The 141778-nt window shown below is 37.3% G+C and overlaps 14 protein-coding genes and 2 pseudogenes across 16 annotated transcripts; 9 read left to right on the top strand and 7 right to left on the bottom strand.

Annotated features, from left to right (window-relative positions):
• Positions 1-1975: 1975 nt before the first annotated feature.
• Positions 1976-3568, bottom strand: MEE14 (maternal effect embryo arrest 14). Its single transcript, XM_089621793.1, has 3 exons — positions 3223-3568; positions 3043-3119; positions 1976-2332 (listed from the first exon to the last, which is right to left on the bottom strand). Exons 1-3 carry the CDS (start codon positions 3437-3439, stop codon positions 2018-2020), a joined length of 609 nt encoding a protein of 202 aa, XP_089477919.1. The 5' UTR covers positions 3440-3568; the 3' UTR covers positions 1976-2017.
• Positions 3569-3978: 410 nt separating this feature from the next.
• LOC149387815 (uncharacterized) lies at positions 3979-9659 on the bottom strand. Its single transcript, XM_089622254.1, has 3 exons — positions 8362-9659; positions 7938-8128; positions 3979-7808 (listed from the first exon to the last, which is right to left on the bottom strand). The coding sequence occupies exons 1-3, from the start codon at positions 9657-9659 to the stop codon at positions 3979-3981; spliced, it is 5319 nt and encodes a 1772-aa protein (XP_089478380.1).
• A 3695-nt stretch (positions 9660-13354) lies between these two features.
• LOC149387814 (phox domain-containing protein) lies at positions 13355-20978 on the top strand. Its single transcript, XM_089623145.1, has 15 exons — positions 13355-13776; positions 14206-14608; positions 14702-14879; positions 14969-15108; positions 15378-16209; positions 16432-16532; positions 17195-17339; positions 17418-17486; positions 17701-17746; positions 18106-18566; positions 19071-19150; positions 19737-19872; positions 20065-20254; positions 20412-20494; positions 20588-20978. Exons 1-15 carry the CDS (start codon positions 13686-13688, stop codon positions 20711-20713), a joined length of 3081 nt encoding a protein of 1026 aa, XP_089479271.1. The 5' UTR covers positions 13355-13685; the 3' UTR covers positions 20714-20978.
• Positions 20979-22515: 1537 nt separating this feature from the next.
• On the top strand, positions 22516-25404 carry LOC149387813 (uncharacterized). Its single transcript, XM_089623148.1, has 5 exons — positions 22516-22772; positions 22873-23112; positions 23533-23616; positions 23714-23843; positions 24978-25404. The coding sequence occupies exons 1-5, from the start codon at positions 22525-22527 to the stop codon at positions 25125-25127; spliced, it is 852 nt and encodes a 283-aa protein (XP_089479274.1). The 5' UTR covers positions 22516-22524; the 3' UTR covers positions 25128-25404.
• A 292-nt stretch (positions 25405-25696) lies between these two features.
• LOC149387812 (CSL zinc finger domain-containing protein) lies at positions 25697-27266 on the bottom strand. Its single transcript, XM_089623149.1, has 3 exons — positions 26951-27266; positions 26356-26463; positions 25697-26028 (listed from the first exon to the last, which is right to left on the bottom strand). Exons 1-3 carry the CDS (start codon positions 27263-27265, stop codon positions 25732-25734), a joined length of 720 nt encoding a protein of 239 aa, XP_089479275.1. The 5' UTR covers position 27266; the 3' UTR covers positions 25697-25731.
• A 3611-nt stretch (positions 27267-30877) lies between these two features.
• On the top strand, positions 30878-31813 carry LOC149387811 (F-box protein CPR1-like). The gene has a single exon (XM_089623150.1). It carries the CDS (start codon positions 30954-30956, stop codon positions 31662-31664), a length of 711 nt encoding a protein of 236 aa, XP_089479276.1. The 5' UTR covers positions 30878-30953; the 3' UTR covers positions 31665-31813.
• Positions 31814-50173: 18360 nt separating this feature from the next.
• On the top strand, positions 50174-53813 carry VRN1 (AP2/B3-like transcriptional factor family protein). Of its 2 annotated transcripts, XM_089623147.1 has the most exons (5): positions 50174-50594; positions 51692-52112; positions 52191-52376; positions 52478-52677; positions 53000-53813. In XM_089623147.1, the coding sequence occupies exons 1-5, from the start codon at positions 50535-50537 to the stop codon at positions 53318-53320; spliced, it is 1188 nt and encodes a 395-aa protein (XP_089479273.1). In that variant the 5' UTR covers positions 50174-50534; the 3' UTR covers positions 53321-53813. The 2 variants fall into 2 exon arrangements, with proteins under 2 accessions (XP_089479273.1, XP_089479272.1); XM_089623146.1 differs by having other exon boundaries at positions 51692-52376.
• A 2185-nt stretch (positions 53814-55998) lies between these two features.
• LOC149387809 (cytochrome b6f complex subunit (petM)) lies at positions 55999-56798 on the top strand. The gene is made up of 2 exons (XM_089621637.1): positions 55999-56153; positions 56241-56798. The coding sequence occupies exon 2, from the start codon at positions 56271-56273 to the stop codon at positions 56622-56624; it is 354 nt and encodes a 117-aa protein (XP_089477763.1). The 5' UTR covers positions 55999-56153; positions 56241-56270; the 3' UTR covers positions 56625-56798.
• A 1929-nt stretch (positions 56799-58727) lies between these two features.
• On the top strand, positions 58728-69342 carry LOC149387808 (flavonoid-6-hydroxylase-like). Of its 2 annotated transcripts, none has more exons than XM_089621848.1 (3): positions 58728-59307; positions 66985-67393; positions 68446-69342. In XM_089621848.1, exons 1-3 carry the CDS (start codon positions 58781-58783, stop codon positions 69073-69075), a joined length of 1566 nt encoding a protein of 521 aa, XP_089477974.1. In that variant the 5' UTR covers positions 58728-58780; the 3' UTR covers positions 69076-69342. The 2 variants fall into 2 exon arrangements, with proteins under 2 accessions (XP_089477974.1, XP_089477973.1); XM_089621847.1 differs by having other exon boundaries at positions 66982-67393.
• A 4502-nt stretch (positions 69343-73844) lies between these two features.
• On the top strand, positions 73845-75471 carry LOC149387807 (vacuolar ATP synthase subunit D (VATD) / V-ATPase D subunit / vacuolar proton pump D subunit (VATPD)). The gene is made up of 2 exons (XM_089624131.1): positions 73845-73986; positions 74372-75471. Exon 2 carries the CDS (start codon positions 74388-74390, stop codon positions 75171-75173), a length of 786 nt encoding a protein of 261 aa, XP_089480257.1. The 5' UTR covers positions 73845-73986; positions 74372-74387; the 3' UTR covers positions 75174-75471.
• A 682-nt stretch (positions 75472-76153) lies between these two features.
• Positions 76154-78569, bottom strand: LOC149387806 (transcription elongation factor B polypeptide). The gene is made up of 8 exons (XM_089621596.1): positions 78406-78569; positions 77768-77956; positions 77495-77632; positions 77275-77353; positions 77001-77069; positions 76827-76896; positions 76621-76677; positions 76154-76514 (listed from the first exon to the last, which is right to left on the bottom strand). The coding sequence occupies exons 2-8, from the start codon at positions 77930-77932 to the stop codon at positions 76433-76435; spliced, it is 660 nt and encodes a 219-aa protein (XP_089477722.1). The 5' UTR covers positions 77933-77956; positions 78406-78569; the 3' UTR covers positions 76154-76432.
• Positions 78570-79380: 811 nt separating this feature from the next.
• LOC149387805 (uncharacterized) lies at positions 79381-81443 on the bottom strand. The gene is made up of 2 exons (XM_089622253.1): positions 81035-81443; positions 79381-80774 (listed from the first exon to the last, which is right to left on the bottom strand). Exons 1-2 carry the CDS (start codon positions 81441-81443, stop codon positions 79381-79383), a joined length of 1803 nt encoding a protein of 600 aa, XP_089478379.1.
• A 5649-nt stretch (positions 81444-87092) lies between these two features.
• Positions 87093-89115, top strand: LOC149387804 (pentatricopeptide repeat-containing protein At5g39680 pseudogene; annotated as a pseudogene).
• A 4530-nt stretch (positions 89116-93645) lies between these two features.
• Positions 93646-109583, top strand: LOC149387803 (uncharacterized). The gene is made up of 16 exons (XM_089624126.1): positions 93646-94089; positions 94564-99520; positions 99609-99797; positions 100177-100291; positions 100640-101693; positions 101942-102389; positions 102693-102746; positions 102842-105698; positions 105788-105901; positions 106114-106244; positions 106886-106978; positions 107175-107438; positions 107541-108336; positions 108507-108582; positions 108672-108913; positions 108984-109583. Exons 1-15 carry the CDS (start codon positions 93839-93841, stop codon positions 108769-108771), a joined length of 11499 nt encoding a protein of 3832 aa, XP_089480252.1. The 5' UTR covers positions 93646-93838; the 3' UTR covers positions 108772-108913; positions 108984-109583.
• An 11830-nt stretch (positions 109584-121413) lies between these two features.
• LOC149387802 (extra-large guanine nucleotide-binding protein 1-like) lies at positions 121414-126660 on the bottom strand. The gene is made up of 8 exons (XM_089621852.1): positions 125509-126660; positions 124825-124965; positions 124605-124706; positions 123890-124066; positions 123620-123803; positions 123286-123521; positions 122948-123117; positions 121414-122191 (listed from the first exon to the last, which is right to left on the bottom strand). The coding sequence occupies exons 1-8, from the start codon at positions 126505-126507 to the stop codon at positions 121624-121626; spliced, it is 2577 nt and encodes an 858-aa protein (XP_089477978.1). The 5' UTR covers positions 126508-126660; the 3' UTR covers positions 121414-121623.
• A 3074-nt stretch (positions 126661-129734) lies between these two features.
• On the bottom strand, positions 129735-131843 carry LOC149387801 (protein JINGUBANG pseudogene; annotated as a pseudogene).
• Between the last annotated feature and the right edge of the window lie 9935 nt (positions 131844-141778).

Below are 141778 nucleotides of genomic sequence, written 5' to 3'. Positions count from 1 at the left end.
CAGCCAGCAAGGAACAACGAGTCTGCTATGCTTTCCATCTTTGCAAAGAAATCAGAGATCGTGAGCGAACCTTTCTTCGTAGTCTGCAGCTGAAGCTTGAGAGGCATAACCCTAGCTTTGGATCTGACAGCGAACAGAGCTTCCAAGGCCTTCCATAGATCTCGCGATGTGCGGATCCGAGTGACTGATAGGAGAATCGTGGTGGTGAGAGACGTCAAGATCCAGCTGAGGAGAAGCTGATCCTCACGCAACCAGGTAGTGTATTCTGGATTTGAGACTAGGCTCTTGAGACCTAGGTCATTGACAGCTTCAATGAGCTGAGGCGGAGGAGATTTGGTTCCATCGATGAACTCAAGCAAATTGTGGCCGATGATCGCCGGTAGTACCTGAGACCTCCAAATCGAGTAATTTTCTCGATCGAGCTTCACTGAGACCGCCGTGGTGAGCGTGGTAGCAAACCGAGAATTTGTCACCAGTCTCGCATCGGAGTTGGCTTGAGAGTATGACGGAGAAGAAAAATTTTCACTCGCCATTTTTTGCTGCTCTGATACCAAGATAATCTTGCAGAAAATGATGAATCAAGAACTATGAATCTGTTTGGGAGAGAAAGAGAAATCCTCTTTCTTGTGTATTTTCATTGAATGTAAAGTTGTTTGTACAATTGGTATAAATACATAGTATCAACATAACGGCCTAACTGACTCAGTGACGTCAGCTACGTAACTGATTCGTCTGACGTGGCATCCTCAGTATCAGTTACTCTATTAATTCCAAAATGTTCTTTGTAAATATTACTGATACATTGAATCAAAAGGTATATGTTGCACATGTGTTGGAATTTCTTGATGTTTGATGTTCTTACTATTTATTTGCGTAGGTCTTTCATAATTGTTTTTCTATATATATTCATCGGGTTTGTTATGTGTTTGGATCCTTGCTCTTTATTGTAAAGAATGAAGGTTAAATACACGGTTTAATCGTGTGAAAAGGAAAAATAAGGCTCAATATATAATAACATAATTAAAGATTACAATTTAATTACTTTCTTTAATAAAGTAATTGTGGCAAAAATACTCAATGTTTGGTCAAAATACAACTTATATACTCAATTTTATTTTTCTTTGGCTAAAATACAATATTTTACGTTATAGTGGGTCTATTATTACTCGGATCGTTAAGTTCAAACATAAATTTTAACGGCAAAATATTTATCTGTAACTAAATTTGAAACTTTGAATATTTTTGTAAAAAAATGAATATAAATAATGTTTTGTCTAAACATAGCGCATTTTTGTCACTATTTCCCCTTTTTTAATCAACAAAACAGTAGATTAATCCATTATCTTCAAGGTCCAACCAAGAAGTAGGAGAAGAGAAAGGTACTATTGCTAGTTCAATAAAAATAGATAGTAGAATCCCATTATAGAAGCTATCTTGGACTATTCCTTCAAAATCGAATTGAAAAATAGACGGTCATGATGAGTAGCTAGCAAAGCCATGCATTTGCAAACATGATTTGTGAGTCCCTATCATTTACTCTTCAATTAAATTACTATATTCTACAATGTGTGAATAAAATAAAGATAAAAATGTATGATTGCATAGAGATCGATAATGTAGTTCCTTTAGACGACGTACCTAATATTTACCATATATTTTCAAATTAAAGGCAATTAATGTCGATTTCTCTTCACACAGGGGAGAGTGAAGTACGTAAGATTGCTTGCAATTTTTTTTTCTTTCCATTTTTTACAAGCTAATGATTTCTTTCGCAAATTGGATTGAAAATTGAAGTCATCAATATAACATAAACCAAAGCACAACATCCCAAAACTCAGACTAGCTAGTGATATACAGCAAAACTCTCACTTAGAGGGAAAAAAAAAAATCCATCTTTATTACTACGCAATCTCCAGTACTATATCATTTATACACATAATATACACAAACAAAATTGCTCAAACTAATATTCTTCACCCAAAAACCTCACAAAACACATTGTCACTTTTCTTGCTTTTCAATCGGTTTCGTGGTCGGGGATCGGGGAGAACCAGGCGGGGAATTTACCTCTTCTTCTGAGCAGCCTGGTGAAGGGCGAATCGGGCATTTTGGCGCCCTCTTCCTCGTCCACCTCAGCCTGAGACTTTGGCAGCCCGTCGGGCACGTGGCCCGCCACTTGGCCCGACCCGCCCACTTGGCCCGACCCGCCGTGCTCTGCCTCATCTTTGTTCCCTTTGTAAAACTCCGCCACTCCGTGAACGAACCCGATCAGCGTCTTCACTCCGCCGGCTTGCAGTATCAGCTTCTCCACCTCCGCTCTCGGCGCTTCTTTCTGAAAAAATTATCATATTAGATTATTATGCATTGATTTTTTTTTCCTTTTATTTCATTTACCCGATAAACAAACTCGAATTCTGAATCTTTTGTTTCATTTTTGCGTCTTCGTTTCCGTCTCTCCGATTAAATTATGAAATTATGATACGTACGTCTATAAGTATCTTTTTTTAATTAGAGGTACATAAGAAATATTTTGAGATATAAACTTTTTTTGAAAAAATTTGGAGAGATTGAAAAATTAACAAGGGAATCCTGACACTTTTTTTTTTTTTTTTGCTAAAAGGTCATTTTACAAGCTGCTCAATTTTTTTATTATTTTTGGTAAATCCACTTTTATAAATCCCTATAGATCGAAACAGTCTCTTTCTGAACGATTGTTAATTTTTAGTAGATTTCTTATTATGCTCTGAAAGCTGGGATTTTTATTTTTTTTATTTATTTCATTCAAGTTTCAACAATATGAATATTCACGTAGATCTATGTTACTATTTTAGTAAGATTCTTGTCAAATTATCGTCGAATCATATTAATAAGCATTGTCATGGTACCAAATTACGAAGAAATTTTTTACAATAAAGAAAAACAGAGATCTAACCAGACAACTAATATTTTTACAACAATAATGAATCAATAAAAAATTAAGTTTAGCTTAAATTCATTTCTCTTGGAGACTTCACAAAAGCTCTTGTATATTCACAAACTCACCTCCAAATCTTTCAGCTCAAAATACGCACTCCAACAACTACTAGATTCGTCTCCTTCTTCGAGCGTCGAACAGTAATCTAAACACCAGAAAAAAAAAAAAAAAAAGGCAAACAAATTAACAAACAAATAAAAAAATTGAACCTGGATTACAAAACATTTTGAAGCACTCTGGAAATCTACCAGAGAGTTCGCTCTCTGATTTCTCGATCAAAGGCGGGTCTTTGATGACCCTGTCGAATTTCGTTCGGCTAAAAGGCTCAAGCTTGGGAATATAAGCATGGTTTCTCGAAGAAGAACAACACACGGTTGAACCGAATCGAGTTCGAAGAAGATAATCTTTGGGTTCAAGAATCAACGGAGACTGTGAGCTAGGTTGAAACAGGGTCGTCTTAATCATCGCGTTCAAAAACACCTCTAAAATCCGAAAGGAATACAAAAATCTAATCTCGAACTGTGAAAAATTCTGATAACTGATAAATTCTAATGACGGTATTTATTATTATATAGTAACTGAATCGACTGGATAAGGATCGATTGGATATTTTTAATTTGTTATTTTTTTCATTTCCGTTTTTAGATATTTATAATAAAGTTCTTCTTGCGTGCTGAATTGAAGCTACAAGCCATGTAGTATTGACCGTTGATTAAGTTTTTTGGAGTTGATGAGAGCCGTTGGATGCGATCCGAGTTGGAAAGTTGGGGCTTTTTAGTAAAGTGTGTGTGAGTCTCGGGATTGAGATGGCTAGAAGTGGATTACGTTTGTGCCCACCGGTCTTTGAAATTCAGTGGGCATAAATTTATATAAGAGGACTGATATTTAACATCAGTCATAACGCGGCGATGACAAATCGGTGAAATTGATAATCGTATTGGATTATTAATTCATTAATCAATGATCCGATTTCTTTTTTTTTTTTGAAGGAAAGTCGCTGTGACTTAATTCATTGAAGGCTTATCAGCCAGAATAGTTTCCCACAAGAAGGGAGGTGCAAAATCAAGCCACATGGAATGGCCATTGAAGTTCAAGGCATGTTTGGCTAAGAGATGGGCTGCCAAATTACATGTTCTAGGAATATGAACAACAGAAAATGAACTAAAGATGGAGGCCATATCAGTAATGTCGCCGAGGACTCGGCCGACCTCGGTCGTCGGCAGGGGGACGGAGCGAAGAAGCTTCGGGAGTGTCTCGCAGTCAGTCTGAACCAGCAAGTCCGAGATCCCGAGGGAGAGGGCTGTGTGGACGCCGTGCTTGATGGCAAGAGCTTCCGCTAGAGTGGGGTTGAAACCAGCGTTGCTCGGGGCGATGAAGGAGGCTCGAACAGTCCCGTCGGAGGTGCGCAGGATACCGCCGAGGCCACTACGTCTTCCGTCGGAGGAGAAGGCGGCATCGGTGGACAGCGCCGTGATGTTTGGGCTCGGAGGGGGCCATCGGGTAATCCGGGGCTGACGGGGAGTCAGTTTCGGGGGGCATGAGTTCGCGCCCTCGCGATATTCTTCGAGGAGGCTGAGACTGTAGTTGATGCTATCCTCCGGCGAGCTGGTTCTCTTGTCATGAGCTGCTGCATTTCGGCGGTTCCAGGATGTCCAAGCCAACATAACAAACAAATCAAAGTCTTCGCTGCGGAGGAGGTCTTTGATTCTGGCCATGAACGCAATGATGTCCCCATGGTAACTAGTCTTGATTAGCTGCCACCATCTCGTAGATTTCCAAAGTGGTTTACTCGCTGGGCAAGCCCATAAGGCATGAAAGGAGGTCTCAATATCACATCCGCAGCGGAAACACCTCGGGTCAATTTGCATACCCTGGGCTGCAAGATTTCGGCGTGTAGGGATCCAGTTACGACAAGTCCTCCAAATAAAAGAGCGCACCTTAGGAGGAACACGAAGCTGCCAAAGAGAACTCCACCAACGTCTTGTAGAGAGAGTTGATGAAGCTTCCGCTGCTTGTTGGGAGTCCGCGACCACCCAATAGCCGCTCTTGGCAGTGTATTCACCGTCTTTCGTGTGGTGCCAGCAAAGGGTGTCCGGGGCTGAGGCAGAGGTGCCGGGGAGGCGAAGAATAGCTTCCACATCATCATCGCAGAAGAGGGAGCGAAGAAGAGGTACGTTCCATTCACCGGAGGGGAGGGCGAGCGTCGCTACCGGAGTGTCCGGCGGGGGAGTGCTGCCACGCCGGATCCGGAAGTTTCCCGCTCTGGGAAGCCAGCGATCTCGGTATACGTCCACAGCAAGACCATTTCCAATCCTCCACCGGGAGCCTAGGTCAATGATTTCCTTACCCCAAATAATCCCTCTCCAAAGACCGGAGTCGTGGCGGGTGTTCGAGGCTTCAAGGAAAGTGGAGTTGGGGAAGTAGCTTGCTTTTAGAACACGGGAAGCAAGTGAGGACGGGTTTCGAAGAATTCTCCAACCGGTCTTGGCGAGGAGGGATTTATTTGTCCATTCCAAATTCCGAAAGCCAAGACCTCCGCAAGATTTCCGGGCGTAAATTTTGTCCCAACGTCCCCAATGAGTACGTCTCTTCTCTTCATCGGTGCCCCACCAAAAGTTGGCCGAGAGCTTGTGGAGATCGGTGATTAGGCCTTTCGGTAATTTGAAGCAATGCATCACGTAGCTTGGGAGGGCTTGAATTATAGCCTTGATAATAATTTCTTTCCCGGCCGCGGAGAAAAAATTGCCTTTCCATCCTTTGACTTTATTCCACACGCGTTCCCGAATAAAGCTAAAAACTTCGGCCTTACTACGCCCGTACGAGAGTGGGAGCCCAAGGTATTTGTCGTGGCCCTCCGTGATGTTCACTCCAATAGCTCTAGCCACCTCGATGCCGCGGTTTGTTTTCACGGTTTTCCCAAAGCTAATCGCGGACTTTTCATAGTTGACAAGTTGACCGGAGGCCCGTGCGTAGCTATCAAGACAAACTCGGACTTCCCGCCCTTCTTCTTTCGTGGCCCGGAAAAATATCAAGCTATCATCCGCAAAGAAAAGATGGGAGACTTGGAGGCCGTGATACCCGAAACTGAGGCCTTGAATGGTGCCCATCGTCTCGGCGCGACGGAGTAACGCGGAGAGTCCTTCGGAGCAAAGGAGGAAAAGGAACGGGGAGAGAGGATCTCCTTGTCGAAGGCCACGTTGAGGTGTGATGTTTCCTTTCACTTCTCCGTTGAGGATAAAGGAGAAATGAACCGAACGCACGCACCTCATGACTAGGTCCACCCAATCCCTAGCGTAGCCGAGCCTCCTCATGACCGCCTCAAGGAAGTTCCACTCAACGCGATCAAAGGCCTTTGACATATCAAGCTTGAGACTCCCACATTTCCCGTTGCCAAATCTTCCTCTCTTCATGGTGTGGGTGCCCTCGACTCCAATGATGACGTTGTCAAAAATTTGGCGACCTCCCACGAAGGCGCTTTGGTTCTCGGAGATGACTCCCTCCATAGTGCATTTGAGGCGTGTAGTGATGCACTTGGATATAACCTTGTAGACCACATTGCAGAGACTTATGGGCCGGAAGTCTTGCATTTTCACCGGGTGCTTGGTCTTGGGAATCAAAGCTATAAGGGTCTCGTTGAGTGAGCCAATATCCTTCTTGTGGTTGAGGACTTCAAGGCAAATGTCTGTGGCGCTCTCTCCCACGATATCCCAAAACTTTTGGAAGAAAAGGCTAGAGAACCCATCTTTCCCCGGCGCCTTGTTAGGGTCGATGTCGAAGAAGGCCGCACGAACTTCGTCTCTACTAAACTCCGAGGTCAACCAGCCATTCGTCTCCTCCGAGATGGTAGAGTCTAGACATTGAGTAACACAAGCAATATCTCTCTCGGAAGGATTAGTCGACGAGAAAATATTGACAAAGTAGGACGATATAATACCTTCCACACCGATAGGGTCCTCGGTCCAGCCATTGGCCTCGTCGTAGAGTCCCTTGATGTTGTTTTTTTTTCGCCTTTGCGAGGCTTTCCGGTGAAAGAATTTCGTGTTGCGATCGCCTTCCCGGAGCCAAGCCACCCTACTCCGTTGACGCCAATAAACCTCCTCCTTAGCAAGGAGAGCGTTAAGAGCTCTCTCCTCACGCCGGATAGCCATGGAGTCGAAGGGGTTGGAGGAGTCATTCAAGCGGAGGAGCATTTGCTTGTGTTTCTCGATGTCGGAGGAGATCTCCCGGAAACGCTTCCTCCCCCATGTGGATAAGGCGGCGGCGCAGCGGGAGAGCGATGAGGTTAGCGAGGAATGCCAAAGTTGGGAGATAATGTCTTTGCACACTTCTTCGTCACACCATGCCTTTTCAAAGACAAAGCGGCGGGAGATACGGGGTTGCCGTTTCGAGGAGCCTTCCGTGGAGAGGAGGATAGGTCGGTGATCGGAAGCCCAAAGGTCGAGGTGAGTCACAGTGGCTCGAGGAAACAAGGTCCGCCATTCCTCGTTGGCCACGCAGCGGTCGAGGCGCTCAAGGGTAGTATCGCCTCCCGGATTTTCACGCCGCCAAGTGAAGGGGTCCCCAACATAACCCAGGTCCTCAAGGTGGCACTCGTCGAGGGCGTCGCGGAATGCAGCCATATGACCCGGGCACTTCCTACTGCCTCCTTTCTTCTCGCAGTCGTATAAGAGCTCGTTGAAATCACCCCCGCACACCCATGGGCCGCTGGCAAGCTTGTGAACTCGGGAGAGGAGTTCCCAAGTGAATTTCCTGAGAGACTGTTTGGGATTGCCATATATGCCCATGACACGCCAGGTAGAGCCATCCTCCTCGGTGATCGAGGCTTCTATGTGGGCTTTCGAATAAGAGCCAATACGTAATGTAATTTCATCTTTCCAAAATAAAGCTATGCCTCAACTTTTACCCTCACTCCCCACACTTAGGCAAGAACCGAACCCGAGTTTAAATCTGAGACTATCCATACGTTGCTTCGAGGATTTAGTTTCCGATAGAAAGACGAAGTCGGGACTGTACCGCTGAATGTGGTTGAGGAGGGCGTTTGTCGTCTCTGGGCTGCCAAGCCCAAAGACGTTCCAAAATAAGCCGATCATTGCGACCGGTCGCCCCGGGTCATGGGGGGCGCCGATAAGGTAGTCTGTGATGGTACGGCCAAATCTGCAGCAGGAGAAATAGCCGAAACCGAAGGTGAAGCCACTGTAGGAGGGTCGGAGGCGTCATTCCGAGTCTGGGGGGTGGAGGGCGAGGCGGTGCGGCGTCGCTTCCGGAGGGAAAGCTGGAGATGTCAGGGGCTTGCTTGAGTTTGCTTAACACCAGAATTTTGTTTCTTCAAAATTGTTGGGGATGGGATGGCGCCAGTGAAAGAGCGCTGTAGGGCCTCAGAGACGAACTTGACTTCAGATTGGTTGGGCCGGTCTTGGTTCAGTCCAGCTCGTGGGCCGCTCAGAGGGGTAAGTGGGTGCGAAGGGCTTGGCACAGAAATGGGAAGAGTTGGGCCTGGGTTTGAGTTTTGAGGCCCAAGTGGGGGAACAGATGCTGACGTGTAACCCAAGGAGCTGTTTTCCTCTGCACAAGGATAAGAAGGTTGAGGTTCGACCAAATAGGAATTAGGGTTTTTCTCTTTCCCTTTTGGCTGGGGTTGAGCAGGAGCCTTATTCCTTGAAGAGGAAATCGGGGTACAGGGCCTTTCCTCGACTGCGGGAATCAGAGGCCTCGACGGGGACCTAGCAGGCTGGGTTGTGGCGCGCTGCTCAAGGTGTCCTTGCTCTGCAACCTCCTCAACTCGCGTGTGATTCACGCGATTTCCTTGGCCAGGTCGTCCTGTAGGTAGGCCTTCCTCCGGTGTTGGTGTTTCTCGCCGGCCGAGAGTTCTGCCGCCGTTGGAGAAGCACGTGTCGGTCGGGGAGGACACTAAGAGCCAGTCTCCATACATGGGAACCCGTTCAAAGCCATCTTTCTCGATCAGAACATCAGCGGAGCGAGAGCAATCGTTCTGGTTGTGACCGAGGACACCGCAGCGAAAGCAAAAAAAACCAAGGCCCTCGTATTTTGCCTGGACCCAGGAGAATTTTGAGTTCCCTCTGTCAAGAAAAAAACCAGCTTTAAGAGGTCTTCTTATTGGAACTGAGACCTTGAAGCGGACCGAGTGTCGGAATCGACCCCCTCTATTCACTTTGCATTCCTGGACTTCACCGAAGGAGGATGCGATACGGCGGAGACAGTGCTCGTGGATCATCTCCGGGGGAAGACCGGATAGGCGAATCCAGTAAGAGCAGTACCGAAACTTGACTTCGTCTAAGGTGAGGTTTTCGGGCCATGGTTGGATGAGAAATTGTGCCCCCTTGACTGTCCATGGGCCGCGTTTTAGAATATCGTCGAGATCCTCTCTCTGCTTGAACTGTAGCCTAAAGAGATTAGGCCGAATCTCAGAGATTGTCCACGAGTTGGTAGTTTTCCAGGCTCGGTTCAAGACAGCAGAGATGGTGCCTCTTCCACACGGTTTCCAGGCGACGATCTTCCCTAAGAGGACATTATCAGAGCCTTTTGCCGTCGACTGGTCAGGAGGTCTGCCAATGTTTAGTTCAGATGCCAGTAGGGTAGAGGTTTGGGCCACTACTTCCTCCATCTCAGCATCGTCATCGTCGTCGTCTTCGAAAGGGTTGCAAGAACGGAGTCTTTTGGGACCCATGAAGGGCAAGGTATGAAGAACCTAAGGACCGTGATGTCCCAAGAGAGAGTCGGAGCTCGCCGCTGTTCCCGTTGACAAGTTATTTCGTAGACTTCAGAGAAAGGTCAACTGTACGGAGAGCATTTTTTACTTCAGAGAAAACTATTATATATTTTCCTTCTTATCCAATGATCCGATTTCAATATTGTCCGATTTCAAACAATATAAAATTTCATTGATTCGATTCCATTTGCACTTTTAGTTGATCCGATCCATTCGATTTGCACTTTAAAATGATCCGATCTAAAATTTTTAAACAATGGTCTAGATCGGACCGATTAAAATTTTGTCCAACAGTAAGAGCATCTTCAATGATACATTAGCTCAATTCGTCAAATCAATTTTTTAAGTTACAATTTTTTTAAGCAACATTGCTCTTTAATGGTAAGTCAATCTTCATTTTGTTGCTTAAACATTAATCATATATTTTTTTTTACATTTTATTGCATTCTCATTAGTTGAAAAATAAGTGGGATCTATGAGCTTAGTTTAGAGCCAATTTGCTCTATAGAGCTAATTTGCTCTACCAAACAAATAGCTAAAATGTGCACCAATTGTTAAGCTAATAGCTTAAACTTTTCATAATTGCTAACAAGTCTTTTTTTTTTTTTTGCACCATTAAAGATGCTCTAACTATATACGATATATATTACTAACTAATATATATATATATATATATATATATATATATATATATATATATATATATACACATATGTGTGCACGTGCGTGCGTGCATGTATTTGTGTGTTTTCATTCGCCATAAGGATAATTGTTCAATTGTTTGACAATATGTGGACTCTTAAATAATTTCGAGCATTCGATCGGAAAATATAATTTATTTCATACGAGCAAAAATTGCAGTTAACACCAAAACAAAAAAAAATTAGGTCACAACAATGAAAATTTCGCTTAACAAAAGAAATGAAGTACACATAAAATAAACACAAATATTATTTTTTTTAAAACGGTCAATCGATAATCATTATTTTATAATCATTTTTTGTAAAACAATTGAAATTCATCAATTACATATAAAAAAAGTCAACATTGACTTACCGATAAATTGTCGAAATTCGCACCACAACAATAATATTGATGAAATTTGTCATTTAAAAAAATTGTGACAAGTTTATAATTTTTAAACATTGATGAGAAGTAAATTGAACCAATTTCTCAATGGAAAATTAACAAAATCTCAATTAAAAAGTTGTGGACATATATTGAAACAGGTGATAGCCAATGAATAATGCATATTTATTATTAGTATGAATTTTGTCAAACATACTATTAAAAATAAAATAAAACCTTTTTTATGATTTTTTTTTTAAATATGAATATGTAGTCTAGAGACGTCAACCAAGTGTTAATCAGGTCAATATTCCAGTTTCATGGAAGTTTCAATTTCGTGGTATTTTATATTTATCTTTTTGAAATTTCACAAATTTTCCATTAAAATTGGGTAACAAAACTAATCAATACAGAAGAATAACACATTAGTACATAGAACACCTCAAACTTAAGCCGAAGTGAAACTAACACTAAGTTCCGATGATCGTACGATTTGTGCATGTTTTCGACAAGAGGAAGATTGATGAGCACAATATGAATCGAGCACACATAAAGTTTTTTCAGAAAAACCAATGGTTGTTGATGAAAAGATCCACTAAACCTCGGTCCGATGATCATGAAGAATATGCTTATTCAGTCTGCATAGATCAAAACCTAAATGTTTCATTATTTATGTCTTCACCTCAGAGCCGAAGGCGCGAGTGACAGGCTGGCAGCGCCCACTGCCCGCACCTAGCCGCAGGGGAAGAGTGGCGGCGAATATATTTTTCTTTGAAATCTTGGAGGATATGAGATCAATATAATTTCGTGGTAATTGAAAGTAAAAATTTCAGTTAAATGTGAGGTGCGAAAATGCCATTTCCAATTCCAGTTCAGTTCTTTCCAATACTATTTAAAAAAAAATACATATGAACCATTGGATTAATATCAAACGACTCAAATGAATCTACGATCGAAAGTAGATATTTCCATTCTTTCACTTTTATATATACAAAATTTTCAGTGATTAGGAAGAAGACAAAGAATAGTAGTGCCAATTGTCCGGATTACTATTGAGAATCATAGTTAATGTGTCACCAAATCTAGGTAACAAAAATATGCCATACCGCGAGCAGTTTGATAGCGTAATCAAAATTCTATTAACTATATTGTTTTTCGTACGTTCCTATTTGAAGTGTTTTATTATTATCAGGATATCATTACTATTATTTTATGAAACTACCAATCCAATTTGTTTCTTTCTTTATTTTATTAATGGCCAGTTGTTTTGAACAAAATCATAAGCTCGTCAACCATGGCCAGGTTTTGGGCACGTTCCAAGGTGTGCATGTGATTATTATAGACACGATGCATTGATGATTTGGAAACTTTCTTTATCAAGAGACCCCTCAACACATCAATACATTATTATACATATGTGAAGTTTTACTTTGTTTTGCTTTTCTATTGATTAGATGATTAATTGTTTTGCTTTTCTATTAATGAGATGATTAATGATATTGAAGAAACAATGTTGGTTTAAAGAAAATCCTTCTTATATTTAAATACAAATAGTATGTTCCGTACGCGACGGAATAATTAATATATTTTAAATTGAAAGAATAAATATTTTAAAATATATTAAAAAAATATTTAAGTTTGAAAGAATGAATTTAAATTTGTTTGAGACATTTTTCTATTAAAAAATGTGTTATAGAATGAACAGTATTCTAAGTCTAGACAATCATTATCTACTTTATATATATACTTTTTATATATATATATATATATATATATATATAATAATAATAATGTACTATTAGCGGATTTTTCGCGTATGAATGAATAAAAATAGTGTTTTTTCTTATTAAAAAAATCGAGCATTTGGGGATTGAATGTGCTGACTTTAGAGTTTTTTAATTTAAGAGTGAACGAAAAAACCTAAAAAAAAAAAGTTTAGCTAGATAACGTATTTTATTTTTGTTAAAAAATTTGAAATAAAATGTATAACTGAATAGCATATTTCGTTTATTTAAAATTAAACGCTAATTGAGAGAAATGAATTTTTCTCTCATGAATGAGTAAAAACTATTTAATCAATTAGAAATTAACTTCATGCGTAAACTGAATTCAATGTTGTCTATTTTAAGGTTTTCTCCAACAAAAAGAAAAGTTATATTTAATAATAAAAGTAATAATGAGATAGTTTACCTTAGAATATATAATTCTATTTAAATGCTAATGTATGATTTTATGCTATCTTGATTTACAAGATGTACATGTATAAGAGATTTCTTGATTATTCTGGTTCCTAAATTGCCATTCGGATATTTTTTGTTTCCTTCCCTTAATTGCAACTTCCCTTCAATAGAAAAATAGAAATATGGCTGGCAAAACTATTGTTCATGTTTAATTGTCTTCATTGAGAAGTGGACGAAATTGCAACTTTTTTCGTATATCCGAACGCTGCTGACGTGGCAAACGTGTTATGAGTGAGAGCTGTCTGTTTTATGAGCTCGTTGAAGCCCCAAATACCGTCAAACGACACGATTCCCTCCTCGCTTTTTCCCACGTAATGTCCACTCCACTAAAGCTAAAAAATTAAAAAAAGAGGAAAGAAAAAAGAATTGAATTAAATTGCATTTGCAAATTGCAATTAAGACAAGCTCGACGAGAGAGAGAATAATCAGTAATTCTAATAATTAAAGAAAGAGAAAATAAGAAAACGAAATCCCTGTCTATTTCGCGGTGATCGACTGAACCCTAACCAGTTGTTTCTGACGAAAATTAGAAGTCTTTTTTGCGATTTCAACGTCGATGATGTTCGACGATTTTGAATTGATGCGAACTTCTATTTTTTGATAAATTCGAGGTCGGAGATTCATTCTTTTTCCGAGGATTTATTATTTTCTCTTTTGCGGCGGAGAATCATAGGCTATGGAGACAGTGAAGGATCTTATCGAGGAGGCTAAGCTTCGGACGGTTTGGTGGGCTCTGTGTATATTCGCGGTCTCATATATTCTCTCTCGTGAGTCTTTTTTTTTTCCTGTTCGGTTATTGTATTTTGGTCTTTAGAGGAGTTCGTTATTTCCTCCTTGTGGAGATTTTCTATCTTTGTTCTTAGGTTTTCGTATTTGTCTGAATTCGATGCAAGTGCTAGCATCGCCTTTTTAGAATCTTGGTTTTCTTGGCTAATTACATTTTCTTGTTTCTGAATGGAACATACTTGCTAAATGCTAATTAGTAGTTAGGTCTGTTTCGAAGGTTTTCTTATCACCACTCTAATTAGCTTTGTTTCTAGTTCAGGTTCTAATGATATCAATTTTATGAATTCCAAGCTCCGAATTGAAGATTGAGCCAAGATTTGGAAATGTTTAGGATAATATTAGTATACAATTTTGAAAATGTGGTCAATCAGTGATGTCTTGTAGTTCTAATTCGTTTATCCTTGTTTTAGATACGAGTAAATCAATGTGGATGAATCTACCCATGTCGATTCTATTGGTATGCGCTCTTCGAACTCTTTTTAAAGAGGTAGAGTTTCGTCGAAAAGTCAGGCCAGTTTCTCCGAAATCGTATCTAGCTCACTTGGAGAAGAAACAGCTTTCTGTGAATGATTCGCGCCTTAACTCTGCACCCGCTCCTCAGAAATGGAAACGAAAAGTCGATTCTCCAGTTGTGGAGGCTGCAATAGATGATTTTATAAGCCAAATTTTGAAGGACTTCGTTGTGGATTTGTGGTACGGAGAAATCACACCCGATAAGGAGTTCCCCGAGCAAATACATGCAATAATCATGGATGCTCTCGGTGAAGTGTGTGGAAGAGTTAAAGAGGTAAACCTCGTCGACTTGTTGACACGGTACGTCAATTTTGCTTTGCTAGAAGAATTCGCATGTATTTGAGAACCATACCATTGGCTCAATAACAGAGTAGATTGTGTTTAATGTTTTAGGGATGTGATTGATCTAGTTGGAGATCATTTGGACCTCTTCAGACGATACCAGGCTATCATAGGTGCTGATGTAATGGGCACATTGTCTTCGGAGGAGAGAGATGAAAGGTTAAAACACCATTTATTGGCTTCTAAGGAGCTTCATCCTGCATTGATATCACCTGAGAGTGAGTACAAGGTGTGAGTGGAGCGTTCTGATGGAGGCTTATTTTGCTTTTCGTATCCATTATATCTGTATTGTAGTTAATGCTTTGTGTTTCCATACAGGTTTTACAGCGTCTAATGGGCGGGCTGCTGACTGTGGTGCTAAGACCACGAGAAGCTCAGTGTCCCGTGATTCGATCTATTTCCAGAGAACTATTAACATGCTTGGTAATGCAACCTGTTGTAAACTTCGCAAGCCCTGGGTATGTTCTTGAATATTCATCTTAGCTAATTTTGTCTCTTGTCTTGCTTCTTAAGTCCACTCAGCTTTTGCCATAAGATGTCAGATAGGAACTATCAAAATACATAATTTTTCTGCAATTTATTTTTTTAGCAAGGCGGATACCAGGTGATGAAATTAGATGTTACAATTGACTATCCTTGTGATGTGATGCGTGGCCCCATAGTGAAGGAAATAGTCGTATTTGTCTTTCTTTTGTAACGGCTTATGAGGCGTATTTTTCTATTCCAGGTATATCAATGAGTTGATTGAATATGTTTTACTGGCTATTCAAGATGATAGCATCACGAGCCTAGGAGGTGATCAGTCAACTGTAGGGACATCAAAGGATCATGACTCGGGGTCAAGGAAAAATTCGTCCATGAATTCCGGGAAAGATATGGAATTGGCTACAACTCATAATCAGAAAGAAGTCCTTGAAGATGTTTCACAACCTCGTCCTCCTGATTGGGCACGGATGCTAGAAGCCGCCACCCAAAGAAGAACTGAAGTTCTTACTCCCGAAAATCTTGAAAACATGTGGACAAAAGGGAGGAATTATAAGAAGAAAGAGAACAAGAGTATAATAAAAAAGGCTAAGGATCCTATTGCAAAGGGTTCTAGTTCAAATAGTGCTCTCCCGCCTAAGAGGTTGGGAAAGGAAACATCGGTTGACAGATCAGAAGTTTCAACCATAAAGGAAGAGGGGCTTCCTCTTAGACTTACGTGGGGGACAAGCTCCGATACTCAGCTGAGAGATGGAACAAAAATTGCGATGCAATACTCAGAGGTTATTAACCAAGAATCATTTGATGAACGAATAGGTCCAGGTGGTGCATTAGAGGGTAGTTATAATGTGGCTTCTGGTGGAAACAAAAGCCGGCTTAAGAGATCCAACAGCACATCTGATTTGAAAATTGATTCTGGTGCAAAAAGAGCATTCACAGAAGGTGGAGGAGGGCCTATCATTTCTGAGTTCTACACTCCCAACTTTGGCAAACGCAGTGAACAATACAGTGGTAAGAGCGCTTCAGATGTAATGGTTGCAAAAGTTGAGCAACAAGCTCCCAAGCTCAAGTGCCGGGTGAGCATATTTTCACAACATATTATTATTAAATCAAAGCCGTACTATATTTGTATTTCTGGTAAGCTATGAAGTTAAAATGTACAGATGTTCAGATTTAGCTGATAAAATAGAGCCTAGGGGTACATGGTTTGATACATTATAGCCTATGGAGTCCTACCATATAACTTATTTATTTTTCTTTCTGAAACTAAGTTTCTCCTTATCTTCATATCTATACAGGTAATGGGAGCATATTTTGAAAAACTCAGTTCAAAATCTTTTGCAGTGTACTCAATAGCTGTGACAGATGCAGAAGGCCGGACATGGTTTGTGAAACGAAGGTACCTTGTTTTATTTTGCAAACATTGCTTTATGTAAACGATGGTCTGAGTAACACATCAGCTTTCTCATAACAAACAACACAACCTATATTTTTAATCACTTGAACTCTAATAGATGTCTTTAATGAAGAGAGTAGTTTAACTCCGTACTCTATTATGATACCAAAAACTATAAAAATAATTAAGTAAAAGTTAAATAGATTGTTATTGATAATGATATCGCCAAGTGAACTTAATAGAATTAATCTGTCAGGGGTGCTTGATGCCTCACAGTTGACCGTCGATGATTGATATTCCCAAGGCTTTCAGTACACTAAAGCAGTCTTCGATCTAAAATGTTTTTCATAGTAATTTTCTAGGACTTGGTGTCTGAATTGACCCCGGGATAAATTAAAAAGAAAAAGAAAAAGAAAATTAGAACACCTGTAAGTGAGATGGGATGACAGATGAGAGCTGAGAACAACATTGAGATTAGTGTTAGTGGGATTGGGAAGTACGGAAATTAGATTTTTATTTGGAAAATTAATTTTATTAGTGGCACTGGTTTGTCGGAATAAAGGATCATAGGATGAGAAGCAGAAATTGTTTCTTGGATACTTTCCTTCTGTGGTCAAATTTTCTTAGTATCATCATATCTCAGTTCTTTTTTCTCTTGGCTTCAGGTATAGAAATTTCGAGAGACTACACCGGTGTCTTAAAGAGTATCCAAACTATACATTACATTTACCCCCTAAAAGAATATTCTCATCGAGCACAGAGGATGCTTTTGTTCATCAGCGCTGCATCCAGCTTGATAAATTTTTACAAGTATGTGAATTCATTCTGCAAATAGCCTCTCCGACTATATTCTTTTTTGCTGTTTTTTTTTAATGCTAGTCTTCTCAGGATCTCTTGTCAATAGCCAATGTTGCGGAACAACACGAAGTGTGGGATTTCTTAAGTGTTTCGTCAAAGGTATCCATTTTCCATAAATGTATAATTGGGGGGTTTCAAAGTTCAACATGATTTTTTTTTCTTATTAGCGCATTTCCAATTCCTTTTTACTTTCATTTTATTTGTCAATCTACATGTCTCTTTAAGTACCAAGAGTTAATAACTGAAAATTTTAGAACTGGAAAGCTGGAAAGTTGATTTGATTTTCTAACAATTTTCTGTCTCTTTTTTGAAGAGTTATTCTTTTGGAAAATCTTCCTCGGTGATGAGAACCTTGGCAGGTACATGATTCTGCTTCATCATTTACTAGTCTTCCCAACAGTGTAATTGGCTTAAATTTGTATTAATCTGGCAGGCTCACATACTACTGAATTAAAAAAAAAAAAAATATGCTCATCTTTGCTTTTATTAGATAGTACTTATATTTACGTCCCCGGTGACATTTTAAATAGGAGCTTTCGAGTGAAAATGGAGCTTCTGTTTTTACTCCCATCAACTGAAACAGAGATATTTTTTTTTTCTACGAACTCTATCCCATGGTCATCTTACTGTTATCAGCTAACACCATTTGTACAAGATTCATTTTTCACATGCCATGTTTGAATGCCTCAATGTCAATTCTTTTTTTTTACTCTTGCAGTAAATGTGGATGATGCTGTTGATGACATCGTACGCCAGTTTAAAGGTGTTTCAGATGGCTTAATGCGTAAAGTTGTTGGCTCAACTTCCCCTTCTGATGAAGGTACATCATCAACTCTGTATCGTAACTTGTCCTTGAGCGCAGAAGCGAGCAAGTACATGTCTAGGCAAGATACCGGAGAAACCGCAAGCAGCATTACAGACAACGAAGAAGGTGATAATGATAAATCTCTCGACCTTGAAGATGTTCGATCTACAGCTCATGCAAATGGATGGCACTCAGACAATGAACTGAGCTCAAAAGATTATCCCCCTCGGGTTATTAAAAATCCAGTGAAGTTAGGTTTGGAGGACAAAGATGCGTTTTCAACAAAATCTGAAATTGGCCAAGCTGGATTCCCTGCACTGAAATTTCCAGTAACCTCTGATCAATTTGAGGATCCAATTGGAATGCCACCTGAGGTATTTCTCAGATTTTCCTTGTTCTCACCCTACATATCTTAGTTTGTTTCTATATCCGCTGTGTGAAGTGTTCACCTTATCTGTAATTCAAAGCAGCTGATGCAACCGATATGAAATGAATAAATGGATGCTGACGAGTTTATAATGTTAGTATTATTAGGCTCTATTCTAAAGTAATATATAAAAACATGCCGAATTTTTCATTACTAAGATTAGGTAGAGATACAGTTGCAGCAATTATATACATTGGAGTTTACTGTAATGGCTGATGTCAGAAGAACTAACCAGTTTGATAATTGTATCATAAGCACCTAATATTCCCTTAAGAAGTTACACATACATTGTTATGGATCCATGGTTTTCATTTCTCAAAATCTTCATCGATTCACTTATTAATTCATTATTCTGCTGAATGGAACTAAGTACTGATTTATTTACATTGAAATTATTCGAACACTTTGACTGTCTTACGTTTTCACAAGTGACAATTTACTTTTTCTGCAGTGGACTCCACCTAATGTGAGTGTACCTTTGTTGAATCTTGTGGATAAGATATTTCAGCTCAAGAGAAGAGGCTGGCTAAGGTGAGGATATATAGTCTTTAGGATTGAATAAAATAGGATCATATGATTTTCATAATAGACTCGTTCGCTTCTCAAACCCATTCCCTTTTTAGTATGGGTGGAGATGCTACCTATCTTGTCCTCAGTAGGGGATCATATCATTCAATTACATGTTTTTAACTTATACTAGTTAGTTTTATCTGGACTTCTGTTATCAACCGCTCTCACAGGTTAGTTTTATCTGGACTTCTGTTATCATATGCTCTCACAGGATTACACATTCGTTTTTATTGCTCGCCATTCTCCAGCTTCATCTCGACTTTCCTTTTGTATTTTGTGGCTTTAACCATCCACTTCCCATCTTCTTCTTTTCTATATTTATTTCGTAAGCCCATTATCTAAAGTTTTTATCAAATGTCATAATGGTATATTTCCACCTCCTTTGGGATTCAGACGAGTGTCTAATATTTTCTCCAACATTAAACCTTCAGCAGAGTTTAATCCTCCAGTTCCATTTTTGCATCCAAGATCATGACAAGCACTTTGTGAATATGCTTAATTTGCACATTTATTGGCCTTTGACTATTGTCTATTTGTGGTTCCTCAGGCGACAAGTCTTTTGGATGTCCAAACAAATATTACACTTAGTAATGGACGATGCTATTGACGATTGGTTGTTGCGGCAGATTCAATTGCTCCGTAGAGAAGAGACAATTGCTCAAGGGATTCGGTGGGTTCAAGATGTAAGTACCGAACCATAGGACTTGTGTCCTTTAATTTTTCGTTTTGTAATTATAAACAACCAGCATTTAATTATTACAAGTTTTTCTTTCACACCTTGTTCTCAAATGTGGTCCTCTGTGCATTCTTCTTTCAGCTTATCCCCATGTGATTTTATTATTTTCTTCCTAAGTATGTTTGTGTATGTCTCTCAGGTTCTGTGGCCTGATGGAATATTCTTCCTTAAAGTTGGAAATGCACAGAGCAACGATGATACGGATAGTGATCTAAAATCTTTTCAAGCTGCAAAACAATTGAGTGCTAGCAAGGTTTCTAAACCAGCATCGTTTGAGCAACAGCTTGAAGCTGCTCGACGGGCAAGTGATGTCAAGAAAATGCTTCTCGGTGAGTGTATCACCGACATACCCGATCTCTTCCCATTTTTATTCGACTCTTTATTGTGTATTTATGATCTGCATAGTGCCAGTAAACATAATGTAGCGGAGTTTTTTTTTTTGTAAATTTATTTGAGCCATCAGTCTTTCTTTTTCCTTCCCCTCAGACGGAGCTCCCACAACATTGGTGAGCTTGATCGGTCCTAAACAGTACAAGCGCTGCGCAAAAGACATTTATTACTTCACTCAGGTTTATCTCTCTGACTTGTGTTATCCATTCAAATCCATCATTTTTTTTTTTTTTTTTTTTGCGGTACATGTGTTTACATTGTAAAATTTGCAGTCTACGATCTGTGTGAAGCAACTCGGATACGCGATTCTCGAGCTGGGGCTGATCTCCGTTTTCCCTGAGTTGCGGAATCTTGTTCTGGACGTGCACGAAAAGATGCGTATTCATCAACCTGTATAGGAAGGATGGTAAATAGTATGTTTTTTTTCTTCTTTGATCTCAACCGCTTTTTGGGTCAGTAGTTGGTAATTTTTCCAGATTTGCGTGGTCCTTATTGAACTTGGCGTTTGTGCAGTTCTTTTATTATTTCGTAGATAAGCAAGAAAAATATGGTCCGGGAACATTTTGTGGAAGTCCTTCCATCATTTTTAACTGTACAAATGTAGATAAGAATTATACAGGTGTGTACAGAAGCTTCTAGTTGTATATTTCATTCCATTCATCAGATTACTCAGGGTTTTAATTACAAGAAACTTTCAACAGAAAAACCACGAGCCAAAGATTTAAATACTACGCTGATTAGACTTGCGTGTTGGAAATGGTTAAACGTCGTCCAAGATTATCTTGGGTTATCTTATGGTCTGTTGATTTTACGTGGTATTGAAGTTACACGAAAACAATTATAGAAATGAGATATACTGTCAGAGAGAAAATGTAGTTCAAATTACGGAGATACGTATATCAGTTGATATGCTATAGCGTATAGGTACAGAATCCAAAAACGACTATCATGTCAAAAATGTCGGTGGCATTGTTCTTCCGGTTAGAAGTTTTTTTATGGTTTGAAACTCTGATACTTTGATATTGGGGAAGAAGAAAAAACGAGAAAACGTAAGACGGTGTTATTTGCCTGACTTGGGAGAAAACGATACCAAGGAACACGCAATTCTACGACGAATGAAAAGAGAAGAAAAAAGAAAAAAAGATATATTACTTAGAGCAAGCCAAAAAAAAAGAAGAGAATTATATATGGCGTGAGCCAACTGTTGTGTGCAGAGAAAACTGCATCTTCCAGGGTACAATGCACTGATGCGCAAACAAATTACACGTCATTGAGATTTGATAAGAAAAAAGATCAACGATCATATAAATTTAAGATAAAATATTTATAAATGTATTACAATATGAAATCAATCAATAATCGTCCGAAATGTATGTTTTTAGTATATTCTTAAGAAATCATTTTATGAGATATATATATTTTTTTAATTTTGTACTGCTATTGTAATAGAAGCATAGATAATTGTCTAACATTCGAGATAGAATCATTGTAACCTTTTTTTTTTTTTTAATTACACGGACTTTTAATTAGAAATTGAATAAAACACTCATTAATATATGCGAACAATATTTTAGTACAAAGAACAAAGAGTCAAAATAGACCTAAGTCAAAATGAAATCATCGAAAGAATAGACCTTTTTTTTATTATCAAACTTACTCTTCTATATTTACTATAAGTGGCAAATGTTCATTTAATCTAAACCTAAAACTCGTCATCTTCTCTTTAATTTATCTCAACCTCCAGATTTCGTATCTCTTCGTCACCTCATATCCTACTCGGTCAAATTCTTTATGATCTTTAGGTTGGAAAACGATCAAATGCCAAATTGTCCAAATTTTAAATAATATCGGTATTTCTACACGATATATTTACTAAGAATTTAAATAATTAACCGTGTATATATATATATATATATATATTACAATTTTTTGGGTAATTTTTTTTCTTTTCCCTAAATATTTTGACTCACCACCACCGTGGACTTCTTTTTTTTGTTTGCACTTTCCAACTTTCTTTCGCCAAGGCCGTGCGACAAAATGTTACAATTTTTGGCGCGAATCCACAAAATTAAAAGACAAAAAGAACAACATAAAGTATTTCTACGGTAAGCCCAGACACGCGTCGTTTACCGATTTGCCAATCAGCAATATATAAAGTCGCGTTGTATTGTTCTCTCTCTAAAGCTCAGTCAGACTGTTTTCTTCGGCAATGGCGAGTCGGAGAAAGAGAACTCGAGAGGCCAACAATGGAGGCGAAGCCAAAACCGAACCCTTAGGATACGAGGAGTCTAGGGACCGAACGATCAGAGAAAACAAAGAGAGAATGGAAAAGCTCGGGATTTTCGATCTCTCGCTCAACCTAAAATCCGACGCCGTTTCACGGAAACCCCGTTCTCGCTCTTCGGCCGAGAAAACCTCGGTTATAGCACCCCCTAGCTCTACGAGACGATCTTCCAGGTGAAAAATCGTTATAAAAAAAGGTCCTTTGTTGTTTTCTGTTTGTTTCTCGAGTATAAAAAATAATAATCTGTATTTTTATGTATATATTTGGGGATAGATTGAAGACTATGACTCCGGTGAGTTACGTTGAATACCGCCCCAAAGGAAAGGCGAGAGAATCGCCGGAGGACTTGGAGATTCGGCTGAGAGAAGGTCTGAAGCCGGAGATTTACACAGAAGCGCACGAGAGGCTTTTGGGAGACTCGAAAGTCGTTTGGACTATGGCCGTTGACGGTCACGGCGAAGATGGGAAGCGAATTTATGATGACAACAATGGCGAGACTTGCCATCAGTGCAGGTATTACATTTTTGTTTTTTTGTCATAATCTCTGTCTTCTTGAACTTCATTGGTGTCATAGATGCGATTTTTTGTATGCATTGAAACCAACGTGATAATTTAAGCTTCACAGAATCGTAATGGTAGAGCACTATATGAAACCTAATGAGCAATTAAGAATTACTGAAACGAAAGTACTAAACAAAGTAGAAAGGAATGACCTTTTCGGTTTCTTCAAGTTGTCCATGTGTGAATCTAGGATCCTACAATGTTCTCCTTTAGCTTTAAAGAAAAAGGAATTTTATGCCGAGTTCAGCATTCAAAATGGGGACTTAACATTTAGCTACTAATGTAAACTTTATATGAGATGTTTATATTTGATTTATAACGCTGCTAAATCTACTTATTAGAGAGGAGACACTTGGTTGCTTTCTTTTGCAGGCAAAAGACTCTGGGCCTGCATACCAGTTGTGCAAAATGCAACATGGTCCAAGGACAGTTCTGCGGAGACTGCCTCTATACGAGGTGATCATACAAGGCTGTTTCGTTTTGTTTGTCTCAATCGGTCACGTATAGTTGTTTGTTTGTTCATAATTTTAAGACAATTTTGCTTTGGTGTTAGATACGGAGAAAATGTTGTAGAGGCAAACAAGAACTATGACTGGATTTGTCCGGTGTGTCGGGATATTTGCAACTGTAGTTTGTGTCGCAAGGCAAAAGGGTGGATGCCCACCGGCTTAATCTATAGGAAGGTCTCTCTCTCTCTCTCTCTCTCTCTCTCTCTCTCTCTCTCTCTCTCTCCTTTGCTAGGACCACTTCAAAGCCTAGAGTTATATCAAGGATTTTTAGTGCACATAGTTCGTAACAAAATTACATGAGTGGAAATTCGGTCCCAAAACTAATTTCTGAACATAATGGTCCTCTCAAGTTAAACAATTGGTTTTATAGCATTTTAGCACACACTTGGTCAACTTGTATAACTTGATAATTTATAATAAAAAAATGACAAATTAAATTATAAGCTAAGCTTGAATACGCATAACCAAATATGCTTTTTAGATTGTCAAGAGTTAGATTGGTTGTGTTGTAATGATAATTTTTAAAATTGTGGATGGGGGTATTTAAGTTTGTAAATATATTTTAATTTGTTTAGTTGGATTTTCCTAAAAAAAAGGTTGAATAGTTGTTTATAACTTATTAATTTTATAATTAAAAAGAATGACAAGTTAAATTATAAGCTAACCTTGAATACGAATGACAAAAGTTAATCTATTTAGATTGTTAGAGTAAGATTGATTATGTTTTAATAATAATTTTTAAAATTGTGAACAAGTTTGTAATTATATCTTAATTTGTTTAGTTTTATTTCATTAAAAAAAAATTTGAATATTTCTTATAAAATGGACTAAAATGAATGCTAGAATTCAATAGTTTGAGGACCGTTATCTTTATAAAATTAGTTTAATCACCAAATTGACACTTATATAACAGTTCATTGATACTTATAAAACAGTTCAGAGACTATTAGTTTATAACTACAACAAGAGAACATTCTGCTATTTTTAAATAAATAAAAAAAACAAAAAATTGGCTACGTAAGCCAACTAAACTATAGGAATTGTAAATTAGACAACCTTTGGTAAATAATTTGTAAATAGCCAACTTACATACGTGGCAGTCTATTAACTACCTAAAATATATGTTTGATTGTGTTAAATAAGGCTTTTATTAATCTGTCAATAAGTTTACTTGGCTATTTACAAGAAATTAATCAAAAGTGGGCTATATCTCAATCCACTATATCCGTGTGGCTATATAACTTAATAACCCTAAAAAAAATACCTTGTCTTTGGAATGTCCATGAAAATAATGTGGTTTGTTTGCAGGTGAAAAAGCTGGGATACAAGTCCGTTGCGCACTATCTCATCCAAACCCGTCGCTCTAAGCCAAATGCTGAAAACTTGGGTGCAGAGGCAACCGCGGACGAATATTTCCTCACGGGCGAGGACTTGGTTTGTTCCGAAAGAGAAGGGTGAGAAAGTGAAGCACTTTTTGGTGGTGTAATTGGTGATGGAAGAATTTGAGGATTATGATTGTCAACATCAATGGTGATTTAAGTAGAAGAAATATGTCATCATCAAGGAGTTATATATTAATTAACTCGCCTTTTTGGATTTCTCTGTTGAACTCAAAAACAACATAGAAAGTGTATAGATTTTTGTGCAAGTACTGGTTATTATGTCAAGGTTAGCTTATTAGTTAAAACTTTTAAGATTGAAATACCTTTTAGTTGGGCTGGCCATGCAACTCGTTGAATTGATATCGTTGCTAAGATTGTAATCAAATTATTTCTTACAAAACATCGCTACAATTCAATCGTTTTGCTCACTTGGAACTTGGAAGACCTTCGCTTAGGTTCTAAGTCAGAAGATAAATCAAACTGTTTAAATGGTGTCAAGTATTGGAAATATCAAGTGTCTCGATTCTGTTATAAATTTAAAAATGTCATCTTTTCCGATTTGAGATTCGACGCACTCTATTTAAGATGGTCTTACAAGTCAATAAACCACTCAAATACAGAATTTTTTTTAAAAAAACACTGGTTTATGAGTAGATTCAAAAGTGGGGTGTGTGATTAACTTAGAACAGGTTGCCAATGATTGAGCCGGAGAACAAGCCGAAGAGCGAGTTGTGACGGAGATTCTTGACCTCGTACCACGAATTCAGAGCATCGAGGTTCATGTCGGTCCCTGAGAACACCAATTGGAGGCTCAAATTGCAGTCCGAATCCCCACCGTAGTTCTTGCACTTGGAGTTTGGGACTGCACAGTCTTGGTTGTTGAGACACACCGACGCACCGCCAGTCCCCGAGCACTTTTCGCACCCGAATTTCTTCCAATGCAGGTTTTGAAGAATCCCACTTTGGAACTCTAGTACCTTGAAAAAAAAAAATAGAATTTTTATTCGTGAAAGTTCAAGAGAATTTTGAAAAAAATATAAATTGTAACAAGTCATGAAATTGGATTTTTGTCCAAACTGGTAAAAAAGTGACGGAAAACAAAAATGATTCGATTGACCAAAAATATGCGAAGACGCTATATTTTCTTAGTCATTCAGGTATTCTGGTCGATTGAATCATTTTTTTTTTCAAATTTTTGACACTTTTAAATAAATAAAACTTAATTTCATGACTTAAATGAATTATATTTTGTTTATCTCACAACTTTAATGACAGTTATGAAAAGAGGTTATTGTTTTTGGTACCAATGTGAAACTTATTATGGTGTGTGTTTCATCAGAGACCAAAATGGGCTGCGATCTCGCTGCGTATTTTTGTCCGGAAAATGCCACCATGTAACCCCCGGTTCTCGCCTGAAACAACCACACACTCAAAAGGTATCACTTTGATATTTAACATTTGTTTGAAAAGCTATTTTACACTTTAGTACTGTAAAGTTTCTGAAGCAAAAAGCAAAAATAGGAACATAAGATAAATGCTGAGTGAGACATATGATAGAATTTAAAGCATTACAAACTACTATTCATTATGTTTCTTATACAACTTCAATATGACCAAGAATTCACCCAAAAAATAATTGAGTACACGACAAGTAATCTCACAACAAAAAAAGTTTCAAACTGCCAATGCAATTAGGATTAATATTTTAATTACCTATTGATTTTCAATGAAACCTTATAAATTCTCAAGAGTTGTGACTAATGAGCCGGATAATCATATAATCTTACAGTAAACAATAAAATGACATGGGTAGAGATGTGTAAATCACAACATTTAACTTATTTGATTGTCAATTAATTTTGAGATGAAATCTCGTCAATTTAAGCTCTAGGAACGTACGGTATAGGAGGCATTGCTGTCGATGGAGAGAAGAGAGATTTGGTCGACTTTGGGCCTAAAAATTGCCAATTGGGCTCGACCGTCGGATAGCGAAAGCCGTTTGTCACACGGCGATAGTTGAGTTTGATTGAAGAAGAAGTTTTCTTTGGCTGAAAATGCAAGTCCGAAAGTAAAGCCGTCCAATCTCTGGACTGTTGCATCGGAACAAGGATCGTAAACATTGTTCGTATCGGACGCTTCAGATCCTCCGATCATGGTCGCGATCGAGATCATCACCACCGTGATCATGCATCGTAGATCAGCTTCAAAGCCCATGGTGATCTAACAAAAATATATGTATAGCCAATCACGTCAATGAAGATTTACAATGGAATTGATAACATTAAGTTCAAGAGAAATTGATATTATGATCATAACAAGAGAAGAGAGGAAAATTATTTTAGGTTTAGGATTGATTTGTTGATCAAAACAAGGCTGAGTAAAAGTTACCGCAAAAATGGAAATGAGTCCAAAAATGATTAAATATTCGAACAAATGGGTAATAGGACAATAAAGTTGACGAAGAAATTACACGAATGAGGTAAGTCGGAGAAACTTGCACGAAACTAAATGAATCCTTTTTTTCTCAGAAAAAGCCAAAATAACTAATCTGCGTGTGAATAAACAAATCTTCAAAATTAGGGTATATATATATATATATATATAAAAAGATGTTTACATATTTTGATGTATATTGTGAGTTGCAACAAACATAATTAAGCGACTGATTGAGTTGGGAAAATATCAGCGTTAATTTGTGCTTGTTGATGATAATAGAAACTGTTATACGGAAAATTAAATTCCAAAATAAATGAGAAATTTATTGAATCATGATCTCTTCTTTTATTTATTTTTTGTGAATTTATGGAAGAGCTGTTACCAAAATACGATTTTATCGGTAGTTGAAACTTGAATTGGATCCTGTCTAGTGTCCATGCGAAGGTTGGGGCCAATTTTTTCCCTGGTCAAGGAAAATAGATTATGTGTAATAATATTATAATTTCACCCAATATCAAAATAAAGAATAACTTAACTTATAAATAAAAAATATTAAAAAAACCGTCAATTACTTCCGATTAAATTATTCAAAAGTCAAAATGATGAAAGCTACGATAAGACAAGTCCTCCGAATTCAAGTCCAATGTTTAATGATCCGTTAGAATTTCACGGCACAATGGATGGTACTTCGACTGAGAATATGTGGTCCCACAAAATAAAGAACCCTGATATGACACGTGGACGTTATTTTATTATTATTTAATTGCCAGAATAATATTGTTTCTGCTTCGAAAATCGACCAATATCAATATGTATTTGTTTTTTTTTTTCTTTTTTTCTTTTTTTTTTCCCTTTTGTTTTCAAAATTTTATTTTTCTTCCTATTCTTTTCTCTATCTCTCGCAACTCATAAATACATAAATAAAACTTATGTCATTGGCTCTATCATCATGTCGGCATTTGATTTCATGATATATGTTGATACAATCATCTCTTTGGTATGACCTAATATTCAAGTTAATACGTCTTTTAAGCACCTTGGGAACAGACAGGGTCGGCTTAATGAATTCCGAGGCCTAAAGCGAAATTCAAAACTAAGGCCTTTTTTTTTCCTACACAATCAACAAGAACTCTTTGTGAGAAGGAATTAAATTTTACTCTCTTCATTTTATTTTTTCTAATCGTATTATTATCTCATTTCATATTTTTTTTTACTTACATAATTAGCCCTTGCTTATATTCAAATCACATAAAAAAAATGGCAACGCACAACAGTTTATCACACACACACAATACTAATTTAAAGACAACATGTAAGGGGTAAAGTAATAAAGTGGAAAAAAAAGAAAAAAAGAAAGGCAAAACCAAGAGAAATTATAAGTGAAAATCATAAAAGTGATTATAAAGATGGGAGAAGTAATGTTTTTTTTTCAAAAAAAATAAAAAGTAAAAAATAAAAAATTGGAGAAGTAGTGTTTCATTTTGTAAAAAAAATAAATGATACAGAGCATTGTGGAAAATTTAAAGGATTAAAAGTAGACAAAAAAAGATTAAAAAATTTAAAAAATTAATGGGCATTGTGTTGTCTTTTGCTAGCAAATGAGCTTTTAGCCTTTTAATTTGGTTTACACTTACACGTTTGCATTGCCTTGTAGCAGTGGCTGATATGTCTGCAAAAGTGCAATAATTTTTATTTTATTTTGTTCAAATTTGTATGGGTTTCAATTTTTTTTTGCCTCTTTTTATGAGTGGGCCTAAAGCAACAGTTTTACCACCCTTATAGTTGGGCCGGACCTGGGAACAGAATATGTAACTCATCGGTGGTATGTAACTCAGTATCATCTCTAAAAGTCGAAAGTTCCAATCTCCGACTCTTGTTTGTGACATGCTATGTTTCTCCTAAATGATGAGTCCTTTTTCTTCACGCTAATTCACCTTTTTTCCCCTTTCTTTTTTCTCATTATTTAGCTCATGTTATTCCTTAATCTACAATCTACCGTAGAAAAGTGTTTAAGGGAACAAGAATACCAGATGAGTTCTATAATGATAAGAAATGAAAACTATATATGATTCCAGCGAAAGTTCTGAACTCCATATGTATGTTGGTATTATCATTTCCTGAATAACAAGATGGCATATTTATCTGTCATTCTAACTAACTCTTTCGTATCCTAACAAGCGTAAATTAATTTTGAAAAAACTCGTAAATAAAAAACCTTGTACTAGAATCACTGCCGGCCTTGGGCTAAGGCGGGTTAGGCCCAGGCCTAGGACCCCATATGTAGATGAGCCCCAAAAATTTACACTTTTTTGCCTATTTTTAAGAAAATTTACATTTTTACTTTAAAAATTTACACTTTTAACCTATTTTCTAAAAAATTTACATTTTTACCCTGAAAATTTAAATTTTTATTAGTATTATAGGGCCCCAAAATATTAATCGCCTAGAGCCCCCGGTGAGTTTGGGCCGGCCCAGACTAGAATAATGGAAATATGGAATAAAGCCGTGCAGCCCTATAAATTAATAATTATTTGGGTCTAGTACAATCTCTACTTCACTCACTCTACTCTTACTTTGACTTTGTATATTGCTAATCATTTAAAATCATAAAAAAAAATTGGCTATTCATATCAGCGTTCCGCGGACCGCTGATGTAAGGGAGGAGGTGGGACTCACATGTCAATGGGTCTCACCTCTTCTCCCACATTTGCTGATCGCTGATGAAAAAACATTTTTGTTTTTTAAATGACATAGTTTTTAAATGACTATATTGTGTAATTATTCTTTTTTTTTATCTTATATAATGAAAATATAAAGTAAGCCTAGTATTATTGACCAAGTGTTAAAAGTTCACAATGATCTTTTTAAGCCTCGACGAACATATTTTTTTCATATATATATACATATATATATATATATATATATATATATATATGAAAGCGAAGCATATCTTAAGAGAATGTAGATATTTATTTATAATTAAATAATTCCAAATAAAAGTCATTACGATAATAAAAATTAAATAACTCTTGTATTATAAAATTATTACTCAAAAAATTTAGAATTAATTCTGTTTTTACCCCCTGGACTCGTACCCCGATTTCATTTTACCCCCTGAACTCTGAAATGTTGCAGAAATAATATCAGAACTTAGACACGTATTACATCTTGATACTTCCGTCAGTATTTGGACGTTAAATTTAACTTTTTGATGACGTGACAATATTTTTAAGGGTATAAGAGTATTTTCATCTTAAATAATTAAATACATCCATTTATTCTCTCTCCTCTCTCTCTCTCTCTCTCTTTCCTTTTTTCTTCTTTTCTTTTTTTTTTCTTTTCTTCTCTGCCTTTTTTTCTTCTTTTCTTCTTTGCCTTTTTTCTTCGATGAGCTATTAGACGTTTGTTGGATGGTCACAAAACCGAACACCTGTCGAACGGTTCGGAAACCCTAGCAACCACACACATGAACAACCAAGGCGAAAATGAAACCCTCGAAAACCCCCAATCCTCAAACCCATCGGAGAAATCTCTGCTTCAACAACAGCAACATTTCATGGCGTACCTTCCGTTCGAGGTCATCACCGACATTCTCGCGCGTCTTCCGGTGAAGCCCCTCCTCCGAATCAGGTCCGTCGCGAAAGCATGGCGGTCTCTCATCGACAGCTCCGAATTCATCACCCTCCACATCTCCAGATCCTCCGACAATAGGTCGAACCTCACCCACCTCCTCCGCCGGAACACCCGCCTCTTCACCGCCGAACCCGACGGCGCTTCCGCGACGGAGCTTCCTCACCCTCTCATGTGCTACAGCAACGAGGTTAAGGTCCTCGGCTCTTGCAATGGCCTTCTGTGCATCTCCAATGTCGCCGAGGACATCGCGATCTGGAACCCGGCGACCAGGACTCACCGCCTCCTTCCTCACCTCCCATCGGAGAAGCGGCGACCCGAATCCACCGCCGCGATTCGCGGCCCTAGGGTTTACGGATTCCTCACCTTGTTTCTGGTGTTATTGAACTCTCTCGCGTTCACCCTCTCATTTATCGGCGTCCTCTCTAGCTCGCGGTGGCTCACACTCCACGGCGGATGCGCGCGCGCGGGATCTCGGTGGCCGGCTCGGCTGGTGGCGCGCGAAGAAGAGGAAGAACGAGGGTTGACAAGGAGATGGAGAAGATGAGGAGGGTGGTGATGTGGTTGGCCGGCCGGAGAGTGCTCTTGAAGTGTTGTTGCCGATTGTTTTTTCTCTTGCTCTGTTTTGCTTGCAGGAATCGCGTGAAGAAGATGAAGTGAAGAAGGAGTGCACGTGAAGAAGAAAGAAGAACAGAGAAGAAGGAAAAGGAATTTTTAAAAGAATTTCCTTTTATTCCCATCGGAGAAGAAAAGAAGAAAAAAAGGCAGAGAAGAAAAGAAAAAAAAAAAAGAAAAGAAGAAAAAAGGATAGAGAGAAAGAGAGAGAGGAGAGAGAATAAATGGATGTATTTAATTATTTAAGATGAAAATACTCTTATACCCTTAAAAATATTGCCACGTCATCAAAAAGTTAAATTTAACGTCCAAATACTGACGGAAGTATCAAGATGTAACACGTGTCTAAGTTCTGATATTACTTCTACAACATTTCAGAGTTCAGGGGGTAAAATGAAATCGGGGTACGAGTCCAAGGGGTAAAAACAGAATTAATTCAAAAATTTATGGCCTATCGAAATTTCCAAAGTTAATTTCCAGTTTTGTAAAGCTTCCATTTGGAAATTGAAATGTAATGAAGGGTTTTGTGTGACTTTTCGCGGTTAAGATTGTGGTTGTACGTAGATCGTTTTACAGTGTTCAACCGCGACTTTGTCGAGACTAGATATTTTTATCTTCAAAGAATGAACAGTAAGCTGGTGATGTACAATGAATCGTTGAAATTTTAAACAGTCGTGACTACTCGCATAGGAAAAAAAAAATAAGAACAATAAATATGAACTTTAGAGAATTTCCGTTGAATATGAAAATATGAATTAAGTTTTGTTCGAATGAGCTAGGCCTCTTCCTTCGGACCATGCTACATCTATTTATAGTAAAATTCTAATGTTCACAAAATTAATTCGTGTATAAACGTTCTATCCACATAAATTTTTGGATACGTAACGTTTCTCATGTTATATCGGTTATAATTCTCTAAATCTAATTTGAATCTTCTTCTATCTGGCTGCCATCGAACTGATCTTTTTATTAAGCTTAACATCATAGGTCATCAATCCTTCATCGAGCTGATTATACGTTTCAGCTTGCTATCGAGCTGACACTTAAAATGGACTGAACTTGCTCTATTTTCTTTAAATGTCTTCATTTAGGACTTCAAAAAATGGGTTTGAATCATTGTGCTTTATAAGTGGACAAAGTTCAGTACTAGCATTTAGCTGCAGCTTGTTGCGACAAATAATGATCGTTGCTAGAGCTACATTTTGTTGTACTGTGATTTCTCCCAGGGGGCTCAATTTATACCCGATAGATTTCTTATATATATATATATATATATATATATATATATATATATATATATATATGCGTGAGTTAAATATAAATGTAAGAAAATAACATAATTAAAATAACAAAACTCTAAGTGGTACCTAGGATAGCCTTGGTAATTCTACACCACCTCCTGTGTGGAGGTCGTGGGTTCAATCCCCACTAAAAAAAATAACAAAACTCTAACCTTCAAGTGCCGCTCTTCAATACATTGTCTGATATTGATAGATTCTTCATCAATAACCACCGTTATTATTTGATTACGGTTGATCTTTTTTTTTCATTACTTGCACTGTTGCACACACAAAAAATATAACAATATGATTAATCGATGATTTTAAAAAACTTGTTTCAAGCAATACAACATATTTGTATGAACCATAGTTGATTAGTAATATACCATAGATGAGAAATAGATAATTATTTCCTAGAATTTTGCGTTTATTAAATTTGTCAAAAAAATATGACAGGATACACTGAGTTAAGATTTTTTTTTTTAAATGAAAATTTATACAAAATAGTTATTTAAAGCTAAAGTAAGTTTTTACCAAAATAGGTAACTGTCAATATGTACAAACTAAAAGTTCACACTATTATCATAAATATTGACACTGTATATAAGTAATCTATTACTTTTAAAAAAATTAATTACACAGTTATAAAACTATTTTGCTAATTTTAAACAAATTATAACTATTTTACAAACCCATTAATTTCAGGTTATTATTTAGTTATAACGGTTGGCATTCCAGATAAATACGTTTATTATGAATATTATTGAGGTTAACTCTGAAAATTGCGCCTATCTTCGAACTCTAACCTCAGCCTCGATCTTCGATTGTGAGTACTACAATAAGCAATTAACGAAAACAACAAAGAAATCTTCAACGGAATCACAACATCTAAACCTTGCAGATAACATAAAAACCCCAAGCCGAACGCAAAATTTCAAACGAGATTGAAGAATATGAACAGGATTTAATAATAATAATAAGAAGAAGAAGAAGAATAAGAATAAGAATAAGAATAAGAATAAGAATAAGAAGAAGAAGAAGAAGAAGAAGAAGAAGAAGAAGAACAAAATAACAACAACAACAACAACAACAACGAATTGAAGGGGATAGGCGGAAATTCTAGCTCCACACGGTGCTCTGGCAACTTAAAGGACCACTCCGACAAACACCTACTCTCGCGTGTCTCTCATCCGTCACGTCTCTCTCTCTCTCTCTGCGATTTACTCTATAATTTTTTTTTTCCTTTTGTTTAACGCTTTGAGGGAGGTAGAGCTAATAACGTGAAAAAATGAGAAAGAGAGAGGAAGAGAAAAATAGATCCTATTAATTAGGAGGATTTGATATGATTATTTAGGTATTTTTATTTCAAAAATATTTTTTAATCCTAACTTAATAAGGGTAATACGAGTATAAAAAACCTGCCACGTCAGCCTTATGGCTATTTTTTTAAAAGAAAACTAAAACGTTGGATAAAATAAAATCCACACATTTCAAGTGGCTTACTTTGTAACAATTCTCTTTATTTATTTAATTTTTTATATTTATTTATTTTAATTAAAAAATATTGGTTGAAATTAACTTCCAACTATAGTGAAACTAGTTAACTTAAACTTTTTAGTTTTTTTTTAATGAAGTACTTGGGTAAAGTGTAGGTTTAAAAAAATTAAAAAATAAGGTTACTCAGACGTTGTAATAAAAATTATAATTAATATGAGCACTAATAAAAACTTCAAGATATATATAACAAACAAACTAATAAATTTACTCACATGAATCATAGATGCCCAAATAATCACTTGACCAGAGTTCACTATTAGATAAAGTAACAAAGACAATAGACATTCGCAAGGATTGTGATACCATTTACTGATATTGCACCACAACTCCAATTTTATCAATAACGCGCGTGTACCACAGGTGTATTTTGCATCCTATATTATATGTACATATAATAATTAAGATTCATCTTTTCCGTGGTTTTTGCAATTTTATACAATTTTTCGTTCAAGTTTTACCTGTAGAATTCCGGGACGGTACCAGTTTGGTTTAAATTAGTACCCTTCGTGCATTTTTTTTTGCGGAATTTCAAGTGAAAACATCGGTTCTCAAACCATGATAATTAAAAAAATTAAAAAAAAATAGTACACTTGATAACCATGATAATTAGTACACTTATAGTTGCTAATTAAAAAAAAAATTAAAACAAATTTAAGCTAATTATTCAAAACGAATTTATGGTAGAAACTAATGATTTTCTTAGAAATCACTTAAATATTTCAAATAAAAGATTACCATACTAGTTTATGCGAAGAAGCTGCGAGAAACAACATAGTACTTATTGCTTTCCCATGTCCCTATATTACCATACAGAAATGTACAATATCAAGTTGTTGATTGTCTGTCGTCTTTGGTAGCCTCCCCAATCATCGTTAGTGTATATTTCTACTCTTCGTGTCTTCTCTTATTTTTGTTTAGAATAAATCTCATTTTTACCCCCTACACTCGTATTTCGGTTACATTACGCCCTCTGGACTCGAAAATATTGCAAAACTCAACTCACAACTCAAATACGTGTTACAAAACTCTACTTCCGTCAGTATTTGGATGTTAACTTTCACGTTTTGATGACGTGGCAAGATTTTAAAAGGTATAAGAGTATTTTTTATTCTTCTAAATACTTTTAATATTTATCAGATATATTAATTGTTATTAAATAATTATCTATAATTCTCTCTCTCTTTCCTTTCTTATTCTTTTCTTCTCTGCATTTTTTCCTTCCATCAAAATACAGCATTATCAAATGCCAAATAATAACAATCTTCCTGAACCCTATAATTAATACAGCAAAATTACATGCAAAATCAAAGAGATCAAACTCTCAAACTTTCACAAATCAGAGAGCAATCTCTTTATTTTTCGCAGAAAAGAGCAGGTACACGCTCGTCATTGGTTAGAGAGCGAAACTGTAGTACTCGATACTGATGAATTCATATAACTCACCTTCAGAAGATTGTACTCACATTACTATTGAACGTTCGTCGCCCCAGAAAGTATTAAATACATAAATAAAACATGATCTCTTTTGTTTGGGAATAAAACTCTGCCAAAAATCACTATCCCTTGTACGGTACAAGTTGTACCCTTACTTTTATTTTTACCTTTCTTCAAAGCTTTCCGATTACCGATAAATAAGTAATAATAAAATAAATAAAGACAGCTTGCTATTAATTTCAAACTTTCAAACAACACATGGGAACTATTGCTTCTCACGTACTGTAAACTGGTAAAGCTATCTGCAAAATAAATAAATAAATAAAATACACACATTGGAAACAAGATTCACTCTGAGTTCAATTATTCACTCTCTTTCTAAAGACATCAAAAGAAAAGACTATTGAGTATTGACTACTCATAGCATGACTGGTTTTAACTTGTAAGTACTTTTACCCGTAAATCTCTCCATATTTTGTGGACTGCAAATAATGTGTTGTATATACGGTGTAACTTTTAACAAATTGAATAATTTATAAATATAAACAAGTAGATATAGACCTCTGAACACTCATCAACTCATAACACGTCTCTCTCTCTCTCTCTCTCTCTCTCTCTCTCTCTCTCTCTCTCTCTCTCTGCTCTACGTCCATGAAGAAACTTATTACTTTCTAAACTGCATACAAGAGTTTTTTCAAGTCCATGAAGAAGCTCTGGACTCTACATATAGTCCCTCACAATAACTGAGGAGTGTTATATTTTCCTTCATTAACATTATCTATATATATATATATATATATATATATATATATGTGTGTAATGACTGAGTGATTAGTTGATCGGAGACTATGGAGGGAGAGACAATATCCGGTGATGACGAGGACGAAGACGACGACAAAACACAGTTTAAATGACCGCACTCAAGTAACCCTACAAATATGTAAGTTTTCCATGTTTGTATATTCACTCTATAACTAGTTGTTTTGTTTTTCTTATATATATATATATTTATATATATATAATGATATATCATAGTTAGTTGTTTTTCTTATCACTAGGGCTTCAACATATGTTTGTGTGCTTAGTAATTTCTCTTAGGTCATAATCAATGTTTTTTTTCTGTTGGGTACAATAATAATACAAAAATAAATAATTGATTGGCCTTGGCGGTATATGCTTTAAGACTAACTTCCAATCTTTGTGGGATGTTCATTTAATTTTTATAAAGGAGTTATGTGAAGCACATGGTATTTTTTTTTTCATTTATCTCTTTCAAGTCTTCTTCTTCTTCTTCTTCTTCTTCCGAATCAATCCCAATTTGTGATACATATTGTGGAAACAACATGGATGGTTTCCATTGAAGTGTGTGTTTTCTTATTTCCTTTAGAGGGAAAAAAACGCTTTTAAGGAAATTGGTGTCTTACAAGAATATTTTAGTGACTGATATATGAGCTTTTGGTTTGAACTAATTTCGACCACCAAACACTGATATTTTGGCCACAAGATTATGATAACTCAATTCTATCCAATTTTTATACTTTTTTCAAAAACTTTTTTAGTTGCCTATAGCTCATCAAATCTTACGGGGTCAAAGACATTGCACTTGATATTCAAAATTGTCGCAAGAATTACTTGGCGGAAAACTCACTATGCTGAGCACGAATGCTAAACAAAATGGAAGCTTTAGACATTGTTTATAAAATAGACTAATTTATTTTAAAGAGAAAATAAGTGAGAGTTGCTGCTTGATAGGTGAGAATTTTAATATATACATATATATAAGCGTGAGTAAGAGTGTTATTTTATTTTGTTTATTTTTGTTGGGTTAATCAGACTCACAATTTTTAATTAATTCAGAGGAATTTGTCAAGTACGTATGATTTCGGGTGATTTCTTTCTTCCAGTGACCACATATTTTCATATTTTATTTTACAACACATGGGAACTATTGCTTCTCACGTACTGTAAACTGGTAAAGCTATCTGCAAAATAAATAAATAAATAAAATACACACATTGGAAACAAGATTCACTCTGAGTTCAATTATTCACTCTCTTTCTAAAGACATCAAAAGAAAAGACTATTGAGTATTGACTACTCATAGCATGACTGGTTTTAACTTGTAATACTTTTACCCGTAAATCTCTCCATATTTTGTGGACTGCAAATAATGTGTTGTATATACGGTGTAACTTTTAACAAATTGAATAATTTATAAATATAAACAAGTAGATGTAGACCTCTGAACACTCATCAACTCATAACACGTCTCTCTCTCTCTCTCTCTCTCTCTCTCTCTCTCTCTCTCTCTCTCTCAGCTCTACGTCCACGAAGAAACTTTTTACTTTCTAAACTGAATACAAGAGTTTTTTCAAGTCCATGAAGAAGCTCTGGACTCTACATATAGTCCCTCACAATAACTGAGGAGTGTTATATTTTCCTTCATTAACATTATCTATCTATATATATATATGTGTAATGACTGAGTGATTAGTTGATCGGAGACTATGGAGGGAGAGACAATATCCGGTGATGACGAGGACGAAGACGACGACAAAACACAGTTTGAATGACCGCACTCAAGTAGCCCTACAAATATGTAAGTTTTCCATGTTTGTATATTCACTCTATAACTAGTTGTTTTGTTTTTCTTATATATATATATATTTATATATATATATAATGATATATCATAGTTAGTTGTTTTTCTTATCACTAGGGCTTCAACATATGTTTGTGTGCTTAGTAATTTCTCTTAGGTCATAATCAATGTTTTTTTTCTGTTGGGTACAATAATAATACAAAAATAAATAATTGATTGGCCTTGGCGGTATATGCTTTAAGACTAACTTCCAATCTTTGTGGGATGTTCATTTAATTTTTATAAAGGAGTTATGTGAAGCACATGGTATTTTTTTTCATTTATCTCTTTCATGTCTTCTTCTTCTTCTTCTTCTTCTTCCGAATCAATCGCAATTTGTGATACATATTGTGGAAACAACATGGATGGTTTCCATTGAAGTGTGTGTTTCCTTATTTCCCTTAGAGGGAAAAAAACGCTTTTAAGGAAATTGGTGTCTTACAAGAATATTTTAGTGGCTGATATATGAGCTTTTGGTTTGAACTAATTTCGACCACCAAACACTGATATTTTGGCCACAAGATTATGATAACTCAATTCTATCCAATTTTTATACTTTTTTCAAAAACTTTTTTAGTTGCCTATAGCTCATCAAATCTTACGGGGTCAAAGACATTGCACTTGATATTCAAAATTGTCGCAAGAATTACTTGGCGGAAAACTCACTATGCTGAGCACGAATGCTAAACAAAATGGAAGCTTTAGACATTGTTTATAAAATAGACTAATTTATTTTAAAGAGAAAATAAGTGAGAGTTGCTGCTTGATAGGTGAGAATTTTAATATATACATATATATATAAGCGTGAGTAAGAGTGTTATTTTATTTTGTTTATTTTTGTTGGGTTAATCGGACTCACAATTTTTAATTAATTCAGAGGAATTTGTCAAGTACGTATGATTTCGGGTGATTTCTTTCTTCCCGTGACCACATATTTACATATTTTATTTTACAACACATGAGAACTATTGCTTCTCACGTACTGTAAACTGGTAATGCTATCTGCAAAATAAATAAATAAATAAAATACACACATTGGAAACAAGATTCACTCTGAGTTCAATTATTCACTCTCTTTCTAAAGACATCAAAAGAAAAGACTATTGAGTATTGACTACTCATAGCATGACTGGTTTTAACTTGTAAGTACTTTTACCCGTAAATCTCTCCATATTTTGTGGACTGCAAATAATGTGTTGTATATACGGTGTAACTTTTAACAAATTGAATAATTTATAAATATAAACAAGTAGATGTAGACCTCTGAACACTCATCAACTCATAACACGTCTCTCTCTCTCTCTCTCTCTCTCTCTCTCTCTCTCTCTCTCTGCTCTACGTCCATGAAGAAACTTATTACTTTCTAAACTGCATACAAGAGTTTTTTCAAGTCCATGAAGAAGCTCTGGACTCTACATATAGTCCCTCACAATAACTGAGGAGTGTTATATTTTCCTTCATTAACATTATCTATCTATCTATATATATATATATATATATATATATATATATATATATATATGTGTGTGTGTAATGACTGAGTGATTAGTTGATCGGAGACTATGGAGGGAGAGACAATATCCGGTGATGACGAGGACGAAGACGACGACAAAACACAGTTTGAATGACCGCACTCAAGTAGCCCTACAAATATGTAAGTTTTCCATGTTTGTATATTCACTCTATAACTAGTTGTTTTGTTTTTCTTATATATAAATATATTTATATATATATATATATATAATGATATATCATAGTTAGTTGTTTTTCTTATCACTAGGGCTTCAACATATGTTTGTGTGCTTAGTAATTTCTCTTAGGTCATAATCAATGTTTTTTTTTCTGTTGGGTACAATAATAATACAAAAATAAATAATTGATTGGCCTTGGCGGTATATGCTTTAAGACTAACTTCCAATCTTTGTGGGATGTTCATTTAATTTTTATAAAGGAGTTATGTGAAGCACATGGTATTTTTTTTCATTTATCTCTTTCATGTCTTCTTCTTCTTCTTCTTCTTCTTCCGAATCAATCGCAATTTGTGATACATATTGTGGAAACAACATGGATGGTTTCCATTGAAGTGTGTGTTTCCTTATTTCCCTTAGAGGGAAAAAAACGCTTTTAAGGAAATTGGTGTCTTACAAGAATATTTTAGTGGCTGATATATGAGCTTTTGGTTTGAACTAATTTCGACCACCAAACACTGATATTTTGGCCACAAGATTATGATAACTCAATTCTATCCAATTTTTATACTTTTTTCAAAAACTTTTTTAGTTGCCTATAGCTCATCAAATCTTACGGGGTCAAAGACATTGCACTTGATATTCAAAATTGTCGCAAGAATTACTTGGCGGAAAACTCACTATGCTGAGCACGAATGCTAAACAAAATGGAAGCTTTAGACATTGTTTATAAAATAGACTAATTTATTTTAAAGAGAAAATAAGTGAGAGTTGCTGCTTGATAGGTGAGAATTTTAATATATACATATATATAAGCGTGAGTAAGAGTGTTATTTTATTTTGTTTATTTTTGTTGGGTTAATCGGACTCACAATTTTTAATTAATTCAGAGGAATTTGTCAAGTACGTATGATTTCGGGTGATTTCTTTCTTCCCGTGACCACATATTTACATATTTTATTTTACAACACATGAGAACTATTGCTTCTCACGTACTGTAAACTGGTAATGCTATCTGCAAAATAAATAAATAAATAAAATACACACATTGGAAACAAGATTCACTCTGAGTTCAATTATTCACTCTCTTTCTAAAGACATCAAAAGAAAAGACTATTGAGTATTGACTACTCATAGCATGACTGGTTTTAACTTGTAAGTACTTTTACCCGTAAATCTCTCCATATTTTGTGGACTGCAAATAATGTGTTGTATATACGGTGTAACTTTTAACAAATTGAATAATTTATAAATATAAACAAGTAGATGTAGACCTCTGAACACTCATCAACTCATAACACGTCTCTCTCTCTCTCTCTTTCTCTCTCTCTCTCTCTCTCTCTCTCTCAGCTCTACGTCCACGAAGAAACTTATTACTTTCTAAACTGAATACAAGAGTTTTTTCAAGTCCATGAAGAAGCTCTGGACTCTACATATAGTCCCTCACAATAACTGAGGAGTGTTATATTTTCCTTCATTAACATTATCTATCTATATATATATATATATGTGTAATGACTGAGTGATTAGTTGATCGGAGACTATGGAGGGAGAGACAATATCCGGTGATGACGAGGACGAAGACTACGACAAAACACAGTTTGAGTGACCGCACTCAAGTAGCCCTACAAATATGTAAGTTTTCCATGTTTGTATATTCACTCTATAACTAGTTGTTTTGTTTTTCTTATATATATATATATTTATATATATATATATATATATAATGATATATCATAGTTAGTTGTTTTTCTTATCACTAGGGCTTCAACATATGTTTGTGTGCTTAGTAATTTGTCTTAGGTCATAATCAATGTTTTTTTTTCTGTTGGGTACAATAATAATACAAAAATAAATAATTGATTGGCCTTGGCGGTATATGCTTTAAGACTAACTTCCAATCTTTGTGGGATGTTCATTTAATTTTTATAAAGGAGTTATGTGAAGCACATGGTATTTTTTTTTCATTTATCTCTTTCAAGTCTTCTTCTTCTTCTTCTTCTTCTTCTTCTTCTTCTTCTTCTTCCGAATCAATCCCAATTTGTGATACATATTATGGAAACAACATGGATGGTTTCCATTGAAGTGTGTGTTTCCTTATTTCCTTTAGAGGGAAAAAAACGCTTTTAAGGAAATTGGTGTCTTACAAGAATATTTTAGTGGCTGATATATGAGCTTTTGGTTTGAACTAATTTCGACCACCAAACACTGATATTTTGGCCACAAGATTATGATAACTCAATTCTATCCAATTTTTATACTTTTTTCAAAAACTTTTTTAGTTGCCTATAGCTCATCAAATCTTACGGGGTCAAAGACATTGCACTTGATATTCAAAATTGTCGCAAGAATTACTTGGCGGAAAACTCACTATGCTGAGCACGAATGCTAAACAAAATGGAAGCTTTAGACATTGTTTATAAAATAGACTAATTTATTTTAAAGAGAAAATAAGTGAGAGTTGCTGCTTGATAGGTGAGAATTTTAATATATACATATATATAAGCGTGAGTAAGAGTGTTATTTTATTTTGTTTATTTTTGTTGGGTTAATCGGACTCACAATTTTTAATTAATTCAGAGGAATTTGTCAAGTACGTATGATTTCGGGTGATTTCTTTCTTCCCGTGACCACATATTTACATATTTTATTTTACAACACATGAGAACTATTGCTTCTCACGTACTGTAAACTGGTAATGCTATCTGCAAAATAAATAAATAAATAAAATACACACATTGGAAACAAGATTCACTCTGAGTTCAATTATTCACTCTCTTTCTAAAGACATCAAAAGAAAAGACTATTGAGTATTGACTACTCATAGCATGACTGGTTTTAACTTGTAAGTACTTTTACCCGTAAATCTCTCCATATTTTGTGGACTGCAAATAATGTGTTGTATATACGGTGTAACTTTTAACAAATTGAATAATTTATAAATATAAACAAGTAGATGTAGACCTCTGAACACTCATCAACTCATAACACGTCTCTCTCTCTCTCTCTTTCTCTCTCTCTCTCTCTCTCTCTCTCTCTCTCTCTCTCTCAGCTCTACGTCCACGAAGAAACTTATTACTTTCTAAACTGAATACAAGAGTTTTTTCAAGTCCATGAAGAAGCTCTGGACTCTACATATAGTCCCTCACAATAACTGAGGAGTGTTATATTTTCCTTCATTAACATTATCTATCTATATATATATATATGTGTAATGACTGAGTGATTAGTTGATCGGAGACTATGGAGGGAGAGACAATATCCGGTGATGACGAGGACGAAGACGACGACAAAACACAGTTTGAGTGACCGCACTCAAGTAGCCCTACAAATATGTAAGTTTTTCATGTTTGTATATTCACTCTATAACTAGTTGTTTTGTTTTTCTTATATATATATATATTTATATATATATATATATATATATATAATGATATATCATAGTTAGTTGTTTTTCTTATCACTAGGGCTTCAACATATGTTTGTGTGCTTAGTAATTTGTCTTAGGTCATAATCAATGTTTTTTTTTCTGTTGGGTACAATAATAATACAAAAATAAATAATTGATTGGCCTTGGCGGTATATGCTTTAAGACTAACTTCCAATCTTTGTGGGATGTTCATTTAATTTTTATAAAGGAGTTATGTGAAGCACATGGTATTTTTTTTTCATTTATCTCTTTCAAGTCTTCTTCTTCTTCTTCTTCTTCTTCTTCCGAATCAATCCCAATTTGTGATACATATTATGGAAACAACATGGATGGTTGTGTGTTTCCTTATTTCCTTTAGAGGGAAAAAAACGCTTTTAAGGAAATTGGTGTCTTACAAGAATATTTTAGTGGCTGATATATGAGCTTTTGGTTTGAACTAATTTCGACCACCAAACACTGATATTTTGGCCACAAGATTATGATAACTCAATTCTATCCAATTTTTATACTTTTTTCAAAAACTTTTTTAGTTGCCTATAGCTCATCGAATCTTACGGGGTCAAAGACATTGCACTTGATATTCAAAATTGTCGCAAGAATTACTTGGCGGAAAACTCACTATGCTGAGCACGAATGCTAAACAAAATGGAAGCTTTAGACATTGTTTATAAAATAGACTAATTTATTTTAAAGAGAAAATAAGTGAGAGTTGCTGCTTGATAGGTGAGAATTTTAATATATACATATATATAAGCGTGAGTAAGAGTGTTATTTTATTTTGTTTATTTTTGTTGGGTTAATCGGACTCACAATTTTTAATTAATTCAGAGGAATTTGTCAAGTACGTATGATTTCGGGTGATTTCTTTCTTCCCGTGACCACATATTTACATATTTTATTTTACAACACATGAGAACTATTGCTTCTCACGTACTGTAAACTGGTAATGCTATCTGCAAAATAAATAAATAAATAAAATACACACATTGGAAACAAGATTCACTCTGAGTTCAATTATTCACTCTCTTTCTAAAGACATCAAAAGAAAAGACTATTGAGTATTGACTACTCATAGCATGACTGGTTTTAACTTGTAAGTACTTTTACCCGTAAATCTCTCCATATTTTGTGGACTGCAAATAATGTGTTGTATATACGGTGTAACTTTTAACAAATTGAATAATTTATAAATATAAACAAGTAGATGTAGACCTCTGAACACTCATCAACTCATAACACGTCTCTCTCTCTCTCTCTTTCTCTCTCTCTCTCTCTCTCTCTCTCTCTCTCTCAGCTCTACGTCCACGAAGAAACTTATTACTTTCTAAACTGAATACAAGAGTTTTTTCAAGTCCATGAAGAAGCTCTGGACTCTACATATAGTCCCTCACAATAACTGAGGAGTGTTATATTTTCCTTCATTAACATTATCAATCTATATATATATATGTGTAATGACTGAGTGATTAGTTGATCGGAGACTATGGAGGGAGAGACAATATCCGGTGATGACGAGGACGAAGACGACGACAAAACACAGTTTGAGTGACCGCACTCAAGTAGCCCTACAAATATGTAAGTTTTCCATGTTTGTATATTCACTCTATAACTAGTTGTTTTGTTTTTCTTATATATATATATATTTATATATATATATATATATATATATTTATATATATATATATATACATATATAATGATATATCATAGTTAGTTGTTTTTCTTATCACTAGGGCTTCAACATATGTTTGTGTGCTTAGTAATTTCTCTTAGGTCATAATCAATGTTTTTTTTCTGTTGGGTACAATAATAATACAAAAATAAATAATTGATTGGCCTTGGCGGTATATGCTTTAAGACTAACTTCCAATCTTTGTGGGATGTTCATTTAATTTTTATAAAGGAGTTATGTGAAGCACATGGTATTTTTTTTTCATTTATCTCTTTCAAGTCTTCTTCTTCTTCTTCTTCTTCTTCTTCTTCTTCTTCCGAATCAATCCCAATTTGTGATACATATTATGGAAACAACATGGATGGTTTCCATTGAAGTGTGTGTTTCCTTATTTCCTTTAGAGGGAAAAAAACGCTTTTAAGGAAATTGGTGTCTTACAAGAATATTTTAGTGGCTGATATATGAGCTTTTGGTTTGAACTAATTTCGACCACCAAACACTGATATTTTGGCCACAAGATTATGATAACTCAATTCTATCCAATTTTTATACTTTTTTCAAAAACTTTTTTAGTTGCCTATAGCTCATCAAATCTTACGGGGTCAAAGACATTGCACTTGATATTCAAAATTGTCGCAAGAATTACTTGGCGGAAAACTCACTATGCTGAGCACGAATGCTAAACAAAATGGAAGCTTTAGACATTGTTTATAAAATAGACTAATTTATTTTAAAGAGAAAATAAGTGAGAGTTGCTGCTTGATAGGTGAGAATTTTAATATATACATATATATAAGCGTGAGTAAGAGTGTTATTTTATTTTGTTTATTTTTGTTGGGTTAATCGGACTCACAATTTTTAATTAATTCAGAGGAATTTGTCAAGTACGTATGATTTCGGGTGATTTCTTTCTTCCCGTGACCACATATTTACATATTTTATTTTACAACACATGAGAACTATTGCTTCTCACGTACTGTAAACTGGTAATGCTATCTGCAAAATAAATAAATAAATAAAATACACACATTGGAAACAAGATTCACTCTGAGTTCAATTATTCACTCTCTTTCTAAAGACATCAAAAGAAAAGACTATTGAGTATTGACTACTCATAGCATGACTGGTTTTAACTTGTAAGTACTTTTACCCGTAAATCTCTCCATATTTTGTGGACTGCAAATAATGTGTTGTATATACGGTGTAACTTTTAACAAATTGAATAATTTATAAATATAAACAAGTAGATGTAGACCTCTGAACACTCATCAACTCATAACACGTCTCTCTCTCTCTCTCTTTCTCTCTCTCTCTCTCTCTCTCTCTCTCTCAGCTCTACGTCCACGAAGAAACTTATTACTTTCTAAACTGAATACAAGAGTTTTTTCAAGTCCATGAAGAAGCTCTGGACTCTACATATAGTCCCTCACAATAACTGAGGAGTGTTATATTTTCCTTCATTAACATTATCAATCTATATATATATATATGTGTAATGATTGAGTGATTAGTTGATCGGAGACTATGGAGGGAGAGACAATATCCGGTGATGACGAGGACGAAGACGACGACAAAACACAGTTTGAGTGACCGCACTCAAGTAGCCCTACAAATATGTAAGTTTTCCATGTTTGTATATTCACTCTATAACTAGTTGTTTTGTTTTTCTTATATATATATATATTTATATATATATATATATATATATATATATATATAATGATATATCATAGTTAGTTGTTTTTCTTATCACTAGGGCTTCAACATATGTTTGTGTGCTTAGTAATTTCTCTTAGGTCATAATCAATGTTTTTTTTCTGTTGGGTACAATAATAATACAAAAATAAATAATTGATTGGCCTTGGCGGTATATGCTTTAAGACTAACTTCCAATCTTTGTGGGATGTTCATTTAATTTTTATAAAGGAGTTATGTGAAGCACATGGTATTTTTTTTTCATTTATCTCTTTCAAGTCTTCTTCTTCTTCTTCTTCTTCTTCTTCTTCTTCTTCCGAATCAATCCCAATTTGTGATACATATTATGGAAACAACATGGATGGTTTCCATTGAAGTGTGTGTTTCCTTATTTCCTTTAGAGGGAAAAAAACGCTTTTAAGGAAATTGGTGTCTTACAAGAATATTTTAGTGGCTGATATATGAGCTTTTGGTTTGAACTAATTTCGACCACCAAACACTGATATTTTGGCCACAAGATTATGATAACTCAATTCTATCCAATTTTTATACTTTTTTCAAAAACTTTTTTAGTTGCCTATAGCTCATCAAATCTTACGGGGTCAAAGACATTGCACTTGATATTCAAAATTGTCGCAAGAATTACTTGGCGGAAAACTCACTATGCTGAGCACGAATGCTAAACAAAATGGAAGCTTTAGACATTGTTTATAAAATAGACTAATTTATTTTAAAGAGAAAATAAGTGAGAGTTGCTGCTTGATAGGTGAGAATTTTAATATATACATATATATAAGCGTGAGTAAGAGTGTTATTTTATTTTGTTTATTTTTGTTGGGTTAATCGGACTCACAATTTTTAATTAATTCAGAGGAATTTGTCAAGTACGTATGATTTCGGGTGATTTCTTTCTTCCCGTGACCACATATTTACATATTTTATTTTACAACACATGAGAACTATTGCTTCTCACGTACTGTAAACTGGTAATGCTATCTGCAAAATAAATAAATAAATAAAATACACACATTGGAAACAAGATTCACTCTGAGTTCAATTATTCACTCTCTTTCTAAAGACATCAAAAGAAAAGACTATTGAGTATTGACTACTCATAGCATGACTGGTTTTAACTTGTAAGTACTTTTACCCGTAAATCTCTCCATATTTTGTGGACTGCAAATAATGTGTTGTATATACGGTGTAACTTTTAACAAATTGAATAATTTATAAATATAAACAAGTAGATGTAGACCTCTGAACACTCATCAACTCATAACACGTCTCTCTCTCTCTCTCAGCTCTACGTCCATGAAGAAACTTATTACTTTCTAAACTGCATACAAGAGTTTTTTCAAGTCCATGAAGAAGCTCTGGACTCTACATATAGTCCCTCACAATAACTGAGGAGTGTTATATTTTCCTTCATTAACATTATCTATCTATCTATATATATATATATATATATATATATATATATATATATATATATGTGTGTGTGTGTAATGACTTAGTGATTAGTTGATCGGAGACTATGGAGGGAGAGACAAATATCCGGTGATGACGAGGACGAAGACGACGACAAAACACAGTTTGAATGATCGCACTCAAGTAACCCTACAAATATGTAAGTTTTCCATGTTTGTATATTCACTCTATAACTAGTTGTTTTGTTTTTCTTATATATATATATATATATATATATATATATATATATATATATATATATATATAATGATATATCATAGTTAGTTGTTTTTCTTATCACTAGGGCTTCAACATATGTTTGTGTGCTTAGTAATTTCTCTTAGGTCATAATCAATGTTTTTTTTCTGTTGGGTACAATAATAATACAAAAATAAATAATTGATTGGCCTTGGCGGTATATGCTTTAAGACTAACTTCCAATCTTTGTGGGATGTTCATTTAATTTTTATAAAGGAGTTATGTGAAGCACATGGTATTTTTTTTCATTTATCTCTTTCAAGTCTTCTTCTTCTTCTTCCGAATCAATCCCAATTTGTGATACATATTGTGGAAACAACATGGATGGTTTCCATTGAAGTGTGTGTTTCCTTATTTCCTTTAGAGGGAAAAAAACGCTTTTAAGGAAATTGGTGTCTTACAAGAATATTTTAGTGGCTGATATATGAGCTTTTGGTTTGAACTAATTTCGACCACCAAACACTGATATTTTGGCCACAAGATTATGATAACTCAATTCTATCCAATTTTTATACTTTTTTCAAAAACTTTTTTAGTTGCCTATAGCTCATCAAATCTTACGGGGTCAAAGACATTGCACTTGATATTCAAAATTGTCGCAAGAATTACTTGGCGGAAAACTCACTATGCTGAGCACGAATGCTAAACAAAATGGAAGCTTTAGACATTGTTTATAAACTAGACTAATTTATTTTAAAGAGAAAATAAGTGAGAGTTGGTGCTTGATAGGTGAGAATTTTAATATATACATATATATAAGCGTGAGTAAGAGTGTTATTTTATTTTGTTTATTTTTGTTGGGTTAATCGGACTCACAATTTTTAATTAATTCAGAGGAATTTGTCAAGTACGTATGATTTCGGGTGATTTCTTTCTTCCCGTGACCACATATTTACATATTTTATGAAATAAGGAAACTATAGATTACATATTAGAATAGTGTAATATACGGATTAAAAAATATTATGAATTACATTAATAGGTCACATTTTTTTAATAATTTTTTTCTTAGACAAAATTAATTAATCCCTAAAGTAATTATGAAATGTTGTCGCAAAAAGTATTCCATAATGGTTTGAAATACGTATCATAATTAGACGTACTACCAAAATTTGACGTAAACAAGAAAAATAAGTGAAAATTAATATGAAATTTCCGAGTCACGAATGAGTGGTGTCGGGATCCGAGAAAAAAAAAATTGAGTGGACTCGGGGCGAGTTGGACTCAGTATCGACTCGTTCTAGTTTAGGACCTTTTAGGTCAAGTTGGGGCTGAGTTGGGTGCACTATATATACTTAAAAAAAAAAAAAAAAAACATCACTCAACATCCTTTAAAAAAAAAAAAAAATTCCATTTCTATATGAAAAACAAACAAAATGGTGTTTGGTTGTGTTGTTTGACTCTGCAAAGAGCAAAAGGCAGTGAAAGAGGAAAAAAGAAAAGAGAGAAAGGGTTTTCACTCAGATCTGAGCGCTTTGGAGAGACGATTCAGAGACCATACCGCTCTCTCTCTACATCGTCTTCTTCGTCTCAAATGCTCTCTGAGCTTCGCAGTTTTCATGGCTGATTTGCCTCTCTGTGAAATTCTGTTCTTTTGAGTTTTCCTTTTACCTCGACAATAATTATACACCACGAGAGAGAGAGAGAGAGAGAGAGAGAGAGAGAGAATTCGTAATCATAATGCCGAGACCTTATTTTCACAAATTGATCGTCTCTTCCATTATCAGAGCCAAACATCTGGTATGTTTTTATTTTTTATTTATTGTAGTCATCTCTTTAATTTTTTTCGTCAATTTAGTTAGATTCGTGTTAAAATTTGCTTACATGTCTGGTTTCTGAAAACAATCGGTACGAGTTTTTTATTTTGATTTTGATTATGAGTTTTTGTTTTCATAGATTTCTGGTTTCGTTTACCTTTTTAATTTACGATAGAGGTTCGTTCATATATATTCACAAGATTCTCTATTTTTTCTTGTTCGTTTCTTGATTATGCTTCGATGTGTGTACTTGGAATGATATTTTGGACATACTTATGAAAAAAAAAAGAGAACGAAAAACTGGGAACGATTGTTCCTTCGTAGGTATTAAAAAAACCCTAGTCGACATAAAATTTGGTCGTAGGAGATTAGAATTTAGGTGAAGAGCTGATTTCAAAAGGAAAGTCTGAGATTTTTCAGTGTCGAGTACGAGGATATTGAAAATCAGATGAAATAGTTTCTTAAAAAAAAAAAAATCAGATGAAATGCTTTGATTGGTCTTTCAATTTTTTGATTTCTGTTTGCTCGTTGGATTTCACTAGTTCTAGATGAAACCTTTTTTGGGCAAGTATTTTGTCAAGAAAATGTTCTTATGGTGATATTTTCTAAGAGAGAATACTGATGTTAGGCTGAGTAAATTATGCTAATTCAGTTTCAAATTTGTATTCCTTAGAAACTGTGACTATCTTTATCCTTGTATATTGGGCGTGGAAACTCGAGACGTTTGTTGCCACAACTTGGCTTTTAAAATCAAGTCAACACGAAATATGTTTTAGATTATAGTCCAGCTCTGGATGTGTAAGTTGAGGATTTTGTCCTCATTTGATATCTACGTATGATCATTGTACACATCCATTGGGGTAATCTTTGAAATTAGATCATGAACCTAACGTCACACTTTGTCGATTTATTTTCATGTTGACCCTCTCTTGAAATTGTTTCTTTTACCGGATTTTGAACTACAAGGTCCCTGTGATTCCGATTAGTATAACTCTTCTAAGAATCCATGTTAATTTTTCTGTTAATAAAAGGTGGATTGTTCAGTGTCTGTATTGCTAATTATCATCATGATTTTTGCAGCGAATTCCAGAAAACTTTGTCAAAAAATTCAGGGATGAGCTCTCAACAGTTGCTACATTCAATGTTGCCGATGGTCATGTTTGGCGTGTAGGATTAAAGAAAGTAGACAACAGAATCTGTTTTCACGACGGTTGGCAGGATTTCGTGGAACGCTATGGCATCCGGGGTGGGTACCTCTTGATATTCAGATACGAAGGGAATTCGTCTTTCAATGTTTATGTATTTAACGTAATGGCATCGGAGATCAACTATCAATCCAACGCTCTAAACAGTCCACAAGCTGCTATTTATGGCAGCAGATATCAGATGTTCGAAGAAATGCAAGACGATGAGTCTGATGAAGGTTTGTCTGCTCCGCGTATGACCTCTGGTCCATTGAAAAGTAAGCTTTTCGGTGAGCGAGCAGAGCAACTGACCTCAGGCAAGGTTTTCAACCCTCCATCACTACAGAATTTGTTCAATGGGTCTAAACTAAACTGCGTAAATTGGGGCAATGAAGGGAATTTGCATCAGGCTAAGGGTAGTACTGGTAATTATCAAGCTGAAAACCAACAAACCCCTCCCAATATGAGTGTTCAGTTTAATGTTATGGAGCATAAGAGGTCTGCGGAGGAATCCAAGTTACACAACCCTGAGGAGTCTTATCCGAAAGCTAAAAAATCTGGGAGGAAGAAGAGAAAAATGGGTAGGTTTGCTATACCAAACCTGTTTAATGCTTCATCGTCCTCGAATTCATTTTTTTTTTTTTTACTTCAATAATATATAAATTCGTGTGTGGTTGCGCAGATGGACAAGAGTCTTCCATTAGGCCAGACGAAGAAGTTGACCCTCGATTTCGGTTCTACGAAAGCGCTTCTGCCCGAAAGAGGACTGTGACAGCCGAAGAAAGAGAAAGGGCTATAAATACCGCCAAGACTTTCGAGCCTTCGAACCCGTTTTGCAGGGTCGTCCTTCGACCTTCGTATCTATACAGAGGGTGCATAATGGTGAGCAGTCATTTGAAATAATGCTGTTTCTGTATCTGTTCAAAGAGCTTAGCTTTATCATAAAATTTCCCATCTTTACAAATGAAATCCGAAACTTTTTCTGACAAATTGTGACAAAGTAATTACATTGTTTCAACTTCAGATAACTTAACCCACTTCAGATAACTTAACCCACATTTGTCATTTCCGAGTCCTAACTTTTAATTTTAAGACCATATGACAAAAGTATAAATCGTCTATAGATTTATCTCCAAAGATTTTTTGTTTTTTTGTTTTCATTTGCACACACAACCTCATGTGTTCCTTCTTAATTTTTGTGCAGTACTTACCATCTTGCTTTGCGGAGAAGAACCTAAGCGGTGTTTCCGGGTTCATCAAGCTTCAGTCCTCAGACGGGCGTCAATGGCCGGTTCGGTGCCTTTACAGAGGAGGTAGAGCCAAACTGAGCCAGGGCTGGTACGAATTTACATTGGAGAACAACTTGGGAGAAGGAGATGTTTGTGTCTTTGAAATGCTCAAAACAAGAGAGATCGTTCTGAAAGTTACATTTTTCCGTGTTCTCGACGAAGTTGGACGAGGAATGATGGTCGAACCCCCACCGCAACATCACCCGGTCAGCCACGGTAGGCTAATTAGAAACTAGTGGGTCCCGACCCGTTTATCTGTGAAGAAAAAAAAAAAGTGGTGGCAAATGGTGGATCGGATGATCCTTTTATTTTAGATAGAGATCTGATTTGTTGATGTGGAGTCTTGATGCTCATATTCTCTCCAGATTGACTTGATAGCTTCTTTTTTTTTTTTGCCTCTTTTTTTTTTTTGGGTGTCAATGGTCTGGATATAAATTTTTGTTGATCATTCCTAGGGTGTAAATAAGTTGTGCAATCTAGTTATCAACTGGACTAAGATGATCCAGCAAAAAAGAAAAAGAAAAAAAAAGGGGGACCAAGATGATTGCTTCTAACCTCGCTCTGGGTCTTGTCTCTCGGGTCTTCCTAGATTTATGGGGTTTTTAAGTTATCAGTTCATATGCCAGATAGGATTAAAATTGCATTGTATCTCTATATTTGTCAGTTTTAGAGACATGATTAGTGGCTTGCTCTTTTGTTGTGCATTTGAAATCCGATGTTTTCATCATATCTTATCATACTATGAGCCCTTTGGTCAATTGATTCTTTTAAGAAGAGAATGAATTGAATTCGTTAAATGTTGCTTCTTCTTATACGAAGGTGGGGATAGTGGACGCCTACAAAAGCAAGAAGAAGAGATTTTTAGGTTTTCAAGAGGCGTATATAGTTGAAACTTGAAAGACACGCAGGCTGGTCAAGTATTTTTTATTACTTCAATTTGTAGAGTTTTACTCGTAAAAAGAAAAAGAAAGAAGACGTCAGATACACCCTAATGGTCCTACATTTGTATTGTATAAGATTCTTTGCATTGGGTGCCAAGTAAATTTAAAACTATAGTAAAGACAAGAAAAGAAAGTTATGATTGAAGAATAACTACTTGGTCGACTCAGCATGACGTTCTATGCATGAGCCAGCCCCATCTCGTTAGGTTTTTTTGTTTTTCTTTTTCTCTGTCGCGAACAGTCAACTACTATCATTTGATAAGTTTTTTTTTTTCAATTTTCTATCAAAAACTTAATTTGGCTAAAAATACTAATAAGTCACTTGTACATATACAATTTTACTTTCAACATGATATTAACAATTGACATCTATTTTTTTACATAGATATCAATAATTGACGTAAATTGTTGAGAGTAAAATTGTATTTATACAAGTGGTTTAGTAGTACTTTTAATCAAATTAAACTTTTGATGAGATATTAAAAAAAAAATTATCAACATTGAATATGTTTATCTTGTACATGTTTCATGTAACATAATATAATGGGAGAACGAGGTTGGGTCACACTACATTGAATATTCTAGGTAATGGTTTCACAATATTGTTGTAAATAAAGTTGTTAAGCAACAAGAAGATTAAGTAGGTGGTGTGTGTCTCAAATTTATTGGAAGTTTTTTTTTGGTTTCCCCTCAAACAACAAAGATCACAACCAAAAGCAAGGCACGACACACTTGGAAAGATCAACTGAGACGGGCGTCAACAAATCATCATCGGCAACATGCACCAGGAGCTACATATGAAAATATAAAAATAGAAGAATAAAACTCGTATACATTTTCCCTACTTTAGATCATCTCCAACCGAACTAAAAAATCACCCCTATAGTTTTAGAATGGGAACGAACAATACCATGTCATATACAACACGATATTGTTCACATTGCAAAAATGTTTACATAATTACTCTTTTGACCTTTAATTTTATGGGCGTTGTAGCTATCTAGACAAATTCAAATTTGATTTTAAAGAACTAGCTAACGTTTCGTTTATTTTAGTGAATTAGCAATTTACTGTCATTTACCAAAATTAACACATGAAAATGTAGGGACAATCATGTAAAATACTATCTAAGTAATGAGGTCACGTGGTCTAATTGGCTAGAATTTAAACATATTTAAAACGTTGAATAAATTGCAAATCCAACGTTTCAATTGGCCTAGTCCGTATAATTTTTCTAATTTTATTTATTTATACTAATGGCCATACATTTTAAAAAGTATTTTATATTTGCCCTCAAATAATTTTTTTTTTAAATCATGGGCTGAAAAAAAAAATTGACTATAAAAATAGATTAAAAAGAATATTAAGGAGATGTACATTGCACACACTGCTCTTAGAATCAACAATCCATTTTTGACCTTTAAAAAAAAAAATCCATTTTTGTCCTGGACAACTTAATTCCACAAACAAATGTTATTGCGGATTTGCGTAACTACTTAAATATAGATGCCGAATTCCCTAAACAACTCATGTTTCAAATGACTCGCGAGCTAAATATCTGGACAAAAATGCTCGTTGAGGTTATTATTAATACCTTCATAAACCTTAAATTGTAGCTTCGTTTTTCGCAAAATATTTATTTTCCTCTTATCGTCGTGGGAACATACAAGCACCATAATAAACTCACTCCTATTTTGGCAGCCGAAGAAGAGAGTTGAGAAGCGAGAAAGAAACGAAGGATAACAAAGGAAATGAATTATTCCTGAAATAAGAATAAGAAGCCAAGTATTCAAAGAATTGTTTTTGAAAATAAGATTGCTTGGGTAATTTTGAGAATATAATCTCGATTAACCATTCATTTTAGGCCGTAAAGCGGGCTTCTGATGAAGAGGCTCACAAAGGCCCATTACAATGCATTACTCACAAATATGACAAGTGGCTTAGCTTTGTTTTGCATTCTCTGGTGAGTCTTTCAAAAAAAAAAAAAAAAAAAAAAAAAAAATCAAATCTATCTCTGAAGCCTGAGCCAACCATACTTATTTCTCACCTTATCCACTGCACTTATAAACTTTATACCATCCACAAACAAAACATCACTCAATACACAAAACCACAGAAAGAAAAACAGGTAATAACTAATTTTCTCATCACAGCTTTATCACTACCATTCTCTTTTCTCTTCGAGACTCAATTTTGTTATAATTTTATTTTTCAGGGGAAGAAATCAAACAAAACCTAACCGACCATGGCAACAGTCTCTTCTTCACAACCCGCCCTATCGACGGTCGCTTCTCCGGCCATCGCCGGCCCGAGAATGGCGGGGCCGCCGAGGAAAGTGCGATTCCTGACGGGACTGAACTCCTTCGCCGGACTTAAGGCAAGCAACGGCGTGGCTTCGCTCGGAGCTCCGGTCTCCGCCGAGCAATCGTTCGCGAAGATCGCGAGCTCGCTGAGATCTCCGAGCGGCGGAGCGACGTGCAACGCCGCCGCGGAGATCTTCAGGATCGCCGCCATAATGAACGGCCTCACGCTCGTCGGCGTCGCCGTAGGCTTCGTGCTCCTCAGGATGGAAGCCATTGTTGAGGAATCTGATGCGTAGATTCGGAATCGCGAAAAAGCGTTCATTTTGTTGATCATGTTGTTGGTAAAAGTAAAGTTTGGTCTTTCTTCTTCTCTTTCCCTTCTATATATAATAATTGATAATGATTAATTCTACAATTTGATGTAGATGATACTGGTTAATTAATAATTTTCTAGTCGTTTTTATATTGTTTTTTCAACTTGATTTATTTTCTGGAGTATGAAATGGATTTGAGTAGCAAATAGTAATTTTAGATTCTAGTTATGAAGATTATGTACAAACAGAATGAAAAAAAGGCTTATTTAGTATACTTTGATTTTCTAATTGCCATGTAATTCTACTTCATTAACTCATTCATTCGACTCTCAATGACATTGACAGGCTTAGGTTCAATTCATGATTTCAGTTTGATTATTTTTAAGTAATGTCTGATCAACTGATCATAATCATCTGCAAAGAGAGAAAATACACAACTACATGCACAAAGATAATGATAGGAGTAGTAATCATTTGTGTGGTTTTTACATGGAAAAGAAATCGGAAGTTAGAATGAACTAATAATGTAAATTTAAAAAGTATTCTAAGGCTATAATAGTGTGGTAGCTAGGCGCTAGCCACACGTCAGTGGTGGGCATATCCTTATACACTTAACATATCTACTTAAGTCAATATTAAAAATATATATATATATATATACACACACACACATGTATATATATATATATATATATATATATATATATATATATTATACATTGAAAATCATTTTGGTAACAAAAAGTACACATTGCTATGCTAACTTAGTTTCTAGATACGGTAACCTTTATATTTTATTGCATGCATAGTACGTAATTAGTGTGTTACTTGGTAGAAACAGTGTTGCAGCTGTTTTCTGATTTTAATTAGCTGTTATTCTCAATCGTATGATTTTTTTCAGTAATATAGAATTTTTCTTTAAAAGGAAATGTTATATATTAATTTAATAATGTTAAAGAAAAATTTTATATAAATTTAAGAGGAAAATATGCCCATTTGTTCTTAGTTCCCAGAAAAAATTATACATAAAGATTTGATATAGCATGAATAAGTACAAACTCAAAAATATTTATTCATAATTCCAAGAGTGATGAGTTGATTCGCATAAACTTACGAATTACATTAATATACTAGACATTAGCTTCTTGAATATTGGAGAAATAATATATAAATCCATATTTCTAATGACTATTTTATTACTTTGTTTGTGATTTGGTTTGATGCCAATGATTAGTATAAGCATTTAACCAATGGTAATAGTACATCTTTAAATTTTAGTTTCATACTTTTTGTAAGAAAAAAAAATATGAAGAATATGTTTGAAATAACTCTAACAACTCTCAATTAAGATTATAATTTAATTATAAATCTAAAAAAAAAAGTCTAACTCATATCTAACTCTTTGCGCATACGATCTTTTCATAATTTGAGTTATTACCTTGATTAGTTATTTGATAATGATGCCAAAATTTTAAGATATAAGGTGTAAATAAATCATATATACCTAACACTCGAAATATATATATATATATATATATATATAAAATATATATTTATATTTTTTTATTCTAGTCCGAGTCCTCCACCATTTCGTCATATATAAGGATTATTACCAATTAGTGGCATCAAATCAAATCACTAACCATCAAAGTAATAAAATTAGTCATTAGAAATAATAATTAAGACCCTATGCCTTTTTATGATGTACTCTACATTGATTAACCCACTAATTCGATTAAAAGTCTATTTGAGGATCATTGTTATTAAAAATAGACACACATTTTAAAATTTAATTAAAATTTCAGTTTTTTTTTCAAAATTCGAATGTATTGTATTTTTAATCAACCACCACATATGATTGTACTAAATTTATTAAAAATGATTGTCTATATATATTATTAATGATTATTAATTATGTATTTTATTTTAGATAAGAAGAGAACTTCCATTTTTATCTCATTAGTCAAAACTCTATCCGAGTTTCTTTTATAAATTGTTATATGACATGATTGCGTGAGAAGATAGGACACTACTTGCTTTACGTATCACTAGTGTTATTATATTATATAATTTCCATTCAATCACAAACACACACTAAAAGATATAGTAATACTTTGAGAAAAAAAGAAAAAAAAAACATGGCTTTCTTCTCGTTTTCCCTATTCGATCTCTTTATCATTGGAATACCATTAATCGCATATATCATCTATGCCATATCACTACTTGCCAAAAAACGAAACGAGAGCTCGAATAAGAACCCGCCGGAGCCACCGGGGTGGCGGCCAATACTGGGCCACCTCCACCTCCTCGCCGGACCGACCCTCCCACACCGAACCCTCGCCGCCATCGCCGACGACCACGGCCCAGTCTTCGCCCTCCGCCTCGGCTCCCGCCGCGCGCTCGTCGTCAGCGACCGGAGCGCCGCCGCGGAATGCTTCTCCGACGACTGGGTCTTCTCCTCCCGGCCTCGTATGACCGCTGCGCTGCACATGGGGTACGACCAGGCCATGTTCGGCCTTGCTCCGGCCGGAGACTACTGGCGGCGCGTCCGCAAGCTCGCCGTCGCCGAGCTCCTCTCGCCGCGCCGACTCGACCAGCACGGCGGAGGCCGGCGAGCTGAGATAGCCCGGTTAATTCGGGAGCTCCACCGCGAGCAGAGACAGAGGTATGTTATACGAAGATATTAATTTTCTTTATATCTTCAGATATTTTTAATTCAGCTCTTATATTAACACTAACTTTTATACGGAGAAGTGATCTGTAGCCAATTTTTATGTGTGTGTTTCAATAATAATAATAATAAAAAACAAATTATTATGTAGTATAAATAAATAAACACTTATAAAAGGTTGTGTTTTAACATAATTAAGTGTAATAATAATGATTAGCGATATTGATATTGACAGTTAATTATGTTAGCAAAATTACAAATAATATTGATGTAAATAAAAGACAAATTGCATGCAAGGAAAAATTACACGTAAATAATATTAAGGAAAACCGGCTAAACCTTGAACCGGAAAACACAAAACAGATCGAAAAAGTCGAGACCCGTTGGACGGTTTCCTTGAAGTTTTTTATCGCCCTCCCATGGATGCTAGGACACGTGAGCGAAAGCCTCCCAGGATACAACGACTTGCAGAGACAAGTTGAGCACCAACCACTTGACTCTCTCGGCGAACTTGAACCTGAGCGAACACTACCACCACGATAAAAGAAAAGAAATATTTTCTGGGAGAGAGGGGGCTCGGAACAGTGGGGAAAACTAATTGGATTTTTATTTCTCTCTGTATTTTCCGTGTACTGAATGAGAGCTTAAACTTCACTTATATAGGCGAAGGCTGTGAGGTTTGAAACTTCAAAAACGTTGAGCTCGTTGAGCTCGTCTAGTCGAGCTCGTCCGACTTAGAATGACTGTCACCAGTTCGCCTGGTCGAGCTCGTCCAGTACGTCTGGTCGAGCTCATCCAGTTCACCTAGTCGAGCTCGCCCCTAGTCGAGCTGATCCAGTTCGACCTCGCTTGTCAAGCTGATCCAGTTCGACCTCGCTTGTCGAGCTGACTCAGTTCGACCTCGCTTGTCGAGCTGACCCGGTCGAGCTGAAATGACTGTCACTTCGTCCAGCTCGACCTATCTAGTCGAGCTGAATGACTTCGTCAGTTCGTCCAGCTCGACCTATCTAGTCGAGCTGAAATGACTTCGTCAGTTCGTCTAGCTCGTCCTATCTAGTCGAGCTGAATGACTTCGTCAGTTCGTCTAGCTCGTCCTATCTAGTCGAGCTGAATAGCTTCGTCAGTTCGTCCAGCTCGACCCAGCTCGTCAATTTCTCATTCAACTTAGGTCCGATTTTGGCAAACAAAATCAACCATCCACATGTTAATAAATAATATTTATTAACTTTATTCCAACAATCCCCCACATGAATGAAATTGAGACGACAATTATAAAAGACACGACTCGATGTGGTGATAGATTCTACGGTCAATACCAGTATAGGATAGGTAGGTAAAGCCTTTGAACCTTACCTCGGAAAGATATGCCATCTTTACTGACCACTCAGTAGACACGATGTCCTTGAACTGTTAGCCGTTTTGTATAAACGATAAACATATCCCCCACTGATATCTCTCTGACACAGGTTCTGTTCTCATGGTTATGTTCATTTTGGCCCTGAACATCAGCCTGGTTCTGCAAGAGTTTCTAAAGAATTAAGCCCAATTAATTCTCCTTCGAAGCGGCCCCACTTCTCTCTCACATAGGTGATTCTTTTGTCAAGAGTAATCCCGCATTACTAGAATCATTAAAAGCTCTAAGCTTAACCTCGTACGGGAGTCACTGTTTAATATATAGGAATAGCACTAGGGGTTTTCCCCCACAGTGACCTCACAAAGCCATTGAGAGAAGTTGTCTAATGGTATTATGTCGTCGACGTATATGTCTAGACTTACCATTATACATCACATTATGTGCCCTACCAATAGCAGATTGGTTATCACAATATACACATATTGCAGGCATCGGTTTTGTCCAATTAGGAATATCCTCCACAAAGTTCCTTAGCCATTCGACTTCTTCCCCACATTTATCCAATGCAACAAACTCAGATTCCATCGTGGATCTCGTTATCACAGTTTGTTTGGAGGATTTCCAAGATATGACTGCACCTCCCAGAGTGAATACATAACCACTCGTGGCTTTTGAATCTTGAATATCAGATATCCAACTTGCATCAGTGTAACCTTCAATTACTTTAGGATATCTCGTATAGTGTAGACCATAATCACGAGTGAATCGTAGATACCTCAAAACTCTAACGATTGCTTTCCAGTGTTCAGCACTTGGATTACTCGTATATCGAGCTAGTCTACTCACGGTGTAAGCTAAATCCGGTCTCGTGCAACTCATCAAGTACATGAGACTGCCTATCACTCTAGCATATTCAATTTGAGAGATGCTTTCACCTTTATTCTTAGACAAGTGTTGACTTATGTCTATGGGAGTTCTCGAGACTCCATAATCGTCATTTCCAAACTTGTCTAGAATTTTATCAACGTAGTGTGTTTGATCCAGTACAATCCCATTGGGTGTTCGGGTAATCTTGATCCCCATAATTACATCAGCAATTCCCAGATCTTTCATATCGAACCTTGAGTTCAATATATCTTTTGTGGATTGGACCATACGATCATTACTCCCCACTATGAGCATGTCATCTACATATAAACACAGAATCACATATCTATGTTCAGCGGTTTTAATGTACACACATTTGTCACACTCGTTGATTTTAAATCCATTTGACATCATGACTTTGTCAAATTTCTCATGCCATTGCTTTGGGGCTTGTTTAAGGCCATAAAGCGACTTGACTAGTTTACAGACTTTCTTTTATTGTCCAGGTGCGATACAACCCTCAGGTTGATTCATATAGATCTCTTCTTCGAGATCTCCATTAAGAAATGCTGTTTTTACATCCATTTGATGAATTTCAAGATTGCGTAATGCAGCAACGGCAATTATCAATCTAATAGAAGTTATTCTCGTCACGGGAGAATAAGTATCAAAGTAATCAACACCATCTTGTTGTTTATACCCTTTGATTACTAGTCGAGCTTTATACTTATCAATTGAGCCATCGCCTTTCATCTTCCTCGTAAAGATCCACCTAGATCCAAGCGTTTTACTTCCAGGAGGAAGATCAACCAACTCCCAAGTGTGGTTTTGCATGATAGAGTCTATTTCACTTCTTATGGCTTCTTTCCATAAGTGACCCTCAACAGAGTTCACGGCCTCTTTATAATTTAGAGGTGGAGCCTCCAGCATATAGGTGAAAAAATCAGAACCAAATGATTTTTCTACCCTCGCTCGCTTGCTTCGTCTAAGTCCCTCAGACTCTATCTCTTCGTCGGACTCTTCATCATTACCTTGAGTTATTTCCTCAATATCCTCAAGAAAATGGTTTGATGATCTCGGTTCATCTTCCTTAGACTTATAAGGAAATACATGTTCAAAGAACGAAGCATTTTTAGATTCCATAATCGAATCATTGTGTATATCGGGGTTTTTCGAGTCATACACAAGGAATCTATATGCATTACTATGGTGTGCATACCCAATGAAGATACAATCTACAGTTTTTGGTTCTATCTTCATTTTCTTAGGGGCGGGAGCCATTACTTTAGCCAAGCACCCCCACATTCGCAAGTATTTATAGGAAGGTTTCTTTCCTATAAATAGCTCATACGGAGACTTATCCTCCTTCTTTCGGGGTATCTTGTTCATAAGATAATTTGCAGACAAGATCGCTTCCCCCCACATTGCTTGGGGTAACCCAGAACTTAACAACATCGCATTCATCATCTCCTTGAGAGTGCGATTCTTACGTTCGGCCACGCCGTTTGATTGAGGAGAATAAGGTGGAGTGACTTCGTGAATAATACCATGTTGTGCACAAAAGGCACCAAAAGGTTCAACATATTCACCTCTTCGATCACTTCGCACTTTCTTAATCTTCTTATTAAGTTGATTCTCAACTTCCAATTTGTATATAACAAATTTCTCAATTGCTTCATCTTTGCTTTGAAGCAAATATACGTAACAAAATTTTGTACAATCATCAATAAAAGTCACAAAATATTTATTACCACCTCTCGTGGGCATGAACTTTAAATCACATATATCGGTATGGATTAAGTCGAGAGATTCATTACTTCTTTCAACACTATGAAAGGATGTTCTTGTGAGTTTTGCTTCAACACAAATTTCACATTTATGATTTGAGTCAATATTAAACTTTGGAATACATTCCAAATTAATCAACTTTCTCAGTGTGTCATAATTTACATGACCTAGTCTACCATGCCATAAATTAGATGACTCAATCATATACGAGGAAGAAGAAGCTTTATTAATATCTTTTGCCTTGATGGCCATTGCATTCATTTTGATCATGCCATTCTTGACATAGCCCTTGCCCACATACATGCCATTCTTAGACAATACAAGCTTTTGAGACTCTAAAACCATCCTAAACCCATGGTTACCTAGCACAATCCCAGAAATCAGATTCTTCCTCATATCAGGCACGTAGAACACCTTGGTGAGCTTCAATTCCTTCCCAGAGGTCATCTTCAAGAAGACTTCACCTTCCCCCTTGACTTCAGAGGTGGCAGAGTTGCCCATAAACAACCTCTCTCCATCTCCAGGTAGCTCAAGGGTGGAGAATGAGTTCTTATCAGTGCAGATGTGGCGGGTTGCTCCAGTGTCCAGCCACCACTCCTTCGGGTTTGAGTCAACCATGTTGACCTCGGAGACCACAGCGACGAGGAGGTCATTATCATCCTCCACAACATTGGCCTCCTTGTTCTTCTTCGACTTTCTACAATCGACAGCTCGGTGACCGACCTTGTTGCAATTGTAGCATTTACCAACAATCTTTTGTTGGCCCTTCTTCTTGAACGTCCCACTCTTGACTCCAAGCTTGTGGGCGTGCTTCTTCCCCTTCGAGTTCTCGCCATGTTCTACGACGTTAGCTCGCTCGGAGACGGTTCTAAGTCTCCTATCGGATCCTCGGTTGTCTTCCTCGATTGGGAGGCGAACAACCAAGTCCTCAAGACTCATCTCCTTTCGCTTGTGCTTAAGGTAGTTCTTGAACTCCTTCCACCCCGGTGGTAACTTCTCTATCACGAAGGCAACTTGGAAAGACTCGCTAATGGTCATTCCCTCGGCTTGAACCTCATGGAAAATGAGTTGAAGCTCTTGGACTTGACTCACAACGGTCTTTGTGTCCACCATCTTGTACTCAAGGAAGCGACCCACAATATACTTCTTTGAGCCCGCATCCTCGGTTTTGTACTTGCGATCCAACGAATCTCATAGCTCTTTAGAAGATACTTTAGAGCTATACACGTTGTATAAAGAGTCGGCGAGACAATTTAACACGTGGTTTCGACAAAGATAGTCGGATTCGTTCCACCCCACATAGGCCCGAAGCACTTGTGGGTCGGCTTCACCCTCTCGAGGAGTGGCCGGAGGATCTTCGGTTAAAAACCGTGCAAGTCCGATGGTTGTCAAAAAGAAAACCATCTTTTGTTGTCACCTTTTGAAGTTGAGTCCGTCAAACTTCCCAGGCCTCTTGGCCGGCATCACCGTAGGAGGCCCTCGAGCCACGCCCATGTTTGAACCATCTAGGCCCAAACCCGCCATAGGTTGAACAAGACCCGCGGGTCCATTCCCGGCCGTAGCCGCCATCGAGCCTTGTCCCAGAACCACGGGAATATGGCCGATGTTGATCTGGTTTGGCGGGGTGTTCACCACGGAGGGGTTGTCTCCAAAGTTCCCTACAACATTCAAATTCATCGAGTCGTTGTCATTCACGTTAGTCATATTTTTCTACAAAAGAAAATTCACAAGTCAGTAATCTTCAAACAAATCGGAAACAAAAAACTGGAAATCCGATTATATCCTTTCCACGCAACCTGTCTTAAACTTAGGGATAAAAAGCTTCAAGATTGTTAGCAAAATTACAAATAATATTGATGTAAATAAAAGATAAATTGCATGCAAGGAAAAATTACACGTAAATAATATTAAGGAAAACCGGCTAAACCTTGAACCGGAAAACACAAAACAGATCGAAAAAGTCGAGGCCCGTTGGACGGTTTCCTTGAAACTTTTTATCGCCCTCCCACGGATGCTAAGACACGTGAGCGAAAGCCTCCCAGGATACAACGACTTGCAGAGACAAGTTGAGCACCAACCACTTGACTCTCTCGGCGAACTTGAACCTGAGCGAACACTACCACCACGACAAAAGAAAAGAAATATTTTCTGGGAGAGAGGGAGCTCGGAACAGTGGGGAAAACTAATTGGATTTTTATTTCTCTCTGTATGTTCCGTGTACTGAATGAGAGCTTAAACTTCACTTATATAGGCGAAGGCTGTGAGGTTTGAAACTTCAAAAACGTACAGCCATAAAGGCATTAATGCATATTATTACACCCAGTAAATACACTGTTTCAAACCTATGCAGAGCGTCCAACGTTTTCAGCATTAATGGCACAGCCATAATGCGCACTTAAAGCTCAAAACCGTAGGCTTTAAATCGTCCCTTCGTCTGGTCGAGCTCTTCGAGTTCGTCCAGTCGAGCTCGTTGAGCTCGTCTAGTCGAGCTCGTCCGACTTAGAATGACTGTCACCAGTTCGCCTGGTCGAGCTCGTCCAGTACGTCTGGTCGAGCTCGTCCAGTACGTCTGGTCGAGCTCATCCAGTTCACCTGGTCGAGCTCGCCTCCAGTCGAGCTCGTCCAGTTCGCCTGGTCGAGCTCGCCCAAGTCGAGCTCGTCCCAGTCGAACTGGAATAACGTTGTCACTTCAGTACGTTGGCCTTGCATTTGTCGAGCTGGAATGACTTCGACAATTCTTCCAGATCGACCTCGCCTAGTCGAGCTGGTTCAGTTCGACCTCGCTAGTCGAGCTGATCCAGTTCGACCTCGCTTGTCAAGCTGATCCAGTTCGACCTCGCTTGTCGAGCTGACTCAGTTCGACCTCGCTTGTCGAGCTGACCCGGTCGAGCTGAAATGACTGTCACTTCGTCCAGCTCGACCTATCTAGTCGAGCTGAATGACTTCGTCAGTTCGTCCAGCTCGACCTATCTAGTCGAGCTGAAATGACTTCGTCAGTTCGTCTAGCTCGTCCTATCTAATCGAGCTGAATGACTTTGTCAGTTCGTCTAGCTCGTCCTATCTAGTCGAGCTGAATGACTTCGTCAGTTCGTCCAGCTCGACTCAACTCGTCAATTTCTCATTCAACTTAGGTCCGATTTTGGCAAACAAAATCAACCATCCACATGTTAATAAATAATATTTATTAACTTTATTCCAACAAATTATCCATTTAAAATGAATGGACAACTCAAAAACATGGGAATGTGCAGAAATATTTTTAGGGTAAAGTTCAAATAGGGGCTATAGGTAAATGCCCCGTAATTGTTTAAGCAAAAAAGAAATTGTTTGAATTACTTTAATAGCTGCACTGAATTCATAGACAAACACACTATATATGGACTTCGTAGTCCATTTAAAACAAATTTATGCTAAAAAATCAACAAAATGCAGGACTAATATATGTTACTTGAAAAAGAAATTACGCTTCTCAAAAAAAAAAAAAAAAAAATCACAAACCAAAAATTACAGTTTTTTTGTTTTGTTTTGTTATGACTTATGATTGTATTATCAAGTAAAAGTGTAAAGGACATGTTATTAATGTCATAATTCATAATTTAATCTTAATTTAGCTTTTGTCCCTAATAATTGATTCCGTAATTTGTTTTACCCGCGCGCATTAGTGGAACGGTGGTGAACATGAGCAAATGGTTCAGCGAGGTGACGATGGCAACGACAACTAAGATGCTCGCAGGGGATCGGTGCGGTGAGAGTCGAAACCAGAGATGGGTGTTTGGGCGGTTCATGGCGGCGATGGGTGTTTTCATGGCCAGGGATTACGTGCCCGGGATCATTGGCTGGGCCGTCGACTGGACTGTGAGAGGGCGGCGGTGCGTGGCGGAGATGAAGGACACCGGGGCCGAGATCGACGGACTTCTGACGGAGTGGGTGGCGGAGCACCGGAGAAAGGGAAGGCAGGGAGTTGATGATGATGATTTCTTGGATGTTATGCTTCGTGCTTTGGAAGCTGATCACCATCGGATCTTCACTCGTCAGTTCCAACCTGACACTGTTCTTAAAGCCACTTGCTTGGTCAGCTCTCTCTCTCTCTCTCTCTCTCTCTCTCCGTACAAGGCGTCAAAAGTTGCACTGGAATTTGATTAAAAAAATATATTCTCAATTTCTAAGGAGATGCGTAAGAAAAAAAAATTATTGAAGGGACACGCCGTATGAAAAAATTATATAATTGGGCTAAAGTGTAAAAGTTGATAAAAATTTTAATTTTCGAAAGTTCAATAGGCATCACGGAAGTTAATTTTTTAACTATATTTTTACGTTTTTAAATTATTATTTAGCCGACTTTTGATAAATAACGGTTATAACAATTTACATTATTATTTATAATTATTTATACAAAAGTTGATTATTTATCAAATATTTACTAAAGATTGGGGTCAAGCGGCTATATAGCCAAATAGAACTTAAGCTTTTGCAAAATAGTTATAGTTTGTCAACTATAAACAAACTAGTCTAAGTAAGATTAATCTAGGTTGGATTAATTTAATCTCAACGAACTATAAAGACAGAATGTAAGCTTTATGAAGGCTGAATTAAAATTAATCGAGGCAGGATTAAAAGTAATAGTACTCTCAATTGACTATTTTGCTATGCCTAATAAAATTATGGTTATTTTGCAAAAATCATAGTTTGAATTAGCTACTTCGTACCATTTTTCCTAAAGATTGACTAAATAACGAACTATATATATATATATATATATATATATATATATATATATATATATCTACTGAAAAAATAGTTAAAACATAATTCTACCAAATAGGCGATCAAGTTTTTAGAATAAAATACAATAGATTTTGGTCCAAATTTTTAAAATGATTATAGCTGTAGTCTTTTTCATAAACGGTGTGATAGTATGAAAAATAATGCAATCGAGTAACCACGTGGGACTTTTTTTTGTTTTCTTGTTCACATTTCCTTACTTCGTGTATATGTTTATTACATTTGTTTTGCACTGAGGTATACCATTGGCTAACTCAAGCTTTCTCGTGTTGTTTACACACACACACACAGTACAATGAAATCACTCTTAATGATCATGGAAATGCTTGTTCCTCCAGCAGAGCTTGATATTGGGAAGCAACGACACCACGGCGGTGACGCTGACGTGGACGCTGTCCCTGCTCCTCAACCACCCCAACGCTCTCCAGCGAGTCCGTGCCGAGCTGGACGCCCAAGTGGGCCCCGGCCGCCAGGTGGACGAGGCCGACGTGAAGAGCCTTCCCTACCTCCGAGCCGTGGTCAAGGAGACCATGCGGGCCCACCCGAGCCTGCCTCTCTCGGCCCCGCGCGAGGCCGCCGCGGACTGCCACGTGGCGGGGTACCGCGTCCCGGCTGGCACGCGGCTCATCGTCAACCTCTGGAAGATCCACCGGGACCCGCGAGTGTGGGCCGACCCGGACGAGTTCAGGCCCGAGAGGTTTCTCGGGGATAATAAGGAGGGGATGGGCTATAAGGGGACGGGTTTTGAGTACATGCCGTTTGGTGCCGGGAGGAGGGTTTGCCCCGGGATCGGGTTCGCGTTGTCGGTGGTGCACTTGACTCTGGCTCGGCTCGTCCACGGGTTCGAGGTCGAGACCGTGGATGGCGGGCCCGTTGACATGACCGAGAGCCCCGGGCTCGCATGTGCCAAGGCTACCCCACTCGAGGTCAAGCTCACCCCGAGGCTTCCTCCCGAGATTTACGGCGCTTAATTCGGTGCAAAACAAGTGAAAATTTTAATTATGTGTTTAAATTTTCTCACAAGTCTTTATACAAGATCACTGTGGTTTCTTGTGAATTAGTTACAAGAAAAAGTGCAACTTATGGTAAAAATGAAAAAACCTATAGCTACCGGATTAAGTATACTCAGAAAGATAGTAATAACCTGCATGCTACCATTTTTCATGGAACCCGTACGTTTTCTTGTAAGATAAAAATAACTTCAATGATTGCAGTTCTTAATAATTTATGTTTAAAAACACATAATCTCATTAAAATAATTTAGTTTCAATCATAATAACCTGTTAAATGAATTTTAATCAAGGTATTGCAATTCTTAAACGGGAATGATTTTCATCAGCGGTCAGTGGACCGCTAAGGGCCTCACATCCTCTCTCACATCACTGCTCATTTTTATCAAAATTACGATTGATTAATCAAGGTATTGATTAATTAGGATCGATGTTATCAAAATTAGAGACGTTTCAAAATTAAATGAAATTTCAAAATTAATTAGAATTTAGTCAACGTTTCATATATATTTAAAATCTAATCACATTTGATGATGCGATCTCATTAATCAGATAATATCTTATATATTATTGTCCCTAGTATTTTCGTACGTTAATTTTAGTTTATGACGGTAAATGACTAATTTACTAAAATCAACGAAACGTTGACTAGTTTTAAGTTTAAATTTTGCTAGATAGCTAGAATGTTCCTTTTTTTTTTATTTCACTTGTACTGCTTCTTCTTTTTCCCTTTCAATCATTTCACATCCAGCAATAAAAGCTATCCCAAACTATTTCTATTTTCCACCTTGACAAAAGATAAATTTATAGTGGAAAGAAAAACAAATAGAAAATTTAGGGATTAAATTATCATTTTTTTATCTCTTTAACCACAAAGCACGAAAATAATAAATAAATTAACTCTCATCATGAATTATTGAGTTATAACACGTCTGAGAAATTTTTTTGAGAGACGACGCACAAAGAGAGAGAACATCGACGTGTGTGTATGTATGATCACTCTTCTTCTGTTTCGTTTTTTGCTCCCTAAAATCGTCGTCTCATTGTAGAACTTCATTTCAGGTATGCTTCTCTCTATTTCACTCTCAATCACCACCTTTCGATTCAATTTTTTAGGTAAGTGTGGTTCGTTTTCCGTTTCTTGATTCGGATCGCGGGTTATGGGGCTTCCCAGATTTCTCTTTAGAGTCGATCGTTATTTAGTTTAGCGAGAAAGACTTAAATCTAATGGGAAATTGAAGCGATAAGGATGAAGAGATCTAAGGTTGATTACAGTTTATGTAAATCGAATACCGGTTCGTTGCTTAATTACCTTTGTGGATGAAGCTAGTTTTTTTTTTTTTTTTTTTAGTAGGGGCACTATCGGCCAAGATTACATGATATATTAGCAGTACAAAGCGCAGGTGGCACTTTCGGCCAAGATTACATAGTAGGTGGCACTATTGGCCAATATTACATACTTATTAGAATAAATCTTAGGGGGCATGCATTTTTGCATCCCATGGGGGCTTGAACCCATGACCTCTCCGTCGAGATGAGTGTGAGATTACCGCTAGACCAAGCTAGTTACCACGTGGATGAAGCTAGCGAGTTCGATTACTTTCAAGTTTCATATAATTCGTTTTTTAAGTCACTATATCACAAATATATGTCATGATCGCCAATTTGTATTACAATTTAGGGGATTTTCTTCATTGTATGGCAACTAGCCAATAGCCTTCTAGCAAATTTCGAATAGTTCTGTAATCCCTCATGATTTTCTTTTTACAGTCTAGGAAACCATGTTCAAAGCTTCCTTTGTGCACCGTCACTTGTGTTTGAGAAGAGTTCTTTGTATATCCAATACCGTCCATGAAGTCGCTATATCGTGTTGCTTTTGGTTGATGCGGTTTCATTGAGTATTGTGAAATGAAATTTTATCTATATAATTGCTGTGTAGTATAATTATAACGGCTTATCGATGGTTGATTTGCACATTATTTTGTCATTCTGACTTTGTTATCGAGCATACTTCTTATATATATATGGGTTATATACCTAAATAACCTTTCAGACAGTTTTAGATTTAGCTAACATTTGGTTAATTTCGTGTTAATAATCAGTCCAATTTATTTACATAGATAAAAATACCAAAATAACCTCTCAACCGTTCCCGCCCATTAACCTTACGAAAATTAAAATCATTAAAAGCAATATCTTCGGATAATAACTGCCGCAACTTTCGAGGGGCATCATTAAACTCTGTAATTAAACCACAGATACACGCAATCTTCTCTCTCATAGAAACAGAAATTTCAAACACGAAATCCCAATTTGAAGACACAAAAAAATTATTCACGTGCTCTGGTTTCTTCGGCGAAAAAACTTCTTCATCGGCGCTCGGACCAAACATCGTCTTCTTCTCCTTCTTCTCTTCTGCGCGCGGCCACCAGCACCAGCCCGAGCTTCTCTTCCTCGCACGCGCCATCCCGCTGAGACCGAGCGCCGCCGTCTTCTTCTCCTTCTTCTCTTCTGCGCGCGGCCACCAGCACCAGCCCGAGCCCGAGCTTCTCTTCCTCGCGCGCGCCATCCCACAGAGACCGAACGCCGATGTCTTCTTCTCCTTCTTCTCTTCTGCGCGCGGCCACCAGCACCAGCCCGAGCCCGAGCTTCTCTTCCTCGCGCGCGCCATCCCGCTGAGACCGAGCGCCGCGAGCCGCCGAGCGCGCCGCCGACGAAGAGACACCGGAGAATAGGTGGAAGTGCGCTGGATAGTTCAATTTTAGCAGAAACAATGTGAGGTTTTGTTTACCCAAATTGATTTCGAAAATTAGGGTATTGAAGATTGATTTGGGGGTTTGAGTTCTCAAGAGGAATTTCGTGGTTTTGATGTTCTTTGATGCTTGATTACGGCTGATTAATATGATTGGATGCTCGAAATTGTACATTGAATGTGGGTTGTGGCTTCATGAAAGTGTTCGGCCGTGTCTTTGATTTTGAGTTTTGGCTGAGTGGTAAATACGAAGCTTATTTACAGTATATTCATTGTAAATACGAAGCTTATTTACAGTATATTCATTGTAAATACGAAGCATATTTACACTATATTCGTGTAAATAAACTGAAAAAAATTCTGGAAATATTTTGGGCACGAAAATTTTGGAAATTATGAATATATGGAAGACAAAATAATATCAATAAATGAAGAATATATTTACAGATTTTATCCATAATGAATTGCAACGAAAATAGAAACTAATTACCTAAAGTCAACACTAAAATTTCCAAATACATAACAATTAATGGGCTGAGAACTTTCCAAATCTGCTGGAAAATTCAAATTTCAAATTTGAAAACTTCCCTATTCAGTTTCAATATTTCAAAAACTGCCTAATTAAAATAACGTAAGGGCAAAAATGTACAACTAATTCAATTAATAAGCTGCCACGTAAGCAAGATGGCTATTTACGGAACATTAACGAAAGGTTGGCTAAAATCAAATTGCTAATGTTTAAGATGGTTATGCAGCCAATTATTTGTATATATATATATATATATATATATATATATATATATATATATATATATATTATATATAAAAGTGAATCTAGGTTTATTCTTGTTTCGAGATTGTCTGAGAATGACTGTTTGTATATATATCACTCTGTCACCAAAACTTTAATATACGTAATTAAGTATTGAAGTGTGAGCTCTCCGGCCTCAATTCGATATGTTAAAATAATATAAACATTTTTAACGTAATACGTTAAACAAATTCTTCTCATTTTACTTTCAATTATTCTCTATATATCGACTAAAGGAGTTTAAAATGATGAAAAAAAAATAACATATGTTGTCAAATGCATATTGTTAGAGGTAACATGTATTTTATATTTTATGTTTATATGATATTATTAAGTCTAAAAAAATTCAAATTGCTATAAACATCTGTGATATATATGATCACCTCGCTGAATAGAGAAAAAAAAAATTCATTATGAAATCATTATCAAATGCATCATGGTGTACTAACGGTATGGAAGTTAGCGGAAGGAAGATTTCTATTTGGTTTTTTGTGCCTCACGGAAGTGCCATTTCCGTAGCTAACAGTATCAAAAGGAACTTTTTCAATAGTGTTTTGAAATTGGAAGAAGGCTATCAGAAAACATTCTTTCCGTTAATTTCCATTAGTCATATTTATTTGTATTTTTTAATTAAAAAATTATGAATCGTTGATAATTACACATCCAACGGGTTGTATTATTTGTCTCTTATTAATTATTATTAAAAATAGGAAATCACCACTTAAGCCAAAAAATTGCCTAACGGAAATAACACTTTTATTAACCTCCGAAAGACAAAAAATTGCTTAACAGAATTGTCACTTCCATTAAACAATGGAAGACACACTAACATGATATTTTCATTTCATTCTAATATCCAGGATAACACATGCACATAATTCACCATTATTTACAAATATTTATACTAAAAAAAAGAATCAATTTTAATATATGCATCACCTCATTCGATTATAAAAAATAAAAATAAAAACTCCACATTATTATTAAATCATTGTTATATACATAAAATTTATCATTATTTATAAATCTAAAAAGAAGACTAATTAAAAAGAAATAATAAAATAGAAATTAATGGGATGAAACCGCTGATAAAAACTTGAATAAATTAAAAGATAAAACACTTTATAATAAGATGTCTATATTTACTACCTCTGTATATAATTAAACATAAAAAGAAATTCTGAGAAAAAAAATATAATTCTTAAATATAAAATCCTAGTAAGTGATACTAAACGATCAGAAAACCCGATTGATCGCGATCTCGCCTTTCTCCCACCGTATCGCACCGTCTCATCGTCACGGCCACCAGGTGATGTTCAAACTCTAAGTTTCAGTTTTCTAATTTTATTTCGTTGACGTGTTGATTAGTATTGCTTGAAATCCCCATTTCATTGCGAAAATATATAATTGATGTGTTTTTAGTTTACGTAATTCAAATTCCGTTTTCGGCAAAGTCTAATCAAGATCTACCAGGTCCAGGGTCCCTGATTTTAGGGCTTAGATGATCGTGTATTTGGATTTTGGGGGATTTTGTCCTGGGTTTAGACTTAGAAGTTTAGGGTTGCGTTTTTTTTTTTTTTTTAAGTTGAAACTGAATAAAAGTAAGGTCTTTTACAAATTCGATTGCTGTGTGAGTGAGACACTTATAATGGCTTTTCTGTCTCTTTACAAATTTTATTTTCTTCACAATTCAGATTCTCGTGAGACAAGATGTCTGGTCAAAGCCAACGCCTGACGGTGGTCCCCACCGTGACCATGCTCGGAGTCATGAAAGCCCGGCTCGTCGGTGCAACCAGAGGCCACGCTCTTCTCAAGAAGAAGAGCGACGCTCTGACGGTCCAGTTCCGACAGATCCTGAAACAGATCGTCTCCACAAAGGAATCGATGGGCGAGGTGATGAAAACCTCGGCGTTCGCGCTCACCGAGGCCAAGTACGTCGCCGGCGAGAACGTGAAGCACGTCGTCCTCGAGAACGTCTCGACCGTGACTCTCAAGGTCCGGTCGAGGCAAGAGAACATCGCCGGAGTCAAGCTCCCGAAGTTCGAGTACTTCACCGAGGGCGAGACGAAGAGCGACCTCACGGGCCTCGCCCGGGGCGGCCAGCAGATCCAGCTCTGCCGGGCCGCGTACGTGAAGGCCATCGAGGTCCTCGTCGAGCTCGCCTCTCTCCAGACCTCGTTCCTGACCCTCGACGAGGCCATCAAGACCACGAACCGCAGAGTCAACGCGCTCGAGAACGTGGTCAAGCCGAGGCTGGAGAACACCATAAGCTACATCAAGGGCGAACTCGACGAGCTCGAGAGAGAGGACTTTTTCAGGCTCAAGAAGATTCAGGGCTACAAGAGGAGGGAGATCGAGAGGCAACGCGACTCCGCCAAGAAATTCGCTGAAGACCAGTTGGCCGAGAAGCTTTCGCTTCATAATGCGATTTCCATGAACGCCGCGCATAACTTGTTGTCTGCCGCGGCGGAGAGGGACGAGGACATAATCTTCTGATTTCGGTTTTTTTTTTTCTTTTTTTTTCTTTCTTCGGATCGAAAGTTTATATTACTTCTTTTTCAGGAGTGTGTGTGAGAGAAGGAAGCTTCTACTACTATATTTCTCCATGGACAGCCGGGTACCCCCAATAAAAGCTTCTTGTATGGTTTAAATTTTTATTTATTTATTTCTTTATGTGTATTATTTATTGCCCAACTCTACAATCTTTCAAGGTTTTGAATAATTTGTTACCTTGTGTAAGCTATGTGAATTTACTAGAAGATGGTCAATCGGATTGATCATTGTTGCTGTGTTATTTGATTATCATAAGTCTATTTGATTCGAGGATATCGTTTAATTTTGGACAGTATAGAATAAGATTTACAGTGGGTTGGAGCCACTGGATTGCTTTAAAGTTCTTAGCAACATTTAACTACAATGGTTAAAGCACCTACATCAGATTCCCTGTTTGTTGAGTCTTGAAAAAAAGTAAGCCTGAATTTGCATATAAAAAAATGACATTGTTAACACACACTTTGATAAACGTCTGAGATGTGTAAACAGCACGGGAACCAAAAAGATTTCAGATCAATTCTAATCTATTTTGGTTTTGCATGTCCATTCACTGCATGGAAATATCTTGAAACTGTGATATCCTAGGTCAGATTTTGGCGGCTGGTGCTATGCATCTTTTTTTACCCAAAAAAAATATGTTACAAAGAAAATCAAAGCGTAGTCCAGCCAAATTTTGAATTCACTTTATTAAACTATGAAAAATAAATATATCAAAGAGTTGGTGCTGGGTTAGCTGTTCATCTGAAACTTGGTCTAAAATTCTCAGAATTTTGATTTGTAATAAAAATAATCAAAATAAAACTGCAAGGGGAGATGATTAAGAGGGTGTTCAATGGGAATCTATGGTGCTAAAACTTTTTTGGCATTTCTTCCAACATAGTACTACAACTTCAAATCCTAGAGACATTGTTGCACAAACCCAGTAAAGAAATAGAACCGAAATGTTTCGCGAAACTCAATTTCAACTTATGCCATTCCTATGAAATATAACGAATGAGAGGGCTTTCAGATATTTCTTCTTCAGAGTGAAGATGATACATTGGAAGGTAAAAGCGTCTTAACAATACCCACAAGAGGTAAGACATACCAAGCTGAAGCTAATTTAAATTAAAGAGATTTTTTTTTCTTTGTGTATTTGATTTACAGAAGACTTTGGCGATCCCCGAACGCTGCTCATATCAACAACCACAAAAAAGATGGTTCTAGTATCTCTTTGGTAGAGGCTTTGTGCCTCTGGAAGATGAAGCTTGATTTTTCCCTGATATACCACCAGGCTTCACCGGACTGAAACAAACAGAATTCGAAGGTGAAATACCAGCAGTGTGTGAACAATTAGCTTGTATTACCAAATGCAATAAATATAATTATGAAACTGGATGTACATATATACCTGTAGTTTGGCTTTATAGCATTTCTCCTCATTGCTGTCAGATTTTTCACTTCATTACTGTTTCAAGATAATTTTTTTTTTTTTTTAGAAAAGTGTCAGGCTCATCAAAGGAATCCAGGGAAAGAAATATGAACACCAAAAGTTAGTGCTATAAAAAAAGAGTTGGAAATCGAACTACAAATAAGAAGAGAAGCCTGAGATATTACCTCTTAAGAAACTCTATTTTAGCTTTCTTCATAATATTGCTCTTATTGGTAATGTTATAGCCACCGCCTCCTGCAAAATTTTATTTGTTGAGAATCATCCGAATATTTCAGCTAAATAAACCGAGCAAGTAAATCTACGAGCCTAATCGTCTGCTCGAAAACTTGGAAATATACCTCCGAAAAAGCTTCTTTTACTGCTCGGAGGAACCTTCGTGCATATTTGAACTTGTCGACTTTGTTTCTCTGTGAAAAACACAACTTCGTAAGCATAAATTTTTTATATTTCAAACTGAATAAAGTTCTGGATCAAAGTTCATAGCTTTGTATAAAAAAGAGATCTCTACTATAGGACTAGTGTTTCGAGTAGTGACATTAGATAAACATAATATCGAAAATCTCAACCAGAAGTCACGAATAGAGAAGGTTTAAAAAGTATATTAGAACATACTCGCATCTTCGTCCTTGTACCGCTTCGCAATTCGATCACTAGATAGTTTCTCGGCCCTGGCTATTTCCATCTCCTTTGCCTACAATGAACGAATTGCAATAAAATATCGTAATTAGCTCACTTGGGTCTGGGTGGATTCAACAACATACTAAAAAAACACAACAGAACAAGAAAACTACATTCACTTATGAATAGAATTAGGAATATAACGAAACCCAACCTCGTATAATTTCATCCATGTAAATGCCACTTTTCTCTTCTCCATTCTCTCGATCACCATCTTAGCGTTTGCCACCCCGAATTTCCTCTCGTAGAATCTCTTCCACAACTTATCAGTCACCGGACTCAAGTCTCTCTCCTGCACGATTTATCCCCAAAAAATAGATACAATAATAGAATAATAAAAAAAAAAAAAAAAGCACAACCAAACAGCTTAGCCTTTTCCCACAAAAAAAAAAAAAAAAACAGCTTAGCCTTTTTTTTTTTTTTTTACCTTTGTACAATTCTCGACATGCCTCAACTGATCGACGGTGCAATGGGACAAGATCCGATCAAGGAGATACGAATCCGTTTCACCAACGTCCCCGAGATACTTCACATTATCTATTGCCTTGTTGACACACAAATCAAGTAACGACGGAACTTTCTTTCCTATCATTGCTTACTCTTCCAAACACAATCCCTGAATCCACCAGAGAAAATTTGTCACACAACACAATTTTGCTTTCATGGCTTAATTTATAAAAAAAAAAAAAAAAAGATTGCAGATTGAACTTACTAACAGCTATCCACGGAAAGTTTTACTTGCCTTCAATTTTATTTTATTTTTCCACTACATCCTATTAAATTATTAATTCAACCTAGATGACTGATTCAGCCGGAAAAAGAGAAGGCTAGGATATTGAATTGATATACAGTTATTAATTATCACTGATTGATAGAGTTAACACACAAAAAAAGGCGAATCGTTAAACGAAATCAACAAACCCACATTAATATCCATCAATTAAACACTAAATAAATACGAAATCAACGGCGAAGTTAAGGTATTCGAGGAAGATATGAGAACATGCATATAAATATTAATCAGTACTATAAAAAAAATAATTAAAAAAAGATAAGAAGAATTACAGAGAGTTTTCGACGGAAGAGATCGCCCCCAGAAAGACTGGATGATTCTGAGTGAATGATGTGCTTTGCTAACGTACGCCGGATTTTTTTTCCTAACGTATTTATAATAGACACAGAATCGGTATGTTGTTCCGTTCAACTCGTATATGTTATATGTTATCGTGCGCCTACTTTCCTTTATTCGTTTTTTTGGAATCGGAAACTATTTTTTTTGTTTTATTAGGCACGTTTTAGGTTAAAGTAATTTATAGGGTAGCTAATTTTATTATCAGTATTTTCTTTTGTAATTTTTCAAAAAAAAAAAAAAATATATATATATATATATATTTTCTTTTGCGGAAAAAATGGCATATAGAAATTATTGCACTCTTGCGATGATCTAAATAAAATTGTAAAAAATAACTATTGCATATATTCAATTATTTGCAGTTGTTTTACCGTATACTTACTAGTTAAAAGAATGGATATCCGGTTAAGCATAGGCCTCTTTTGAACCAGCTCGAACCGGAAAATCCGATAGCCCCGAACCCTCCCAAGAAATTAAATACTTTAAACAATATATTTTTTTGGAAACATAGGTCACATGCTGATCCGCTAATCCGTTAATACTAATTCTTTTAACAATAATTTATGGCCTTTTGACTCCTTCGGTGCAAAATAAATAAAAGTTTATGTATTTTTTTGTAAGTCATACAAGATCACTTTTTTTTTTTTTTGGCTCACAATATGATCTCGTGAAGGATAGTAGAACCTGAATCTACCATTTTTCATGGAACCCGTTTTCTTGTAAATTAGTTACATTATGAAATTTCTAAAAATACATAACAACACAAGGTACCAAAGAAAAAAAGTGCAACTTTTGGTAAAAATGCAAAAACCTACCGGATTAAGCCTGCTCATTCCTAAAAATGAAAAAAAAGGAGGTCAACTTTCAATTCTTTAAGAAACACTTAATTAATCGATCAATCTTCGACATTAGCCCGCTACTTGCTTGAGGAGTTCTGCGGCGAGCTCGTTGTCACGGCTCTTTCCGAGTCCTTCCAAGAGCGCACGGTAACTGAGAAGCGTGGGATCAAAACCCACGCCCGACGCCTCGTCCCGAGGCTTGTAGCCGTCGATGAGGATGTTGTAGCTAACGTGACCGGGCTTGATCCCCCGCACCTTCATCTCCGTGATAAGCCCGCGGGCCTCCTCTACGCTCCCTTCCCTGCAAAGCCCGTTAATCAACAGATTGAACATCACTTCGTCCGGCGAGACTCCCAGTCTCTCCATCCTCTCCAAGACCCCGAAAGCGCGCCCTGTTTCGCCGCCGGCGCAGTGGCCGTCGATCAGAGCGTTGAAGACCGTCCGATCGGGACCGACCCCTCTCCCGACCATCGTCCTCACGAGCTCCTCCGCTTTCGCGGTCTTTCTCTCCCGCGTCAGAGCGTAGACGAGCGAAGTGAAGGTCGGTCTCGTCGCGGCGATTCCTTTGATTTCCATCTCGTCGCGGAGAGAGAAGGCTTTTCCGGCGAGTCCAAGCCGGGAAGCTCCGTTGATCGCGACGTTGTACGTGACCTCGTCGGGGCTCACGCCGTTCTCTCTCATCTCCGCGAGCAACTCCTCGGCTCTTCCCGCTTTGCCCTCGAGAAATAATCCGTGGATCAACGGGTTATAAGTCGAAGCGGTTGAGTTCACGCCCCTCTCGGTCATTCTCTCTTTGTACCCGAAAGCCTTCTCGAGATCGCCTCTCTCGCAGAGCCCCTCGACGAGGACGTTGTAGGCCGCGGCGGTCGGGGCTATTCCGATCGTGATCATCTCGTCCAGAGTCTTGACGGCCTCGTCGGTCTTTCTCTCCTCGCACAGTGCGTTGACGATCGGGCTGTACGTGTGGGAGTCGGGTTTCAATCCCCTGCTTCTCATCGCGTCGAGGATCACCCGAGCTCCTTCGATCCGGGCCTTCGAGCAGTAGCCGTGGATCAGGGCCTTGTAAGTTGCGTTGTTGGGCTTGATGTCGAGAAACTCCATGTAGTCGATGAACTCCTTGGCCTTCTTCAGCTTCCCTTGTCTTGAAAGGACGCTGATCATGATGTTGAAGGTCGCGACGCTCGACCTGATCTCGAGCCGGAACATGTCGGCGTACACGACCCATGCGGCCTCGAACATCTCCGATCTCAAGCAAAAAGCCAACACCTCGTTGCAAGTCTCGAGCTTTGGGACCAAGCCCTTGTCTTTCATGGCGTGGAAGCACTCTATCGCCTCGTTGGCCTTCTTCGCCTCGCAGCAAGCCCTGATCAAGAGTTCGAACGCGCCGGCATCGTCGTCGTCGATGCCCAATTGCTCTCTCGCGATCCATAGCCCGTCGAAGATCTCTCGATCGATCTGGAGTCGTCGCCGTCACTGCCGGCCTTGGGCTAAGGCGGGCTAGGCCCAGGCCTAAGGCCCCATATGTGGATGAGTCCCAAAAAATTTACACTTTTTGCCTATTTTTAAGAAAATTTATATTTTTTACCCTAAAAATTTACACTTTTGACCCATTTTCTAAAAATTTTACATTTTTTACCCTGAAAATTTACACTTTTATTAGTATAATAGGGCCCCAAAATATTGAATCGCCTTGAGCCCCCGGTGAGTTTGGGCCGGCCCTGGTCGCCGTTGACGGCGATCTTGAGAAGACGGAGGGCGGGTTCCGGCGAAGGAGCGACAACGAGGACGGCGACGGCAAGGCACTGGGATTTGACGTCTAGGCGGCTGAAGTCCACGTGTCCTATGAAGCGGAGAGCGAGGTCTGGCTTCTCACGGAGGCTGAGGAGATCGTGGGAGGTTTGAGCGGGCGAGAGGTGTTTGATTAAATGCCACTGAGAAGAGTTGATCAGGTTTAGGAGAGAGTCTTGGGAATCGGTGTCGGAGTTCGTCGGGACGATCGGAGGATGGTCTGTTTTCGGGGTCTGAGGGGTTGAAGAGAAAAGCGCGGCGAAGTGTGAAGCGTGGTTGAGGACGACGGGTCTGAGTGTTTTGAGGTGCTTGAGTGTTTGGTACACTAGTACAAAAAACAACATTGGGTGCGACTTTTTTCGCACCTAAAGGTCGAAAGTCGCACCCATTGATACCTTTAGGTGCGACAAAGTCGCACCCGAAAGTTCGCACCTAAAGGTCATGGGTGCGACTAGTCGCACCCGAAGGTCATGATTTTTAGGTGCGACTTTTAGGTGCGAATATTCGCACCCATATTCGCACCCATAAGTCAGAAAAAATGTGCGAAAAAGTCCGCGCGAAGGCCATTGGGTGCGACTAGTCGCACCCAAAGACTTGGCGCGTAGACCAACGGGTGCGACTAGTCGCACCCAATGGCCTTCGCGCCAAGTCTTTGGGTGCGACTAGTCGCATCCGTTGGCCTACCCGCCAAATTTATGGGTGCGACTAGTCGCACCCGATAGTTGTTTTTAAGTTTTTTTATTTATTTAATATTTATTAATTAGAAATTCATTAATTACGAATTCTATAATTGTAATCAAATAACTAAATAGTTTATTAATTAGAAAATTCATTAATTAATATTTATAATCATAATAAAAACTAACCATTTGTTGTTCGATTACAATAATTATTATAATGTACGACAAATAATTAAAATAAATGTTCATTCTTTTCCTTTTCCTTTTCCTCGGTTTGTAAACCAATCCTTGAACATTTTACTCCCTCTTCCGCCAAATCTTCCTCCAGAACTGCTGCTACCTCCTCGTCCACTTCCGCTCGTACGCTCACTGCCGCTCGTACGCTCTCGCTGGTAATCTGCTGAACCTGGCGGCGTCGTCTGAGCATCTGCCATTGAAACTGATGGCGGCGTTGTCTGAGGCATCTGTGGCATCATGCCGGGCGACATCTGAGGCATCTGTGGCATCGTGCCGGACGACATCTGAGGCAAGGGCGAAAACTGCTGCGTGAACGCGAACATTTGTCGCTGCATCTCCTCCATCTGCTGTTGTTGTGCCGCCATAGCGAGTTGTTGTGCCGCCACCTGAGCTTGGAGCTCGCCAACCACTGGATCTGGAACGCGGCGCCGCGACGAGCCTGAGCCTGACGACGAGCTTTCGTCCTGAGCCTGAGCAATAGCCCAAGATGTTCTCGGGACCGTTGGACCTATTCCAACGTACCAATCTTGACGGTTCCCGAGAATTTCTAGCATCGCGTGCTCCTCTGCGGCGTCCTGGTCAAAGACTACGCCTTGCTCTTCTGCTTGTCGCTGAAGATCCGCCAGTAGAGTAACTATCCGCGCCTTTACACATAAAAAAATTATTAAAAATTAATTATTATGTAAGTAACGTACTCTTAATTATAACATATGACTTACATGTGCTCGTCTCGCCCAATCTGTCGTCCATTCACCTTTTCTATTATGGTGTTTTTGCTCCCACGTCGTTAACGCGGAGCCCAAAGTCTCATCATCCTTACTCTGTAATTGTTATGAAAATATAAGTACTGAATTTATTTCAAATTAAGTACTTCAAAATTAGAATAACTTACGTTCAAATGACGATGAGCCAAGAAAGAAAGAGATCCTTGAGTCGACCTCGTCTTCTTCTTCTTCGAATTCTCCTTGTTGCGAGTAGATTTTTTCTGCAAATAATTAATTTTGTCATTATTCAATCTGATAAAGATATTGTGATTTATTACAATCATACATTACGTACCTTCCAATCGTCAGTCGCGAACTCGTCTACCACCGCCTCCCAATCCTCTTTCTTATATCCCGGTGGTGTTTCCGCCTTAGCGTTTTCTGTGCTCCCACAAAACTCCAATCTGAACTTCTCTGATAGCTTGGACTTCTGGTTGCGTCACCTGATCTTGGCATTCCGAATGATAGCCTGATCAATCGTATTCTGAAAGCAATCCGCAGGCAGATCCTCGCCGGTGTCAAGATCCGTGTACACAAATCTGAACTCGGAATGAAGTGCGCTCAAAATAGCAGCCAACATCTGTGGCGTCACTTCACTCCAATCACGAGTCGTAGGCGGGATATGTGCTTTCACCAAAGCACCGAGGCGGTTGTTAAATAGTCCAACCTTTTTATTTTCTTTCCTTATCTCTTGATAGAATGTTTGGTTTACTGGGTTCCACTTGACCACCTTCGCACCCGGTACACCCTGTGTTGCTCGCGCCGACGTCGAGCCGATTGTTGGTCCCCTTGATTTCTTAGGACCTTGGGAATCAGGTTCCTGTGGCGGACCTTGAGAATCCGGTCTCTGTGGCGAATCTCCACCAGAACCTGAAGCGGTCGACATCCTATAAAATGAAACCAACATTTGTAAATTGTCATCGTATAAAATAAAACAACATTTGTGAACATACATCACAAAACAAAAGGAAACAACATCATACAAAAACGTGGGTGACACCACGGATATATTTTATTATAAAACCTCACATATGGCGGAGGAAAACCGTGGCTACATAGATAGTTCTCATTCATCGTCATCACTACCTATATCAACATCAACATCAACATCAACATCAACATTTTCTCCCTCAAAAACGATGCATTCCTCATGATCATCATCGTCTTCCTCACCATCGTCAACGATATTTACTAGCTCAGCATCTTCGATGATCCAATCTCTACTTGGATTGGACATTGATTTCGCTAAACGAAAGAGAAAATTAACAATTATTAATAGTTGTTGCTAAGGGACGAAGACGACTGAAATCGATTACTTATGTTGGCGCTGATGCCGAATAGTGTGGCTTAAGGGTTATTACTAATTAAGGGACGAAGAACTATAAAGGTGAAATTATGAATTTTATTTTATTTGAAGTCGAATTACATAAAACATTTTACCAATTTTACTAATTATATCAAATAATTAATTTCAATTACATAATTAACAATTTTTATAATTGTATCAAATTAATTTCAATTACATAATTAACAATTTTACCAATTATATCAAATTAATTTCAATTACATAATTAACAATTTTTATAATTATATCAAATTAATTTCGATTTCAAAATTAACAATTTTATCATACTAACTACATTATTAATACATATATACGTATAAAAAAACTATTTAATTACCTAATTAATTAACAATTAGACTAATTATACTAATTACAATTAATCTAAAGTAATTAAAAACACAATTAAAAGGACTACGAGAGGCTAACCTATAGAGTACGACGAGGCTGCGAGAGGCACGACGGTGCTGCGACGGGGAGTTGAAGCGCGCGGGTCTCGAGCACAGCTTGGCGGGACAGCGGCGATGCTGCGACTTCTTGGCTTATCGAGAGACTCACGGCCGGACTGAGACTTCTTCGCTGAGAGACTCACGGCCGGACACACATAAACACACCACACACATAAACACACACCACACACATACACAACATACATAAACACACACCACACACATAAACACACACACACACATACCTAAACACGCCGAGCTGAGAGACTTGATCTTGGCTGAGAGACTCACGGCCGGACTTCGACGGGTCGCGCGAGGAAGAGCGAGGCTTCAACCTGGACAAATGGAGATAGGGCTCAAATTAGATCATCCTTCAAGTGGTATTCTTCTTAATCTTACAGTTTTTAATTCTTGTTCAATTTTCTTGAGGGTTGAAATTACATCTATTCATAATCTCAAAGCTAAACATGACTTCACTGATTATTCAAAAAAAAAAAAAACTAATTTTTGTGTAAAAACCATGCTACTTTAGTTAAAAAGTGCATTTTTTTTTTTACCAATTAGGCTGTTAAGCTATTTTTTTTTTGGAAAAGTCGATTAAAATAAACAGAACATAGTTACGATCCATATTTAGTCCCAAATATATGGTTTCGTCCCTGCGCGCATATATTTCATTCTAATTCCATGGCAGTAGAAAAAAAAGATATAGTAAGATATTTGATTTTTGAGCTGAAGCTATGATTTGTTTTTTGTGAAAAAAAAAGAAGAAGCTATGATTTGTTTGTCCTCATGCTGTCCGATTGTACTCTGATTCATCACTGTCTTCTAATGAATGAAGCACAAGAGCAAGTACTGGAATCATTTGCTGAATTGTTGTCAAATTCAAGAATTATGGAGGCTCTAAAAAAACAAACACCACACACATAAACACACACCGGTACATAAACACACACCACACGGCCGGGAACACACATAAACGAACACACACACACACATACCTGAGAGACTCACGGCCGGACTTCTTGGCTGAGGCTTCGACGGGTCGCGCCGGTTCAGACCGAGTCTGGCGCGAGGAAGAGCGACGCCGGCCGGTTCAGATCGAGTCTGGCGCGAGGAAGGAGCGGTCCGAGGCTGAGAAGTGGTGGCGGTCGGAGGCTGAGAGAGAGAGCGGTGGCGGTCGGAGGCTGGGAAGAGAGAGAGAGAGAGAGAGCGGTGGCGGTCGAAGAGAGAGAGAGAGCGCGGTGGAAGAGAGAGAGAGAGAGCGGTGGCGGTCGGAGGCGGTCGGTGGCGGCGACAGGGGTGGGAGAGAAGAGAAATCGGGGAGAGAGAGTTTTTTTTTAGGTTTGGCTCGGATAAAATGAAAACCCGAGCGGCTGTATAATTTATACAGAGTTTTGAATTTGGGTGCGACTTTATCGCACCCATTGGCACCTTTGGGTGCGACTTTGTCGCACCCAATGACCTGTTTTAGTGGTTTCGGGTGCGACTTTGTCGCACCCATTGACATTTTCTAAATAAAGGGGGAAGTTTTGGCCGCCGAAAATTTTAGATCATGTAGGTGCGACTAAGTCGCACCCAATAGTGTCACCACACTTTTGGGTGCGACTAGTCGCACCCAAAGTAAAAAAATTTCGCGAAAATTTTCCAGCGCTTTATTGATTTTTGGGTCCGACTATTCGCACCTGAAAGTCTTATTGGTGCGACTTTTAGGTGCGAATAGTCGCACCCAAAAGTCATCCGCACCGGAAAACTGTTTTTGTAGTAGTGGTAGTTGAGAAACCTGTGGGGTTTCATTGAGAGTGGCGATATGAGAATGATAACGAGTTTCTGAGAGAGAGAGAGAAAGAGAGCTTCTGGAACTGTAAGAATGGCGAAGGGTTTAAGTTTAGGTTTTGCCGCGAGTCCGTTGAACTTAAATTTAATTAATGAAAAAAAAGTATATAAATAATCGTTTTTAATGGGTACTTTGGGTATTAGAGTATATAAATAATCAGAAAAACTTCGCAAATATATATTTGAATATAGTAATTTCTAGAATATTTCATACTTTTAAATCTTTTATAGTTTATTTTTATTTTATATTTTATATTTTCTATAACATTTCGTAATTATTTCTTTATTTTATTTCATAACCGTTTTATTTTATTTTATACTTTATTTTTTATAATGATTTATTAATTTTTTAACTATTTTGTCATTTTAATTGAAATTATAATATTTTATACTGAAATGGTAAAAGAATCTCAAAAAAGTATTTAAATATATGAAGAATTGAATTTTTTTAAAATGTATTACAGGTATTTTACATTCAAGAAATATTTTCTGTTAATCACATTCAAATTAAATTTATTCTTAACCAAAAATCATAAAAAAAAAAACAAAAAAAACAAAAAAACAAAAAACAAAATTTCAGAACTTGACATCACAAGTAGCTCATACTGTCAATGCTCAAGGTCAAAACCCACTTAGTCCATGGTCCACCCAAGACCCAACCAAAAACGAATGTGGTTTTATGGTCTCAATGACAAAGGCCTTCTCTATTGAGGACCCAGTTAGGCTGCTGAAACTAGCCGCTGACACCAAAAACCTTCGGGCAGGGAAACAAATCCACGCCCATCTAGTCGTCACGACTCAACAAACCTCGAGCAGAACCAACAACGTGATTCCGACGAACTCGCTAATCAACCTCTACGCGAAATGCGGCCGAGTTTCACCAGCACGTGAAGTCCGGGTTGGTGTTTCACCAGCACGTGAAGAACTCGCCTGTTCACATGTATACGAAGTGCTCGGACTTGGGAGAGGCTATGAGCATTTTCGCTGCGGTCCCGGGTTTCGATGTCTTCTCTTACAACTCGGTGGTTAGTGGGTTAGTTGAAAACGGGCGTTTAAACGAAGCCGTTGGTGCGTTGAGGACGATGGTCAGCGAGCATGTAAAGTGGGACAGTGTTACTTACGTCACAAGTTTTGGGGTTTGCTCTGATCTTAGAAGCCTTAGATTGGGCCGGGAAGTTCACTGCAGGCTCTTCAAGGATGGCGTCGAGTGCGATGCTTTTGTCGAAGGTTCGATCATGGACATGTATGGAAAGTGTGGTAAACTCGCGTACGCATCGAAAGTCTTCGAGCGCTCTAGGATTCGAAACGTCGTGTCGTGGAATATGACCATGGCCGCGTCTTTCCAAAGCAGTTACTTCGAGGAAGCTCTCAGCCTATTCGTCAAAATGAGGGAAGATGGTTTCGGTCCGAAAGAGTATACTTTCTCCGTGGCGTTGAACTCGAGCGCGTCTCTGTCAGCGCTGAGGCACGGAGCTACGTTACACGCTTACGTAGAGAAAACGGGCTTTTCCGATCACGTCATCGTCGCGAACGCATTGATCAACATGTACTCGAAGAGCGGGGACATCGAAGCGGCGAACCGGGCGTTCTCGCTGATGACGTGTCGAGAAACCGTCACGTGGAACATCATGATATCCGGGTACGCGCATCACGGCCTCGGGAAGGAAGCTCTGGACTTGTTCCGCGACATGATGGGCTCCGAAGAGCGTCCGAACTACGTGACGTTCGTCACGGTCCTCTCGGCGTGCGCTGCGCTCATCTCGGCCTAGTCCAACAAGGCCTCGATTACCTCACCAGTGTCATGAAGCGGTTCGGGGTCGAGCCGGGCGTGGAACACCACACGTGCATCGTGGGTCTTCTCGGCCGGGCCGGTCGGCTCGAAGAAGCCGAGGACTACATGAGATCGGCAGCGGTCGAGTGGGACGTGACCGCCTGGCGAACCATGCTCAACGCCTGTTACCTCCACCGCGACTACAGTCACGGCAGACGGGTCGCCGGGATCGTAGTCAAAATGGACCCGAATGACGTCGGAACGTACGTGCTTCTCTCGAACATGTACGCGTTGGGCAAGGAATGGGACGGGGTCGTGAATATCCGGAGGCTAATGAGGCAAAAGAACGTGAAGAAGGAGCGGGTGTGAGCTGGGTCGAGGTGAAAGGGACGACCCACGTGTTTGTTTCGGAGGACGATTCTCATCCGGAGTGTAGAGAGATACGCGAGAAAGTGAGGGAATTGATGGCCGGGATTAGGCCGTTAGGGTACGTGCCTGATATCTCTTCTGTGTTGCATGACGTGGAAGACGAGCAGAAAGAAGATTACATTAGCTATCACAGCGAGACGCTCGCCGTCGCATACGGCCTCATGAAGAGTCCCATGGGAGCGCCGATTCGAGTCATCAAAAATATCAGGATGTGCGAAGATTGCCACTCTGCAGTGAAGTTGATCTCGAAGCTCACCGACAGATTGATAATCGTAAGAGATACAAATCGTTTTCATCATTTTAAAGATGGTGTATGTTCGTGTGCAGATTATTGGTGATAGTTTACTGGAATTTATTTAGAGAGAGCCAAAAAAAGGGGCCTTTGACCGATTATTGGTGCAGATTATTGGCTTTTGACAGATTTCGAAAAGTCAAGGAAATATAGAGCCTTTATTGCAGATTATACTCTTGTTCAAATTGGGCTGGTATTTCATTGTGACACAAATTCAAGTATGAAAGAGCAGTTCATATATTTTTTGCAAGTTACACATGAGGAAAAATTGAATAAAAAAGAGAAAAATAAAATCAAAATCAACAAAAATATCCTCCACGAACTTGAAAAACTCGTGGAGATCAATCTTTCTATCGAGATTCGCATCTCAGCCTTCTTGATCATCCTACTGCTAAATATCTGATCCTTGTTTCAGCCTAAACAAACAAAGCACTCTCTGCTACTCCGTACGGCAAATCGCCACCAGAACCTGGATCAACGACACGGAGATCAATCAATAATCGTGAATTGAATTATATGGATATTGTAACATAATTATTTTCTCTTGTTCTGTAGAATCTTCTGGACACATAAGTCTCTCAATATATATTAAGGCAGTCTGAAACATACAAAGACCAACCCAAAGGCTCTCCATTGAATTCCCACCAAGCTATCAAAATTAGGGAAATTGATCTTCTACTCATACTTCCAGGAAAATCCAAATTTGTTCTGGAAAATACTGTCTTGCTGATCAAATTTGAAGTAACATGCAGTCGCGGATCCAGACTTTGAGAAGAGGGGGGCCAAAAATTGAATTTAGGCTGAAAAAAAAAAAATTAACCCCGAAAATTGGGGCTTAGGGGGGCCCAGGCCACCTGAAGCTTGAACCTGGGTCCGCCCCTGGTAACATGTACGCAATCTTTCCTGAAACGTTCCTAAAATACTCTCAAATTTCTTCAAAACGCACGTACACTCCATAAGCTCAGACTTAAAAAAAATCCAAAAAGAAATCTACTTAAACGTCAATTCTAACTTAACTTAATCAGTCGTCTTCAAGCATATACCTAGAGTTACACAATCTCATGCCACGGCGGCGATAGGTTGTTTGAGAGATTTTCCGGCGAAGTCCTCGGGGTTGTAGACGACGGTGATGTAGAGAGTGCAGCTAGGGCAGCGAAGGATCTCCTCGCCGATACGGAGATCGTCCATGGTGATCTGAAGAGGTCGCTGCACGGGCACGGGTACGTGTAAGAACGGAGCTCCTCGTTCCACTCCATATCTTCGATCTCCATGTCGTCGTATGACATTTTTTTTCTTCTTCTTCTTCTTCTTCAAAGCCCTGTTTCGTTCTTCCGAGGCTAGTCTATGCGTTTTATACCGTAGAATTTCTTTTAATATAATTTTTTTTTAGGAGAAAATAAATATAATAAAGAAAAAATGGCTTGAAGTAGCCAATTCAAACTATGGCTTTTGCAAAATAGCCATAGTTTCATTAGGTTAGGCAAAATAGCCAATTCAAAAATTCTTCCCCAAAAATCCCAAACAAAACACGGTCCTCACACAATTTCCCCAAACAGAACACGTTCGATCGTGGCTGATGAAGAGGCGGCTCCGACGGAGCCCGATGGTACAGCGGCTGCTCCGGCGGCGGCGGAAGAGGGTGCTCCGACGGCGGCCAAACAGCGCGGCGAGGCTGCTGTGGATGAGGGGCTGCCGTCGAATCCACTCCTGAATCCCCGTCGATCTCCTCGCCTCCGCCGCCGTGACGGAGAGTCCGACATGAGGTAAGATCTGTGCGATTGCGGTGACTGGAATGGGGTCGGAGAAGAAGCAGGTCAGAGAAGGTCTAGGATTAAATTTTAGGGCTGAATAAAATCCCTGGATTAAATTAATCCTGCTTGGATTAAATTTAATCCTGCCTGGATTAAATTTAATCTTGCCTGGATTAATCGCAACTTGACTATTTTGCTTATACTTGATAAACTTTGGCTATTTTATAAATTCTTAAGTTCTATTTGGCAATTTAGCCGCTAGACCCTATAATAAATAAATGTTCGTCTTTTACATATTAGTTGAACACTTTTTTTTTACCAATCAGTCGAAGACTTAAAAAAAACCAATTAGTCGAAGACTTTAAAAAAGTCTGTTTGAAATCCACAAATATGAGAGAAAATAAAAATTTGAAAGAAAATAAAAATGATAAAAAAAATGCATAAGAGAATCAAAATTGTTTGTTGTATTTGGAAGTGATGAAAAATACAAGAGAAAAAAAAATGAGAATCCGTGATACTTGAATTTTTTTATTAATTGGACCTAAAAATTAATTAGGTATCAAGATTAGACCTCATTTTTTTAAAAATATCTAAATATTGACTTTTTAACCAAAAGTGGACAAAATTATCTCTCTAACCAATATTTGAAAATTTAAGTCTATCCCTCTCATTCACTCTCTCTCACTAGATTTCTCTCTCTCTCTCTCTCAACCCCAAAAAAATTCTCGTTTGGAAGTGATGAAAAATACAAGAGAAAAAAAAATGAGAATCCCTGATACTTAATTTTTTTATTAATTGGACCTAAAAATTAATTAGGTATCAAGATTAGACCTCATTTTTTAAAAATATCTAAATATGGACTTTTTAACCAAAAGTGGACAAAATTACCTCTCTAACCAATATTTGAAAATTTTAGTCTATCCCTCTTATTCACTCTCTCTCACTAGATTTATCTCTCACTCTCTCTCTCAACCCCAAAAAAATTATCGTACGATTCCATACGATATTGTACGACGAAATACGACGTGATACGATAGAACATCTTCGAGATCCGGCGGTGGTGGAGGCCCAAAATCCCGAGCTCTCAAAACGACGAAAAAGGTGAGTTTTTCAACGATTTCTTATTAAATCTCATTGGATATAGTTAGAATAGGTATTAGGAGTTAGTATTTATAATTTGTGTTGATTTGGGCTGATTTGAGAAGGATTTTGAAAGTTAGGGTTTGAAATTGGGGATAAAATATGATAGATACGATGAACTTAATGAAACGTATGATGTTGTACGATATGATACGATGTCATACGATGAAATTGATATGTATGTACGATCCCATCAAAAAATTGGTCGTACGATGCTGTACGATGTCATACGATGCCATATGATATCATACGATGTTGTACGATACTATACAATAAGTTGCAATTCTTACTATTTTTAGGACAATTTGAAGTTCATTTACAACTTGCCTTTCTCGGGCCGTATCATACGGTGGGACTGGTATCTTGAAGATCGTAAGAAAGAGATTTGACGATCTTCAGATCAAAGATCGAATTGTTGGGATTCCGTTCGAGCAGTTTTTTTTACGGAAACTGAAGACAATTTCTCTCTGATGCTCGTACACACTCTTCTACAACGTAAGATCGAGACAACGACACGTGGAGAGATACAGTTTGGATTAGGCGGTAAACGAGTGAGATTCGGACGCCTTGAATACTCCTTAATCTGTGGGTTGAGTTATGAAGACGGTCCGTCCAAGAAATAACAAGAGCAGCGCACGAGCGATAGGTTGATCACCGAGCACCAGAATGGAGTGGCTGGTTGCAAGTTAATTGCATTGGTAACGACGTTCAACATTTTTCAGAATCCGGACGATACATTGAAGCTTGGTCTCTGTTTATTTGCATTGGGCTATCTACTAGGGCAGCCAACCAATAAAGTAATCGAAGAAAAGTGGTAAAAATTTATGTTGAAGACCTGTTGTTCTTCTTCAAGATTCCATGGGGAAATATCAGCTGGTCTGAGACATATTCCAGCCTCTCGATCAACTTGAAGCACTATCATGGGGCGTTGCTGAAGAAGTAGAAGAAAAAGCCGAATGTGGCTCAAAAAGATGTCAAATACACGTTGACAGGTAATTTGCATACCCTTCATTATTGGGCATACGAGGCTATCCCAGAGATCGGGATGAGATTCGGTTCAAGCCATGGTATTCGAGCGCCTAAGATGCATTCATGGTCTAGCAATGTTGTCATTATGGGCAAAGACATCGAGACCTGTTGAATAAGAAAAACGGTAACTTCTTTTAACTTTTTAAAAAATTATGTCACTAACTTTGAAATATGATTAATTTTTTGGTTTTGTAGTTTGGCGTTCTTCAGATGCTGAAACCACGGGCAGCAGAGAAAGAATTTTTCACTTTGCTCGAGACGCAGACGAGCAAATGTCTATATCCGTTAGACGTCGAGTGAGATGAAGCGACGATGCCGCATACTATTGATGAAGAAATCGACCTAGTAGTGTCTGTCGCGGAGGAGGCCGATGTCCTCGGATTTGATGAAGATTCAGACGAAAAACATGTTTCAGACACTTCATGTCTTTCTCGTCCAAGAGCTTTTCGTCCCAAAGCAACTGCTCGTCCTGAAGCTTTTCCTCATCCCGAAGTTTTCGAGTATCCCGCTCCCGAAACGGTCGCTCGTCCCAAAGATCCCTAGCCGTTTGTAATAATGCGGGAAATGTGGAAAAAACTAAGGAAATCACAGGGGATGATCTTATATGCATTTAATAAAAAACGGCCGTACAATAGAGAGAATTAGGTAAGATCACGTATAAATATATTTAATATAAATTTAATTTTTACTTTACACACTGGTTTTGGAGCACAATTTCTAACAAACCTTCACCGCTTAGCTTAGTGAAACAATTTTTTATTTTGCTTCAAACTAGTAAAAAGGAATTGCCATATATAAATAGTTATTCCCATAGAATTCATTTATTTCGACCAAAAAAAAAAAAAGAAGAAGAAGTATAGAAACTGGTTTTGTAAAAAAAAAAAGTACAGAAACTGGAGGGAAGTGTTTGGAGACTTCGGAGAACTGAAGAGCCAAAATAAAAAAAGAACAGTGATTACCAAGCGCATGAGAAATCGAAGCAGCAGTAATGGTGGAGAAGCCGTGATTGTGTGACGACGGCGATGCAAGGGCTCCACCACATTCACCACCGGCAGCAGCTGGCCGGACTCCTCACCGCCGCGCTGCCCAAGGACGACTCGGCTCCGCCGTCCTCCTCGGCGGCGGCGAAATCGAACTCTGAAGACGACGAATCGACCAGAATCGCCGCCGTGGAATCTCTCCGCCGCGCGATTGTGTTCCCGCACGACGCGATCCTCGTCTCCCACTCCGCCTCTTTCCTCGCCCATGGATTCTCTCAGCTTCTCTCCGACAAGTAATGTTCGGCCTCTCTCCTAGGGTTTCATTCTTCTATTTGGAACGGACTTCGGTTTTTGAATCTATAGTTCACTACTGTCTTGTTTTTCATGGAATTAAGTAATGCTTTTTTTACTTTGGTAGTCGACTAGCTTCCCCGAATATAATTCAGTTTCGTTTTGCAAGTTGTTTTCAAATATTTTTTTATCATCGATATTCTGTTGATATGTTGTTAAGGCCTTAGCTAGCTAAACTTAGGCAAGATTCCGCCGGATTAGGAAGTTTTTGCTCATATTCAGGATGATAAAGTGCACAATCTTAACCCGATTGTATTATGCGTAATAATTTGAGATCGTCCTTAGGATTCAGAGATTAAACTAGTAATTCTTCGTTACAATAGGAAGATATAAGATCACAAGGACTTTTACAATTTTTTTTTTTTTTTTAGTGTTTTTTTTTGCTTCATCGAAATTCATTGGAATACAAATTTCAGGTCAGATGGAGTGCGACAGGCAGCTGCTACAGCATATGGTGCTCTTTGTGCTATGCTTTGTTCGATGCCTGCGACTCCAAATGCAAGACAAAACCATGCTTTGATTGTGAGTTTAGTCGATCGTTTTTTTGGTTGGGCGTTGCCGTTACTGAACAATGCCATCGCCGATGACACGTCAGCGGAGTTGGCGTTGAATAGCCTGCGCGAGTTTCTCAGTGTTGGAAATGTCAGCACTATCGAGAGGTTTGTTTTGCCGATTCTCAAAGCGTGCCAATTCCTACTCGAGGACGAGAGGACCTCATTGAGTCTCTTGCCCCAACTTCTGGGTGTTTTGACTCTAGTTTCCTTGAGGTTTTCTAGGACCTTCCAACCGCACTTTCTTGACATTGTGGATCTCCTTTTAGGGTGGGCATTGGTACCCGACCTAAATGAACTGGATAGGCAAATCATTATGGATGGTTTCTTACAGTTTCAGAAGCACTGGGTGGGTAACTTGCAATTTTCACTCGGGTTGCTCTCGAAGTTTGTGGGCGACATGGATGCATTGCTTCAAGATGGAAGTCCTGGAACGCCACAACAGTTTCGAAGGTTGCTCGCTCTCCTATCTTGTTTTACGTCTGTTTTGCAGTCCACTGCTTCTGGGTTATTGGAAATTAATTTATTGGAACAGATAATTGAGCCACTCAGCAGAATGGTTCCTCGCTTGTTGGGATGCTTGTCTATGGTAGGACAGAAATTCAGGTGGTCGGAGTGGATTGGGGATTCGTGGAAGTGCTTAACTCTTATGGCGGAAATACTGTGCGAGAGATTTTCCAGTTTTTATATTTCTACGCTTGGGATCTTATTCCACAGCTTGGAAATGAACTCTACCACCCCATCATCGAAGGCCCGGAAGATTACATCATTCCAGGTTCACGGGGTTCTAAAAACAAACCTCCAGTTATTGTCACTGCAAAAGTTTGGTCTTTTTCCATCAGCTGTGCAGAAAATATTGCAGTTTGATGCTCCGATTTCTCAACTGCGTTTACATCCGAATCATTTGGTTACTGGTAGTTCTGCTGCTACGTATATTTTTTTGCTTCAGCATGCAACTGATGAAGTTGTGCATCAAGCTGTGACTTCGTTGAGTGAAGAGTTGGAATTACTGAAGGGTATGCTTACAGAACGTCTGGGATATGTGGACGGACCAAAGGGTATTGCAAGTCATAAATCCTACTCAAATTTGGAACTGAATGCACTGATCAGATTCGATTTGAAAGTTTTGCTGTCATGCGTTATACTGGACGGAGGAATTAATTTGATTGTCCAGCCAGATGTTGCAAAATTGTATGTTAACAGGTCTGGGAAATTGATATCGTATATCATTGAGAAATTAAATCCTTTTAATTTACCCATTCAGTCCTCCGTAGAGCTGCAAGTCTGTATACTTGGGACTTTGGACAAGTTGTCCGAAGTTGAATTCTTGAGCAAGTACTATTTAAGAAAGCAAAGGACTGATCAACCTGCCGGAGAAGTCGGCGCTGAAAATATTGTCGTCAACAATATCTCAAGAAACGAACACTTAGCTATAATCATTGAGCATCTACGAAATTACGGTCTTCTTTTTGAGAAAGCTCTCCAGGCTTCTTCCCCTCTCCCTGTTAAACTAGTAACTCTATCTTGGATCCAGAGATTTTGCGAGACGGTTATTTCTGTTTACAAGAAGTCAAACCTGAAAAGCTATTTTGATGAGGCCTTTGGGTGTGCCGGGAGTATTACGAATATACTTTTCTCAGTTTTGCGTGCTGCATCGGACAGGGAACCAAAAGTGAGGTCGCGTGTTGCAATAGTTTTGAAGCTGCTACTTCAGGCAAGGCTTGTACATCCTCTGTACTTTTATCCGTTGACTGAAGTGATCCTAGAAAAACTTGGTGACCCAGATAGCGAGATAAAAAATACATATACGAGGCTGCTTGCTCAGGTTCTGCCTACAACAATGTATACTTGCGGGCTTCATGACTATGGTACATCCAGTTTGTCAAGGCCCGACATTCTTAGAAGCTTCCACTGGAAACAAGTTTTTGCTATGAAGCAGCTGCCTCAACAACTTCATGCACAACAACTGGTTTCCATATTGAGTTACATTTCACAAAGATGGAAGGTTCCTCTTTCCTCCTGGATTCAGCGTCTAGTTCATACTTGTATGAGTTCGAAAAACTCCGTCTCCAATCAACTTGACGAAGCAGGAAATGTTGGTGCCGGCGTTATCTGTTTTGATATGAAAGTGGATGACGATTTTCTTGAAAAAAGTTGCTCGGTTAATAATCTAGCCGGTGCTTGGTGGGCTATACATGAGGCAGCTAGGTATTGTATATCTATGCGTCTTCGGACTAACCTTGGTGGGCCAACCCAGACTTTTGCAGCTTTAGAGAGAATGCTCTTGGACATTGCACACGTTCTGCAGCTTGATAGTGTGCAAAATGATGGGAATTTAAGTATGATAGGGTCTTCTGGTGCACATCTACTGCCAATGAGGCTGTTGTTAGATTTTGTTGAGACCTTAAAGAAAAATGTATATAATGCTTATGAGGGTTCTGTCGTTTTACCGTTGACTGTTCGTTCAAGTTCCTTGTTCTTTCGAGCCAACAAAAAAGTCTGCGAGGAGTGGTTTTCTCGAATATGTGAACCAATGATGAGTGCTGGGCTGGCTCTTCAGTGTCATGATGCTACGATCCGTTATTGCGCACTGCGCTTACAGGAACTCGGGAATCTTGTGACTTCAGCTCTGAAGGAAAAATCTAGGGCTCAACTAGCTGATCAGATGCATAATATCAGAAACAGATATTCTTCAGACGTATTAAGGGTTTTGCGTCACATGGCATTGGCTCTTAGCAAAACTCGTGAATCAGAGGCGTTAAGTGGCCTACAACATTGGGCTTCCATGACATTCTCTTCCTTGTTTGAGGAGGACCAGTTCAACGTTAATGGCAAAATAATGGGGCCCTTCTCATGGGTCGATGGACTTGTTTACCAGGCTAATTGTCAATATGAAAAGGCCGCTGCCTGCTTTTCTCTTTTGCTACAAAATGAGGAATCACTCAGTTATATGGGATCTGATGGTGTGCAGTTTGTCATTGCTCGTATGATTGAGAGCTATACTGCCGTTTGTGACTGGAAGTCTCTGGAATCATGGCTTGTAGATTTACAAGAGCTTCGTGCTAAGCATGCTGGGAAAAGTTACTCTGGTGCTCTAACCACGACTGGGAATGAAATTAACGCAATTCATGCATTGGCACGCTACGACGAGGGTGATTTTCAAGCTGCATGGTCATGCCTTGATTTGACTCCTAAAAGTAGCAATGAGCTCACACTTGATCCAAAGCTAGCCATGCATAGGAGTGAGCAAATCCTTTTACAGGCAATGCTTTTGCAAAAGGAGGGAACAGAAGAAAAAGTTCCTCAGGAATTGCAGAAGGCCAGATCAATGCTCGAGGAAATGATGGCTGTTCTGCCTCTCGATGGGTTAAGGGAGGCTGCTAATTATTCTGTCCAGTTGCATTGCATATATGCATTTGAAGACAGTTGTAAGCTTGTTGACACTCAAGATAGATCTGAACGACTTCCATCGATACTAAGTTCTTATCTCCAATCTATGCAATCCCCATCAAGTATAATTTATGAAGATTGTAATCAGTGGTTAAAAGTTCTGCGAGTTTATCAAACCATTTTACCCACTTCTCCAGTTACGCTAAAACTCTGTGTGGATCTTTTGAGTTTAGCCCGTAAAAAGAGCAACCTTATGTTGGCCGTTCGTCTAAAGAAATATCTTACAGATCACATACCAAGTTGCTCTGATGAAGGATATTGTGGTTTCCTTGTTTCAAACTTGAAGTTTGAGGAAATCATGCTGATGCAATCTGAAAATAAATTTGAAGATGCTCTTACAAGCCTTTGGTCATTTATGCAACCAAGTTTAGCTTCTTCAACACCGATCTCTGCCAAACCTGATGAATTATTCCTGAAGGCTAAGGCATGTTTGAAACTCTCACGCTGGTTGAGACAGAGTTATTCTGATCCACGGCTCCATCAAGTTCTTCCCAAGATGCTTTCATATTTTGAGACTTGTTTTAATGGAGACGGATCCCCCTTCGGTGATGAAAACATAAATGGTAGCCTAGCTGTCATTCTTGAAGAAATGGTTGGTACCGCCACAAAATTGTCAACTCAGTTGTGTCCCACCATGGGAAAGTCATGGATTTCTTATGCTACTTGGTGTTTTAGACAAGCCAGAGACTCTCTTTTCAATACTCCAGATATAGTCCTCCAGAAATGCTTGTTTTCTCCTGTCCTCACTCCGGAAGTTGTACCTGAGAGATTTAAATTAACGGAAGATGAGATCGTTAAAGTAGAATCACTGATTTCGCAGCGCTTGGAGAGCAAGTTTGTGCAGCACACCGCGAGCTCTGAAGATGAACAAGGAGAGGCGAGCTTATCTCTTAATTCTGCAGAAGACTTGGTGAAGGCCAACCTCGTTAAGGCTCTGGTACAACAAATAGTAAACATTATCGAAGCTTTAGCTGGAGCCCCTGGTGTAGAAAATTCAAGTGATGGAAGCTTGTCTGCTACTTTAGTCTCTCAGTTAAAAAAATGCTTCGAGCTTACAACTTTTGGCCTTAAGGAATCAGAGATACTGTCTATAATTGATGATTTGGTTCTAGTTTGGTGGTCATTGAGGAGAAGAAGAGTGTCTCTTTTTGGACATGCGGCTCATGGCTTCATTCAATACCTTTCTTTTTCATCTGCCAAGACTAGTGATGATCAATTATCAGGGTATGAGTGTGAGTCTTTGAAACAAAAAACTGGTAGCTATACCCTGAAGGCAACACTGTACATATTGCATATTCTTCTCAATTATGGGTTGGAGTTGAAAGAATCACTGGACCCAGCTCTTTCAGCAACTCCGTTGCCACCGTGGCAGGTGAAATAGTGTTTTGTTGCTAATCATCACCTCATAACTATATATAGTGTAAAATCAGTACTGTTTACTAAGATTCTTTATTTTGCAGGAAGTTACGCCACAGCTGTTTGCACGACTAACTTCTCATCCCGAGAAAGTGGTTCGGCATCAGTTGGAGAGCTTAGTTATGATGCTGGCCAAACAATCTCCATCGTCAATTGTATACCCAACTCTTGTTGATGTGAATGCAAATCCGGAAAATCCTCCTCAGGAACTTCAACACATATTGAACTGTTTGGTAATGGGGAAGTTTTTTCATTGATTGTTTTACACTGCTGTCTTATTGTCTTGCAGCCCCTTTCGCTGACTCATAACTTGATCAATACATTCCCAAATTGTCTTGCCAAGTTGTTTGTGCTATTTTTTTTTTTTTTTTAAACGAACATTTTATTTGACTAAATTCAGGGATTACTAGCCTTAAGTTGTTTGTGCTATTAATAATGAATAATCACCTTGTCACATGGAAAATAGTGATGTCTAAGTATATTTGGTATATGTCATTGAAATTTCAAATTGTAGTTAACTTAGAAGTACCCAGCGAAAGCTCAATTTGAAAATTTGATAATCTGATAAAGAACTTACCAGTTTTAATTTGTAACTCTCTCTTTAACTTGCAGAAAGAACTTTATCCGAGATTGGTTCAGGATGTTCAACTTATGATAAATGAGTTAGAAAATGCTACCGTTCTTTGGGAGGAGCTGTGGCTTGGCACACTTCAGGATCTGCACTTAGGTAAACTTATTATTTCTTGTGCATGTGTGTTCTTGATTTGCCAATCTGTTTGACTTGTCTTTTTTATGAGTCAAATTGGAATATATATTTGACCTTTCTCATTAAATAAAATAAAACATTATGGATTTACATTACACTTTTGTTTTTCGTCGAAGTCATTTTCCAGAAGAAAATGTATTTCCTATATTATTTTTCTTTCATTACGAACTTAATAGATGGGATTCGTATTTCAGTCCTTTGAATAGACAGTTATCAATGTTTCATTGTTGGTTTTTACATGCTTATTTAATAATATTTCCATTTTTTTTTTACAAAACATAGCATATGCCTGATACTAATTTATTTCAGATGTGATGAGGCGCATAAATCTATTGAAAGAAGAAGCTGCAAGAATCGCAGAGAACTTCACTCTCAGCCAAAGCGAAAAAAGTAAGATTAGTGCTGCCAAGTACTCTGCTATGATGGCTCCAATCGTAGTGGCCTTAGAGCGCCGACTGGCTTCTACATCTCGGAATCCCGAAACACCGCATGAATTCTGGTTTCACAAGGAGTATAGAGAGCAACTGAAATCTGCGATCACGACCTTCAAATCTCCACCTACTTCTGCTGCGGCACTTGGTGAGGTGTGGCGATCATTTGACAGTATTGCTTCGTCCATGTTATCTCATCAGCGGAAATCATCAATTTCTCTAAGAGAAATTGCTCCCCGACTCTCTACAGTATCATCTGCCAATGTTCCAATTCCCGGACTAGAGATTCGCGACACGGTATCCGAATCCGACATAAGTGGTGCTAATTTTCAGGGAATTGTCACAATCTCTTCTTTCTTGGAGCAAGTGGAAATCTTGCCAACCAAAACTAGGCCTAAGAAACTTGTTATATTGGGTTCTGATGGTCAAAAGTACACATATCTGCTGAAAGGAAGGGAAGATTTGCGCCTTGATGCGAGGATCATGCAGTTGTTGCATGCCATTAACTGTTTTTTGCGTTCATCTTCTGGAACTCGCGGTCAATCTCTTGGGTTACGCTATTATTCTGTGACTCCAATTAGTGGGCGTGCTGGTCTTATTCAGTGGGTTGACAATGTGGTCAGTATATACAGTGTCTTTAAATCTTGGCAAAGCCGCCAGCAAATGACCCAGCCCCCAACAATGGGTGACAGCAATTCAAACACTCCTGTTGCTCCACCTGTTCCGAGACCGAGTGACATGTTTTACGGTAAAATCATTCCCGCGCTCAAAGAGAAAGGTATAAGAAGAGTTATATCACGAAGGGACTGGCCTCATGATGTTAAGCGCAAAGTTCTTCTTGATCTAATGAAGGAGACGCCAAGACAACTGCTTCATCAAGAACTATGGTGTGCTAGTGAAGGTTTTAAAGCCTTCAGCTCAAAACTCAAAAGGTATTTCTGAGAGACTGACATAGCTTTTGTGATTTTTATTCCTTGAATGATAACGAGGATGTTGATTCGTTGAGTGTAGGCTCTGTCCTATCCTCTATAGCAAAACCTGTATTTGGTGTCGTAATTGAAAGGTTTCTCCCTGTATTAGAAAAATATGACTGCAAACTTGGTGTTATGTACTATACATGCATAATATTTATAAAAGCGAAGTATTGATCATTAAAATGACGAGCCTTCATGTTTTATAGGTATTCTGGAAGTGTTGCTGCTATGAGCATGGTGGGCCACATTCTTGGCTTGGGGGATAGGCACTTGGATAACATACTTGTGGATTTCTGCAGTGGGGATATTGTCCATATTGATTATAATGTTTGTTTTGATAAAGGGCAAAGACTTAAGGTTCCAGAGATTGTTCCTTTCCGTCTTACCCACACGATTGAAGCTGCGCTAGGATTGACAGGAATAGAAGGTAGCTTTAGGGAAAATTGCGAAGCAGTGATAAGTGTTTTGAGGAAGAACAAAGACATACTCTTGATGTTGCTCGAAGTATTTGTGTGGGATCCACTTGTAGAATGGACTCGTGGAGATTTCCATGATGATGCTGCGATTGGTGGCGAAGAAAGAAAGGGCATGGAGTTGGCAGTCAGCCTGAGTTTATTTGCATCACGAGTGCAGGAAATCCGTGTTCCTGTACAGGTATTCTAGAACCTCCTGATCATCGATTATCTTATCATTATTTCCCATTCTGAATAAATATATATGGCGCAAATAGCCACTAAATTGCTTACTCTGTCACGCTTTTGCCACTTTAACTGAGTGACTTTTGAATTCTTTAAAAATTCAAATGTTGAACCTCTAACCTATGATAATGTGCTCAGAATTCAAAAGTTGAGTAGCAAAGGGCAACTGTTTAGTTTCATACACCTCTTCAGCAGATTTCCAGGAACATATTTGGAGGTTTAATATATACCCTACATTTTTTTTTTTTATGATTTCCAGGAACATCACGATCTTCTGTTGACTACCCTTCCGGATGTTGAATCTGCCCTTGAGGTAAAGAACTAACACCATTCCTGCTTTCACAATGTAACAGTTTCTTTTGTTTTGTTTCTTGTTTTTCTTTTCTGACTTATTATAAACTTGTACAGAGGTTTGCCGACGTTCTAAATCAATATGAAATGGCTTCTGGTCTCTATTATCAAGTTGACCAAGAAAGATCTAACCTGATACTGCACGAGGCATCTGCGAAATCAATTGTCACTGAAGCAACTAGTTATTCGGAAAAAATTCGAGCGTCCTATGAAATTCTTTCCCGAGAATTCGCTCAAGCAAAGACTGTAGTTGCCGAGAAAGCTCAAGAAGCAGCAACGTGGATTGAGCAACATGGAAGGATCCTTGAAGCTTTACGCAACAATTTACTTCCGGAAACAAACATCCTCGTGGATTTGAGTGGCAAACGAGAAGCTTTGTCCCTTTCATCGGCTGTCCTTGCCGCGGGGGTCCCATTGACGATTGTTCCTGAGCCCACACAAGCACAATGCCATGATATAGACAGGGAAGTTTCTGAAATGGTGTCTGAACTGGATGCTGGACTCTCATCTTGCGTAGCAGCTCTTCAAGTATATTCTTTGGCCTTGCAAAGAATTCTCCCTCTGAATTACCATACAACCAGTTCAGTTCATGGCTGGGCACAAGTTTTGCAGCTATCTACTGGTGCCCTTTCTTCAGATATTCTCGCTTTTGCAAGAAGAGAGGCCGCTGAGCTAATTGCCAAACTTCAAGGGGTTAATCTTGATTCTGTTACACAGAGTCATAATGATCTGTGCCTTCAAATGGAGAATTGTGCTATGGAGATACAGAGACGTGAAGGAGAGTGCTCTGAGTTAGAAAACTCTGTTAGCTTTGAGACTGAATTAAAAGCCAAGGACCGTCTCTTGTCCGCTTTTATAAAATACATGCAGTCGGCTGATCTTGCAAAGAAAGAAGATGGTATTCCTCCGCTTCAGTCTGGACAATCTAAACATGACTGCACAAAAGATAATACATTGAGAGAGGAAATGGAGGAGAAGAAGGAGAAAGTTCTTTGTGTTCTTAATCTAGTTGTCACTGCGCTATATGATGATGTCAGGCTTAAGTTGCTTGACATTATCAGGAATTCTGCTGGAGGAAGAGATGTAAATCTGAGGTGGCAATATGATTTCAATAAGAGTTTCTGTGAGTTTGAAGAGCAAGTCGAGAAGTGCTTGGTTGTAACAGAGTTTGTCAAGGAGGTGCGGCAGTTGATTGGTGTTCCTGATCGTGATACAGATAAAGAAAATCCAGAATTTCATCCCGAACAAAATTGGGCTGCAATATTTAAAACCAGTTTATTGTCCTGCAAGAACATTATAGAACAAATAACTGAAGCTGTTCTCCCAGATGTAATGAAATCAGCTTTTTCGTCGAATTCAGAAATCATGGATGCATTTGGATCGATTTCTCAACTTCGGGGTTCAACCGATTCAGCACTAGAGCAGGTTGTAGAGATTAAGATGGACAGGTCATCACTTGCTGAACTGGAACAAAACTATTATATTAAGGTTGGCCTCATTACCGAGCAGCAATTGGCCCTTGAAGAAGAAGCTGTCAAAAGCCGGGATCATTTGTCTTGGGAAGAAGCAGAGGAGCTTGCCTCGAAAGAAGAAGCATGTAGAGTAGAGCTTAACCAGCTTCATCGATTGTGGAACCAGAGAGATGCACAAGCTTCATCTCTTATTAAGAAAGAAGTGGATGTAAAGAATGCCTTAGTTATGTCTGCCCGTCACTTTCAGTCTCTCATTGGCACGAAGGATGAACAAGGGCAACATGCCTTGGGAAACAAGGCACTGTTAAGCACCCTAGTTGAACCCTTTTGTGAACTTGAATCTATCGATGGAGTTTTCTCTTCAATTGGGAGTTCTTTTTCTTCCCAGTCAAATGAGATTTCTGAAATTACAAATTTGTTGAGTTTTGGGCACCCGATATCTGATTATATTTGGAAGTTGGGAAGCTTTTTAAATGGCCAATCTTTCTTTCTTTGGAAAATTGTGGTGGTTGACTCCTTTCTTGATTCGTGCTTACATGAGATATCTTCATCGTTGGATAAGAATATTGGGTTTGGTCAACTTTTCTCTCTGCTAAAGAGGAAGCTCAAGATGCAACTTCAAGAGCATATCGGTAAATACTTGAAAGACCGAGTTGCTCCTACTCTGCTGGCCTGCCTAGATAAAGAAAAAGAACATTTGAAGGAACTGACTGAGGCAACAAAAGAACCTGCTCTTCGTGAAGTTAAAAAAGATTCGGGGGTTGTTACGAGGGTGCAACATATGCTTGAGGAATACTGTAACGCACATGAAACGGCAAGGGCAGCCAGGTCAGCCTCTTCTCAAATGAAAAAGCAAGTGAAAGAGCTCAGGGAACTTCTTCACAAGACCGGCCTAGAGATTGTTATGTTGGAGTGGATGCATGATACTTTGACTCCTTTGCAAAACAGTAGATTTCTATTTCAGAAGTTCCTTGGTAGCAATGATAGTCTATATTCAGCTGTTTTAAGTCTGAGCAGGCCTAAATTTTTGGAAACTATAAAATCAGCTATTTCAAAGATAGCCAGGTCGTTGGAGTGTTTGCAAGCTTGTGAACAAAATTCTCTTACTGCGGAAGGTCAACTTGAGAGAGCAATGAGTTGGGCATGTGGTGGGCCAAGCTCCAGTGCAACGGGAAATTCTTCAAGCAAAACTTCTGGGATTCCTCCTGAATTCCATGATCATCTCATGACGCGACGAAAGCTGCTTTGGGATGCCAGAGAAAAGGCATCAGAGGTTGTAAAAATTTCCATGTCATCGTTGGAGTTTGAAGCATCCAGAGAAGGAATCTTTTGGTTTCCCGGGGAGATGTTCCCCTTCAGGGCTAGTGGCGATGCAAGAATATGGCAGCAAGCTTACTTAAATGCACTTAAAAGATTGGATATCGCTTTCCATTCTTTCTCACGTGAGATTACTTTGGCCAGCTACATTCATATTTTCTAATTACTGCAAACAAATGATTGACGATGTACTATTTTCGTTTGTTTACATTAGGTACTGAACAAGAGTGGAAACTTGCACAAAGTACCGTGGAGGCTGCATCAAATAACTTATATGCTGCAACCAATGAACTTCGAACCGCTTCTCTCAAAGCAAAGCAATCTTCCGGTACCGTCTTGTTCTCGTTATCAATATATTGCGTTCACGCCCTGTTAAAATAATCTAGTAAATTATTACATTTGTGCTGATACATGCACACCATTAATACTAGTGATACACTTGCCTTCCATACTCACACACGCAAGTGCACAAAAGCCACTGCCACCTTGAAATATAACACACAGGCGATATTCTGAATGCATGTCTCCTGTCTTTTACAGATGGTTTACAAAGCACCATTATTGCAATGAGGGACATTGCATATGAAACCAGTGTGGCATTAGCTGCATATGGTCGTGCGTCGAAAGGCCATACTGCTCTAACTTCTGAATGCGGTTCCATGCTTGAAGAGGTACATGTACTGAATTTATTGAGAAGTTTCTTTGTGTGATCCTTGTATGTAATTTAACAATTAGGACCTGTCTGCACTGTATGTATGATGTTTATGCTCTTATTACGCTGTATTTATTGATCAATTAGAAAACATGATTTGCATAAATTTCTGCATTTGAATCTGAATTTAACTTGGGATGATACTAGACAAAAAATGTATCATACAAGTGTGCTCTATATTCTTACTTTATTTAGGGATCGGCCAATTTCCTGTGTAATTGATTATATATTATCCCGTTTATGCTTCTATATTCTGTTAATAAAATCCTCTTATATATATTGGTAATGGGGAAGCTTTCATTCCCGTAGTGTACTTTGTCCATCGTGTGTTTGTCTGCATGAGGACTATAATCAGTAGGGACTTGGAATCTTTGATTCTTTTTTATTTCTTTATATACTACCAATTGCTAGGTGGGTACCTAGGTATTTAGTAGGAATCGAACTCAGGACCTCTTGGATATAAACCAAAGGCCTGACCACTAGACCAACAACAATTCGGTTGGAATCTGTGATTCTTTGTTGGCTACCCTTTCAATTTTGTTGTCAGTTCCAACAGAGATGGGATGTGATGGTTGCTAAACATATTATTTATATCTTCAGGTCTTGGCCATAACTGAAGATCTACATGATGTTCATAGTTTGGGAAAAGAAGCAGCTGGAGTACACCATTCTCTTATGGAAAATCTTTCCAAGGTTTTATGACTTATTTTCTTCTTATTTATGTGTGTATGTGGGTTCGGTTGCATGAATCATACATGTTTTTTTTTCTTCCATAAAGTAATTCTAGAGTGCCAGAACTATATTTGATCAGTAACTAACCATGTATCTTTTGTGAATGTTGGCTCGATCACGCATGACTATGGAGTCTGAAAATTGAATGTTTTGACAGGGAAACTCAATCCTTCTTCCACTTGAAACAGCGTTGTCCAAAGATGTAGGTGCTATGACCGAAGCTTTGGCTCGGGAAAGAGAGATGGGGATATCTTCTATCCATGGACAAGCCATTTACCAGTCTTATAGTTTGAATATTAACGAGGCTTCTCAAAATTTAAAGCCATTGGTACCATTGGTTACTGCCTCTGTAAAGGGACTCCATTCCCTTTTGACCAGGCTTGCGCAATCAGCAAGTTTCCATGCTGGAACTCTTCATAAAGTACAGTCTTAATCTGGACCAAATTTTCTATGTGCCGCTATGTTTCAGTTTAGCACTGTACTAATACCAATCTTGCGTATGTTTGGTCCTCATATTTGACAGGCTCTTGAAGGGCTTGGAGAAAGCGTTGAAGTGAAATCAGAAGAAATTAGTCTGCCAAGATCAGATATTGGTGTTGATGTTGCTGAGTTTAATAACAAAGAGTTGGGTAACTTCTCTCAATCAAATAGTGAGGATTTAAAAGATCTTGCAGTTGCCAGACTTTCTTTGAGCGATAATGGGTGGCTGTCTCCGCCAGATAGTATCTGCAGTAGTGGCTCGGAATCTGACATTATGCCGAACGGAACGAGTTTGCCAGACAGCTATAGTGATCCGATTGAAGATAGAGAAGAATTTTCTCAAGAGACTACAAGCAGAGAAGATTCAGCTTTTCAAACTTCTGGTCATATTTCTCAATCTGACGATCAAGTAATTTTACACGCTGGACTGGTAGAGTCTAATATCATAGAGACAAATGATTTTTGTGCCCGTCCTTCTAACTTGGCGACTAATCAACCAAAGGGAGATTTTTCACAAGACTCTACAAGCAGAGAGGCGTCGGGTTTCCAAAAATCTGCTCCTATGTCTCAGACTAACAGTCAAGAACATGTAGAGTCTTGTGTAACAGAGCCAGATGATCTATGTGAGAGTTCTGTTTACTCGGTGACTGATCAACCAAGCGAATTACTGGAATCTCTGGTACAATCCACAACTGATAAATCCGCTTCTGATGCTCTGCAAGCTTTGAATAGGAAATCAGATAAGTCTGGTAGTAGAGATGAAATATCTCAAGTTAACAAGGTAAAACCTAAAGAAGAAGAGCATGAGGCTATAAATGCTGGTGGGCGAGTAGGCAGAGGTACGTTTTGAATATTTTTTTTATCGATGTTTCATATTTCGATTACGCTCTGCTCGTAGGGGAAAAATAATGATAATAATTGCATAGTGAAGGAAATAAAATAGAATCGTGATAATTTTAGATACATGACAATTAGTATCTTTCATGTTAATCGCTTGGTTTTTATCTAGGAAAAAATCCGTATGCTTTATCGGTCTTGAGGCGAATCGAGAAGAAGATAGATGGTCGAGATATTTCTGACAGCAGGCATACTTTCTTCACAGATGTCTTTTCTTTCTTCTTTTGTTCTTCGTAATTTTCTACGTATTGACTATTTTTATGCATTGCATTTCCAGAGAGATTAGCATCCCAGAGCAGGTTGATTATCTGCTCAAGCAAGCCACAAGCATAGACAATCTTTGTAGCATGTACGAAGGTTGGACTCCGTGGATCTAAAATCACTTCGCGAACGGTGTTCAATCATCGTTTAAAAGACCTTTTTCGGTTCATCACTGCGTAAAAATTGTTCACTCACTCGGGCTTTGGAGCTCGGAAAAGGAAAGCTCAGACCTTTCCCCGCAAAAGGTTTTGCAGTTCGGTACGCCAATTGTCTCGTAAATCGATTTTTCATAATTCGGGTCTGTGTCTTATTTTGCCCCGCCTCGCAGCTCGCGGCCATATCGGAGAGAGAGAGAGAGAGAGAGAGAGAGAGAGAGAGAGAGTGCTCAACTTCAGAATCGCAGCACAAGTGCTCTCTATTTGCTCGTTGAGCGTGTCACACTTGGCTTCCTCGGCTGAAATAGCATTGTGTCACAGACTATATCATAGCTTAATCTTGGAGCTCTTTAACACTCTAATTATGGGGCGATAAACTCATACCTGCTCGGTAATGAGCTTGGAAAAACCTTTCAAGTATTGTCGTCTCTACAATGGTGGAGGAAGAGTCTTTCAGTTTCTGACCGAGATTTTCACTTTCAAGTTCCAACACCGAAGCTTCTATGTGTACGACCTTGGATCATGCATTATCAATAAGGACGGATATTGAAAAGCTTCAAGTTCAGAGGATGTAGTTCATCTTTGTTTAGTCTATAGTTTAAGTTGATTTTTATGCTTTTGTTGTTTGACCAGATCTTTAATGGAATATGTAGAAAAATTAAAATCACTATTTTGGTGATGTATTTCACTTCCGCCATCATATTTAGCATCTAGTAACTCATTTCTGATTGTAAGTAGTGGTATTTAAATATGCAATTCGCCATTTTATTTTATGTGCCTTTCTATTCTGTAGAAGAACATGACCCGAGTAGAAAGAAAAAAAAAACAGTTAATAATATAGCACAAGCAAATGCATTGTTGATAATAAAGCACAAACAAATGCCTAAAGATAGAAATAAATCTCCGTACCAAGCCATAGCTGAAGATATTATTAATGTGGATAAAAATGGTACGTTAATTAGATTTTATTAGTCTGTGACTTGAGTGTGAAATGTGAATATTCTGTATGACGCCAGGTAAAATTTCTAGACTTAGAGTGTGAAATGTGAATATGAGATATGACTAGCCAGGTAAAATTTCAAGAACAAATGCTATTGGAATGTGAATATGAGATATGACTAGCCAGGTGAAATTTCAAGAACAAATGCTAGTGGAAAATAAATATATCAACCTCTAATACCGCCAACAATCACTTGGGAAAGAAATTTACCGTTAGCCCTAACACAATGGCGGAGCTGGTTTTTTGTTATATTATTATTTTGTTTTTTTTCCAACAGCCTGATTATATACATCGGAACTGATAAGATTTTCTAATAAAAAGTAATGTACCCACTTGGCTTATTGTTCTCTCTAACATTATAATAATATTACCGCTAGCTTGCCGTGGTTTTGGCACCACTTTTTTTTTTGTCTCTAATCTTGTGTCCTAAAAAGCACACAGATACTGGTAAAGTCTCATAAGTGATTTACTCCAAGTCTTCTTCTTATATAAACCCCAATAGAAAATCATTTACTCACAAATCTCAGCAGATATCAAACACTCCCAAGTCTCAAATATCTTCCTCTTGCTTTCCAAATACCCAAAGCTCTCACGTAGAAATAGAGATTCCCTCCTCACTCTCTGGCTTTGACTTCTATTTTGTCTCTTAAGGAATCATGTCTGGGCTAATTGATATGTGGACCATAGAGCTGGCCAAGCTGAAGGAAAAGGGTCAAACCCTTTTCTCTAGCGGGTCGGGTCAGTCCAATGCAGGCTCGGTGAAAGGTGAAGAGTTGAGCTCAAATAATGGATTTGGTTCAGCTTTCGCAAAAATAATTGGAGCCAAGAATTCGACTTTGGCGCTCTGCTCGTCTGAGGCCTCAGTTTCAATGATGGTTCTGTGTAGTCCTTGAAGACATCAATAGCCTTTGTTGTTACTCTTTGTTATTTTTGTTTTCCTACTACAATTATCGTCGTGTAAAATGATTTTGTGTCTTGTTTTGTGCTATGTAAATATATAATTAGTAGCTTCTTATAGTTTGCTATTTTTCATTTCCCAAGAAAGAAATGTAATGCTCCGGTGTTTGTCACTTCATGAATGCGTTGGCTAATACAACGACTTGAGTGGTCTATCTCATTCTCATTTATGCGAAATCTATTTTTATGGGAGTTCAATTCCCATAGAAAATGTCTTTGTTAATTGACGAGTGAACGCAAATAATAATCATCTTGAAGAGGTACGTCAAGAATCCTAAATTCAAAACTAACAAAAATTTATAAGGTCGTGATTACTCATTTTATCGTCAATTGATTTTAAAACGAAATCCTACTACGATGCTTCACATTGTATGTAAAATTGTGTTTACTTAAATCAAACTCTTATTATGAATAATCCTATTTTTAAATTAAAGTATAATTGTTTTAATTAAAAATATATTTTTTATAATAAAAAGTATAGAATTTTATTTCATGTTTTTAGTCCTTTTTAAGCCTAGATCCGATCTTGACCCCGATGATGGAGAGCTTAATATGGGATTAAGCCTGAAGTCTGTTTCCTCTCGACCCCTAGTAAAATAATCTTGATCGAACTTGGATCTTCATTACAATACATTGAAGTTTAATTGGAACTTGGCCCCGAGATAATAGACCAATTAAAATGAACAAATATCTAGCTCATTGCCTCCTCATTGGACCCTTTTTCGTAAAAATCTCTATCACTTTCCAGAAAAATTCTCAACCGGACAAGAACATATGGAAAGGAATATTCCACAACTTACAATAGGTATTACTTGACAAAATAGATATTTTGAATTGAGAAAAAAAAATTAAAAATTACAAGAAAAATTACATGTAACTTGAAAATAATTGAACAATTAATTTTTATTTTTTTATTATACATGTATATATATATATATATATATATATACACACGAGATTACGTGAAAATAATGCACGAATGATGAATCCACAGCTCAGCATGATCTATAGTCGTCAGTGTCGCTCTCAATCTTGAACCCTCATCTATCTTTGTTGCACTTTCCTCTTTTCAATAATTGAACATCGTATAGTGACTATGGAAATGACACAAAGGAAAATCTTATCATAATAAAAATAGTCATATGAGCTTATCCATTCCAGCAGAAATGAGAGCAGTACTCTAATCATAGAAAAGACTTAAACACGAGAGGTTTTAGTCAAGTTCAAGATTATCTCCAAGACTCCAACACATAATATTGAAAATAGTGTTAATTTTAGACTAAAATATATATCCATATTGTGTAAATTAAAGAGCTCTTTTATTATAAACTCATTAATTAGTCTATTTATAACACCAGAATTAATATCTTATTGTATTTTAAAAGTATATATTTTCTTCTATATTATTCATTTAATTTGTATAGAACCATTGTACTTCCTTATACTACTAGTAATCGTGTAAATATCATATTGGTTTGATTAGTGTAAATTCCCTTATTTAAATAAATAATATATAGTTTTCTTAAGAAAAATATATATAAATATATTATTCAATATATATATATATATATATATATATATACATATTGATAACACAAAATTATACAGAAAAAACACATGTACTTAATGGTGTATATATTTTTCAAGATAAAATTGAAAGAAATATAAGTGCTCAAATATTAGATATTAAAGTTATATTTAAAAAGTATATGAAAATATATACAGTATATATTACAAATACAATAGCCTACCATCTTTCAAAAAAAAAAAATTACTACATCGCTAGCGCTATTTTGAAGTCCCCGCCAAATTTGACGATAACAATTCTTTCTAATTCTCAGGCCATAGATTGTAGATGCCCTAAATAAAACAAACTTTTAAGAATCTAGACTGTGGATGAATCCGGATTCAACTTATTAATTAACCTTGAAAATTCTCAAAAGAGTAAAAAGAAAAGAAAAAAAAAAACGACCACAGAACGGCCTCAAAAGATTGCCCACACGGATAGTTTTCCATCACAGAAAAAAAAAAAAAAAAAAAAAAAAAGATATCTCAAAAGTAAATTATTTACAACCAAATGTCTCAAACACAGCCACAGCATATACAGCCAATAGTTTATAGGCAGGGACGGCTAAAAAAAATTAATTAACCTGTCTAAAGAAGAAAAATAGAAAAGAAAAAAAAAAGTAGTATATACTATATTCCTCAATATTAATATTCTATTCTGTGTACTCGTCCACGTGGGTTCGTTGTCCATATACCTCACAAACCGTCCATAGTTTAATTTTCAATTCGGCCTAACGCTGCCATGTTACTATTCCAACCTTTTACATTTGTCTTCTGTATATATAAACCCCAATATTGCGTTGCCTTTTCCTTTCTCATATAGCATATACAAGAGTATCGAAAGTAGTACAAATAAGAGAGAGAGAGAAAATATATTTAGAAGAAGAAGAAGAAGAAGAAGAGAAAAATGTCTGATGTGGTAGAGATGTGGAAAAGCGAGCTGGGAAAGATTAGAGAAGCTGGGAAGAGAAGGCTTGTTTTGATGGCCAAAGCCAAGAGCTCGATTATGATCAGATCATCATCGGACCAACAGCAAAACCAAGACGACGTTGATGATCATCATGTTGAAAGAGAAGATCATCACAGATCTGTGGCTAATCATCATCAATATGAAAAGGGTTCTTTGAGCAACAACACTCTCTCTGAAGAGACTGTGTTTTTGCTCATGGACCGCTTTGCTCCTTTGTAGAAGTAGTATCATTTGTGTGTGGTTTATTTTCTAATATATATAAACGTTTATAAAAAAGATGTGTTGTATTGTATTTTATTGTTTGTGGAGCGATTATCAGCAAGCTTTTTCTTTTCATGTCGATTAAGTATGGTCGTGTGTAAAGTGTTTGTTGTTGGATATTAATTTGATGAAAATTGTTTATAATTATAATGCAATCGAATCGATGGTGTGGGTTATCAACTCAAATTAAGTATTACAAGCCTATTTTGGACTTAGTTCAACCCTAATTTGATTCTTAAAAATAAATTGAAAATTAACTAAAGGTCATCAGAAGCTTATCTTGATTCATCGGATCTGTTCCAAAATTCTATGAACTCGTTTGACATACTTATGAATTTGAATGCGGATGACATTTGAACATAATATTCAAATAATTCATATGGATATTATGTTTGAAATTTGTGTTTGGAAATATATATAATGAGTTTCATATAAGATTTTTATTTATCCGAATTTCATATAAGATTTTTGTTGTTACATTAATTGGCGATTTAATGTTGGCAAAATAATATAGAATCGTTGAATATATTATCGGATAGCGTTGGGCTTTGTTACAATTTTCGGCCACAAGTGTCGCAGTTTGTGTTGTAACAGTCCTGTATAACAGTCTCGGCTCATTGACTTTTGGGTTTCGCTACTCCGACTTGAAGAAGGATTCCAACTTGGATTAATGAGATAATGGGCTGGTGTTCCTAATCCGACTTCAAGATTTGTGTTGACCTAATTTTCTCTATAAATAGGTCATCACCTCACCTTCTACACTCACGCCTTTGGAGAGATTTATTTGAGTGTTTTAGTTGAGCTTAGAACGACCTGTGTTCAAGCTTTTAAGGTGTCTTTTACCTCTGCTTTGTTGCCTATATACGGGTGATTGTATTAGAAGCTAGAGGTTAGGTTTTTCAATTGTTTTTGTTGGGAAACACATTTAGAAGTCTCGGGAGAGATATTCTGTGGGAATCGAGGGGATCTCGTACTTAGGGGGAGCCTAAGTTGCTGTTGAAGATGATATGCGTAGGTTGGGTAGCTAGCGAGGGATTCGTTGAGTGTAAATCCTTATTGTACCACGTTATCATAGTAAACTGCTTTCCACCGGGCAAAAGCCCTCCAGACGTAGGCACGAATTGCCGAACTGGGTTACCAACTCTGGTGTCTCTTTATTATTCCGCACTCATATCGTTTATCTTTTGTTTTCTCTAAATTTCAGCAACTGTCGCATTTTCTGTTACAACACTTTCTGCAACAGCTGCGCAGGTTCAGTAATTTCAATTGGTATCAGAGCGGTTCACTCAGTCATGTTGAGTGTGATCCGTAGTGTTACTGATCTGTTTATTTAGAGATGGAGTTCATGAGAGAAAGTGCATCTATTGGCCGTCCGCCCCTCCTCGACGGTGGAAACTACTCGTATTGGAAAGCTCGGATGAAAGCCTTCTTAAAAGCACTAGACGAGAAAGCTTGGAGAGCCGTCCTCACTGGCTGGAAGCACCCCACCACCACCGATGATGTCGGAGAGACTGTTTTGAAACCTGAAGTTGATTGGTCTGTGAATGAAGATAAACTGGCAAGCGGTAACTCTAAAGCTCTTAATGCGATCATGGCTGCCGTCGACCCCAACACATTCAAGCTGATTTCTACATGTGAAGTGGCCAAAGACGCATGGAATATCCTTCAAGTCACTCATGAAGGAACTGATACGGTACGAATGTCTCGTCTCCAGCTTTTGACTACTAAATTTGAGAACTTAAGAATGACAGAAGATGAAACGATTAGTGAATCCAATTCTAGACTTTGTGACTTGTCTAATGAATCGTTCGCCCTTGGTGAAAAAATATCTGAGGAAAAACTTGTCAGAAAAGTTCTACGGTCGCTTCCAAAGCGGTTCATCTACAAAGTCACTGCCATTGAAGAGGCTAAAGACATATCCACGATGAAGCTGGAAGAGTTAATGGGTTCCCTCAGAACCTTTGAGATGAACGATGAGCACCACAATCCCGAGCCGAAGACTCATGGAATTGCATTGAAAGCTAACCTCGACAACAACCACAGCCTTACTGAAGATGAAGAGTTGGCTAGGACTATCTCTCTTCTGGCTAAGAACTTTGGCAAATTCATGAAGAGGATGAACAACAACACTTGCAGAAGTGTTTCAGAAACTGTCTCTGACAGTTCCCAAAACAGATCCAACGCCAACGAAATTTCTACAGATCTGAATGTCAAAGCTAAGGGGATTCAATGTCGAGAATGTCATGGATTCGGTCATATCCAAGTAGAATGTGCCAACACCCTCAAGAAGCGTAACAAAAGCTACAACACCCGTACTTGGAGTGATGAAGATTCAAGAGGAATACATTATTGACAACTTCCTTGCTTTTACTGCCCGTGATTCTCAAGACAATTTGAAGCCATGCAACACTGTCGCAGGTTGTGTTAGTGACGCTTTCTACAACAACGACTCTGAAGTCAGCAGCAACGAAGAAGATGAAGAAGAATTAACACTTGAGTCTGTTACCAAGGCTTATGGACTTCTCTACAGCAAGTGGAATGAGGTTGTTAGTCTTAATCAAAGGCTTTATGAGAAAATTGCCACCGCTTCAAAAGAAAACGATGAACTCCAACGCCAACGAAATTTCTACAGATCTGAATGTCAAAGCTAAGGGGATTCAATGTCGAGAATGTCATGGATTCGGTCATATCCAAGTAGAATGTGCCAACACCCTCAAGAAGCGTAACAAAAGCTACAACACCCGTACTTGGAGTGATGAAGATTCAAGAGGAATACATTATTGACAACTTCCTTGCTTTTACTGCCCGTGATTCTCAAGACAATTTGAAGCCATGCAACACTGTCGCAGGTTGTGTTAGTGACGCTTTCTACAACAACGACTCTGAAGTCAGCAGCAACGAAGAAGATGAAGAAGAATTAACACTTGAGTCTGTTACCAAGGCTTATGGACTTCTCTACAGCAAGTGGAATGAGGTTGTTAGTCTTAATCAAAGGCTTTATGAGAAAATTGCCACCGCTTCAAAAGAAAACGATGAACTCCTTGCCTCTGTTGCCTCCTTAAATGAAGAATTGAAATCTGAAAGATCTCAACAAGATAAGTTTCTTTCTGAAATAACTCTCTTGAAGAAAAATATTAGAATGCTCAATTCTGGAACGTCAAAACTTGATGAAATTTTATGTATAGGAAAAACCAGTGGCGATCATCATGGTCTAGGCTATCAGAGAGGAGGAGTATCCAGCTCTAAGACTATATTCGTCCCGAGCATAAATTCCCAGAATGAAGCTACTGGCTCAACAACTGTTACAACAGTTTCTGCAACACCTGCGAAGGCGAGCCAAAAATCTTGGGTTTGTCATTATTGTGCGAAGAAGGGTCATATTAAACCATGGTGTTACAAGCTCATGAAAGATCTGAAAAAGCAAAGACGATCAAGGTCAAACCCTCTTGCCATGAAAAAAGTTTGGAAAATCAAAGATCCACAAAATCGCGGTGCGTGTACTCCTCTAAAAGTCCTGACCAAAGACGAGCAATCTATCGTATGCGGTAACTTCATAAAAGAGGATGTTGCTCCGGAACAACAACTTGCAGATATTTTCACGAAAGACGATTCAAAGTTCGAATCACTTAGGCCTGTCGTGGGTCTTTGTGTGACTGGTTCGTGATCTATCATCGACGTGTATTCGAGTATAAATATGGAAAATTAATGCTCGAATACACTTTTATTGAGGTACGATATTTTTTTACCTCAAGTGCAAGTTGTCATGTTAATTCGGATTTTTAGTGTTCGTCCGAGGAGTTGTCTTTGTGTTTTTCGTAAAAAAAAAAGATGTCAAAAGTCAAAAGTCTAAATAAAAAAAAAAAAAAGTCGAAATTCGAAAAAAAAAAAAAGAAGAAGTCGAAATTCGAAAAAAAAAAAAAAATTGCAGATTTCCAGATTTTACTGTTCTGGTTTATCACTCGGCAGACAGACTTAAACGTCTCAGAATCCAATCTCCACCGTTCAGAATGTACCTTTATGTGTTACGACCATGGTGTACAAAATTCGTGACGATCCAACGGTTAACGAATTCAGAAACTCGTGTTTGACAAAGCTGGTCGGAGTAGTTGCGATTTTTTTTTTAAAAAATTTTTGTTTTCTTCTCCGATAAACCAACGTTTTTCTCTCCCTCCGGAGTAGATTTAGACTACCATGAGCGCCTCTTTTCTACACTCATTGAGTTAGAAGCTTTTGTATTGAGCTTGGGCCGTGTTTTTTCCGACGCCGTGATATTTTCTTTTCGACAAGAAACGAGTTCTACGATGATACATCATATTCAGGAGGAGCAAATTGTTGTTTGGTGGTTGTTCAACTTTGGAGGTATGTTTATGGAAAAAAGGGGGAGATTATGTGACTCTTGGTGACTCTGCTATAATGGTGTTGAAGCTTCGTCGTCGTCGTCATCGTCACAAGTGTCACAGGTACGATTCTGTTTTGCCTTTAAACGCCAAAGGGGGAGATTGTTGTTACATTAATTGGCGATTTAATGTTGGCAAAATAATATAGAATCGTGGAATATATTATCGGATAGCGTTGGGCTTTGTTACAATTTTCGGCCACAAGTGTCGCAGTTTGTGTTGTAACAGTCCTGTATAACAGTCTCGGTCCATTGACTTTTGGGCTTCACTACTCCGACTTGAAGAAGGATTCCAGCTTGGATTAATGAGATAATGGGCTGGTGTTCCTAATCCGACTTCAAGATTTGTGTTGACCTAATTTTCTCTATAAATAGGTCATCACCTCACCTTCTACACTCACGCCTTTGGAGAGATTTATTTGAGTGTTTTAGTTGAGCTTAGAACGACCTGTGTTCAAGCTTTTAAGGTGTCTTTTACCTCTGCTTTGTTGCCTATATACGGGTGATTGTATTAGAAGCTAGAGGTTAGGTTTTTCAATTGTTTTTGTTGGGAAACACATTTAGAAGTCTCGGGAGAGATATTCTGTGGGAATCGAGGGGATCTCGTACTTAGGGGGAGCCTAAGTTGCTGTTGAAGATGATATGCGTAGGTTGGGTAGCTAGCGAGGGATTCGTTGAGTGTAAATCATTATTGTACCACGTTATCATAGTAAACTGCTTTCCACCGGGCAAAGGCCCTCCAGACATAGGCACGAATTGCCGAACTGGGTTACCAACTCTGGTGTCTCTTTATTATTCCACACTCATATCGTTTATCTTTTGTTTTCTCTAATTTCAGCAACTGTCGCATTTTCTGTTACAACACTTTCTGCAACAGCTGCGCAGGTTCAGTAATTTCAATTTTGATCTAATAAACTATTGAATGTAGAGTCACAAGTATAAATTTATATAATAAACTGACTATTTGTGCATAAATTTGTACTAAAATACAAGAGATAATCATATTAACTGCAGTCGAGTCTACCTTCTATACTACCCGTAGATTTAAACTGACAAAATCGAAATGGAATTGGTTCCTTGCATCTCTTTCTCTCCTTATAATTTACACTGTATAAATTCCAAAATAAAGAACCAGTTTCAATCTTAGTGATCTAGCTCTCTGTTACAGATTTTGTAGAGCTCGAGAAGATTCCCTTACACCATTAGTACGAGTATGACCAGGTCTTGTGCGGATCTTCTCCTGACCTCAGCTTGGTCGGGTAAGTGTCACATGACTTTATTTATGACAAGTTTGTCACAAAATATTGCATTTTATTTTTATATATGTATGAGACTGCATTATATGACATGTTTGTCACAAAATATAGTTTTTGGTGTCGAATTTGATCACAAAACTTGTGACAAAATCTTCAACTAATCTAGACATTTGTTTGACGGTTTTGTAATTCGAAGATTTATTGACAATTTGCCCAGATTTTGTAGAATCCTAATCTATAGAAAAAAAAATTAACAAAAATTAGACCAAAATTATATTTAGAAAAGCCATTGACACATGATTACCCCAATCTTTGTGTAAATAGAAATAATAAAAAAAAAACAAAGAATCAGTGGAGATAGGAATTTATTTGTTTATTTATTATGATTTTCAAATGAAAAGGAATGAATTAAAAATAAGAGCATTTTAGGCACTTCACAACCACTCAATTAATGAAGGGAAATTTGAGAAACTAAGCTCATTGTTACCTCATATTAGGAAAACCAAGATTTTAATTAGGTAAAATGTCCAAAATAATCTTGTTAAAATTTCGAAATCACTAGAAAAATGAAGGCAAAACCTTCAAATCACTAATGTTAGTATAATTTATTTTCAATAATTTTTCCTTCATTTTTATATCTTCGAAATTTTTATCTTCATTTTTCCAGAGATTTCAAAGTTTTTTCCTTCATATTTCTAATCGATTCTAAGTTTTCTAAGAAGGATATTTTAGACGTTTTATCAACCCAAAAGTTTAGTTTTCCTTAAGTATTCAACACAGAACCTGTGGTTCTCAAGTTTTCCTTGATAAAAGTGTCATATTTCTAAGAAAAATGGACTCAACTAGTAGCAATTTTGATAATTTGAAAATCATATTTATAAAAAAAAAATCATATTTTTAAATTTTAGTAATTAAGAGAGTCCAATTACCTTTGGTAGTCTGTTTAGTCTTGTTGGGTCTAGATTGGACCCAAAACAGGGTAATCATGGCCCAATAGTGGCCCATATTCGGATGGGACCCCAATCTCATTTCAGGGCCTATAGTTCAAGTTAATGCGGCAGGAAGTTTGACTTTGGCCACACTGATTGATATGGAATAAGAGTAACGACAAAAAAAAAAAAAAAAAAAAAAAAAAAAACCCAAGATGTACGTTGTTGGATTGTTTTCCCGTGTGACACGTGGAAGTGAAGAAAACTAGCCTGCATGAAGTACACGCTACACATTGAATAGTAAACAATGAAGAAATTTCGCAACCTTTTTGCATAAAGTATTTCTTATTATAAAACTACGTCAATGAGGAATTTTGTTGGTCTTATATCTTATTAATATTATGACCGTTAGTGTCCGTTTAAAATCCGAAAAATAAGAAAGAAATGAAAATAAAATCTCTTATATTTTATTTTTGTTGTTTGGATAAAGAAAAAATAAGATGGAAAAAAAATAGGAGGAAAATGTGTAACTAAAGTGGGGATTCCATTTTTCTGAGAAAAGCGGAAGAAAAATAAGAATCCTTTCCTATGTATGGATCACGCTCGTACGTATCTTCTTCACTTTTTTCTCATATTTTCTATGATTTTCAAACACAACATATAATTTTGGATTTCGCTCTTGTTTTCTCTCATATTTTCATTTTATCTTATATTTTCACTTTTACTCTTATTTTTCGGATTCCAAACAAAATTTTATTGTTTCAGATCAATTTCTTCTATGCACTTTGACCTTGTCTATGCACTTTGACCTTGTCATTATTCTGCAAATATTCTGCATGGTGTATGTCTATATGGGTCAACAACAATTTAAAGCAATAAGCTTGTATATTATAAAAATGGTTTATTAGGTATATAGAAATATTTACAGTTTCACATTACTATATAGCGAACGTGTCGTAAATCTTAGTTAAATATCCACGATCATGTATTTACACGGGTAAATTGATGTAAATATCCCAACATTTTGTTTCAATGAAAAGACAAACCATGAATGACACGTCATGTTTGTGGTTATTTACCTAAAATTTACGAAATGTTGGTTATATAACAATTCAAACGTTTTAGTTGACTAGTTACCTAATTTTTTGTTATAAAAATCATCCACAATTTATTTATTTATTTTATTTTGTAAAATCATTTACCAATTCTTAATTTCCAATGGACAGCAAGCAAGTCAATATAGTTCGGTCAAAATAATAATAAAAAAATTACTTTTTTTATTATTTATTGATTCTTCTTTCTTCCTTGATTATATATATATTTACATATCTATGCGTTAACATGGTAATGAACATACTAGACCAACTTAAAATCTAAAATTCGGCTCATAACTAAATAAAATAAATAAATAAACAAACAAATAATAATGATGATAATAATAATAATAATAATAATAATAATAATAATAATAATAATAATCAGGAAGAAGAGCTGGCCTCAATGCTGACATCAGAGACCTGATTATTATGAGAATTAATCTTAGGCCTCTCATCCTCCCACTTGAGAACCTCAGCCGCGTATTTGAGCGACTCGTCAATGGTGTCAGACTCCAAGCCATTGATCTGAGATACATAAAGCTTCCTACCCGTGATGGACTTAAAAAGCGTCTTGAACTTCATCGCGATGTACTGAAATGCGCGGTGAGCCAGCGGAGGATTATTCCCTCCCCTGGCCCCGCCGCTAGTGGAAGGGTTAGTGGTCACGACGGGCCTGAAGTCAGAGAACCAATCGCAGCGCGAGAGTGGGACCCGCTCAATGGTCTCCTCGAGTAGGTCAAACTTGTTGAGGAGCAAGAGGAATGGCTTGGTTTGGAAGTCAGGGTGGGACGCGACGGCCTCGAAGAGACGCCTTGCGGATCGCATCTTCTCGGGCTCGGCGTAGTCGGAGAGAGAGAAGCAAAAGAGGACCAAATCCGACTCCTCGAACATCGATAGCCACTTGCAGTTTTCGCCGAGGTTGCTCGGGTGGGCTCTTATCAGCCGACTTCTGTTTGGGACGGAGCAAGAAATCAAATTTTGTGACACTCGTAATCGCAAATTAAATGTTAACTCTAGATTAGTTGAAATAAAATAATTCAATGTGAAATGTGCAAGTACTAGGTTTTAATCATTTTTGTAATCGACCAGAATCAAAAATTAAATGTGAACTCTAGATGAGTAGAATAAATTTGTAGAAAAATTACAGGTAGCAACAATGACGGAGCTAGAATTTGTAGGCGGGGGGAGCAAATTTAATTACTTTTTTTTATTTTCTAAGTGGTGTGTAAGAAAAAAAAAATATTCAGGAAGGGTGAATATGAATGTATAAGTTTATAAGGGGTGTGTAAGAAAAAAAATTTCAAAAGGGAAAAATATGAAAAAAAAAGTTATATAATTTTAGGCTAAAAATATAAAATATTATGGTATAAATTTTAATTTTTTTTAAAAATTTAGAGGTAAAAATTTAATTTTTAGAAGTTCCTGGGGCATTGGCCCACCCTGGGCTTAAGTTGCCTTTGCCCTTTGGTAGCAACTCTTAACTTATTTTTATACACAATAAACAAATTGAAATAGAGACTCCATAACTTATAAGGGCGTTGTAACTAAATAGTCAATTGAAATTTATAGATTTGTAAGATAGTATAGGTTTATTTATTGTAACCGAAATAGCTCAAATTTACAGCAAAGAAAAAAATGTGTAAATACTAGGTTTCAATAATTTTTTTGACCCAATAATTAATTTTTTGGAATGTGGTAAACTAACCTGAGAGTTAAATTCGGGTTGTGTTCTGGGAGAACATCAGCATTGTTGTCTTGATCAAATCTAGGACACGAAAACTCTGTGGAAACAACGTTATTGGACGAGCTTATTCCCTCGGCATAGAGGATATCCAAGTCAGTCGGTTCGTAATCCATCCTTGAGATCTCAATCGCCTATACGAATATATAAAAAAAATATAATGAAATATTGCACATTGAGTCGTTTGTGAGTGGCGAAAAAAGAAGAGTGGTTTTAAACATTATTTTAGACTATTGTACGCGATTTTTTTTTTTTTTTGTTAAAATATTACCTAAATAAAATTTTAGAGAATTTTATCTTACCCGATCGAGAAAATATGACGCGGCTCGTGGGAGCGTCTCGAGCTCATTCCGACGACTATAAGTCGCCTTAATCGCGGGATCATTCCACAAATCCTCGATGTATTGAGCGTACTCACGTGTGGCAGCCGGGATCATGACCTCTAAATTACCCGATGTCATGACTTTGAGGAGCCATTCTTCGAAAGACTTCAGCCGTTGGCCGATGGAATATATCGTTGTTTCTTGCTCCGCGATACCTATTTGCGACATAGCTAAATTAGTTTTTCTTTCCAAATAAAGAATTTAGTTTTCGTAACGATAAACGATAAAATGTTGTTTATTCAAATTGCGATACCTGAAGGACCGGGCTGATCTGACAATGTCGATTTTCCCTTCTTTCTCAAGCTCTCTTCTTCGTCTTCGAATCTCTCTCTCCCTTCCAACAACAACCCGATGTAACCGTAGAGCTTGCTTTGGATCAGCGACTTAATGCCTTGACGCTCTTCGTCCGAGAACGGGACGTCGCTTAGACGCTTGACCTGATACAAAAAGTCAGTCATTCATCAGAGGTTTTTGACCCTCAAAGAGCAGTTTAGTTTACGGTTGATTTTTTTTCAATCCCAACCTGTTTGAAGATGGTGCTTGTGCCGGATTGATCGGAGCCGAGTAAAAGAAAATTGTAGAGCTTCATATTCTCAGAGTGATTTGTAGCAGCTCGTTTCGCTTCCTCCGTTGTCAACGGCTCCGAGTCTCCCAAGAGTATTGGCAAAGATAAGAGGGCACAAGCCAGCTTTACTCTAGGCTAATTTTATATAATAATTAAAATGAAAAAAAAAATAAGTTGGAAGTTTCTAAGTTTGATCAAATAAGTTTGTTCTAATATAATATAACAAATAATTAAGTAACTAGCCATATTTACATTTTCACATTTATAACCACCATTTGGTAAATACTAGGTAAATTACCACAAACATGACGTGACATTCCTAATTTGCTCTTTCATTGAAATAAAATGGTATGATATTTACGTCAATTTACGCGCGTAAATACATGGACATGTCTAAATAGTTAGTATTTACAAAACGTTGGCTATATAATAATATGAAAGTGTAAATATTGTTATATACAGCGACGAAGCCAGAAATCTATATTAGGGGGCTAATTTGCAAAAAAAATATTCAGGGGGGCTGATTTGTAAATATTAAGTGTAAAAAATACAAAAATAAAATAAAAAATAGGCAAAAAATGCAAAATAATTTTTTTGTTAAGGAGTGTTATAGCTCACCCTGGACGGGTGTGGTTATATACCTAATGGATCTATAATGGGGTTCGTATATTACCTTGTCCCAGATTTTGCCTTTCATGTTCATTCCTTCTTGTTGATAAGTCCCATCCGGGTTGACCCAAAAATGAACTTCTCCTTCACAAGGCACACCAGCCACCTTCAAAACCAGCACAGAGAATAGAGCATATTATTAAATTAAGATTCATATTAAATTATATATATATATATATATATATATATATTATTTTTTGCTGAGTAAAAACCAGAAAGTATACCTGTAATATCCAGAGCTCGGCTTTGGTAATCTCTCTGTTGTTGATCAGAATATTAGTGTTTCCATTGCTACATTTCCTATCAATAATGTCACCCCCAACATTCAGCTGAGGACTAATGATATCTGAATACACTTGTCCCACCTGTCATTTCACATAACACAAACCAGCAACTAATTATATACTAATAATGATTTTGATCGGACACTTGACTGAGTCAACTCAACACTTAAAATTAGAATCGCACTAGTTAGTTACGCCGCGTCAATTTTAACTAATTTTAATGATCCCTGTAAACATTTTTATATAGGCAATGCCATCACGGATAACATTGCTAATGAATTTTAAAGATTGCACCTCAAACTTAACTCAAGCGATGACAAAAAAAAAATATCTGAAAAGATTTATAAGATCACTAGTTACTCGATCTAACACTAATTCTAAATGACGATTTATAAAGATGTATAAAATGTCGAGTAACTCGTCAATAACAGCTGATAATATTTTTATTGGCAGTGTCACAAAAATCTAGACTATATAATTTTGATTACGTTTTAAAATTTTAAAATTAGGGCTATCTCGCTAACGAGTTTCAAATAACTTATATATATATATATATATATATATATATATATATATATATATATATATTTTCGTTTTAATTATTATAAAGCTGAGTAATAATACCTTGCCCCAGAAGCCAGAGACTTTGTCGTACCAGTACCGCCCGGGCTTCAACCGGCGAGGCGGCCTAGGGCACGCCTTGAGGACCGCGAGCTCGCCGGAATTTAGACGCCGGCCGTTGACCTCGATGAGTCCGGCGGGTAGCTGGTTCGCCGGACAAGTCGCCTCCGCGTTCATGATTTGCTCGACTTCCCTGTCGCAGAGGATCCGCCGGAGAAGCCTGGAGCTCCGGCCGAGTCGTCGCCGCGCCGACTCATCGATCCTCTCGCCGATACAGCCGACGCACTTCCTCCCCTCCGGCATCGACCCCATCGACCGTACGACGCAGTCGTGGCAGTACTTCGCCGAGCACACGATGCACTGTTCCTTCCACGTCAGCCTCCCGCCGCGCCGGCACCGGTAGCACGACCCCCTCGGCCCCTCCCTCTTCGCCCTCCGCCGCGGCGGAGTCGCCTCCGGCCCGAGATCCGCCGTCTCCTCCGCCCCGAACGAGTCGCTCCTCCACGTGTCGTTCGATTCCGGTTCCAGAAACTTCACCGATGGCTTCCTATTGTGCTTCGCCTCTTCTTCCTGATCCTCCGAGGAGATTGTTTCCGAGGAGAGGTTGCTGTGAGAGCTCCGATTGGAGTTTTCCTCCGTCGAACCTAAGCTCCGTCTAGGGTTCATGTAGTTCTCGAGCTCCGCTGGGAGCTCGATTATCTCCGACTCCGGCTTCCGCTTCGGCTTGAGCCGATGAGACTTGGCGGTGGTGATCGGCTGGCTTACAGGGACGACGAGAGAGAGGTTTCGGCTCGGAGAGGACGAGAACGCCATGGAGATTCTGTCGAAGTCAACGGGAAACGCGTGGGGGATTTCGTCGGAGATTGGAGGTCCTGTGTATTCGATGGCGATCGAGTATTCCGTGCTGAGGAAGTCGTGGTCATCGTAATCGTATTCTTGCTCTTCCTCGGCGGCGACGACGACGGGCTTGAAAGGACTGAGCTTTCTCATAATCGCAGCCATTCTTTCTCTCTCTCTCTCTCAGAAAACTGATGATCACTAGACTCTGTGTTGTTACTCTTTTATTTTGTTTTCTTTAGTCGAGCGGTCAGACCATGAACAGTTAGTTAGTGGAGAAAAATAAGCAATTTTCTTTCCTACTCTCTCTCTCTCTCTCTCTCTCTCTCTCTAGGTTGAGAGGTAAGAGAAGGAAATGATGGAAGTTTGAGGTGGTCTCTGAGAAATTGCTGAGCTTAGCTTCCATTATAGTCAACAAGTGGGAAAATGAAGACGACGAAGACCAGGATTTGGAGTAGACTAACTAAACTAAACCATCTCGTTTTAGTGGACGACTTGGTCAAAGTTTGTCCGAGAAGGTTTCCTCTGCGGGCGGGGCTACGGAAAGTATACAATTGAGCCTTTGTGCTTTTTCTCGCTTTGAGGGTAAATATGTATTTTCAGTAATGATTAGTGTTTTAGAGATGTGAGGCGTATTCTTCTGCTTTGTAAGACTTCATGCAGGCTAGTTTTCCTTACTTCCACGTGTCTAAACGTATAGCTTGGGTTTGTATTTTTCCTTTTTCCTTTCCCTTTCGTTACTCTCTGTCCATATTAATCAGTCCGGTCGAAGTCAAACTTCCCGCCGCGTTAAACTTAATTTGCACTGAAATGGCATTGGGCTTTTACCGTAATATGGGCCCAATCTCTGCCAATAACTTTCTTTGCCATTTAAGGTCCAATCTACCCAATAATGAAATTGATCTCACAATATTAAAGAACCCATGCATGTACGTCCAAATTCGTTACAAGCAAACGAATAATCTCGGGCCACTTTGCAAAGATAAAAACAAACCTTTGTTCCAACACGTCACAGGTGATCAAAAATACATTCAGCGCGTTTGTTTGTGCATGAGTTAGGCATGTGGTTAAGTTTCTCATTTATATAACTTCATAAAATTAAAAAAGTTTTTCTTCACATGGTTTCGTCCACTCGAAAAATATTAGACGGCACGTAACAATATTACAAATTTGGGAACAACACACAGTTGCCAGAGCTAAAATTTTTAGCGACGGGTAAATTTGAATTTTTTTTCTTCTAAATTCTCTAAAGGGTGTATAAGAAAAAATATTCAAGAGGGCTAAATATGAAAATATTATATAATTTTGAACTAAAAATATAAATTTTGGGTACAAGTTATAAATTTATAAAGGGCGTATAAAAATAATATGAAAAAAATTATATATTTATAGATAAAGACACTGAACTTTAATTAGTGTGTGATGTTAGTCATATTATTAATAATAGGTGGGAATAAATAAATAGACAAACTGCAATAATATCATTTAATAAATAATAAACTGAAACTAATATAAAACATAGACATGAAAAATAACATAATAGAAACAAATAAATAATTAAAACCGGTAACAGAAGAAAAAACGGGAACGTCGAGACTCGTTAGACGATTTCGTTAAAGCATTATTACTCTGCCACCGGGTGTTGAAAAACATGAGCACACACAATTCTCATCGTTTACTATGCATCTCTCATCAACATATCTATAAATCACTGTTTGCTTATTTTACTCTCTTTTTATTTAGATTCATTTATAAAGACACTTTGTTCTGAATCAATTCTCGCCGTTTAATGTCATTTATAAAGATATCTTAGTTGTGTTAAGGGTTGTATATACTCGGCATAACCGATTCTCGCCGAGACAAATTGTTGTAACAAGCTAGTTTTTGTGAATTTCGGATGAGACTAAATGAGTTTGAAGGACATGTCGGTGATCTTAGGAAGATTGGTTACCTTGATTCTTGTGATCAGTTTTGATCACTCTTGCCTTAGGAATTTCCGATTTTCTAATAATAATCATTGTATTATATACTAAGAGGTTTAAAGTTTCATGCATGAAGGTCTAGGTGGGTAAATTGGAGCAAATGAGAGTTTCAACGTCCGTACGAATTTGAACGAGACCTCCCAATAAATGACATTAGTTTTGTTAAGTTAATGTTCGTCAAGCAAAAGAAACAACTATAAGATCTTAATTAATATTAAAAGTGAATCATCTCCCACCATTAAAGAATGAAAGCCTAGACGAACTAGTTGACAAACGTAAATTTAAATTGCTTAGCGTAATGACAATCATATTGTTTATACTTAGGGAGGAATTCTTCTCAGCTATAAGACATATAATTTTCTTTTAATTAGATGACCTTTTATTTCATAGAAAAATGATTATTTTTTTTTTGTAAAGTTATGTAACTTCTAGAAGAAAAAATTTTCAAATTTAGGTAATTCGTACAATAATTTCAATATACCTATTTATTTTATTTTCGTTCTGTGACCATACTTTCTTTTTATGTAGATTTCATAGTAATAGAATGGAAATCATATACATATTTATAGATGCAATCAATCGTATACCAATTACCAAACAGATGCAATGCAACCAACTAATAAAAAAAAAAAAATAAATAAATAAACCCTCTAGTTTTTATATAGCTTTGGTCTTCTTCTGTCAGGAATATTTTTCCTTGTATGGTTTCCTTAGTTTTAAGCTTTCATAAGGTTTGAGTATTGCCGTCATCGATTTACGGGTATGTATATCGCTTATTCTACGGACATACCTACAAATAAATTTAAAAAGGACGAGATAACGGTTTCTGACGTATAAACTGATTATTGATAGATATATTGCTTACGGACATGTACATTGGTAAGTATTTATAACAAATACGAAAACATAGTTTTTGTTCAAATATGTCTTGTAGTACATTGACATCAGAAATTATGAGTAATCATATGTTCAGCTATTTACATTAACAGAAACGAAAACATATAACAATATCATATTATTAGTCAAACTTAAAATCTAGAGTGAAGTGGTGATAGTAATTTTTGCGATTGTTGTATTTAGTATGTTTCATGTTGAATATAAAGAATTTATACAACATTATAAACGACATAGTGTTTATATATTCACATATGGATTGGTAGGGTAACATGTTAAAAGTTACCGTGAGATAACCGGGGTTTTAATGGTTTAATGGATAATTTTTTATGAGATTGAGAAAGGTTTAATGGTATTTTTGTGAAAAACTGAGTTATTCAATGAGATTAGACGGTCATTTTGTTTTTCTTTACACCCAAAAAAAAAAAATGATAATAATAATAATTGCATAGGTCAAATGCCATGGCATAAGTTTTTAGAAACTGTATTTGAATAAAGCTTGAACATTAATATTCCGAAAGAAAAACTGGTCTAATTATAAGAAAAGTAAATTGGATATGCAGTTCTGCAGCAATCACAATTTTACACTCTTTAACACATATTCAATAAACAAGAAAAAGCTTATTCACAATTTATACAGAAACATAAAAGCACAAGAAAAGCAATGACACCGCACTAAATATCCCTTTCAAATCCATAACCCTTTTCTTTAATCGAAATCAAATCCATAACTCATGATCCTTCCCATTAAATGGCCATTAATTTATTTTTTTGCTCGATTAATGGCAATTTAATTGAATCGAGCTGTTGAGATCTCAAAAAAAAAAATTCAACATCTCGGCGAAAACCCGTACACGGTACACGTATGTAACATCCATATTCTCATCAGTCATCAATGACTATTAATTTTCTTGATGACCAAGCAACATTGAGTTTTCTAAACATGCACTCTCGTACCAGTTTCCGACTCCCCGCCACATGGCGCGTTCCTATTGGTTTCCTCGCGCGCCGCCCACTCAGAATCACGCCGCGAAAAAGTAAAACCTTGCGTTTTTCTCTTCACATTTCTCAGTACTGGTGACGAAGGAGAGCTTCCTGCCCTAAACGACTGACGCCGTGGTACATCGGCGACGGCGCGTATCCCTCACTCGCGCAGTGCAGCTGCCTCGAATCAGGCGCGTGTTCCGACACGCGCCACACCTTCACGGACCTATCCAGACTCCCACTGTACACGATCCACCTTCCGTCTCCGCCGTCGTATTCGCCGTCTCCGTCGCCGTCGAATCGATCCCTCTCCACGGCAAGGCATTTCACCGGCCCAGCGTGTCCAGTCAGGACGGAGACACACGCGTGGGCCCCACTCTCCCGTTCTCGCTTCCACACGCATATATTCCTATCGGCTGAGCCGCTCAGAATGAGACTCCCCGCCGTGGCGAGGCTCAGGACGGCGAGCTTGTGCCCCCGGAGAACGCCTCCGTGGAAGAGCCTCTTCCCATGAAGCTCCCAGAAGTTGACCACTCCGTCGGAAGACCCGCAATACAAAACTCCGCCGTGAAAGTCCCTCGCCACCGTCACCGCCGTGACGGCGCTCTCCTGCCGGAGCAGCGTCTGGACTAGAACATGCTCGGTTGAGTCGCCGTTGACCAGTCTCCGCCAGGCTTTGACCGTCCCGTCCGCCGAGCCAGTGAAGACCAAACCCCCGGGACCGGCGGCGACGGCGTTGACGGCGTCGTCGTGGGCGGAGAAAGAGTCGAGGCATTTCGAGGTCGCGACGCTCCACGCCTTCACGGTCCTATCCCAGGACGCGGAGTAGAGGATCCCAGCCTCCTCGTCGAGGCTCATCGATGAGACCGCGTCGAAGTGCCGTATCTTAAGCACGTTCCTCTTCCGCCGAACCTCCACGTAGTTCTTCGGGTTCACCGAGCTCTTCAGAGCGTCCCGGAACGACGGTAAGCTTCCGATCCGGCGGTGGATCTTCGGGTCCCGCCTGGAGACTCTCCATACTCTGATCTTTCCGTCCTGGTGGCCGGTGAAGATCTTCTCTCCGGCGATCACGATGGACTTCACCAACCCGCTGTTGGACTTGAACCCCGTGAAGTCCCTCAGGTTCTTCCAGACCCTGATGTTCCTGCTCTCGGAGCCAGTGTAGAGGAGGTCGCCGGAGACGGCGAGGGAGTACACGTGGCCCTCCTCGCGCACCAGAGACCCGACCAGCCCGTTCCCGAATAGCGTCGCCGGAGACGCCGTGGCCCACGGCGAGTGGGCGAACGGCGAGGCCTGGCTCCACGGTGACGTGGCGTACGGAGAGCCTCCCGGTTCGTTGTAGTAGTTCCCCCTAGGACTCAAGGGCTGGGATCTGATCTGATCTTGCTCGGCGTCGCTTAAGTGGTGATCGGGATTTAATAGCATGGCTCCGAATTTCATTCGTTGTCGTTGTTTTTGTTGTTGTTGAGCCATATTTACCATCGTGCCACCGGTCTTCGAATTTTTTTTTTATTTTAGCAATCGGAGTGAGTTTGTCGAGATCGATCGATCGAGAGAGAGAGAGAGAGAGAGAGAGAAAAGTTCGTTTTGTTGGTTGGATTTGGAAACGGAAGTTTTTTTTTTTTTTTTTTTTTTTAAAAAAATTTGTAGTTGTAATGAAGAATGGTGTGTTACGTGTGTTTATATAGCTGTGGAGACGAAAGGATGTTTCGTGCGAACTGTTGACGCGTGGCGCTAACCGGGTACTGGTTGTGCCGGTAGAACTCCTCTTTTCGTAGATAAATAAATAAATAAAAATTAATAACATGGATTTCTTTGTTTGGTTTTGTTGTGTCGTTTACGCTTCACACGCTATATCTGGAAACTGTTTCGCTTTTTCGGAATTTTGTTCTTCTTTTAAAGAAAGACACGCGTATCATTCATTACTATTTACAATAGAATAACAGGCGTCTTCAAGCCTGCAGTTTTGACTTTTGACTTTTTTAATTCGTACGGATAAATTATACTATTATTTTAAGATAATTTTCTTTCCATCAAAATTGATAATCTATGTTCTTGAAGTAGATTTCCACCTAATTTCGTGATTTTCATACAATAAAATGCTTTTTTTATGTTGTTTTTTTTCTAAAATCTGTTACGTGCGTCTAAAAAAATCATTGAAGAGAGCACACGTGAAAAACTCATAAAAAGAATGAAAAACAAAATTTCTATTATACAAAATACACATGCACAAAATAATTTTCATGTCTTAATACAATTCGAAGTGTGATTAGTTTCGTTGGATTTCGTCGGAGCAAGTTTTAGGTTGTCATTGTCGACGAGCATGTCACGTGACTCACATCTATCGATTTATAAGTAAATCACTTACCACACAGACATGTCGATCAACAAGTAACTAGAAAAAATCACGAGTAACTTTATATAGTGAACTATTTACCGGAAATTTATGTGCATTATATTGTGCATGACAATTTATGTTTTTAGGACTTTATTTATAAATCTATGTCATGTGATTTATTTTAAATAAGTTTGTTTGTAATGGAATTATTCTTGAATTGTATTTCAATATTATCATGTTTTGCATGGCATGTATCACATTTTCATATATATGTTTTCTTATATTTGATAACGATGGAGTCTGTCTAATTGGACTAAATTATTTCATAGTTTTCAGTTATAGATTATTTTCAAATGGTTTATATGAATATGCATGTGGCTATGAAAGCAAAGAAAGATACTAATTTCCTGATATGTGAATGGAATCGTCAAATGCGTATGGTACACAGATCTAGACATTCTACGTACAAAACTATGCTAATTACATTTTAGTTTAATAAAAAGAAGCTGACATATGTTCAGTTATATATCATGCTAATTATTTATAGTTGACAAACCTTGTGGTATGGTTATGGTACATAACCAACTTAGATTTTTTCTTTTTCTCCAAAACAGAAAAAAATTATAGGTTAGGCTACGTACGACAATCACACCATTAAATTGTTGTGTGACACTGCCCTGAAATGTTTACGATTTGCATATAGTTGTCTTCGATTATTTATATATATATATATATATATATATATATTTATATATATATCATATATATAATTCCATATACTTTTTTGTACGAAAATATGTACACGACACCACGACGTAAAATGATAATTTCTCAAGTGTGATGAATTCAAAAGAAAAATTAAATAACATATGTTCACATTGAAATTCAATTTTTATCTCAAAAGTATTAAAAATACGAAGAAAAAAAAAATTATGATTTGTTGCATAACATATCTTATTAGTCGGACACCTTCTTTTTTTTTTTTTTTTTTGCATGTGACGAAAGATCAAAGAATTATAATTTTCTTAATTAATTTGGTCTCCAACAATATTATTTCAGTAAATCATTTTTTTTACACTTTCAAGATAAAATTAGTATTTAATGTGTTATTAGTCATATTTTAAAAATTAAGTTATTAAAAATTTAAAGTTATAACCTACTATTATGATACTAATAAAGTTCAGTACTCTTGTAAATTTATTTATAAATATTTCAAGAGTTTTGTAAGTAACTATGCCACCTATAACGTTAGGTTTGGGATCTAACCTATGTTTGGAGTTTTTTAGGAAAATAGCCAAACGTATTAGATGGTAAAATATATTTTACTTTTTTATCCTTCAATAATTAAAGCAGTTTTTTAATTAGCGTATATTATTTCTTTCTTTTTTTGTGCGTGTGTTAATTTGTTGGACACGTTTTTTTTTCCGTATATATGTGTTGGTAATTTCTTTATGCGTGTGTTAATTAGAATTAGGTCCAATAACTTCTATATTTAAGGTTGTTATGACAAGTTATTTTTTTTTTTGTGCGTGTGTTTTATAATTAGCATATTTGACTTATTATTTTACTCTCAGAATGTTTTTTTGTTGTTTTTAAGGAAGCAGTTAGCTTTTAAATTTTGGAACATTTGAATTTTTGAAGCACAAGCAATCTCACGATTTTATTTACAGTTATTTCCAGAAATTTCCACCGAGTATATTAAATTTAAAGAGTCTTAAATTACTTACCACTTCTTTGCCTAATTTTTTACTGCTTCTTGTACGACCAACTGGAACAATAGTCTTAGATTTCCCCAGATATAGCTGAACAGGTGAATCAGTTTCTAGGATATCGCGAATAATTAATGATATTTAATATTTAATATCTATGATAATATTGTTGAGATAGTTCGAATTGTTTGTTAGATTTTTAAGGCCGCGTGTAACCAAATAGTTTTTGACAATTATTTAAAGTAAGCATTATAATTTCCTTATATTCATTATTTCGTGTTTTAAAATAAAAGGGCAAATTAGTCTAATAAATATTGCCACCTAAGCCTATTGGCTATTTCCCTAAAAAATGTGAAACGTAGGCTAAAAACAAAATCTATAATTTCATTTTGGCTATAAATCTACACTGCCCATATTTCAAACTACATGGCATATTATAGACTAATTGATTAATTTTAGTGCAAAGAAACATTACAATGTTGATTACATTTTGGAAGGGAAACCATCAAAAAAGATTTATTTTTCTTTTTCTCATGGGATGCAAGCCTTAGATCATTTAACAAGTGTATTATTCGCAGCTGTGGTGGCTACTATATGAAATTAAATTGGGATAATATATTATACAACGCCGACTAGCCCGCTGATGGCTTTTTATATATTAAAATTAGACAATATAGTAAATTAGCCAATTAAAAATATAGACTTGGCTATTTAGCCAAAGTATAATTAATTTGTAATCTAACTATTTAGTCCACATATTATTTTATTGTATTTATGATTGTTTATGGTCCACTTTTCATTTTTTTTGTATAAAAGTTTTTAAATTAAATTTCTTTCGTGCTATTATTGTAATTTAAGACTTTTGACTTTTATCAATATATTTATTTGAGAAATTTTTTATATTAAAATTAGACAATATAGTAAATTAGCCAATTAAAAATATAGACTTGGCTATTTAGCCAATGTATAATTAATTTGTAATCTAACTATTTAGTCCACATATTATTTTATTGTATTTATGATTGTTTATGGTCCACTTTTCATTTTTTTTGTATAAAAGTTTTTAAATTAAATTTCTTTCGTGCTATTATTGTAATTTAAGACTTTTGACTTTTATCAATATATTTATTTGAGAAATTTTTTATATATAAAAAAAAAAAGTTGAAATACTTGGGGCATTTGTTTGTTAACTTGAAAACTGTTTTTTACTTTTCTAACTGGAATAGTAAAAAAAATGAAATCAATTTTTGTTTGACAATGATAACTGTCATAATACAACTCAAAAATTTTCAAGCTATTTAATGTTTTAATAAAAGAAATCAGAAAACATTTTTTAGTTGTTTTCTAATTTTTTCATTCGACTTTTAAATTTTATTTTTCTTCCTCTTTTCTGTACTATCTTCTTTTGACATCTCTTTCTTTCCTCTAAACATCATTTCATATTCCTCACTTTCAACTATCAAATTTATTTTCGTTACCCAGAAGTTTTAAATTCTGACGATAAAACTTTAAACTCTAATATTTTTAGTAAACTTTAAGTTTTAAACTCCGCTTCACAAATCGTAAATTGGGTTGTGATCCTCTCGCGTGTAGATTAAGTTTTAAAATCTAACAGTTGTCGTTCCGACTTTGGCGAAAAACGTGGTGTTTTTCGGTGACTTTGTGACCAATCATCAAAACGAATGGTACAACAATGATATTCACAACAAATGCTTTCAATTAGTACATATCTAAACATCTGATCTTTCTTTGGATCATTACATTGTAACTACAAAAAACTGATGAAAAAACTGAAATACTTATTAAACAATTATTTAAAAACAAAAATAATTGCAAAAAGTTATTTGATTACAATTATAAAAAAACTGATAACAAAAAACAAAAATAATTTAAGTGATCATGTCATTAAAGTCTTATAGTACCTTTTGGTTGCATTCTCACAATACTGTCTAGTCGCCGTCGTTTCAAATAAATTGCATTCTCGCAATAGTTACTCTTATTTACTTTATTTTTTCATAGACAAAAAGTTTTCTCTTTCTAATCACAACAAGTTTTCTCTTTCCAATAGTAAAAACTTTTCTTCCTCGTATCTCACACATAAAACTGAAAAGGTTCTTACCTCAAAATAAATAAATAAAACAAAAAACAAAACAAAAAAACCTAAAATTGAAATTGAAAGATAGGGGCATTAAATAAAGAAATAAATCAAAATTACATTATACATTAACAATATTACATGATTAGTTAGGGGCATTAAAATTGAAAGAAGATAAAATATTTCACCCGTAAAAAGACATAATGTATTTTTGCGTGAGATTTGAATTGAAGACCTCTCAACCGAGATATATATGGGATTGCCACTATATCAATTTAGCTATCTCAAAAGTTCTCTATTATTATTATAAGAAATAATTGTTTAAAGTGAAGAAGTATTATTATTATTGTTAATATTATTATTATTATTATTTGCACAAAAAACATTAATAAACTAAAATAAACATGTATAAAAATCAATAACATATACATAATTAACGAATATAAACAAAAACTTACCAGAACATATAAGAATTTTGAACAAATAAATGTGAGAATGATCGAGACCAGCGAAGAAAGTGCTCAAATATTTAAATCAGATTTGAAAATCATATGCCTTAAACTAAACGAAAATTATATCCAAGACCTAAAATTTTGAATGACTGCCCAATATTCAAAATAGATAAACATGTAATTACTAAAATTAATTCTTAATATTAAAAAAGATCTTCAACAAATATAACCAGGAATGAGCTAACAAGTTTGGTAGAAAACTTTTGTTTGAAAAAAGGTCAAAACTCCGGCTATTGAGTGATTTAAAGAAACTTACTAATATTGTATTGCTCGTCGTTTTAAAAATGCTTGTCTATTTGTGAAGTACTTGAAATGTTAGCTATTTATCAGTTTAAACGTATCAAGAGACTTAATTGATATGATTTTTCATTAAAATTCAAGAAATAAACTCACTCTATAGCATCATCCATAGCTATTAGTCGTCGACATAACAGCCACCGCGAGCCTTCTCCAATACCAGCATCGGTCATTCCTGACTGCAGTGAAGTTTTTTCGTTTTTTTTGCTCGGGATTTTATGTTACAATTTTAGAGGTAGATCTTTGATTGATGTGGTTTTTAGTCTCACTATTTAGATATGATCAATCTTTGATGAGAGAAATGACATAATCAAAGAAGTCCCAAAAAACGCAGTCTCCAAAACAGGTAAATGCAAAAAAATTAGCTAGTATTAAGTATAACTTGAAAGGACCAATTTCATAATTTTTGCTATAACTTTTATTTTTATTTTATTTGTGATTCATCTTTCATCTTGAGTTTTGGATTTCTCTTTCAGATTTCTTGTAATTAGGCCGTTTTTATTTTATAAATATACTCATTGAGTCAAGGAGCAATTCTAAATAATAATTAAGCAAAGTAGCAAACTACTCAATTAATGGATAATATAAGGATAAGGTCACAAAAAATTTAGGATTTTTATGTCATTTTCGTATGCATATTCAAGCCAACGTACAAGTACCACTACCACCACGCCAACTGTTTGAAATTAATATACGTTGCACCAATTGTCAAAAAGTTTTCATATGAGAAGAAAAACCCTTCGTCTTAAAGAGAAAAAACAGAGCGTAAATTTTTTCAATAACTTCCATTAATGATATTGTCCAAAAAGGCGTTGAAATATATGAGTATATGACTAGGATGTTATTAGAAAATATATATCCAGTGTCTCATCAACTTCGGTCTGAAATTCCTAACCACGGACGTAATGACGTTTTCTCACTTTTAATTTAACATTTATTTAAGTTCTACCGTACACATCATAATTTGTGTATCGCGAAAGATTCGTGCATGATTTCCGGTCAAGGAAGAATAATTAATTATATACACAAATAATGTCACGGTTATATTTTATCTATCGTTAAAGTCTTTGTTCACGATATGTCATATCTTAATTTAAATAAAAGTGACAAACTAAACGTAGAAAGTTAAAAGATTATGGTGAATCAGCTTTTCTTGGCAAAGAAAGAGCACCTGATTTTTGGTTGGGACTGCTTAGGGTGCTCTCAAGTCTCAACATAGTGTTTTCTGCCGAGTCCGTTGTAAATAAAGAGATTATTGACTCTTTTTATTACCAGTAATTGTCCAAAGCTCAAAACCGCCGCCATCTACAACATTGCGATCCCATCTCCGTCATTCAAATTCCAGCTTCTACCGACGCGAGATTTTTCTTTTTCTCTTGTTTATATGTGTCAATGATCTAGATCTAGATTATGATTTTGTATCACCGGATCTTTGATCGCATGATATTAATTAGTCACATTCTTTTATATCTTAATATCAAATATGAAAATAATTTTTTGAGCATATGGATGTGGCCCGCAAGAACGCAACAAGTAAAGATACAAGTTTTGATTAATGATACATGTTACATTAACAAATGGTGACCCAAAATTATTATTGTAATGTGATTCTATCTGTGATTCACTTTTTTCACATTCTTTCACTAGGACAAAAGACGTTATCCGGTGCGACGGATGTCGCACCCAATGCCTCAAATGTCGCACCTAAAGGTTTATTAGGTGCGACATTAGGTGCGACAATGTCGCACCTGATAACCCGTCGCAGAAGGTATTGGGTGCGACATGTCGCACCTAATAGGTACCCCATTAGGTGCGACACTTCCAGGTGCGACTTATCGCACCTAATGCCCAAGTTATTTTCCTGCCAAATTTTATAGAATTGGCGGGTAAATGCATATCGGGTGCGACATGTCGCACCTGAAAGTTTTCGCGCCATGGTATTCGGTGCGACAATGTCGCACCGAATATGTTTGTTTAATTAAAAAAAAAATACAAAATTAAAAAAAGTAAATTAACAAAATAAAAATGAATTACATAATTCTAAATGAATTAAAAATAAAAATTCAAATAATATTAATTAAACAAAATTCTAAATGAATTAGAAATAATATTCTGAAAATAGAATTCTTAATTAGGGAAATTGGATTTGACATTCTTCTGAATGAGACGGGAAATTGGGGGATAAAACTGAATCGTTAGAATTCATTTTGTAAGAATGAATTATTAGGAAATTGAGAGGTAAAATTGAGAGTGAATCGTTAATATTTGAAATTTAGAGTGAATTATTATGAAATTGAGAGTGATGAATTGTTAGGAAATTGATAGTGGATCGTTAATATTTGAAATATTCGAGAGCGAATTGGTAAGAATGAAAGAGAAATTGTGATTGACATGTATTAATTTTGAAAAGTGGTTAGAATTCGTTAATATATACAAATTCACTACTGATTTCATTAACGAGTTAACCAATTTCGACAAATTAGTTAATTCGTTGAAATATATTATCAAAAGAGTTAATTTTCTTGAGAAATACGTTTTATTCTACCGAAAATTCGGCAGAGTTTCCCTTAAAATATTGACTAACCAAAATCTGCAATTAAAAAAAAAACACATATATAACCAACCAAGACTATCTTATTAACATACTAAATACTAAATTGAACCTTCGTAGCTCCATTGCAATAAATTTTCAATAAGTTTAAATTAAATTTAACATGTTACTATACAATCTAAACATATTATTAAATTAATTCAAATTAACATTACTAAAATTAACATAACATTTACAATATATCATTACTAACCAACTAAAATGTGTAAATTAACATTTCAAATTATAATTTACATATAAAACTAACCTAACTAAACTAAACTAGCTATCTAATTAACTTTCTAATTAATTAGACCACATATAAGAATATAAATAAATGAACTAACCTCTTGAAGAGTCGAAGAGCAAAGACGGTGGCTTGAGGCTATGAGCGACGGAGCAACGGACAAAAGCTCGGGGTTGTGTTGAGACGTCCTCGGACGAAGGGACTGTCTCGCAGCGAGAGCCTGTTTTGGGCAGCGAGGCTCGCAGAGACAGCGAGAGTGAGATTGAGAGGTACACTGAGAGAGAGAGAGAGAAGGAGAGAGAGAGAGAGATTACCGACCGGAGCTGGGTCGTGGAGACTGTGACTCGGTCTCGATCTTCAGCCGGAACGCGTGAATGGTGAAGGGTGACGATGACTCGGCTCGTCTCCGGTGAAGCGAGAGAGAGAGAGTTAGAGAGAGAAGAGAGAGTTAGAGAGTGAGAGAGTGAGTTGGTCGGGCCTGGTCGGGTGGGTCGGGCCTGGTCGGAGAGAGACAGAGTGAGATTGACGGAGAGAGAATGAGACAGAGAGAGAGAGAGAGAGTGTGAGGCGTACCTGGAGGACGGCGCCGGGGAATGGAGGCGGGGCTGGTCGCGCCGGAGACGAGCGTCGGGCTGGAGGCGGGGCTGGTCGCCCGGGGACGAGCGTCGGGCTGGAGGCGGGGCTGGTCGCGCCGGGGACGAGCGTCGGGCGCTGGAGGCGGGGCTGGTCGCGCCGGGGACGAGCGTCGGGCTGGAGGCGGGGCTGGTGGCGCCGGGGACGAGCGTCGGAAAGAGAGAGAGAGAGTTAGAGAGAGAATAGAGAGTTAGAGAGTGAGAGAGTTGGTTTGGGCGAAGAAGAAGAAGCTCGGGTTTTTAAATACCCTAAACCTATTAGGTGCGACACAGTCGCACCTAATAGTCATAAGTGTCGCACGTAATATGACTATTAGGTGCGACACTGTCGCACCCAATGTGAAATTCCAGAACCCAAAATATTCGGGGGGAATTTCTGACCGTTTCAAATTTTTAAACCCATTAGGTGCGACACAAGTCGCACCCAATGGTATTAGGTGCGACATCTGTCGCACCCAATAGTATCCGGTGCGACAATTGCATATCAGGTGCGACAAAGTCGCACCGGATAGCCATAATCATCAGCGAAATTTTTAGGCGCATGGAAGACTATCGGGTGCGACATGTCGCACCTAATATGTTCTTAGGTGCGACATTTAGGTGCGACATGTCGCACCTAATAGCCTTCCGCACCCAATATGTTAATTTGTAGTAGTGTTTCAAGAATTTTTTTTTTTTTTTTTAATTTCAGTGTAATTTAAAGTTTATTTATTTTTATTAATATGCCCTCGGAGACTTTATAATAAAGAATAAGTAGAAATTAACTTGCAATATATGTTTTGATGAAAAGGAAAGATTTAAAATTTTAATTCCAACGTAAAGTTGGGTTAGATTAGTTGTTTTCTTTCGGGAAGTATTTGACACGTGTGTGTGTACGGTGTACGTGTACCCATGATGGAGTTCACTGGTAAATATTAGTTACGAATAGAGCAATGGCGTGGTAATTGCAATGTCAGGCGTTATAATTCAAACGTACGTGCATGATCATGAATCATGATTTATGATATCATTTTGTGGTAGCAACGTACGTGTATAAAAATACAAAAACACAAATAAGAGAAGAGAACAACAAATATGAGAATGCACGGCTTGGCTGCCTAATTTTGTTTTTGCGTGGTACAATTTATAATTAATAGCAAATTGTTTGTTGCCAACT

Source organism: Urtica dioica, chromosome 8 (genome assembly GCF_054948205.1).
Source record: "Urtica dioica subsp. dioica isolate 48M chromosome 8, U.dioica_male_clone48M_v1_H2, whole genome shotgun sequence".
NCBI classification, from domain to species: Eukaryota; Viridiplantae; Streptophyta; class Magnoliopsida; order Rosales; family Urticaceae; genus Urtica; species Urtica dioica.
This window is presented reverse-complemented; position numbering and strand designations above follow the sequence as displayed.

Bases quoted from the DNA above. Each gene is read 5' to 3' on its own strand.
- MEE14 (XM_089621793.1), bottom strand. From the start codon at position 3,439: ATGATTAAGACGACCCTGTTTCAACCTAGCTCACAGTCTCCGTTGATT. The intron at 3,120-3,222 runs GTAGATTTCCAG...TCTGGTGTTTAG, and splicing joins ATCAGAGAGCGAACTCTCTG to ATTACTGTTCGACGCTCGAA. The intron at 2,333-3,042 runs GTGAGTTTGTGA...TAATTTTTTCAG, and splicing joins TTGAGCTGAAAGATTTGGAG to AAAGAAGCGCCGAGAGCGGA.
- LOC149387815 (XM_089622254.1), bottom strand. From the start codon at position 9,659: ATGGGTCCCAAAAGACTCCGTTCTTGCAACCCTTTCGAAGACGACGAC. The intron at 8,129-8,361 runs GTTCGTCTCTGA...CTCCTGCTGCAG, and splicing joins CCCAACCAATCTGAAGTCAA to ATTTGGCCGTACCATCACAG. The intron at 7,809-7,937 runs GTATGGATAGTC...CTTATTCGAAAG, and splicing joins AACTAAATCCTCGAAGCAAC to CCCACATAGAAGCCTCGATC.
- LOC149387814 (XM_089623145.1), top strand. From the start codon at position 13,686: ATGGAGACAGTGAAGGATCTTATCGAGGAGGCTAAGCTTCGGACGGTT. The intron at 15,109-15,377 runs GTATGTTCTTGA...TTTCTATTCCAG, and splicing joins GTAAACTTCGCAAGCCCTGG to GTATATCAATGAGTTGATTG. The intron at 17,747-18,105 runs GTACATGATTCT...TTACTCTTGCAG, and splicing joins GGTGATGAGAACCTTGGCAG to TAAATGTGGATGATGCTGTT.
- LOC149387813 (XM_089623148.1), top strand. From the start codon at position 22,525: ATGGCGAGTCGGAGAAAGAGAACTCGAGAGGCCAACAATGGAGGCGAA. The intron at 22,773-22,872 runs GTGAAAAATCGT...ATTTGGGGATAG, and splicing joins TCTACGAGACGATCTTCCAG to ATTGAAGACTATGACTCCGG. The intron at 23,617-23,713 runs GTGATCATACAA...CTTTGGTGTTAG, and splicing joins GGAGACTGCCTCTATACGAG to ATACGGAGAAAATGTTGTAG.
- LOC149387812 (XM_089623149.1), bottom strand. From the start codon at position 27,265: ATGGGCTTTGAAGCTGATCTACGATGCATGATCACGGTGGTGATGATC. The intron at 26,464-26,950 runs GTACGTTCCTAG...TGGTTGTTTCAG, and splicing joins ACAGCAATGCCTCCTATACC to GCGAGAACCGGGGGTTACAT. The intron at 26,029-26,355 runs GTACCAAAAACA...TTTTTTTTCAAG, and splicing joins CCATAATAAGTTTCACATTG to GTACTAGAGTTCCAAAGTGG.
- LOC149387811 (XM_089623150.1), top strand. From the start codon at position 30,954: ATGAACAACCAAGGCGAAAATGAAACCCTCGAAAACCCCCAATCCTCA.
- VRN1 (XM_089623146.1), top strand. From the start codon at position 50,535: ATGCCGAGACCTTATTTTCACAAATTGATCGTCTCTTCCATTATCAGA. The intron at 50,595-51,691 runs GTATGTTTTTAT...TGATTTTTGCAG, and splicing joins TTATCAGAGCCAAACATCTG to CGAATTCCAGAAAACTTTGT. The intron at 52,678-52,999 runs GTGAGCAGTCAT...ATTTTTGTGCAG, and splicing joins TATACAGAGGGTGCATAATG to TACTTACCATCTTGCTTTGC.
- LOC149387809 (XM_089621637.1), top strand. From the start codon at position 56,271: ATGGCAACAGTCTCTTCTTCACAACCCGCCCTATCGACGGTCGCTTCT.
- LOC149387808 (XM_089621847.1), top strand. From the start codon at position 58,781: ATGGCTTTCTTCTCGTTTTCCCTATTCGATCTCTTTATCATTGGAATA. The intron at 59,308-66,981 runs GTATGTTATACG...ACCCGCGCGCAT, and splicing joins CACCGCGAGCAGAGACAGAG to TAGTGGAACGGTGGTGAACA. The intron at 67,394-68,445 runs GTCAGCTCTCTC...TTCCTCCAGCAG, and splicing joins TTCTTAAAGCCACTTGCTTG to AGCTTGATATTGGGAAGCAA.
- LOC149387807 (XM_089624131.1), top strand. From the start codon at position 74,388: ATGTCTGGTCAAAGCCAACGCCTGACGGTGGTCCCCACCGTGACCATG.
- LOC149387806 (XM_089621596.1), bottom strand. From the start codon at position 77,932: ATGATAGGAAAGAAAGTTCCGTCGTTACTTGATTTGTGTGTCAACAAG. The intron at 77,070-77,274 runs GTATGTTCTAAT...TGTTTTTCACAG, and splicing joins GTACAAGGACGAAGATGCGA to AGAAACAAAGTCGACAAGTT. The intron at 76,897-77,000 runs GTATATTTCCAA...AAAATTTTGCAG, and splicing joins TAAAAGAAGCTTTTTCGGAG to GAGGCGGTGGCTATAACATT.
- LOC149387805 (XM_089622253.1), bottom strand. From the start codon at position 81,443: ATGTTGTTTTTTGTACTAGTGTACCAAACACTCAAGCACCTCAAAACA. The intron at 80,775-81,034 runs ACCAGGGCCGGC...AGTGACGGCGAC, and splicing joins CAAGATCGCCGTCAACGGCG to GACTCCAGATCGATCGAGAG.
- LOC149387803 (XM_089624126.1), top strand. From the start codon at position 93,839: ATGCAAGGGCTCCACCACATTCACCACCGGCAGCAGCTGGCCGGACTC. The intron at 105,902-106,113 runs GTACCGTCTTGT...TGTCTTTTACAG, and splicing joins CAAAGCAAAGCAATCTTCCG to ATGGTTTACAAAGCACCATT. The intron at 106,979-107,174 runs GTTTTATGACTT...ATGTTTTGACAG, and splicing joins TTATGGAAAATCTTTCCAAG to GGAAACTCAATCCTTCTTCC.
- LOC149387802 (XM_089621852.1), bottom strand. From the start codon at position 126,507: ATGGCTGCGATTATGAGAAAGCTCAGTCCTTTCAAGCCCGTCGTCGTC. The intron at 124,707-124,824 runs GTATACTTTCTG...CTGGTTTTGAAG, and splicing joins CCGAGCTCTGGATATTACAG to GTGGCTGGTGTGCCTTGTGA. The intron at 124,067-124,604 runs GTAATATACGAA...ATATAAAATTAG, and splicing joins AAGGCAAAATCTGGGACAAG to CCTAGAGTAAAGCTGGCTTG.